The sequence below is a fragment of the Bos indicus x Bos taurus genome, chromosome 18, assembly GCF_003369695.1.
Source record: "Bos indicus x Bos taurus breed Angus x Brahman F1 hybrid chromosome 18, Bos_hybrid_MaternalHap_v2.0, whole genome shotgun sequence".
NCBI lineage: Eukaryota > Metazoa > Chordata > Mammalia > Artiodactyla > Bovidae > Bos > Bos indicus x Bos taurus.
In genome coordinates this window covers 46582458-46726636 of record NC_040093.1, presented here as the reverse complement: position 1 = coordinate 46726636, position 144179 = coordinate 46582458, and the positions used below count along the sequence as shown (strand labels likewise).

At 42.7% G+C, this 144179-nt stretch overlaps 3 protein-coding genes across 10 annotated transcripts in view; 2 read left to right on the top strand and 1 right to left on the bottom strand.

Moving 5' to 3' along the window:
• The window catches only part of SNX20 (sorting nexin 20), an 8947-nt gene extending 8321 nt beyond the window's left edge, over positions 1–626 (bottom strand). Inside the window, exon 1 of the mRNA XM_027513616.1 lies at positions 235–626. The gene's annotated coding sequence lies outside the window, so the exon portion shown is untranslated. The remainder of the gene's footprint in view (positions 1–234) is intronic.
• Positions 627–11763: 11137 nt separating this feature from the next.
• On the top strand, positions 11764–46033 carry NOD2 (nucleotide binding oligomerization domain containing 2). 3 transcript variants are annotated; one of them, XM_027513612.1, is made up of 13 exons: positions 11764–11851; positions 16093–16313; positions 17498–17964; positions 20346–20451; positions 23396–25211; positions 30419–30502; positions 30713–30796; positions 33737–33820; positions 35763–35846; positions 36871–36954; positions 38750–38833; positions 42332–42415; positions 43882–46033. In XM_027513612.1, the coding sequence occupies exons 3-13, from the start codon at positions 17506–17508 to the stop codon at positions 43952–43954; spliced, it is 3042 nt and encodes a 1013-aa protein (XP_027369413.1). In that variant the 5' UTR covers positions 11764–11851; positions 16093–16313; positions 17498–17505; the 3' UTR covers positions 43955–46033. The 3 variants fall into 3 exon arrangements, with proteins under 3 accessions (XP_027369413.1, XP_027369415.1, XP_027369414.1); XM_027513614.1 differs by lacking the exon at positions 17498–17964; XM_027513613.1 differs by lacking the exon at positions 42332–42415.
• An 11097-nt stretch (positions 46034–57130) lies between these two features.
• CYLD (CYLD lysine 63 deubiquitinase) lies at positions 57131–130486 on the top strand. Of its 6 annotated transcripts, none has more exons than XM_027513608.1 (17): positions 57459–57529; positions 63796–64447; positions 65565–65867; positions 68186–68291; positions 96903–97001; positions 98766–98882; positions 102223–102602; positions 104209–104374; positions 105364–105505; positions 107232–107354; positions 109583–109674; positions 110476–110542; positions 121135–121267; positions 122216–122324; positions 123129–123247; positions 123521–123737; positions 125397–130486. In XM_027513608.1, exons 2-17 carry the CDS (start codon positions 63944–63946, stop codon positions 125579–125581), a joined length of 2862 nt encoding a protein of 953 aa, XP_027369409.1. In that variant the 5' UTR covers positions 57459–57529; positions 63796–63943; the 3' UTR covers positions 125582–130486. The 6 variants fall into 6 exon arrangements, with proteins under 6 accessions (XP_027369411.1, XP_027369409.1, XP_027369408.1 ...); XM_027513607.1 differs by lacking the exon at positions 57459–57529 and adding an exon at positions 57536–57621; XM_027513606.1 differs by lacking the exon at positions 57459–57529 and adding an exon at positions 57709–58199.
• Positions 130487–144179: the final 13693 nt, after the last annotated feature.

Below are 144179 nucleotides of genomic sequence, written 5' to 3'. Positions count from 1 at the left end.
GAAGGGGTGCAGAGGCGCCTGGCACTTCAAAAGGAATTGAGGCGATGGAGGGTCGAGGAGTTGCTCCAGTATGCTAAGGGGAGTCCCTCATATCTGAGGGGAGCCCTGTGTATCTGTCACCAGCCCTACTCCCTCCCACCCTTCCCCCAAGAGGTACTGAGGGCTGGTCACAGGGGGAAGGGGCTCAGGTCACAAGCGGGCAGAGGCCCGCTGAGCTTGGGATCAGACACTGACCTGAGGCTTCTGGTCCTGTGCGTGTCCAGGGGTCCTGGAGAGGTGTCACACGGCCCCCTTCAGCTCTCCATTCCAAACTCGGGCTGAGCAGGTCAGTGGCTGCCGCTCTGCTAAGTTCCCCGTATGAAAACAGGAAATAGGCTGTGTGACCCGCTCCCGGTCGCCCTAGCTGATTGGCTGATAAGAGACGGTAGGTAATGAACTCGGCTGATAGACTGAGCTGCCCCTGTGGGCAGGATCTGGGAGGGAGCGGTGGGCCTGCATCTCAGTTCCCACAGGCTTGCAGCAGCTTGGCAGACCCTCAGGGTCCTCAACAACCTCTAGCATTTGGACAAAAGCTCTTTAATGTTCATTATCCTACCCTAGTGGAGAAGGAAATGGCAAGCCACTCCAGTATTCTTGCCTGGACAGTCCCATGGACAAAGGAACCTGGCGGGTTGCACTCCATGGGGTTGCCCCACAGAGTTGGACACAACTGAAGCGACTTAGCACAGCACATCCTACCCTAGTGAGCTAGGCATGGTGGGGGCCATCCTGCTTCATGGACAGATGGGGAAGCTGAGGTTTGGAGCAGAGAGCTGGTGGGATGCGGAGCAGGGCCAGATGAAGGGCGTGGGGGGTTAGATTCAGAGTGCCTGTCTCTGGCAGATGATGCATCCCACATGTCCGATGGAAAGTACCAGGGAGGCCAAATCTCTGGGCAGTGGTGTGATTTATAGCCACAGTGCTGTGGCCAGAGGGCAGGGGGCTGGGGCCAGACAAAAAAAATAAAGGCTTCCCAGCACCTCCCGCACCCTCTAAGTCCACCATGTGTCTCTTCCTCCCCCTCCCCAGTCCTGATTCTGATGGGGGTAAGTTCCTTGCTTTTCTTTGTAATTTATCACCTACTAACAGATCCCCAAATAATAAAGTTTCATTTTACTCACTTTATTTATTTATTAACTGTGCTTGGTTTTCACTGCTGCTCAGGCTTCTCACTGCCGTGGTTTCTCTGCTGCAGAGCACCGGCTCTAGGGTGCACAGGCTTCAGTAGCTGTGGTTTCCAGGCTCTAGAGCACAGGCTCAACATTTGTGGCACACAGGCTTTGTTGCTCTGCAGCGTGTGGGATCTTCCCAGGCTAAGGATCAAACCTGTATCCCCTGCATTGGCAGCGGATTCTTTATCACCGAGCCAACAGAGAAGCTCAGACAACTTTTACTAATTTTTTGAGTTAAAAACTGAACCACACATACTGTTTATAGGCTTTGGTTTATACTGTTCATAGGCCTTGTTTCTTTCATTCAGGATTTCTATGGATAAGATTCATCAGTCTGTGTGTGTTTAGCTAAAGATTTTTTTTTTCATTTTCCCTGCTATATTGCTACATTATTTGAATACCTCAGTATTTATCCTTTTTTTTTTTTTTTTTCTATAGATGCACATTTGGGTGGTTGCTGGTTTGGGCCATCATGATCAGGGCCACTGGGAATATCCTTGCACATTCATCCAAGTGCAGGTTTATCTAAATTGAAGTTACTGGGTCTCAGAGTATAAATGGCTTCAACTGTACTCAGTTATACCAAACCTTTTTCCTGAGTGGTTGTGTCATTCTGCAGTCACACCAACAGTGTAGGAATGTTCTAGAAGTTTCACATCCTCACGTACACTTAGTATGGTCAGTTTTTTAGGTTTTTTTTCCAGTCATTCCAGTGGGTTTGCAGTGGTATCTCATCATGGTTTTAAGTTGCATTTCCCTTAATGACTGGTGAGCGTGAGCATCTTTTCATTGGCTAATTTGCCATCTTTCTATTGTCTTTGGTGAAAGGCCTGTTCAAGTCCGTTGCTCATTTTTTTGATTGGATTATTTTCCTCATGGTCCCTGATATTTTTTATGTGATGATTAGGTACATGTGCGTCTCGGTATCCTTTCCCATCCTATGGTTTGCGTTTGTACTCTCTATAATGAGGTCCCTTGAGAAATAGAAGTTGTCAACTTTAAAGCATTCAACCATATCAATCTTTTCTTTCAATGCCATATCTTGGATATTGTTCAAGCAACGGACTTGAACAGACCATGGACATTGCTCCTTTATTGTTCTTTATGGTTATTTCTTCAACAACTATGAAGCTTAAGATGACTTAAGATGCACAAAGCACTTAGGACATTGCTGGTACCTAGCAAGTAATATACAAACACGAGCAATTTTTGTTATTCTACAAACATTTCTAGTTCGCCTTTCGCATTTAGTGCTGTTTAATACCCTCAGAGCAAGTAGATTTTGTGTGTGTGGTGTGAGGTAGGAGGTCCATTGTGTTTTTTTCCCCCTCATGTTCACCTACGGGCCTTGTTTATTGAAATAAACTGCTCTGCAGAGCCATCGCTGTTATACAAAGAGTATCCACATGTGGCAGGGTCTCAGGAGTTGGGTCATCAGTAGTGTGCCTCTGGCCTGCTAGCTGGCGAGCCCCTTGGGTGCGGGGCCGTATCCCCCTCACCTGCACCTCGCACTGCTGCAGAGAATGCCTGGTGTGTCATGGTGACGCAGGCTCTGTACAGAACGAGGCTGGAACTCCATCTCTTCTCCTCTTTGAGTCCAGTCCTAGGCCTGGGATCTTTGAAATGCCAGGGTAGATTCTGAGCCCTTCTCTGCAGCACTGTGAGCCTCTCACACAGCAACCAGCAATTGTGGGGAATGAGTGTGTAGAAGCCATCACTGCTTCCTCTTCTGGGGTGGGGGATGCTCTTTGGAAACCACCAGCCATGCAGGGGTGTCTGACTTGCATAGGAAGGACCTAACTGGACCAGAGTGACCAAGAAAGGCCATGCCTGGCCATCTGCCAGGGGTTGGCTTTTCTCTGAAGGACAGGGCTCCACAAGGTAGAGGACATCTGTGTGTCTACAAAGACGGACAAGATCCCACTGTCATGGGGGTGGGAGTGGTGACAGGAATGGGCACCCCCCCACTGCAGTTCTGCAACCAGATAGTGAAGAGGGAACACCAAGAGGCCCTGGGGACTCAGGAAGGGAAGCGCTGGTATCTCAGAGTCTAGGTGTCTCTCCCAGAATTCACACTGCTTGGACCTTTCACTGGGCTCCCACCACATACCCCCTAAACCAGGACCCTCTGTGATCTGCTGGCTGCTCACTTCTTGACCTCATTCACAACCCCGCCCCCAGCATCACTTCCCACACAGCTACCCGGCCTGCTTTCTCTTCCTCAAGCGTGCAGCACAGCCTCTGTCCTTGCAATTCCTTTAGCCAGCAATGCCCTGCTCTCGGTCCCTTCCATGATGGGCTCTTCTCTTTTTCATCTCCAGGGGCAGCTCCATTGTCTCTCCTTTGTGCGGCCCTCCTTGACTCCTCTGTCTGGACCCATCATTGCTTTGCTTACTTGTTTAGTGCCCATCTTGAATGCTTTGATTGCAGTGACTTGGTCTGTGTCAGCATTCTGTCCCCAGTATCCACTGCAGCGACTGTCGCTTAATGGGTGCTCAGTAATTGTGTGAATGAATTAATGAGTGGGCAGAGATTGGCCTGTGACTCCTGACTCATTGTGAAACCTGGGCAGGCCACCGACCTCTCTGAATGTCAGTTGCTCTAACTGCAACGTGAGATTAAATTAACGGTCTCTCAGCACCAAAGCATTCCACATTAGGCAAATAATTGAATACTGTAACTTACTACTCACTGCTGCTCTGGGTGTGTGACAAGCTTGGAACTCCAACACTGAAACACTGATCTCAGAGAGGCAGTAATGAGCTGTGGCCTGAGCAAAATCTTAGTTCCTTGACCGGGAATTGAACCCGAGGAGCCTGGATGAGGGATTTGATTTAGGTCATACCTGAATGGTCTAGTGGTTTTTCCCTACTTTCTTCAATTTCAGTCTGAATTTGGCAATAAGGAGTTCATGATCTGAGCCACAGTCAGCTCTCGGTCTTGTTTTTGCTAACTGTATAGAGCTTCTCCATCTTTGGCTGCAAAGAACAGAATCAAATCTGATTTTGGTGTTGACCATCTGGTGATGTCCATATGTAGAGTCTTCTCTTGTGTTGTTGGAAGAGGGTGTTTGCTATGACCAGTGTGCTCTCTTGGCAGAACTCCATTAGCCTTTGCCCTGCTTCTTTCTGCACTCCAAGGCCAAATTTGCCTGTTACTCCAGGTGTTTCTTGACTTCCTACTTTTGCATTCCAGTCTCCTATAATGAAAAGGACATCCTTTTTGGGTGTTAGTTCTAAAAGATCTTGTAGGTATTCATAGAACTGTTCAACTTCAGCTTCTTCAGCATTACTGGTCGGGGCATAGACTTGGATTACCGTGATGTTGAATGGTTTGCCTTGGAAACGAACAGAGTTCATTCTGTCGTTTTTGAGATTGCATCCGAGTACTGCATTTCAGACTCTTTTGTTGACTATGGTGGCTACTCCACTTCTTCTAAGGGATTCCTGCTCACAGTAGTAGATATAATGGTCATCTGAGTTAAATTCACACATTCCAGTCCATCTTAGTTCGCTGATTCCTAGAATGTCGACATTCACTCTTACCATCTCCTATTTGACCACTTCCAATTTGCCTTGATTCATGGACTTAACATTCCAGGTTCCTATGCAATATTGCTCTTTACAGCATTGAACCTTGCTTCTGTCACCAGTCCCATCCACAAATGGGTGTTGTTTTTGCTTTGGCTCCAACCCTTCATTCTTTCTGGAGTTATTGCTCCACTGATCTCCAGTAGCATATTGGGCACCTACCGACCTGGGGAGTTCATGTTTCAGCATCCTATCTTTTTGCCTTTTCATACTGTTAATGGGGTTCTCAAGGCAGGAATACTGAAGTGGTTTGCCATTCCCTTCTCCAGTGGACCACATTCTGTCAGCAATGCCAAAGAATGCTCAAACTACAACACAGTTGCACTCATCTCACACATTAGTACAGTAATGCTCAAAATTCTCCAAGCCAGGCTTCAGCAATATGTGAACTGTGAACTTCCAGATGTTCAAGCTGGTCTTAGAAAAGGCAGTGGAACCAGAGATCAAATTGCCAACACCCGCTGGATCATCAAAAAAGCTAGAGAGTTCCAGAAAAACATCTATTTCTGCTTTATTGACTATGCCAAAGCCTCTGACTGTGTGGCTCACAATAAACTGTGGAAAATTCTGAAAGAGATGGTAATACCAGACCACCCGACCTACCTCTTGAGAAACCTGTATGCAGGTCAGGAAGCAACAGTTAGAACTGGACATGGAACAACAGACTGGTTCCAAATAGGAAAAGGAGTACGTCAAGGCTGTATATTGTCACCCTGCTTATTTAACTTATATGCAGAGTACATCATGAGAAACGTTGGGCTGGAGGAAGCACAAGCTGGAATCAAGATTGCCGGGAGAAATACCAATAACCTCAGATATGCAGATGACACCACCCTTATGGCAGAAAGTGAAGAGGAACTAAAGAGCCTCTTGATGAAAGTGAAAGAGGAGAGTGAAAAAGTTGGCTTAAAGCTCAACATTCAGAAAACTAAGATCATGGCATCTGGTCCCATCACTTCATGGCAAATAGATAGGGAAACAGTGGAAACAGTGGCTGACTTTATTTTTTGGGCTCCAAAATCACTGCAGATGGTGACTGCAGCCATGAAATTAAAAGACACTTACTCCTTGGAAGAAAAGTTATGACCAACCTAGACAGCATATTAAAAAGCAGAGACATTACTTTGTCAATAAAGGTCCGTGTAGTCAAGGCTATGGTTTGTCCAGTGGTCATGTATGGATGTGAGAGTTGCACTATAAAGAAAGTTGAGTGCCAAAGAATTGATGGTTTTGAACTGTGGTGTTGGAGAAGACACTTGAGAGTTCCTTGGACTGCAAGGAGATCCAACCAGTCCACCCTGAAGGAGATCAGTCCTGGGTGTTCATTGGAAGGACTGATGTTGAAGCTGACACTCCAATACTTTGGCCACCTGATGCGAAGAGCTGACTCATTTGAAAAGACCGTGATGCTGGGAAAGATTGAGGGCAGGAGGAGAAGGGGACGACAGAGGATGAGATGGTTGGATGGCATCACTGACTCAATAGACATGGGTTTGGGTGGACTCAGGGGGTTGGTGATGGACAGGGAGACGTGGCATGCTGCGGTTCATGCGGTCGAAAAGAGTCAGACACGACTGAGCGACTGAACTGAACTGAGCCTGGATGAGAACCAGGAATCCTAGCCACCAGCCCAGCAAGTGCTAGAGGCTGGAAGCAAATTTTCCCTGGCTGTTGCTTCCATTTGAAAGCAAGAATATTTCAAGGAAGCAAAAACTGTAAAAACAGGTGCAAAGTTTATTGTTAGCGGCAAGCACAACAAGTGACAGAGCACACAGAGAAACAATTTGTTAAGATACCAGCAAGGCAGAAATACGTACCCCCAGAGAGAAAGGGTGTGGGCGTCCCCGAAATGAGGAAGAGTGCAGCGAACAGACTGTGAAGCCATTTATATAAGGCAGTTCTTCCAGGTCCTGGCTTATCTCTGGCCAATTATCTGGTTTCTTTTTCCACACCTGCCCTGCCCTAGGACCCTTTCCAACATGTGTGTGCAACATTTTTACAAAATGGATTCCAGCCCAGAGGCCTACGGGGATTGGGGTTGGAGTGTCACCTATTAATGGAGAAGGAACTGGCAACCCACTCTAGTATTCCTGCCTGGAGAATCCCGTGGATGGAGGAGCCTGGTGGGCTGCTGTCCATGGGGGTCACACAGAGTTGGACATGACTGAAACGACTTAGCATGCATGCATGCATTGGAGAAGGAAATGGCAACCCACTCCAGTGTTCTTGCCTGGAGAATCCCAGGGACGGTGAAGCCTGGTGGGCTGCCGTCTGTGGGGTCGCACAGAGTCGGACACGACTGAAGTGACTTAGCAGCAGCAGCAGCATCACCAATTAAACGGGCTTCCCTGGTGGCTCAGTGGTAATGAATCTGCCTGCCTATACAGGAGACACAGGAGGCACAGGTTAGACCCCCGAGTTGGGAAGATCCCCTGGAGAAGGAAATGTAAAACCACTCCAGTATGCTTGCCTGGGAAATATTTTCCATGGACAAAGGAGCCTGGCAAGTTACAATCCATGGGGTTGCAAAAGAGTGAGACAGGATTTAGTGACTTAGCAGCAACGTCACCTATTACGGCCTGGTGCCCTCTCCTGTTTGACTCCCAAAGAGCCTTTGTGCGCATGTGCAGTGTCTCCTTTGCCCCAGGGATGGGAAATATGTGACCCCTTGATCTTTTAATCAAACAGGGTTTAGCCCCTCTTTCTCCCTGCCATAACTGTTATCTTAAAGTGTCTGCAGGAGACAAAGTCCAGCCATTTACCGTGTTCCTGTTGCTATTTCCATCTCGAAGTACAAATAGGAGACTGGTTGTAAATATCTAGCCTAGAGTCCACATGCCTCCTTCCTCAGGAAACGTAAACAGGAGGCTAGTTTTAATATCTAGCCAGGAGCCCATCTATCTCCTGCCTCAACACCACTTTTGAGAAATTCAATAGGAATTGACCCATAACTTCACGTGTTTGGCAATGAAAACCCAAATGGTGAGGTGTTTGTTCATAGGTGATGAAAACCTGGTCATGTCAATCTTGTGTTTTTTTTTTTTTTTCATAGCTAGGTATACATGCACTAGCCTTTACAAAATCTCAAAAGTTCTTAATATTGAAGGGTTTTAAAATTAAGGCCACAGACAGAGTGGGCTGTGGGAGCACCACTATGGTTATCCTGAGACATAGCATGGCGGGGCTGGGGTGTGGGCACCACTTAGTTGTAAGGGAAACCAAGGCCAAGGTTAAATAACTGATCAAAGGGCATAGAGTTGGGATCCAAAGCCAGGTTCGCTTGAGTCCAGCGTCTATGCTGTTCAACCTGTTGCCTCCCATGGGCAGAGAGTGAGCAAAGCTTGGGTGTGAGGACCAAACTATTAATGTAAGGACATTGGTGCCTCATTTGGGCCTGATTAGAAAAGTTTGGACACTGGCAGATGGGCGGGCTGCTTGGAACAGCAGACTGAAATGGAGACGGGGGTTCAGTGTGAGGCTGGGATGGAAGAGAGACTAGTTGGAATCGTGGGGAATGGCTGGGCGCTCTTGCCATAACCCAGGTGAGAATGACAGTGATCTGGACTCAAGTGATCCAGCGTTCTTGCCTGGAGAATCCCAGGGACAGGGGAGCCTGGTGGGCTGCCATCTATGGGGTCACACAGAGTCGGACACGACTGAAATGACTTAGCAGCAATCACGGTGGATGTGGTAAGAAGTGGCTGTATTCTGAATATGTTTTGAAGGTCAAGTTGACAAATTTGATCCCAGGATGGGTATGGGATATGAGATAAGATAAATCAGGTAAGTTTTCCAGGTTCGGTTGCTCTGTCACTTTTCTTTATAACTGGGCATTTAGGAGGCTTCTGGTTTTTGACTGTTACAGATAAGATGGTGGTGAACATCCTTGTAGGGTTTTCCAGGGGACACAGTGGAAAAGAATCCACCTGCCAATGCAAGAGACACGGGAGACTTATGTTTAATCCATGGGTCAGGAAGATCCTCTGGAGGAGGAAATGGCAACCTACTCCAGTATTCTTGTCTGGAAAATCCCACGGACAGAGGACTCTGGTGGGCTACAGTCCAAGGGGTTGCAGAGTCAGACACAACTGAGCTACTGAGCACAGGTATGAACATCCTTGTAGATGGATCTGTACAGCATCTGGAAGGATTTTCCTGGGGGTAGATTCAGTCCTTCTAACTCAGCCAACTGTGCACCACCTGTGCAGGCATTTACCTGGAAGCAGAGTGGGGTGGTGGTTTGAGCATGAACTTTGATATCAGACATTTGGGAGCAAATCTGGGCTCTGCTGTCAGGACTTGGATCGATTGATCAACACTTCTGTGCCTCAGTTTCTTCCTCTATAGATCAGAGTAATGATGGCCAATATCCTATGTCATGCAAAATGCCGGGCTGGATGAAGCACAAGCTGGGATCAAGATTGCTGGAAGAAATATCAGTAACCTCAGATATGCAGATGACACCACGCTTATGGCAGAAAGTGAAGAAGAACTAAAGAGCCTCTTGATGAATGTGAAAGAGGAGAGTAAAAATGTTGGCTTAAAACTCAACATTCAGAAAATTAAGATCATGGCATCCAGTCCTATTGCTTCATGGCAAATAGATGGGGAAACAATGGAAACAGAGACAAACTTTATTTTCTTGGGCTCCAAAATCACTGCAGATAGTGACTGCAGCCGTGAAATTAAAAAGACACTTGCTCCTTGGAAGAAAAGCTATGAAAAACCTAGACAGCATATTAAAAAGCAGAGACATTACTTTACCAACAAAAGTCCATCTAGTCAAGGCTATGGTTTTTCCAGTAGTCATGTATGGATGTGAGAGTTGGACTATAAAGAAAGCTGAGCGCCAAAGAATTGATGCTTTTGAAGTGTACTGTTGGAGAAGACTCTTGAGAGTCTCTTGGACTGCAAGGAGATACAAGAAGTCCATCCTAAAAGAAATCAGCCCTGAATATTCATTGGAAGGACTGATGCTGAAGCTGAAACTCCAATACTTTGGCCACCTGATGCGAAGACCCAACTCATTGGAAAAGACCCTTATGCTGGGAGGGATTGGGGGCAAGAGGAAAGGGGACGACAGAGGATGAGATGGTTGGATGGCATCACCAACTCGATGGACATGAATTTGAGTAAACTCTGGAGTTGGTGATGGACAGGAAAGCCTGACGTGCTGCAGTTCATGGAGTCACAAAGAGCTGGACAGGAGCGACTGAACTGAACTGAGCAAATATCCTGTAGGTAGGATTAACTCAATGTCTATAAAGCACTACGTCAGTGTCAGTTTATTTTCCCTTGAAATTGACTTCACATTTAAAAATTTCCAAGTACAAATGTTTTAAAGGGATTGTTTATACTAATTGTTGTTGTTGTTTAGTCTCTAAGTCGTGTCCAGTTCCTTTCTGACCCCATGGACTGTAGCCGGCCAGGCTACTCTGTCCATGGGATTTCTCTGGCAAGAATACTGGAGTGGGTTGCCATTTCCTTCTCTAAGGGATCTTTCTGACCCAGGGATCGAACCCATATCTCCTTCACTGCCAGGCAAGTTCTTTGCCATTGAGCCACCAGGGTGAAGCGATACGTTCAATGAAAAAGTAGCAATCACTTCCCAGAAATAAGAAATCATAAAATAAAATAAATTTAATGTAAAAAAGAATTCTGGTAAACTCTAGTTAGGTAATGTCACAGAGCCAACCGGACTAGGCAGTGTTAGAGAGGTGTTCAAGCCCTGTTATTACTAAACTGAGATGGTTTGCCTCAACTTGGAAGAATTGAAAGAAAAATGTAAAAAGAAGAAGTTTAAATGCCCTGTCCACTGTTACCTAACATGTAACCATCATACTTGGGAGAACTCTGTCCTGGGACTTCGCAATAGGAAGGCTTTAGATGACTAAATCTCAGATAGGCAGATGACTCCACCCTTAGTGCAGAAAGCAAAGAGGAACTAAGGAGCCTCTTGATGAAGGTGAAAGAGAAGAGTGAAAAAGGTGGCTTAAAACTCAACATTCAGAAAACTAAGATCATGGCATCCAGTCCCATCACTTCCCCATCCCCAGTAGATGGGGAAACAATGGAAACGAAGACAGACTTTATTCTCCTGGGCTCCCAAATCACTGTGGACAGTGACTGCAGCCATAAAATTAAAAGATGCTTACTCCTTGCAAGAAAAGCTATGACAAACCTAGACAGCATATTAAAAAGCAGAGACATTACTTTGCCAATAAAGGTCCCTGTAGTCAAAGCTATGGTTTTTCCAGTAGTCATGTATGGATGTGAGAACTGGACCATAAAGAAGGCTGAGCTGAAGTATTGATGCTTTTGAAGTGTGGTGTTGGAGAAGACTCTTGAGAGTCTCTTGGACTGCAAGGAGATCCAACCAGTCCATCCTAAAGGAAATCAGACCTGAATATTCATTGGAAGGACTGATGCTGAAGCTGAAACTCCAATACTTTGGCCACCTGATGCGAAGACTGGACTCATTGGGAAAGACTCTAATGCTGGGAAAGATTGAAGGCAGGAGGAGAAGGGGACGACAGAGGATGAGATGGTTGGATGGCATCACTAACTTGATGGACATGAGTCTGATCAAGATTCGGGAGATGGTGAAAGACAGGGAAGCCTGGCGTGCTGCAGTCCAAGGGGTGGCAGAGTCAGACACCACTGAGCGACTGAACAAAAACAACAACAAGACGACTATTGACTTACTGACCCTCAAAGCGGAGACAGGCAATACTGACCCCAACAGCTTACCTAGCTTTTCAATTCAAAGTATATCTCTGCGTGTGTATGTGTGTGCCCTGTGTGCTCAGGCCGCCTGGGTCCCTCTGGCTCTCGACTCCCAGGAGGTGGGGGGCGGGGCCGGGAGCGCTGGGGCTGCCGGGCAGAGGGGGCGGGGCAAGTTGGGCGCGTGGCCGGGAAGGGGTGTGTGCGGGGTGGGGGCGGGGCGGAGGCGGGATGGGGGCGGGGCGGAACACCAGCGCCGCCTAGTCTCGCCGGTGCCGAGCAGGCTAGTGGAGACTCAAGCTGCACCGAGGAACCCGGTTGCCAGGGGTGAGTGCTCCTGAGCCCAGCGCGAGGGACAGCGGGCGCCGAGGGTCCCGCTCCTGGGATTGGGACACCTGACTGCCGTCCAGGCCGCCAGGCTCTCGATGAAGCTGCCTCGGTTTCCCCTTCGGGAGTCCCGGAGTCTAGAAGGAAAGGGGCCGTCTGGAGGTTGGGGAGCCTCCTGGCGGTCTGTGAAGAGGCTAGAGGGGGAGCGGCGTGGGCAGAACTTTCGTCCCTCGAGCCTCTGAGTTCTATAGAGAGGTGTGATTTGGGGGTCGAGGTTGTGTGTAGGGAGAAAGTCCACGATGAAGTTGTGAGGCGCCGGCCGGCCAGGCTTCAGATTTCTGAGCGGGAGCTACTTTCTGTCCAGCCTCCTCCTCTCTCCCTCAGTTTACCCAGTTTCGCCTTGCTTGTGAGTGGATGGGTATAAATGAGAGTGCCCGGATGCTCTCTAACCCTGCCTGGTAACTGTCCTGGGAGTTTCCTGCCTCCACCTCCTCACTGGTGGGTGTGGAGACCCCTGCCCATCCCCAATCCTATCTTTGCCCAGACCCACACACACCAGGGCCTGCCAGCGCCGCATCTTTTGTGCCGTTCATCCTCGCGTTTTCTCCTCCTGTTGAGGAACAGCCATCTGGTCCTCCTTGCTTTGCAACAAACTCAAACGCCTCCTCCATCTCCTCCAGGAGGGCTCCCCCAGCTGAACCCTTGGCTCCCAGTCTGTTCTTGCTTCTCTCCTTCTTTTTTGAGCTCTTGGGCTTCTCCCAGTGGTGGGCTCCATCTCCCCACAGGCTGTTCTCTGGGCACAGGGTCCTGTTCCATAGAGAGAAGACCCCATTGGTGAAGACCAGAGTGACATTCCTTCACTCTCCTAATCACTCTGCTCCTAAATTGACTGATTACTCAGATCCCCTTCACCAATCAGCATTCTGAGATCTGAGGCTGGAAGGGACCCCATCTAGCCTGCTAACCTCCCACCCGGTACACGATCCCTCAACTACATATGCTCAGTGTTGGGGAGCTCATTACTTAAGAAACACTGTTCAGCGTCCTGTAGCTCTGGCTTCATTTAGTCAAAAGTCTGTGGCTTGCAGATTCCACCCCTTGGCTCCACTTCTGGCTCCTAGAACCATGCAGAGGAAATCCATTTTTTAATTCGTTCATACAGTCTCGATCAGTTCACTGGATGAGACACTGAGGGTACAGCAAAGAAAACATCAGATAAAATTCCCTGCCCTCGTGGGGTTCGTTTTCTGGAAAGGAGTTGGACAGCTGTCAATAAGTAAATACACGACATGTCAGGTAGTAATAAGTGCTATAGAGAGAAAGAAAGCAGGCAAGAGGGATGAGGTATGGGGCCAGGTGGCGCTAGAGGTAAAGAACTCGCCTGCCAACGCATGAGACGTGGGTCTCTGGGAAGATCCCCTGGAGGAGGGCACGGCAACCCACTCCAGTATTCTTGTCTGGAGAATCCCATGGACAGGGGAGCTGGTAGGCTATAGTCCATGGGATCGCAAAGAGTCAGTCAGACATGACTGAGTGACTGAAATGGGACCTGTTTAGGGGGAAGATCTGGAGTTTGGTTTTACGCTTGTGAAGTTTGAGATGCCCATTGGGCATCCCATTAGGCAGTTGGAAAAGCTTAGTGGGGACATTGGGGCTGGAAATAAAATTTAGAGCATCATCACCAGATAGCTGGTATTTAAAGCCACAAGCTCACTTAGGGCGAGAGTCATTCAGAGAAAAGAGGTCCCACCAGGGAGTTCTGTAGCTCGTAGCATTAGGAATTAGCCAAGGAGACAAAAGAACAGCCAGTGAGATGGGAGGAGAAATCAGAGAGTGGGGGTGTTCTGGAGGGAACACAGAAGATGCTTCAGGGAGAAGAAAGGGAGTGATGATGACGAATGCCTTTGGCAGAGCCAACAAGTGAGCGTTGAGAATCCAGCAACCTGGAGGTCAGCAGGGGCCATGACAAAAGCAGCTGGAGGCCAGAGGGGACAGGAGGGGAGAGCTTGAGGAGAGCAGTACAGACGACAGCTCAGGAGTCCTGCTGTGAAGGGAGCAGAGAAATGGGGTTAGGTGGAGAAATTACATTATGTGTCTGTGCTGCTGAGAACAGCTCTCCCGGTGAGAAGCTTGGTGAAGGGGGCAAGAATGGAGCATGCTGCAGTAAGTGAGGGGGCGATAGGTCCAGTGCCCCAGGGGAGGCGTGGCCCCTGACAAGAGCTGGACAGCTCAGAAGGTGAACTTCTGGGGCCTCCCTCTCTTTCCTATCTGCAGCTGTCCAGCAGGCTGAGATTTCAGCACTTAGGCAAATCAAATGGCTCAGGGCTCCAGAAAAACCAGACCGGCTGTGTCTCAGGAAGGAAGGAGGGATCAGGGCTTGCCCTAGGCTTGGGGATAAGCGGGGGCCCCGTGTGGGTTGCCCCTTCCATTTGACCCTCTGTTTCAGTAAGGAAGTGCCCCTTTCTTTGCATAGACCGTACCCTCCTCGAGAAAAGACTATAAGGACCTCAAAGTTGCAGTAATTAAAGTGGAGAAGAAAAGGTAATGGAGAGAGGCTGATTGGTTTAGTCTGACGAGGGGAAGTCTGGGCAGGGAATAAAGGGGCAAGAGGTAGGATTTTAGGGACAGTTTTTATGAAATAGGTGTTGAGTGGACATCTGTTTTCTATCGTTCGCAATTTAAACTGAAGCAGGGAAAACTTTGGTTAGACATGATAAGGAACTTCCTGTACTGGTTAGTGAGGGCAGCAACGGGCCAGGTCTTTTGCCCTGAATGTTTAGGATGAGAAAGGACAATGCCTTCTTAGACACAGAGTGCTGGCAAGATTGATACTTGGAGATTCTCCCAGCTCTGAGGTTTCTGGAAGAAGGCTAGGACAGAGATGGGACTTTCCAGCTCTTGGTGGGAGGATAGACTGCCAAATCTTCTGGCTAGGGCTTGCCTCCTTCTCTGGGTACCCTGACATCACAAGTCTGATAGGCATGCCTCAAGCATCTGTCGACTGACCCAGACTTGGCAGGCTTGCAGAGGGTCCTGGCTTAGCTGTAGCTCATCCGCTTGTGGGTGAACGTATTTGTAGGTGTGTCAAAGATCATTAGGCTTGGTGGGGTCTCTCTGTGCTAGTCATGGTGGAGGCCAAAAGCTTTGTGCCAGAACTGCTGAGAATTACGTAATTCTTCACATCTGCTTGGCCAGCTCTGGCCTCTGCCCATCCTGTAGGGGGTTTCCCCAGGAAAGACGTGGAGTCTGTGGGCAAATCGAGACCTGCCAGTCCTGTGCCACGTAAGTCCCGCCTGCAGGTGACTTGGCCATGCCTACTCTAAGCCATAGACTGAGGAGCCTGGAGGGCTGCAGTCTGTAGGGTCGTAAAGAGGGGGACACGACTGAAGCGACTGAGCATGCACTCTAAACCTAATGATCTTTGCGGGTCGGGGGTTGAGTGATCCAGATTCTCCTGATGCAGAGGAGAGGGCCACTGTTTGTCCTTAGGCCTCCTCTGGTTGAGAGGGGCAGGCAATGTCCTATCTCATCTGAACTCTTCAGCTTCTTTAATTCCTGGCTGCACATGGGTCTTCTGGGCATTGGGTTCGAGGTGAAGTGCAGACCCCATTTCTGGGCTGTTTGTGGAGGACCTGGGCAGGCGTGGTGATGGACCTGCTGTTTTCATAGCCGAGAACCACTCCAGCGTCAAGCCCAGAGCCTGTGCTACCCCGTCTTGTTCTCTCTTCTCCCCTCTCCCCACTTCTATCCTCTGGACTCCTCTGCTTGGCACTGGGCACAGGAAGGAGGCCTGCTTGGCCAGAGAGAACTGTGTTCCTTTCTGGTTTACAGTGGCCTCCGCATTGGGGATTCACAGCCCCCAAAGCTGCCAGACTCGTGGGCTACCTGGCTGCCTCAGTTTCCTCATCTGGCCAGCACAGGAATTCCAGCCTACATGTTGGCAGCATTCTGAGCTGCGATCTCTCCTTTCCCTTCCTTTGGCTGGCATATGAAGACGGGTACAGAATGTTCCAGCCCCACCCCTTCCCTCAGTGGATTTTTGATTCATGAACATTCTCACTGTACTTCCCCATGGCCCAGCTCCATGCCAGGCTTAGAGATGCCAGGATGAGTAAAACCCAGGCTTCCACTCGGGCCAAGAAGGGAGTTAGGCACATAAAGAACCAATAGGGAAAAGGCAGACTTTCCAAGCCCCTTGGCGTCTGCTCCCTTCAGTCTCCTGGAATGTCCCTGTTTTGTAGACAGACGCTGGAGTTCCTCTTCAGTTCCCATGCCTACGTCCTTTTACTTTCGCTTTCTGTGGGCACTGCACCAGCCCACGTCTCTGGACTCCGTGACCATCACAGGAGGGAACCTGCTGAGAGATTTCCTCTGCTGCGTGGGGACCCTGCCAGGGCTTGGAGCTCTGTGAGATCGCTTCCCACGGACTCCCAGGACCCAGAGTCTGAGGGCTGAGCCCAGGGTAAGCCATTGGCAGAGGTGACAGCACACAGTGTGTGGTGGTGGGGGGAGGGCCTGGGCATTTGGGGAGGGGAGCAGTAGATGGGAGTCAGTGCATCCATAGGCTTTGAAATGCACCACGAGTTTCACTTCACCTGGGTTGGCATCTTCACAGCAGTGTTCTGGGTCTGCCTCTGGGGGTTGCCGTGGGTTATGTACAGAGGTCTGGGCTCGAGCCTCTGTAGGGAACCCAAATAAGGTATGCCGTCTGGAGTTGCTCTGCTGGGGTTCAGATCCTAGCTCTGCCTCGTCTAGCTTTCAACCCTTGCACAAGTCACCAAGCTTCTCTGTGACTCAGTTTCTTCATCTGTAAAGTGGGGCTGATCCTAGTACCAAATTCAGAGTGGTTGGCAGGGTTAATTGAAAGCACTTAGGATGGTGCCTGACACATTATATGTGGTCAGTTAATAAACATTAGCCATTATTGAAGAGAGAGCTATGGTAGCGTGAATCCAACCAACATAGAAGGGACCTCTCGTTGAGAAATGATTTCCTGATTCCTTGGGAGACATTGCTCCTAACATTAACGGAATCCTTTTTAAATTAAAAAAAAAACTTTGTATTTATTTTTGACAGAGCACCAAAAGTTCTTCACTACTGCCCATGGGGTTTCTCTGGTTGTAGTGAGAGGGGGCTATTTTGTAGTGGTGGCATGTGGGCTTCTCAGTGCAGTGGCTTCTCTTGTTGCAGAGCACAGGCTTTATTTAGGGCATACGGTCTTCAATAGTTGCAGCATGCAGGCTCTTTGGTGCGGGCTCAGTAACTGTGGCACACAGGCTTAGTTGCCCTGCAGCATTTGGAATCTTCCCGCAACAGGGATCAAACTGTGTCCCTTGCATTGGCAGGCAGATTCTTAACCACTGAACCACCAAGGAAGTCATAAACCTGTTAAACCAGGCATGATGCATAGATGTGGGAGCCAGGGGCCTTAATTTAACTCCTGGCTGCTTCAGACTCTCTGTGAGACCACAAGCCAGTTTGCCTTCTCTGGGCCTCAGTTTGAACACCTGTACAATGGGGAGCTTGCCTTGGTGTCTGAGGGTACAGCCGTGGCTGGCTTGGTCTCAGGGTGGGGCAGACTTGCCCTCTCCACTACCCTCCGCCTGCTTTCTGAGAAGCCCTGCCCTGACCTCATTCTCCTCCCAGATTGTGAAATGTGCGCACAAGATGCTTTTCAGACACAGAGAAGCCAACTGGTGGAGTTGCTGGTCTCGGGGTCCCTGGAGGGCTTTGAGAGTATTCTGGACCGGCTGCTTTCCCGGGAAGTCCTCTCCTGGGAGGACTATGAGGGGCTTAGCCTCGTGGGGCAGCCCATCTCCCACTTGGCCAGGCGCCTCCTGGACACCATCTGGAATAAGGGTACTTGGGGCTGTGAACAACTGACTGCAGCTGTGCGGGAGGCCCAGGCCGACAGCCAGCCCCCCGAGCTTCCCAGCTCCTGGGACCCCCACTCACCCCACCCAGCCCGTGACCTGCAGAGTCACCGACCAGCCATTGTCAGGAGACTCTACGGCCACGTGGAGGGTGTGCTGGACCTGACACAGCAGCGGGGTTTCATCAGCCAGTACGAAACTGATGAAATCAGGCGGCCCATCTTCACTTCATCCCAGCGGGTAAGCACTTCCCTCTAAGCACTTTTCAGAGGAAAAGTGTGCTTAGTTACTGAGACTAGTTCATGAAATCAGGCCTGTGGGGAGATGTGGGTCATAGTCCTCCTCCTTTAAAGGTGCGTGGGTGTGTGCATGCATGTGTGTGTGTGTGTGCTCAGTCTTGTCAGACTCTTTGTGACCCCATGGACTGTAGCCCACCAGGCTCTTCTGTCTGTGGGATTTTTCAGGCAGGAATACTGGAGCAGGTTGCCATTTCCTTCTCTAGGGGATCTTTCCAACCCAGGAATCGAACCCAAGTCTGCTTTGTCTCCTGCACTAACATAGGGATTCTTTACCGCTGTGTCACCTGGGAGCCAGCAGTCTTTCCTGGCCGTCCAGCGGTTAAGACTCCACGTTTCCACTGCCAGGCACAAGAATTTGATCCCTGGTCAGAGAACCAAGATCCCACATGTTGTGGCAAAAATTAATCAATAAAAATAAATAAATGAAGGTATCTGGGAAGGTGAAAGTTGCTGTGGCTTTTTGGTGCCATGCCACTTCTGATGCGAGATGCTGTTCTGTGGTGGTGAGCATCTCGGATTCTGAAGTCAGGATGATGCAGGCTCAAGGCCTGTGACTTCAGATTTCTCTGTGGAAGCTCTCATTACTTCATCTCTCCTGTCTCAGATTCCTCATCTGGGAAACATTAGTAAGGTCTTGGGAGAATTCAATGAGATGAGCTATATAACTCTTAGAACAGTACCCAGCACACAGTAAGCACTCATTGTGGAGAAGGAAATGGCAACCCACTCCGGTATTCTTGCCTGGGAAATCCCATGGACAGAGCAGCCTGGTGGGCTACAGGCCATGGGGTCACAGAGTCGGACATGACTTAGCGACTAAACCACCAGTAAGCGCTCACCAGCTCACTATTTGTTACTATCAGTTGGGTAACTGGTGATGCTCTGTGCTTGTTAGCTTTTAGTGCCGTCCGCTGTAAATTAACAGCTCAACAGATCACAAAAATTTATTAAGTTAAATCTGTGTTTAATAATTAATACAAAACACGATGTACTTATGTAGTTTAAATGCCCACATAGGACTTCTATATGAAATTGCATTCGCTCATAAACATTCAGGGTTATGATAACTGCCTCTGAAGATGCCATTCCACAAGAACAGAAAAATGTCTTTGGGGTACTTCTGAAGCTCTTTGTTTTGTCTTCCCCCAAAGAGTGGACCTCAGGTCTCCTGTAATGCAGATGGAACAGTCATTCACAGCCCACTTTATGGATTGGGAAATTGAGTCTCAGAAAAGTGAGAAAAAGCTCACAGTAGTTAATGAGAAGGCCAGTGCTAAACCCAGGGCTTTGACTAATTAATTGAATTAATTAGAATTTAATTAATTAATTGATTAGAATCATATGAATCTATTTTGATGCCTACTATGTACCAGTTTCTGTCTTAAAGCTTATTGTGCTGAGAACCTTGTACACAGTAGGCACTCAAGAAATATTTGTTGATGAAATAATGAATTATTAATGAATGCACTGGAATACATTGCAGTGTTAGGATGTTTATTTCATTTTTTATTTTGTAATAATGTTATTTTAAAAGATTTATTGGAGTATAGTTCATTCACAGTGCTGTCTGCTTTCTCATTTGAATTTTAAACATTTGCTTGAAAAATTATTTCACATCAATTTTTGCTTCTTTTGGGAAGCTCTCATGTGTAATTTATTGATAGCATCTTTGAAGAGCAAAATCATTGATGATGTTTGAGCAATGTTTCAGATGATGGAGGAGCCATAAGACTGCTCTAAGTAAAGGAATGTGTATGGTCTCAAAATGTCAAGGGGACTTTCTAGTTTTGATTTTTGTCTGTTTCTGAAGTATGTGTTTGGTGTCCAGGTGAGTTTAGGTAAAGCCTGCTCAAGGCTGTTTTAAAGTGTTCATAGTATCTGTGTTCAAGTGTCTTAGAACAGCTGCATTGTGGTCCTCCATCACCAGAGTGCCTGAAACCTGCTGCTGCGCCTTGTGCTGTAGTCCCTGTGGGGATTTCAGAGACTCGAAGAAATCACTACTCACTCAAGTGATTTCCATCTTCCAAGAATTATTTTTCCCATTCTTGCAGGTTTATAGAGTTATGTCTTTTTCTTTTTTTAAGTTGTTCACTCTTTCAATGAGTCTTAAGAGGGAACCACATTGGATGTGTGTTCAAGTGTTCACTTCACCACCTGATACTGCATTGACTTATTTAAATGCATCTTACCATGCAGATGTTTTTCTGGCCTTTTATTGTGGTGGAAGAGAGAGGCTCATGGCATTGCCATAGTTGGTAGAGACCTTCTCACACCTCTCCATTTGCCTTTCTGGATAAATAATGACTTTTGCTTTCCCCACAGGCAAGAAGGCTCCTTGATCTCGCCACAGTGAAGGCGAATGGGTTGGCTGCCTTTCTTCTACAGTGTATTCAGGAATTACCGGTCCCATTGGCCCTGCCTTTTGAAGGTATATATGTGTTCTTTTCAGTTATCAGAAAAGGAAAGGAAGACTTTCAGATTCATGGTGAAGAGCAAAAACATCAGCATGAGACTTGTCAGCTAGAATCTCACTTACTGGCCGTGCAAACCTCCGTAAAACTCCGCGTCTCACTTTCAGGGTAATATCACTACGGTTTTGGGGCTTCCTTGGTGGCCCGGTGGTGAATAATCCACCTGCCAATGCAGGAGATGGAGGTTGGATCCCTGGGATGGGAAGATCTCCTGAAGGAAATGGCTACCCACTCTAGTATTCTTGCCTGGGCGATCCCACGGACAGAAGAGCCTGGTAGGCTACAGTCTGTGGGGTTGCAAAAGAGTTAGACATGACTTAGTGACTAAACAACAATAACAATACCAACACTGTCTCATTGGGATGTTGGGAGAATTAATGTGTGTACTATTAGGGTTTGCTTTTACTTCTTTTTACCCTGCAGAGTGATCACTGGAGCAACTTTGTCTTGAGGGCTAATACTGGCCTTTCTTACTGGCCCTTCTCTCGTTACATGTATTGGAAAGATACAGAAACACTTTTTGATGGCTGGTATCTCTTGATCTCTGCAGTTTAGCTATTCATCAGAAACTTAGGAGCCAAATGGATTTAGATAATGTGATATCTCTCATCTCACATGGTCACCGACCCAACTCAGGAATGGGAGAGGCTTGGATAGCACAGCTCGAACATCCCAGGCATCCTGCCAAGTGCTTTATTTATGATGTCTGTCCTTGGCAACAACCCTGAGAAGCAGGTATTATTTCCTCCACTTTGCAGATATGGAAACTGGGGCAGGGAGGTTGAGTAACAAGGTAGGGGAGGATGGATCTGGTTTTAGACCATCTGCACCCATACTTCCTCTTTTCTTGGGAGAAGAGCTCATTGGTTGTAAAGAGAGGATGCAAGCCTCGTGTGTCTTAATCCTGTATCACCGTCAGGAAAGCTCGTTACCATCAAGGCCCCCTGACTTGTGCATGATGCTGACAGATGGATTTACCACCTCGGGCTCTGCCCCCTGAAGGAAGGATGCCTGGAAGCCTGTGCTTGGCATCTGGGTCTGCACCCTCTCACCTGAGAACAGAGCGCAGGCATCAGTACACACCAGGGGATGCATAGCTCCGAGCGTGGTACCCTGCTTAGCCCTTGGTTAATATTTGCTATTGGTATCATCAACCTCAGCTGGCTGTTCACGCATGGTTAACACTGTGCCATGGTGCAAGATTCCCAAAGGTGACAATTCCAAAGGTGACAATTGATATGTGTTTGTTTTTAAAAGAACATTTTTTCCCCTAGAGAATTTTGATATGATTGTTGGCAGCTGGAAATCCTGCATGCAAAATCAAAGTATTAGGAAAATATATATATTTTGCAGTCTCTATTCAATGCTCCTAGTTTATCCAGGTGGCATTAAGGGCAAAGACAGTCATCAGCTTTGGGAACAGAAGAGGAAACAACAATCACAGGGCCTGTCCTTTGAATGACCATAAATACAGCTTCAGTGTGCTCAGAGCGCTCTGTGAGAATTACCTTTTAGGCTTTGAGTTGAGAACAAATGGGTCAGTACCTGGTTGGGGGCAGTGAGTCTGTGATACTCTGTGGTCCTACCGCCTGGGGCTCTGGACCATCACTTCTCAATTTCCTATAAAAAGAACTAACCCCTGACCCTGGGAGTGGTTTGCTCATGTTGGTATAATATGAGGACGATGAAGGCAAAAGGCGAAGAGGCCAGCAGAAGATGAAATGCATCACCAACACAGTGGACATGACTATGAGCAAACTCTGGGAGATAGTGAAGGACAGGGAAGCCTGGTGTGTTGACTGCATGGGGTCCCCAAAAGACGGATATAACTTAGTGGCTGAACAACAACAACAAAAGGAAAAACAGCACCCCTGTGGACACATCCTAGACATGAGAACTTGTATTGCAGACGGTTGTATGAAGAGGATGGGGAAGTAGGTCTTGATTAGGGAATATTGTCCAGGTCCTTGATCTGGGCGCCCCAGTGGCCCAAGTACCATCCACTGCTGGCTCCACTCACATAAACTAGGATAAGCTTCCCATCTCAAGGTCTTTAGTTTAATCACATCTGTCTAATCCCTTTTGCAAGTAAGTTAACATATTCACACATGCTGTGAGTTAGAATGTGGGTGCCTTAGAGGGGCCACTGATGTGCCTGCTGCTTCCAGTAATCATAATGATAATAAACAGCATTCTGTGAGGGTGAACTGTATGTCACCATTCTTCCAAACTCTTCTTTTTCTCATTTCTTCCTAAAACAATCCTTCAAGGTGTGGTTTGCTCCCAGTTTTAAAGATAAGAATGCTAAAGCCAGAAAGGATGAGACGCTTGCCCAAGTTAATGGTAGACCCAGATTTCAAACTCAGGTGTATCTGACTTCAGAAACTGAGCTTCTGTGTCCTCAAGGCTTCTGTTTCCCTTTAGAAAGAACAGCTGAGGCTGAGTGGTGAGGGGACTTATCTAAGTCTACTGAACCAACATGGTGGGAGAGACATCAAAATGCAGGTCTTCTGATCCCAGCACAGTGCTCCTGATCTTCTCCAGAGCTCTTTGCAATGTCAGTAATGATAATGGTGCTAGGCAATGTCTTTTGAGCACTTCGTGTTGGACACTGAACAAAGAACATTATCTTCATTGATCTGCAAGTTTTTACATGGGTTCCTACCCGCAAAACGTAGGGACCACCACTTCTCTGTCCCATAGAGGAGAAAACTGAGTCTCAGGAAGGTTACATGCTGCTGCTGCTGCTGCTGCTAAGTCACAAGTCCATGGCTTGTTAGTGGAGAGCCAGGACAGGCACTGCCCATGCGTCACATCTCATTTCCTCGAGGCAGCCCACCCCTTATCAGGTCCCATTTTCACCATGGTCCCAGCTCCTCGGTTTCGTCTTCTGTCTTCCAGATGCCGCCTGTAAGAAGTACATGTCCAAGCTGAGGACCGTTATATCAGCTCAGTCTCGTTTCCTGAGCACCTACGATGGAGCAGAGAATCTTTGCCTGGAAGAAGTATATACAGAGAATGTTCTGGAAATCCAGATGGAGGTGGGCATGGCTGGACCTTCGCAGCAGAGCCCTACCACCCTAGGCCTGGAGGAGCTCTTCAGCACCCGTGACCATTTCAACAAAGAGGCAGACACTGTGCTGGTGGTGGGCGAGGCGGGCAGCGGCAAGAGCACGCTCTTGCAGCAGCTGCACCTGCTCTGGGCTTCCGGGCGGGCCTTCCAGGAATTTCTCTTCGTCTTCCCATTTAGCTGCCGGCAGCTGCAGTGCCTGGTGAAACCGCTGTCCATGCGGACGCTGCTCTTCGAACACTGCTGTTGGCCCGACCTTGGCCCCCAGGACGTCTTCCAGGTCCTCCTTGACCACCCTGAGCGCATCCTCTTAACCTTTGATGGCTTTGATGAGTTCAGGTTCAGGTTCACGGATCAGGAGCGTCACTGCTGTCCGACCGCCCCCACGTCAGTCCAGAGTCTGCTCTTCAACCTTCTGCAGGGCAACCTGCTAAAGAATGCCCGCAAGGTGTTGACCAGCCGCCCCAGCGCGGTATCGGCGAGCCTCCGAAAGCACGTGCGCACGGAACTCAGCCTCAAGGGCTTCTCGGAAGAGGGCATCGAACTGTACCTGAGGAAGCGGCATCGCGAGCCTGGGGTGGCCGACCGCCTCCTCTGCCTGCTCAGAGCCACCTCGGCCCTGCACGGTCTGTGCCACCTGCCTGTCTTCTCCTGGATGGTGTCCAAGTGCCACGAGGAGCTGTTGCTGCAGGGCCGGGGGTCCCCAAAGACCACCACGGATATGTACCTGCTGATCCTGCGGCACTTTCTGCTGCACGCCTCCCCGCTACCCTTAGCCAACCATGGCCTGGGACCCAGCCTGATTCAGGGCAGGCTCCCCACACTCCTGCATCTCGGCCGCCTGGCTCTCTGGGGCCTGGGCACATGCTGCTACGTGTTCTCAGCCAAACAGCTGCAGGCGGCACATGTCGACAGTGAGGACCTTTCTCTTGGCTTCCTGGTGCTTGCCAAGAGGGTTGTACCTGGGAGTACAGCCCCCCTGGAATTTCTGCATATCACTTTTCAGTGCTTCTTTGCTGCATTCTACCTCGCCCTCAGTGCCGACACCCCGCCATCCTCGCTCAGACATCTCTTCCAAGATCACAGGCCTGAAAGCTCGCCACTGGCCAGGGTGCTGCCCAAATTGTTCCTGCGGGGCTCCCGATGCAGAGAGGGCAGCGTGGCTGCTTTGCTGCAGGGGGCCGAGCCGCACAACCTCCAGATCACAGGGGCCTTCCTGGCGGGGCTGTTGTCACAGGAGCACCGGAGCTTGCTGGCGGAGTGCCAGGCCTCTGAGACGGCCCTGCTCCGGCGCTGGGATTGTGTCCAGCGGTGTCTGACCCGCAGCCTCCACGAGCATTTCCGCTCCATCCCACCCGCCTTGCCGGGTGAGGCCAAGAGCATGCACGCCCTGCCTGGCTTCCTCTGGCTTATCCGGAGCCTGTATGAGATGCAGGAGGAGCGACTGGCGCGGGAGGCCGTTCGCAGGCTGAACGTTGGGCACCTCAAGCTGACCTTCTGCGGTGTGGGCCCGGCCGAGTGTGCTGCCCTGGCCTTCGTGCTGCGCCACCTCCGGCGGCCTGTGGCCCTGCAGCTGGACCACAACTCTGTGGGCGACATCGGCGTGGAGCAGCTGCTGCCTTGCCTGGGTGTCTGCAAAGCTCTTTAGTGAGTGATGCTGGGTGATGCTGGCTGGGCACTGTGGGAATGCTGCCATCCTGGTGCAGGTAGGGGAGCCCCCTTTATGCTGGGAGCCAGGAGTCCAGGCCCAGCCCCTTTTCTGCAAAGACCTAGCGGAGATCCCTCCTCAGTCTGCACCTTAGATTCAACTTATGATAAGGATAGTTGAAATTCATGGAATGCCCCGTGTGCCAGGCACTGTACTACACTTTCCCCAGAATTGCCTCCTTTAATTTATTTTAAAATATTTTTTGCTCTGTGAGGCAAGTGGGATCTTAGTTCCCTGATCAGGGATCGAACCCACATCACCTGCATAAAAAGCACAGGGTCTTAACCATGGGACCGCCAGGGAAGTTCCAGAATTACCTTTTAATCCCCACAGCCACCCTGGGCTCTAGGAAGGGATGGTATTATCCCCGTGCTATGCATCCTTAGTTGGTTCAGCTGTGTCTGATTCTGTGACCCATGAACTGTAGCGGGCCAGAGTCCTCTGTCCATGGGATTCTCCAGGCAGGAATACTGGAGTGGGTTGCCATGCCCTCCTCCAGGGGATCTTCCCGACCCAGGGGTTGAACCCACGTCTTATGTCTCCTGCATTGGCACTGATGCCACCTGGGAAGCCCTTATTATCCCCAGTGTCCTTGATTTGAGGCTCTGAGAAGCAAAGTAACTTGTCCAAGATCACACAGGAAATGGCAGAACTGAGATTCACAATTGATAGCTTTCTCGTTACCAGTCTCTGCTCCCCACAAGCAACCTGTGTTATGGATGGGCTTCAGGGGCGCCATGGCAGCCTTGAAGTCACAGGCAAAGTTTGGTGTAATATGTGTCTGTATTAGGAACTACCCTCAAATCAGAGGTGACTACACCCCATGAGAGATTGCATTTTGATTTTTAAAAAGTTATTTATTAATTTATTCTTAATTGAAGTATAGTTGATTTACAATATTGTATTTGTTTTAGGTATACAGCAAAGTAATTAGTTATATACACACACACATATATATATGTCTATATATTTTCCTATTTTTTTCCATTCTAGTTTGTTATAAGATATTGAATATAGTTCTCTGTGGTATACAGTAAATCCTTATTGTTTATTTTATATTTGGTAGGGTACTTCCCTGGTGGCTCAGATGATAAAGAATCCACCTAGAATGCAGGAAACCCAGGTTCAATCCCTGGCTTGGGAAGATTCCCTGGAGGAAGGCATGGCAACCGACTTTAGTTTTCCTGCCTGGAGAATCCCATGGACAGAGGAGCCTGGTGGGCTACCGTCCATGGAGTTGCAAAGAGCTGGGCACGACTGAGCAACTAAGCACAGCACCCAGCGCAGCACACCTGTTAATCCCATACTCCCTTGAGAGTCTTCCAAGTCCCAGTGAGATGGAAATTTGGAGACCCAAGAGATAGACAGTGGCCACAGAGTTCCACCAGCTTTTTACTTCTTTATGTAGTGGAGACATTCTAACCTGGCCCTGCTGCTCTCAGCCCCCGTCTGAAGTTGTGAGCTTTCCCGCTTAGGAACGTCTGTGCCCCGCCCCCATGGGCCTCTCTCCATCCACGGGCCAGATGAGGGCAGAGAGGTGCCCAGGTCAGGTGGCCAGCATGCTGCAGGCTCCCAACTTCCCTTCCAGCCCTGAAAGGGGATTTCTGCTCCCTGTTTTAAACCTCTGAGAAAGCAGAAGTTGTAGCTTAAACTTAAAATCGACTCGCAGCCTCTCCAGGGCTTTATGTCTACTGTGGGGTACCTTATATTTACCTTGAGCAAGGAACAATCCTCTCCTTGACTATATTACGGTGGCATACCTTTCCCTGGACTAAAGCAGGGAGACTTTTTTCTCTGTGGAGCAAGTACCTAGATATGTATTAGAAACTGTGTGGTGGCTTTTGTTATCAGGACATATTTCTAAATATAATAATAATGTAGCATATAACATATCACAGAGAGTTGATATGTGTATGTGCTGTGCGGTTCTCAGTCTGTTCAGCCGTGTCTGACTCTTTTTGGCTCTCTGTAGCCCACCAGCCTCCTCTGTCCATGAGATTCTCCAGGCAGAAATACTGAAATGGGTTGTCATGCCCTCTTCCAGGGGATCTTCCCAACCCAGGGATTGAAGCCATGTCTCTTAAGTCTCCTTCATTGGGCAAGCAGGTTTTTTTTTTTTTTTTTTTTAATCACTAGCGCCACCTGGGAAGCCCCTAATATGTATGTGATACAGTTAACATATGTGATAAATATGAATATATAGGGAGGAAGCTGTTGGGTGATTTGAGGAGAGTTTAATAAAGGGAAGCTTACAAAAGCTTGGGCAGGAGTTAGGAAGAGCAGAGAGGGATGATGCAGGCTCCTGGGGCTGGGGGTGGGGTAGGGATAGGGCTGTTAGCCTCCTTAGGCCTGAATGTGAAGAGCCGACTCATTAGAAAAGACCCTGATGCTGGGAAAGATTGAGGGCAGGAGGAGAAGGGGACAACAGAGGATGAGATGGTTGGATGGCATCTCCAATTTGATGGACATGAGTTTGAGCAAGCTCCGGGAGTTGGTGATGAACAGGGAAGCCTGGCGTGCTGCAGTCCATGGGGTTGCAAAGAGTCGGACACAACTGAGCGACTGAACACCAGCAACAAGGCCTGAAGGGGTGGGGGTGGGTGAGTGGTTATTGGCTGAGAGGTGGGTGTGGAGAGGGCTGCCTGGAAGGATGGAGGCTGCAGCAGCCTGGAACGGTGAGGGCTGCAGGTAAACCCTGGACCTTCCTCTCCTCCTCACTCTTGCTTTAACCCACAGGGAACCCCCAGTCAGGGTGTCTATAGGAATCAGCCCCCCAGGACTAACAGCCAGGTGGAGAAAGGGAGAGTGGGTCTGGCTGTGTAGATGGATCATGACAGCACAATTCTCTAGTTCCTCAGGAAGGAGGAATCATAATTTTTTTTTCACTCAGGAATTTTGAGACCTGTCTGTGGGAGCTGTTTTCCTGATAGAAATATGAATGAGCATTTGGATAGTGGACCCATAGTTCTTGAAGGGGTCCTTGGACCCCCAAGAGGTCAAGAACCTCTGGTCTGGATGATCCACAGTAGATGGATCCCTAGGATGAATGGACCCCTTCTCCTTGGCTGGGAAATGTGACTCCCACATGGCCTGGAAGGGTTGGGTAGAGACAGGGCGCCTGCCTCTATTTTCAGAGAAATGTGAGGGTGGGCTGGTTCTAGTGTTCAGACCAGAGTGTGCAAAGGGGGCTTGTGGCAATGCAAGTTCTTGGGCCTGTTCCCAGAATTCTCATTCTGTAGGTCTGAGGTGGGGCCCTGGAGTTTAAGTTTTTAACAAAGTGATTCTGCTACAAGAGCTTCAAGGCCATACTATGAAGACTGCAGGTCTGTGGGAACCAGCTTGAATTTCCATTAGCAGTGAAAGTCCCTGAGCAAGTTCCACCACACTTTGCCCTGCACACACTTAAGTACTGAAACTGCCATCGTCATGGGGGAGAGGCGGGTAGCAACCGTGAGCCTGCTGAGTGGGCATTTCCTGTGTGTAGAGGGACAGACAGAGACAGAGAGGGAGTGAGGGAGGCGGGCAGAGAGGGAAAAAGAGACAGAGACAGGAGGGAAGGAAGTGGGGAAGAGAGAGAAAGGATGAGAGAGGGAGGTTTCTCTCCCACGGCGCCAAACTGTGTCTCTCCCACTCCAAGTTGTTTCCATGCCAACCGAAACCCTCAGGCTCCAAGAAGCCCCTACACAAGGTGCCCCGTGCATGCAGATTTCTTGAGAACCAGTTCTGACTCTAGGGCCATGGCTTTCAAAGTTTTCGGACCACGACCCCACGGTGAAGGAGAGTGTAAGCGAGCACCCAGACATGTCAAACTGAAATTTCACAAAATGACTTTCTCTTACTAACCCTGGCACACTTTGCTCTCTTTTTCCTTCCTGTTCTGTTTCCAGTTTAAGAAGGCTGCTCCAGACCTTCAGAGTTGATTTCATGACCCACCCATGCATGAATCTGACCTGAGAGCCCTGAGCAGGCTGTAAGGGAGAGGCCACGTGACGTTGTGGTTTACAGGAGACTGTGGAGCCAGAGCGACTGAACACAACACACACACACGCACACACACACACACACACACACACACACACACACACGGAGCTGGAACACCTAGGCTCCAATCTTTTAGCCCCTGTGCAACCTTGGTGAAGTCACTTCGCTTGCTGGGCCTCAGCAAGTTTTCTTCTCTCTCATGAGCATCATAATAGTACCTACTTCATCAGATTAAAGAGGATTAAACATCAGTACTATTGGGCAGTGCTCCATACGGATGAGCGATCAGATTACAGGTAGCTTTCACTCTGTGCCGGGTGCTCCCAGGGCTTTATGTGCACTGTCTCTTTAAATCCCCACCAGAGCCCAGTGAGGCTGCTTTACCTTCCTGACTGTCCAGGATCAGAACTTTCTTTGAAGGACTCCAGAGAGCCTGAGGTGTTAACCTTTAAGTCAGGCCCCAAGCTGACCAAAAGATGCAGAATCACGGGTACAGTGAATAAAATACACGGATCCCTGAGCCCCGCCTCACACTTGCAGACTCACCAGCTCTGGGGAAGGGGCCAGAGAGTCTATTTTAGGAGCACTATATGACTGATCTTGTGACCAGGTGAGCTTTGGGGAACACCGTTCCCAAAGAGAAATGTTGGAAGGGACCTGCCAGGCAGAGGCTGGCTTGCAGGAGTATTGACATAGGGTGTGTGCTCACTTCCAAAGTCTTAGCCATTCTTGTCTGAATTTCCATCTGGTCGCCTGGATGGTGGTAACCACCATAACCCCCAGCGGTGGCCTGTCTAGTTCCCCGTGCTTTCCCCATGTTCCTTCTCACCTCGGAACTTTCGCGATGCTCCTTTCTCTTTTACAGAGCTGGAAACAGTGCCAGCGATTAGGTAGGGCCTTCCTAAGGATTCCAGTGTTCTTTAGTAGAGACTCTGGGTCCCCAATTCCAAAGCCCTCCACCCCACCGAGCGTATGACATTAGTACCCTGGCCAGGCACAGGGAGGGTGTCCACTTTTCTGGGGTGCTCTGTCCTTGTGGCATTTCTCAGAAGCTTAGAGGCTGGCACTTCGGGGTTAAGCAAAAGTCTCTGTGGGGGTTTTGTCCATTTTTTTCCCCTCTCTCATTGGCTCTGTGTTCAGATTTCTTTATTTTGTCTTTGTTTAGCTTGCGAGATAACAACATCTCAGACCGAGGCATCTGCAAGTTGGTTGAACATGCTCTTCGCTGTGAGCAGCTGCAGAAGTTAGCGTAAGTCAGGCTGTGGACATTGGGCCCCATGTCCCCAGACTCAGCCCAAGCCATGCCGCCTGGGCAGCAATTGTGAGCGAGTGATGGGCTGGGATGTTTGCATGGCCAGAGGGCACAGGGGACTCCTGAGGGAGCCAGTGACCCAGGGTTGGGGTGGTCACTGTCCACTATGCTTTATCTCCATGTCTCTTCTCTCTCGGAACTTTCCAGTCTTTTCAACAACAAGTTGACCGATGGCTGTGCACACTCCATGGCCAGGCTCCTTGCGTGCAAGCAGAACTTCTTGGCTTTGAGGTGAGCCTGGGGCTTCCCTACTCCTGGAGACTTTCGTCCCCACAACTGAGTCAGTTTGGTCTGGTCTCGCCCCATAATGCGCATATGACCTCACCTCGCTGAAAACAAGGACAGTGTCTCATTCTGAACAGGGCTTCACTGATGCTGTGACCTCCCCAGCAAACTCTGGACCAATGCTGCTGAGGCTTCCTGCCCTTTGACCTTTAGCTCCCAGGACTGAAGAGGGTTTCCAGGACCTTTTTTCTTCCTTGTGTCTCAGAGTATCACTGGCTCTCTGGGGCGATCCATTCCCTGATTGGTACACTGAGCACGCGTTGGGTCGGGGTAGGAATGCAGCAGTCACTTGCCACCACAGAGGCAGACGGTTGCCAAAAAGCTCTCAGAAAGTCCCTTTATTGGTGGGTCCAGTGCTGAGCTTCCCTGGTGGCTGACACAGTAAAGAATATGCCTGCAATGCAGGAGACATGGCTCCAGTCCCTGTGTTGGAAATGTCTCCTGGAGTAGGAAATGGCTGTCTACTCCAGAATTCTTGCCTGGAAAATTCCGTGGACAGAGGAGTCTGCTACAGTCTGTGGGATCGCAAAGAGTTGGACAGGACTGAGCAACTAACACTTTCACTTTCTAGCCTGGAAAGGCTGAGTTTCTGCTGCTCCCCACCCTCTCAGCCTCAAGTGGAATCTCTTTCCCATCTGACACCATTGCATCATCCCCCCAGCTGGTCCATGGGTTGGCCTGGCTTCTTTTTCCCTTTGAGATGTTCTTGCCTCCTGGGTTTATGAGGCAGGGTTGTTGTTGTTCATTTGCTAAGCTGTGTCCAACTCTTTGTGACCCCATGGACTGCAGCACGCCAGGCTTCCCTGTCCTTCACCATCTCTTGGAGTTTGCTCAAACTCATGTCCATTGAGTCTGTGATGCCATCCAACCATCTCATCCTCTGTCACCCCCTTTTCCTCCCGCCCTCAATCTTTCCCAGCATCAGGGTCTTTTCCAGTGAGTCAGCTCTTCACATCAAGTGGCCAAAGTATTGGAGTTTCAGCTTCAAAGTGAAGAATTGCTTCCATGCATTTGGGGATGAGCTGCCATTTTAAAATTGTTGACTCAGTCTCAGGCAGGGCCACTGAGGCCAACACCAGAGGCACCATTCTGTACTGAGGACTCTCTTCTGCCTCCACCACCTGCTACCCTCAGCTCAGGAAGCCAAGAGCGGCTGTGGCCAGAGCTGGGCTGGTGCAACCTCCAGGGAGGGCTGTAGGGTAACAAAAGGTGCTGCTCCCAGAACTTGAGAGATCTGTGTTTTGGGTTAATATAGCATCTCAGTGAGAACACAGGACTCTGCAGCCAGACTGACCAAGGTTTGGATCCAGCATCCCTGAGACTTGAATCCTCATTAGCTGTGTGACCTTGGGTCACACAGTCACTTCTGTTTTCTGTGTCTCTGTTTTCCCTTCTATAAAATGGAGAAAGTAATTATAGCTCATAGCTCATAGGTAGTTGTGATGATTAGAAAGTGAAAGTTGCTCAGTCATGCCCAACTCTTTCTGATGCCATGGACTGTAGGTCATGGACTTCTCCAGGCCAGAATACTGGAGTGGGTAGCCTTTCCTTTCTCCAGGGGATCTTCCCAACCCAGGGATCGAACCAGGCTCTCCTGCATTGTAGGCGAATTCTTTAACAGCTGAGCTATCAGGGAAGCCCAAGAATACTGGAGTGGGTAGCCTATTCCTTCTCCAGGGGATCTTCCCGACCCAGGAATCGAACCAGAGTCTCCTGCACTGTAGGCAGATTCTTTACCAGCTGAGCTACCAGGGAAGCCCTGTGACGATTAAGCAAGTTAATATACATAGAAAGCTGGCACAGTATCTCAGGTTCTTTCCATAGTGAACTTAGTGCCCGAGAGATGGTGGATAAATCATATAAGTTCTCAGCATGTTGATCCTGTTTGTCCAGTCCTCCAAGGAGGGATTAGATACTCAACAAATTTGCTGGGGGAAATGCCTATGGGGGGAAATTGGGGAAGGGAGCTGGAGGGGGAGGCTGGGAGAGCCGCAGGTCTGACCCTGAGGGAGGGAGAGAGGAAAGGAAGGGTTGTTAGGAGGAAGCATCATAGACCCCAGTGCAGCTTGGGGAGAAGACAGAGGCTGCTGGGGAGTCCTCCAGCCAGTGTGCCCGACAGAGGAGGCTCAGGTCTCCCAGTCCTTGGCTGGCAGCAGCCCGTGGGAAGCAGGCCTTGGGGCAGAGGGGGCACTGGACTTGCCAGCACAGCAACTGGGGCCTTTGGTTACCCAGGAAGGGCAGAGGTCTGTCAGCTTAAAGTGAATGAAACTTCTCTGAAAGATGAAACTGGCAGTATTATTCCAGGAAGCCTGGAGCTGTGGGTGAGAGTTCCGGGGACCTCCCTGAAACTCTCTGAGGTGCCCAAATTTTGCTGAAACCCCCTCCTCCACCCCTGCCCGAAGGCTTAGCAGGATCCTTTTCTTTCTTTTAGCCACCAGAGCCCCCCTACCCCTCAGGCACTTTCAAAACAGGTAGATGCCACCTGCAGCCACCATGGATGGGGCAGGCTGCGGGAGGAAAGCAGGGTCCAGCGCCCGCCCACAGTCTGAGGAGACGGTGGAAGAGTGAGTCACTCCCTCCCTGGGAAAGCCGCCTCCCTGGACTGTTGTGGTTCCTGCTCCTACCTGTCACACTGCTTTGCAAAACAGGCCCTTCCATGCCTCTCCCTTTGCTGGTGGAAAATGAAGTCGCAGGAGCATTCAGTGAGCCCCCTGAGCTGCAGCAGCACACACCGCGTCTCCAGCTGGAATTGGAGGACTGGTCCCTGTTTCTCCGTCCGGGCCACACTCCCTGTGCACCCCACTCCCCAGACCCAGGTCTGGGGGAGCAGTAAGGGTCCTCCTGCCCTGCCCTCTGTCTCAGTCTCTCCTCTCTCTTCCCTTCCAGGCTAGGAAACAACCACATCACGGCTGCGGGAGCCGAGGTGCTTGCCCAGGGGCTCAGAACTAACAACTCCTTGCAGTTTTTGGGGTAGGTGGGATTCTGGGGCAGAGGGGCAGCATGCAGGGGTTGGGGGCTTGCGAGGATTTAGGAGCGGGTGAAACCAATTCTTCAGCCCCAAGATCTCTGAGACAACCCCCCAGCCCCCGCCTCCACCCCCGGCCCAGGCTGCAATGGGGAGGGAGAGCGTGGGCGGCCCTTGTTGCCTCTGCCTTGCTTTTTGCTCAATAAACAGGAAGCTCAGGATGTCAGGGTTGGGGGAGGGCAGAGCCCACGAGCAGTGGCAGGAAGCCCTCTGGTCCTCCAGAGCGCTGGAGCTGTGTTTCTTACCTTGGTCTATATGTGGGAACCACTGGGGAGCTCCTGAAGAAGGCCACTCTCTGCCCCAGGCTAATTAAATGAATTATCTACATGCAAGGTCTGGAATCAGTAATGTAAAAAAGCTCCCCAGATGATGTGTAGCTTGGGGTGAGAGCCAAGGAAAGAGCAGGAAGTAGGGAAGTTTGGACCCTGGACCTTGGATGGGAGGAGGCTGCACCAGGTCCTACAGAGCCCTGGCTTCCTGTGGGGTCATGCCAGGCAGGGGAGAGGGGTCAGACACAGGAGGGAAGGGCAGTCCGCAGACCTCAGAGCCCCCGAGTGGGGTTTTCTCTGTTTGCTGGGCAGACAGGGTTGTACCTGTCTAGTCCCCTGGAGGCTCTTTCCTGTCCTGTTTTGCCCTGGTGTAAACCAGGGTCTATTTGAAAACAAAACAAAACAAGCAAACAAACAAAAAAATGGGGATTTTAGAACCCAAGACTGTAGGAAGAATGACTTTAGGACCTGGGTGTTCCAACCCATTTTACAGGCAGGCAAGTTGCCCACCGGCTCTGTTTGAGCCCCGAGTGGGACTGTGTTGCTGGAGAGATAAGACCGTGTCCAAAATGTATCAGTAGCATCACAGAGTCTAGGAGAGGGTGGCCTCGGCCCCACTGAGCTCCTTCCTTCTTGAGATCACATCTGGGGTGTTTAGCTTTCAACACCTGTTGATGAAGGTACCTGTCTGGGCTTGGTCTTGTGCTAAAACCCCCAAGCACTCTCACGTGATACAAACTATTATGTAACTTGCTTTTTTTTTTTCTTAACATTGTATTTTTACACATATTTTGTTCATATCACATGACCTCACTTTTAAAAAGAATAACTGCTTAGTATTCCAGTGGTTTGATGTCGTGAAGTGTTTAGTTGGTTTCATGCACACTTTAGGTTGTGCGCAGGGTTTTTGCTATTACAGTGTCGCACCCTGGAGTGCAGAGTGGTGCTGGCATGGGGCCAGAGCTCATTAAGTGTTCACCTTATGAGTGAAAGTGCAGCGAGCATCCCAGCCCTCTCTGCCCATGTGGGCACCTCCAGGTCCTTCGTAACTTCCCACATGGGAAATAGCCAGGTGCCAAAGTATGAGCTGGGCTCCATCTTGGAAGGGGGTGTTTCCCAATTAGGGTGGGTCTGAGGGGGAGGAGCCAGAAGGTGAAGGGGGCTGGAGGCTGCGAAGGAATGGGGATGTGACAAAGGAGCAAGAGATGAAGAACCGGTGTGTGGAAGAAGAGTTCGCCTTGTTCTGGGTGGTCCTAGAGGTGGCTAGGGACTCGTGGGTGGCAGTGAGCAGAAGCAGGTCTAACCCAATGCCAGGGAAAATGTCACAACTGTGAATTGGCATTGAGAATGAGTTCCCCGTCCCTGAGACTATGCACTGGGTGGACCTCTTAACTATTTTGAAAGTCTGATTTAAAGAAACTAAAAAGTCTAATTGAAGTTTGGCCATCCCTCCAAAAAGATGGAGGCAGGCTCACTTTGCTGGGACCTGAGTCCCCCTGAGGCCTTTCTGGGACTGGGGAGTCCTGCCCCTCTGCCTGGGGCTGCAGAGAGGAGGGGCATGTGTCTCGAACACAAAGCAGGTTCTCACTGACACTGTTTACTCTGTTGAAACTTTCAGGTTCTGGGGCAACCAGGTGGGTGACGAGGGGGCCCAGGCCTTGGCTGCAGCCTTGGGTGATCACCAGAGCTTGAGGTGGCTCAGGTAAGCCTCAGAGTTCGTCCCGCAGTTGGTGGGGGAAGCCAGTGTGAGGAGGGAGGAGCTTGGGCCAGTTATGAAGGTCTGTGAACTTTATTTTCACCTGCTGTGTTAGACAATGGGATGAGAAGGAAAGAGCACTGGAGTTGAAGTCAGGACACCTGAGTCTTTCTGGGTGTCTTTGGATCCCTTTTCCTCTCAGGGGTCTTGTTTCCAGTCTGTACTCAGAAGATCTTGGGCTAGATAGGATAGTTTAGTTGCTCAGTTGTCTCCTACTGTTTTTGATCCCGTGGACTGTAGTCCGCCAGGCTCCTCTGACCATGGGATTCTCCAGGCAAGAATACTGGAATGGGTTGCCATTTCCTCCTCCAGGGGATCTTCCCAACCCAGGAATTGAACCTGGGTCTCCCACACCTCCTGTCTCCTGCATTGCAGGCGGATTCTTTATCCACGGAGCCATTGGGGAAGCCCTGAATCAGATACACTTTTTAAAGATCATTTTTTAATTTAGACTGTCCTGGATCTTTGTTGCTTTTCTCTAGTGTAAAGAGCGGGTGCTGCTCTCTAGTTGCAGTGCGTGGGCTTCTTGTTGCGGTGGCTTCTCTTGTCGTGGAGCACGGGCTCTAGGGCAAATGGGCTTCAGTAGTTGCTGCACGTGGGCTCAGTGGTTGTGGCTCCCGGGCTCTAGAGCGCAACCTCAGTAGCGGCACAAGGGCATATGGGATCTCCCTAGACCAGGCATTGAACCCGTGTCTCCTGCATTGGCTGGTGGAGTCTTTAGCACTGAGCCACCAGGGAAGCCCTGGATCAGCTACACTTTATCTCCAGAGTCAATTCCAGTCTGATAGTGGGAGCTGCTTATTCTAAAAAACTGCTTCTGGACTTAATGAAAAAGAGCCCTGTAAACGATTAGTCTGAAATGGAGCAGGCCAGGACTTGTGGCAATGTGTGCCATGCATTTTGCCCTTCTTGAGTTATCTTTGAAGTCCCTCACTGCTCTGACATATTTTTGTTTTTTGACGACATCCAGCCTGGTGGGGAACAACATTGGCAGCGTGGGTGCTCAAGCCTTAGCATTGATGTTGGAAAAGAATATGGCCCTGGAAGAACTCTGGTGAGTTTAGGGGATTCATCTCTCTAGGGAGGCAGACACTAGCCTTTTTTCATTCTCTGGCCTCATCTGTGGAAGCTGATGTGTGTGTAAGACCAAGATGGATGACTGCGTGATTGGGTGATTGTGTTTGTCTTTGTCCTAAGTGGCATGAAGCTGATAGAGCCTGGCTAATTCTTTTCATTGAATTTTTCAAGCCAATATGATTGGTTTGTTGGTTTGTGTGCTTCCTCCATGGCTTATAATGGTTCAGAGCACAGAGTCTGGAATCCAGCAGGCTGAGCTTCAAGTCCTGCTGTGATCTTAAGCAAGTTAAGTAACAGGCTCTGAATCTCAGGCTTCTTACCTGTAAAATGAGAGTATGGATGCTTTCAACTATTAAATACTTCTGTAAGAATTTAATGAGATAACACCTGTAAGTAGCTTCGTACAGTGTCTGGCATATGTGGAAGCGCTCCATAAATGTGAAATTGTAATAGGATAGTGTCTCAACGGACATGAACTTGAGCAAACTCCAGGAGATAGTGAAGGACAGGGAAGCCTGGCATGCTGCAGTCCATGGGGTCGTAGAGAGTCAGACCCGACTTAGCAACTGATCAACAACAGATATTTCTACTACTCTTGCTGCTACTGCTACAATGATTGCTGCTGCTGCTGCTACTAGTGTTTTGTTGTTTCAATGTGAATGTGAGTGCCTAAGAACACTGGATATGAGAGTCAGGGTCATGGGCAAGGTGGAGTAGTTTGGGGGAGGTAAAAAGATGAGCCATAAATCATATTTATCCTGATTCCAAGCTTTCCATCCTTTAGATGCCACTAGTCTAGGCTTCTTATGACATATTCTGGGCAGTTCCAAATTGTATCAAGGAGATAAAATGCTGAATGTTTGATTTTTTTTCCAGGAAGCATAAAGGTACTGAAACCTATTGAGCACTGCCACAAAATGGATATTGCTGATGGTCCTTGACTGTCAGTAGGGCTCACTAGCTTGGCCAATGTACCATTGAGTATATCCTGATTAGCTTGGAAATCCTTGTTAGGGAATTGCCTCACTGCGAATGTATTGGTTATGACTACATTAGGTTGTATGAGATGGAAAACCTCCATCTAAAGTGACTTAAATCAGTAAAGAATTGACTTTTTTAAAAAATGTACATGCAGTTTGAACGTAGGCAGCATACGGCTGTTACGGCAGCTACATATGGCCAGCGGGAATCTGGACTCTCTCATTTTGATCTGTTACATCCTCAGCATGTGGCTTTGTTCTCATGGTTGGTTGCCTCGTGGTTACAAGGTGGCTGCTGCAGCACCTGCAGCACTCCTGTATTTCAGTTTCAGCCTCTGTATCTAGGAAGGGCAACAGCCTGGGTCTCTCCACTTTAAAAAGCATTCAGAGTCCCCATCTGTCAACCTCTCCTTATGTGTTGACGGCCATGTGGATGTCCCTTAGCCGACTCTGGCTGTGGTGGAGAGTGGGAAGTGTAGTTCTTTCACCAAGCACATGGCTGCTCCAAATGAAATTAAGCTTCCATTAAGAAGAAAGAAGCAGAAAATGGATCTTGAGTCACTATGACATAAGGGAACTTCTGTGGAGGAGCCCTGGGGCAAATTCTTTCCCAGAGATGTCCCAGAAATTGAGGACCCTTACACTTTGCTTGACCTGTTTTTACTTTATTGGTTTTCAGATGTTGGATATTCTTAATTGGCAGGGGTGGGGCACATGGGTTCATCTTTATTGGCATCATCTTATATAATACATGTTGCCAGTCAACTGGGTTTTCTCCTTTATTCTTGCCAGCCTGGAGGAGAACCACGTCCAGGATGAAGGTGTGTGTTTCCTCGCCAAAGGACTTGCAAGAAACTCAAGTCTGAAAGTCCTGAAGTAAGGAATCTCTAAGCAAAAGCTAGACAGTAATGATCGCCCTTGAGAGGGGATGTTTCTGAGTAAGAAATCTGGGTGGTTTCCCAGCCTGGCTAATTCACACAAGGTGGCCCCCTAGAAAACAATCTTTCGGGGTCCTCCCAAATGCAGGCAGGGGGTAGTGAAGTGAAGCTAGGGAGGGAGAGTAACCAGAAAAGGGTGTCATCAAGCTGGTGATCACTGGGGACCACTGGGGTGCAATCCTGTGGGCACGAGGCAACAGGGGTATTTATCTACCAACTGTCTCTCCTTCATGTATTGAGGCATACTTGTGAGGATATTTGTTTTCCGGTGCTTCTGGCTTGCCCTGACCATGGTTAAGCATGTTCTGGGGGTCCACAGAAAGATCTCCTACAGAGGGTGGCAGTCTCCCCAGGAAGCAGCCCTCAGAGTTAGAGGTGAGAGCTGAGGGAATACGGGTGGGCTGCCCACAGCATCTGCTCTGTGGCTTATAGGACATGCCCTTTTGCCTCTCCAGGGGTCTTCCCTCACTCAGACAGGAGATTTCTGATGGTCATCTCCAGTAGTTCCTCTTGGTGTGTGATTAATATATAGACAGGCATTTTTTGCTTTTACTCATATGTGCATGCATCCATTTATATATTGATCCAAGAAATGTTTCTGGAACACCCACTCTGTGCCAAGCTCTGTTTGAGGCGCTGAGAATAGAGGGATAGAAAGGCCCTGCTCACACAGCTCTTAAATTTGAATAGGAGACACAGATAATGAGCAAGTAAACAAATACATTTATCTTAGTAATATGCTCTCTCAAGAGAATTCAAGAGAGAGATGACAGGAGAGGACAAGGTAGCTGCTGCTGGGCAGGGCCTCTGAGAAGGTGACATAGGACTTGAAACCTGAATAATAAGAAGGGGCCTGCCATGCTGAGATCTTAGGGATATGCATTCTAGGTGGGCAGAACAGCAAGTGCAAAGGCCCTGTGGCAGAAACAGGCTTGGTGGTTTTGAGAACGGAAGGAGGACCTGTGAGGTTGGACTATAGTGGATGGTGGAGTGAGGCAGAGATGGGAGGAGCCGGCCACAGCAGCCTTAGAGCCCTGGGAAAGAGCTCAGAGTTTATTCTGAGGGTGTTGAGGAGCCTTCGGGGGGTTTTAATGAGGGCAGTCATGTAATCTGATTCATATCATCCAAAGATCATGCTTGTTGCTTTGTGCAGAACAGGTGCAGGGAAGGTAAGATGGAAGCAGGGAGATCAGCCCGGAGACCCCTGCAGTCTTCCAGGCCAGAGATGGAGCCTGGGTCAGGGTGAGGGAGGGAAGCAGGGCACAGGAGCTTGGGAAGCTCCCTTGGGGGACCGGGAGAGTGGTGGCAGGACCACTGGTGGTGAACTCGGTGGGCAGAGACGCATGGCACAGGGAGAGGGATGGCAGACGTGAGCAGGAGCCCGGCCAGTGGTCACCACAGGCTCATGGGACACCACACCAGCCATGCTGCCAAAGGTCTCATTTCCCAGGGACATCAGGGCACCAACAGATGGCTCCTTTCTCTAGAGGAGAATGGCCCCTGCCCTGGCAGACATGGCCCGGGGGAAACACTCGCCTCCCGAGACAGGCAGACAGCTGCCTCTGGGAGGGCGGCTGCTTCGCTGCCAGCCTGCCATCCACTCTGGCAGCTCTTGTTTGTGTTGTTCCACAGGGGCTAGGAAATTGCCAAATGTTTGGGGAAAACACTTCCACTCATCACGTGGGTGACGCTGGGGCTCGGGGGGCCCAGGTGAAACCTGGGTTTATCTGAGCTGGATGCCAGGCTTTGCACACGGTGAGGGGCCCTTGGCGATACCTGGTTGATGATTGACCAGGTGCAGATGAGGCAAACTTGTCCTCCGTCACTGTCACAGACTTACCCTGGTTGACCCCCACAGGTGGCAGGCAATGGCAGCCGCTAGGCCCCACGCTGCCTCGGTGGGAGTCTTATAATTCAGCAACGCTAAACTGTATCCTCCTCCACTGTTTCCCCATAAAAATTGAGCTTCTCACTGATCTTAAAAAAAGAAAAGCAAAGCCTACATCCTTCTTCTTCTAGGCATAATCTCTGCCAAGCGTTGGTTAAGAGCACAGGTTCTGGAACCTAATGGCTGGGGTTTGGCCCCAGCTCCACCATTACCAACTGTTCCTACTTGGACTGGTAACTCAGTTGCCTCAAGTGTAGACAGGGTAATAATTGAACCCTCCTCACAGGGTTCCGAGCATGCACAGAGGTGATGTAGGTTATGAGCGGTGCATAGTAAGAGCTCAACAGATATTGGCTGATGTTATTATTAGCCCTGCCTTAGGTCAGTGTCTCGGAAGTGCCTTCCCCCTCAGAAGTCGAGGGGGAAGCCAGGTAGTGCAGATTATCTGGAAGAACAGCTATGAGCAAGAAGACGGGGCAGGGACCCTTGAGCTCTCTGTGCGATACAGAAGCGTCCTGCTAGCTGTCTGTTTAGTTCTTGTACTCCATAGTTGCTTTAACAATGCTGTGTAAGTCTCTGCTGTACAACAGTGTGAGTCAGCTGTTTGTATACAGGGCTTCCCTGGTAGCTCAGCTGGTAAAGAATCTACCTGCAATGCAGGAGACCTGGGTTTGATCCCTGGGTTGGGAAGATCCCCTGGAGGAGGGCATGGCAACCCACTCCTGTGTTCTTGCCTGGAGAATCCCCCTGGACAGAGGAGCCTGGTGGGCTGCAGTCCATGGGGTCACAAAGAGTCAGACATGACTGAACAACTAAGCCCAGCACAGCATGTGAAGCTGCTCAGTCGTGTCCACCTCTTTGCGACCCCAGGGACTGTAGCCTGCTAGGCTCCTCCGTCCACGGGATTCTCCAGGCAAGAATACTGGAGTGGGTTGCCATTTTGTACTCCAGGGGAAACTTTCCAACACAGGGATTGAACCCAGGTCTCCCGAACTGCAGGTAGGCTTTTTACCAACTGAGCCACAAGGGGCTCCACAGCATAGCCTATGTATACATATAGTTCCCCTCCCCTTGAGCCTCCCTCCGCTCCCCAATCCCACCCCTCTAGGTCATCACAGAGCCCTGAGCTAAGCTCCCTGTGCTATATACCAGCTTCCCACTTAGCCATCTGTTTAATTCTTATACTTCATGAGGTGGGTACTCTTTTAGGTCCCTTCTACAGGTGAGGAAATTGGGACTCATCTGCTTGAAATGAAAAAAAGTAGTAGTGTAAGGTGGATTTGAGCCCTGGCACTAAAATGCATGTATTTTTATTCCTGTGTTAGCTCCTTCCTAAGAGAGCAACTACTTAATACCCATCTGGTGAATGGAGGAGAGAGGGGTACATTTCACTTTGTGGATGAATTCATTGGGAATCTCAGACAGGAAAGGGACATGCTGAAAGGGCAGGTGGGCTTCAGGAGTCCAGCTCCCAAAGTCTCCTTTAATTGAATAGACTAGCCCAAAACCAAGCATCCTCAAAGTTCACCATTCTATCTTCCTCTCTAGGCTGTCTAACAACCACATCAGCTCCCTAGGGGCAGAGGCCCTCCTGCGGGCCCTTGAAAAGAATGACACCATTCTGGAAGTCTGGTAAGATCCTGGGCAGGCCTCTTTAACCTCTCTGAGCCTCAGTTTTCCAACGTATAACTTGAGGTGAAGGGAGAGAGGAACTTTAGAATTTCTAAGATCCCTTATGGCTCAGACCTCTAGTCCTGTTCTGCATGGGATGAATCTGGTTCCCTGGGAAAAATGTCTTGTTGTTTTTAAGCAGGGACCAACTGTCTCGTTTTTAAATTGTGTTTGTTCAGAAACATCTCTGTTCTTGGCAATCGTGTGGGATTGGCAGTGTGGTTAAAAAGGGAAACAGAAAGGAACTCCGTTCCTGCCCCCCACCGGCCATTACATCTGACTTCATGGGTCAGGGCAGCTGTATGAGACTCTCTGCAGTTTTAGGTGGATGTTACACAGTGTTTCCAAGCCTTTTGTTTGTAACAAAAAGCCATGTTCCTTCATGTATTTGAAAAAGGTATTGCATCACAACTTCAAAGATTTCTCCTTCTTCTTCCCAGGGATCTATTTATCGCTCAGATAATAGAAAGATTTCCCCTGATTTAACATTTTATGAGTGAATGTCGCTATATATGTTTCAGGCACTGAGCTAGAAATCAATATTTAAAAATGAAGACATTTCCCTACAGTCTTTCAGAGGTTTCTCAAAAAAGCTGGCAACCCTGGGCCCTGATTTAGAATGGCAGTAATTAAGCAGAGTAGAGACAAGCTGACCCCATTCAGCCAGGTAGACCTTCTCAGGCTCACCCCAACCCCATTGAGTTGATTGTCTCAGGCCAGTCCCCTTTGGCTGCTGTATAGTACATGCCTCATCCCTGAGAGCTCCTGAACCCTGCTTTAAATATGCAGATTTGTCCCTCTCTGAAAAAGCAGATCAAGGCAGTAGCAACTGTAGCTATCAAATGATGAAGTTAAAAATAAAGGCTTCTAAAAATCTGTCCTGCGATAGAGAGATTTTCTTTTCTATGCAATTGTGTAATCCCTCTAGGCTGTGAGGGCCTCGATCTTGGGTAGAGAGTGGATTTTTTTTTTTTTTTTAAACCATTGCACAATTCTGAGAAATGTCACATTCTGTGCCCAGGGGGAGCAAACCGACATCAGGTTGGTATTTTAAGGGTTCTGATGTTACTGGCAGAGCTTGGGAGGACATTGGGACTTGCTCATTGCATTCTTGACAGCTTCTGCTGTTGCCTTAAAAAGAATGGCCGGCCTTGAAGAGTCAGGGCTGGCTGGGCCCAGTGTGGACTCTGCAGAGTCATGGAGGCTTGTTAAATCATGCACGGTGATTCATGAGCTGCCCTGGCTGACAGAGGGTAAAACCTGCACAGACAGCTCTCCCAGGAGAGCTGCAGCTGGGAGGTGGTGGGGGTGTGGGTGGGGAGGGGCAGGCCATCCAGGCACAGGTTTACAAAGCAGCATCTTCCCGATCTAAAGCACAGCTCTGGTCCAGTCCTCACTCAAATCTCTCTTTGCTTTATCCCTTTCAGGCTCCGAGGAAACACTTTCTCTCCGGAGGAAATTGAGAAACTCAGCCACCAGGATACCAGACTCTTGCTCTGATGTTTCCAGGCCAGTGTTCAGCTCAGTGTGTTTGGGAGGAGGCCATTGGTTTGGATCCCAGGATGGGACGACATCTGAGCACAGCCCACTCAGATGGAACCTGGATCTGCCCAGGGCCAACCCAATAGGTCACCTTTGTTCTGGCACAGGAAAGCACATCAGTGCCTTGTGGAGTAGACTTCACTGAATCCCAACTTTGCCATCAACTTCTTGCCAAGATTCAATCCTGGGATGTTGAAGAGGGGCAGCCTGCCTGTACAGGATGGGGCTGGTCTCAAGTCAAGCTGACATGCGTCAGGGAGGCCCATGGATGCCACTGAGTATTTATGGGTGTGGAGAGCTCCCCACGAGGAGGGATGCTCGGGAAGTAACTGTTTGCTTTGTCTTAGCTCATGGTCATCCATCAGGTTGAGTGGTTCGTCCACTCATCCTGGACCCTACACATGGCACTTCCTCTGTGGTTGAGATTCGGAATGTAGGCATTCTCACCTTTGATCTTTCCCTTGTACCCTGGCCCTGCTCCCACCCTCCCATCCGCCTCAACCCTCCCCCCATCCAGGGTGGGAGGGGCTACAACTCACCCTGCTCTCCTTCTGGTACTTAGGACAGTATTGAAAGGGGACAGGTGACATACATGTGTTCCTCAAGACATTCTAGAGTTTCAAGAAAAATATGACTGCCCAGCAACTGGACTTTTATTTCCAGTGAAATCAATTACTCTTCAGTTAAACCTTTGGGAACAACTCCGTATCCAAATGCAACTTTTAAAACTAACCTAGGCCAGAATTTTGAACAGCCCCACCAGGTCTCTGAAGCCTGTGAACTGAACTCTGGCAGCAGACTTCCAAAATATATTCATAAGAGATGGTTTGGTTTTGTTTGTGCCAGGCCACTTTAGGATATAAAGTTATAGATCAAAAGTTTACAGGGCAAAATCAAAGGCCCTTCCTTACAAAACAAATGTTTTTCTCTGAATTTTTCAGAAGCTTCTGTAAACTGTCAGGTACTGTGCAAGTGTTATTATTTCAACACTGTTATTTGTGAAAAACTGGTTAATGTTTATAAACCACTTTGTTTTATTCTCCCTAGTTCATGATTTTATAAAAAAAAAAAAAATGACCATGAATGTTATGCTGTAAATAATCACAGAAGATAAAACTATTGAGTCACCAGAACTATCTTCATTGTGACCAAACACAATGAAGTATTTAAAAATACTCTGAACATTATCACATATTAAAGCACAATATTCTCCTTGAAGGGAGGAGACATGATGTTTCAACCAGATAATTGATTGCTTAAGGCACAAGCAGTGTTTAGAAATAGCCTCGCAATCAAAACACATTTGGCTTCAGTTTAGAGAAGTCTAGCCCAGCGTGGAGTTGTAAGTTATAGAGGAACCTCAGTGTCCCAGCAGAAACACAGATGAGAGAGACGCAAGCAGGCCCCTGGGCCTCCCTCCATTCTCTCCAAGTGTCTCCAGGGGAGAAGGATGGAGAAGACTGGGGAACAGTTCTCCTCTGCAAGCAGCCTCGTGGGTAGGCCTTGGTGAAATAATTCTTAGCTAAATTTAATTAGCAAGGACTCAGGTGGCTGCTCATCAAGGTGGATTCGGCTTCCTTGAATGGTTTCCTGTGTGTCTGGTTGGTTAAATACTGTGGCATCTCCCTGGGCGCCTCCCCAGTAAGGGCATGTGTGTGGGTTCTCTTCATTTGTTTGAATTTATTTTATTGAGGTATGGTTGATTTACAGCGTTGTGTTAATTTCTATACAGCTGAATGATTCTGTTATACATATGTGTACATACTCTTTTTCCATTATGCTTTTTCACAGGATAAACTACTCATAGTTCCTTGTGCTATACATTAGGACTTTTTTATGTATCCATTCAATATATAATACATTTGCTAACCTCATAATACATTTGCTAGCCTCAATCTCTTACTCCATCCCTGCCCCACCCTCTGCCCACTTGCCAACCACAAGTCTGGTCTCTGTGTCCTTTGTCTGTTTATGTTTTGTAGATATGTTCCTTTGTGTTACATTCTAGATTCCATTAATAAGTGATATCATATGGTATTTGTCTTTCTGACTTACTATGATAATTTCTAGATCCATCCATGTTGCTGCAAATGGCATTATTTCATTCTTTGTTATGGCTAATATTCCACTGTGTATATATATCACATTTTCTTTATCCATTCATCTGTCAATGGACACTGAGGTTGTTCCCTCATCTTGACTATTGTTCACAGTGCTGCTGTGAACATAGAGGTGGGTTCTCTTCGTTGGTGGCATCAGGTTTTGCCCAGACCATTCTTTCGAATAGAGAAGGTCAGGAGGAAGATGGAGGGAGTCTGCTTTCTCAGAGGATTAGACAGAGCAGCCTGTTTGCATGTCACCATCTTGGATTACAGATTCATCTGAACAAAACAGACAGACACCATGCCTATCCTCTGGGTACTGATGGGGAGGGGAAAGGGAGAGGCAGGCGGAAAACAAATAAGCTGGAAAATATGTAAAAGAAGGTTTATTGTGGCAAGTGTGAGGGAAGAGGTTCAGGATAGAGGGAACCCTTCAGATTGGGGGTTTGGTCAGAGACAGGCCCTGTGAGGAGGTGACAGGTAAGGTGACAGGCCCCCAGATAAGAAGAAACTGGCTATGCAAAGAGGGAAGGGGTCAGGGGGAGCATTCCAGTCACAGGGAACAAGCCGTACAAAGACCCTGTCATGGGAGACAGCTTGTAGTGTGGTAGGCTGAATAATGCCCCTCCCCCAATGCTGCTGCTGCTGCTGCTGCTGCTAAGTCGCCTCAGTCGTGTCCGACTCTGTGTGACCCCATAGATGGCAGCCCACCAGGCTCCCCGTCCCTGGGATTCTCCAGGCAAGAACACTGGAGTGGGTTGCCATTTCCTTCTCCAGTGCATGAAAGTGAAAAGTGAAAGTGAAGTCGCTCAGTTGTGTCTGACTCTGAGTGACCCCATGGACTGCAGCCTACCAGGCTCCTCTGTCCATGGGATTTGCCAGGCAAGAGTACTGGAGTGGGGTGCCATTGCCTTCTCCGCCTCCCCCAATAGCCAGGTCCTAATCCCCAGAACCTGAAAATGTTGCTTTATGTGGCAAAGGGACTTTAAAAATGTCATTAAGTTACAGATCTTGAGATAGAGTGATTATCCTGGATTATCTGGCTAGGCCCTAGATGCATCCGCAAGTGTCTTCATATGAGACGCAAAGGCAGACTTGACCCAGAAGAAGGCAAGGTGACCACTGAAGGAAGATGCTATACTGCTGGCTTTGAAGATGGAGGAAAGGGCCTCATGGGCCAAGGATTGCAGCTCAAGAAGCTGGAAAAGACAAGAGTGAGTAAGTGAAAGTGTTAGTCATTCAGTCATGTCCAACTCTTTGTGACCCCATGAACAGTAGCCCGCCAGGCTCCTCTGTCCATGGAATTCTCCAGGCAAGAATACTGGAGTGGGTAGCCATTCCCTTCTCCAGGGGATCTTCCTGACCCAGGGATCGAACCCTGGTCTCCTGCTTTGCAGGCAGATTCTTTACCATCTGAGCCACCAGGGAAGCTCCTAGGAAAAGACAAGGACACACATTTCCCCCCAGAACCTCTGAAGGGAGTGTGGTCGTGCAGCCACCTTGGTTCTAGCCCCATTTTGAACTTCTGACCTCCAGGATTGGTGGTGGTGGTTTAGTCACTAAGTCTTGTCCGCCTCTTGTGATCTTGTGGACTGTAGCCTGCCAGGCTCCTCTGTCCATGGGATTCTCCAGGCAAGAATACTGGAGTGGGTTGCCATTTCCTTCTCCAGGGCATCTTCCTGACCCAGGAATTGAACCCAGGTCTCCTGCATTGCAGGCAGATGATTTACCAACTGAGCTATGTGACCTCCAGGATTAAACAGAGTTAATTTGTGTCTTCTTTTTAAAGACTGATATTTTTTTTTGCCTGTACTGGGTCTTCATTGCGGGACATGGGCTTTCTCTAGTTGTGGCGAGCAGGGGTTACTCTCTGTTTTAGTGTGTGGGCTTTTCATTGTGGTGGTCTCTCTTGTTGCAGAGCACGGGCTCTAGGGAGCACAGGCTCAGTACTGGTATGCAGGCTTAGTTGCCCTGTGGCATGTGGGATTCTCCACCAGGGTTTGAACTTGTGTCCCTGCATTGGAAAGCAAATTCTTAACCACTGGACCACGTGTGTGTTAGTCACTCAGTCGTGTCTGCCTCTTTGCAGCCCTATGGACTATAGTTCGCCAGGTTCCTCTGTCCATGGAATTCTTCAGGCAAGAATGCTGAAGTGGGTTGCCATTCCCTTCTCCAGGGAATCTTCCCAACCCAAGGATTGAACTCCAATCTTCTGTACTACAGGCAGATTCTTTACTGTCTGAGCCACCAGGGAAGCCGTCTGGACTGAGGGAAGTCCAGTTTTTGTCATTTTGAAGCCACCAAGTTTGGGATCATTTGTTACAGCAGCCACAGGACACTAATACAGTGTGTTTGAGGTAAGCTAAGGGGAGAGTCCACCATGTGGGTCTGCAGAGATAGGTAGGGCCAATTCATGAAGGGCCTAGTTGACCATGGGCAAGAATTATGGTGGGCTATTAGAGAGTTCTAAGGAGTTCTAAGTGACCCATTTAAAGAATGTCTTTCTTGTTTCTGAGTGGAGAAGGGACTGGAATGCACAGGGGTAGGGGTGAGGGGAAGAGGAAGTAGAGAGACCATCCAGGAGCTATTGCAGGGGAGGGAACACTGGGCAGCCACCGGGGGCATCAGTGGAGGTGGAGAGACGATGGATTCCAGAGACGTTTACAGATGGAATGGAGGAGAGGGCTGAGGGAAAGGGAGGACTGAAGGATGGTGCCTAGGTTCCTTTGTTGTTGTTGCACGTTGTTCAGTTGCTCAGCTGGGTCTGACTTTTTGCGACTCCATGGACTGCAGCACACCAGGCTTCCCTGGTGTGAAGGGAGCAAAGTCTGAGGAAAGTTTGCTCAAACTCATGTTGGAGTTTGCTCAAACTCATATCCGTTGAGTTGATGATACCATCCAACCATTTCATCCTCTGATGTCCCCTTCTCCTCCTGCCCTCAATCTTTCCCAGCATCCCAATGATTCTTTTATTGGAGTATAATTGGTTTACAATGCTGTGTTAATTTCTGCTGTACAATAATATGAATCAGCTATGTATATCATATATCCCTTCCCTCTTGTGCCTCCCTCCCCTCCCCTATCCCACCTCTCTAGGTTATCACAGAGCTCCGAGCTGAGTCCCCTGTTCTTTACAGTAGGTTCCCACCAGCTCCCTGTGTTACACAAGGCAGTGTGTATATGTCACATGTATATACGTCAGTGCCACTCTGTCAAGACTCCTAGATTTCTGACTTGAGTAACTAGGGACCTGGGGAAGACAGGTAGGAAACGAGTTTGGAAGCAAGAGAGACTTATGTTTTGGATATTCCAGTGTGAGGAATCTAGGTGGAGAAGTCAAATGGAGACGCCAAGTTAGAGCATGGGTCTGGAGCCTGTGGGAGTGATCACCACCAGATATAACAGCATGGGGGGGCCTCAACATCAACAGATGAACACGGCTCACTGGGCTCGGATGACATAACCCAGGGAGGGATTATGGGAAGAGAAGAGATCAAGAAAGCCAGGTAAGGGTGGTACTGAAATCTTGACATGTGACTACTATCAAAGCTCAGAGTTGATGTTTCCTAACTTACAAAAGGCCAGTAGATCCATCCAAAGCATTCTAGGCCAGACAACTTGCAAAGTAGGACTCAAAATTCTCCAACAGGGAGGTTACCTGAAAGATGTGTGCTTGTGGCCATTGGCTTATCCTTGAGCAGACAGATTCCAGATTTATAGCTCAGAATATATAATTCTTCCATGCAGAAAAAAAAGGTACCAGAGCAACAGAATTTTTTAAAGAGCTTGAGACTTTAATTAGATTCACTATCAACTTAGAAGAAAAAAAAAAATGTCAATCTGAGTGTTTCCCCCCTCCCCAAAATCTATAGTGCCAAAACCAGATGCTGAAATGAATACACCCCACAGAAATGTGGGAGGCGGAATCCCATTCCAAGAGGGCTGAGTTGAGATTACATACAGCGTCATTATTGCACCAACATCTTCACGCCTCCTTTCCTGCTTGGGAGATTGGTGCAGCCCAGTGTGTGAGGCACATGGCGGTTGGGCACATATCTGGGTACAGCCTGCACCAGAGAGGACTCGGGGCCTCGGGCCCTGGGTGGCAGCAAGCAGCAAGGTCGTTAACAAGACAGGGACTGACCTGAGCAGTTGCCCTCCAAGAATTACATGGCAGGAGACTACAGTTGGCCATGCTGGCAATCCAAGCTCTTTGGAGTCCCCAAGATTTCCCTCTGTTTCTCCCTAAATTTAATCCTACTTATCATCACGTCCAGAACAATCCACAGATCCAACCCCTAAGTGCTGCCTGTCCCCCTGTCAATTATCTGAAAATCCTTCCTCTCTGGACGGTTGCAATCCGCCCCCTGGCAGTAGAAGTGCAGAGTCCTGACCACTGGACTGAAAGGGAATTCCCTGCATCTCTTCTTTGGAGACTCAGACGGTAAAAGCATCTGCCTACAACACGGGAGACCCGGCTTCGATCCCTGAGTGGGGAAGATCCCTGGAGAAGGAAATGGCACCCCACTCCAGTACTCTTGTCTGGAAAATCCCATGGACTGAAGAGCCTGATAGGCTACAGTCCATGGGGTTGTGAAGAGTCGGACACGACTGAGCGACTTCACTTCTTCTTTATCTGGATCTTCTTTCTTGACACCATTAGTTCCTCATCTTCCTCCTCCCCACCTGCTCTCCCCACCCCTAGGCAGCAAGGGGCTTCTTCGGGGCCCACCTTTGCCTGATCACTCACTGGTCTCTCTGCTTTGACCCTTGTCCCTTGGAGTGAGCCATTAAAACATAAGTTAGGGGAGCCAGAGCTCTCATCTAAACTCCTCAGGGCTTCCCACTGAGTGCTGGGTGAAAGTCAAGGTCTTCTGATGGCCCGGACCACCCCTGAGCTTTCTCTGGCCTCACCCCCGTCACTCACACCCCTATTCTCTGCACTCCAGCCACAGTGGCCTCTCAACTGTTCCCTGACAATGCCAAGTGCACTGCGGCTCCCAGACCTTCACGCTTGCCTGTTCCCCACTATGGGAACATTCTTCCCTAGACAGCAGCATGGCTGGCTTCCTCATTTACTTCTTGTCTTTGTTCGCATGCCACCTCATCAAGGGAGCTGTTCCCTGAACAATCTACCTAAAATAGCAGTCCCCGACCCCCTCTTCTCCCCTGTTCTGCTTAACCCTGTCTTCTTAGCATGACTAGCTCATCACTGTGGTTTCTTCCTTCCTCTAGGATGTCAGCTCCTTGAGAACTCAGGCCATGCTCACTGCAGCGTCCACAGAATCCAGAATGATGGCTAGCACATTGTAGGTGCTCAGATATTTCGTTTATTTCCAGTTGTGCCGGGTCTTCGTTGCTGTGTTCGGGCTTTCTGTAGTTGCAGCGAGTGTGGGCTACTCTCCAGTTGCAGCGCGAGGGTTTCTCACTGCGGTGGCTTCTCTTGTTGTGGAGCACCGGTTCTAGGGCACTCAGGCTTCAGTAGCTTGGCATGTGGGTTCAGTAGTTGCGACTCTTGGGCTCTAGAGCATGGGCTCAATAGTTGTAGCACATGGGCTTAGCTCTTCTGTGGCATGTGGGGATCTTCCTGGCCCAGGGATGGAACCTATGTCTCCTGCATTGGCAGGTGATTCTTTACCACTCAGCCACCAGGGAAGTCCTCAAATATTTGTTGAATGAGGGGAGAATTCATTTGCTGAAAAGAAGCAGAAATAAAAGGTAGATCATCATAATGAGTCACTTTTTCCCCCGACACTTCTAGTATCTTTTTCCTGAGGAGAGGAAGGCTGCCTGGGACCTGGGATTATTCCTGATGTGTCTGCTGCTCAAAATGAGACTCCAGATGCAGCACAAAGATCTCAGTGGAGAGCATGAAACCCTTTCACTCTCTGTGTGCTTTCTAAATCACACAGAACTCATTTGTTATCAATAACAGCAAATAACTCTGATGGGAAGCATGGATTTATAGTTCAGTTGGATTCGTTTAAAGATGATTAAAGCATTTTAATCCCTTTTATTTTATGAGAGAGCTTTTAGGTAATGGGAGTAAAAGCCCCCAGAGAGAATGTTCAGTTGCAGCGGTCCCCAACCTTTTTTGGCACCAGGGACTGGTTTTGTGGGAGACGATATTTCCACAGACTGGAGTGGTGGGGTGGAGAAGGCAATGGCACCCCACTCCAGTACTCTTGCCTGGAAAATCCCACGGACGGAGAAGACTTGGTGGGCTGCAGTCCATGGGGTCGCTAAGAGTCGGACATGACTGAGACTTCACTTTCACTTTTCACTTTCATGCATTGGAGAAGGAAATGGCAACCCACTCCAGTGTTCTTGCCTGGAGAATCCCAGGGACAGCGGAGCCTGGTGGGCTGCCTTCTGTGGGGTCGCACAAAGTAGGACACGACTGAAGTGACTTAGCAGCAGCAGCAGGAATGGTGGGGGCTGGTTTCAGGATGATTCAAGGGCATTACATTTATTGTGTACTTTATTTTTATTATTATTACTACACTGTGATATATAATGAAATAATGACATACCTCACAATACCGCAGAATCAGTGGGAACCCTGGGCTTGGTTTTCCTGCAACTAGACGGTCCCACCTGGGAGTGATGGGAGACAGTGACACCCTAAGTGTGTTGCTTATGTTCAGATGAAGCTTTGCTTGCTCTCCCACCACTCATCTCCTGCTGTGCGGCCCAGTTCCTAACAGGCCACAGGCCCGTACTTGGGTTGGGGACCCCTACTCAGTTATGTCTAGAGTCTGCCCTCATTAAGAGAGAAGCACATCCCTGAGATGGAGGGCTCTTGACTCAGCCATGATTGCAACACCATGCTGGTTTATCAAGGAAAAAGCACTGGTAGGGTGTCTTTGCCTGTGGGGACACCTTGTCCCGCTTAGCCTCATGGTTTGTTGCTGTCGCTGTTCTGTCAGTCATGTCCGACTCTTTGTGACCCCGTGGACTGCAGCATGCCAGGCTTTTCTGTCCTTCAGTATCTTCTGAGGTTTTCTCAAACTCATGTCCATTGAGTCGGTGATGCCATCCAACCATCTCATCCTCTGTTGCCCACTTCTTCTCTTGCCCTCAACCCTTTCCCAGCATCAGGATCTATTCCAATGAGTTGGCTCTTTGCATCAGGTGGCCAAAGTATTGGAGTGTCAGCTTCAGCATCAATCCTTCCAATGAATACTCAGGGTTGATTTCCTTTAGGATTGACTGCTTTGATCTCCTTGCAGTCCAAGGGACTCTTAAGAGTCTTTTCCAACACCACAGTTCAAAAGCATCAATTCTTCAGTGTTCAGCTTTCTTTATGGTCCAACTCTTACATCTATACATGACTACTGGAAAAACCATAGCTTTGACTATATGGACCTTTGTTGGCAAAGTGATGTCTCTTGCACATGTTCACAGGAGTAGTGGGGAAATGACTGGACCCATGGGAGGCTGGACAAAAAACTGGACGTTTCCATTTACTGAGATGGGGGAGATGGAAGGATTACCGTGGCAGTGTGGAATATCAAGAGTTCGCCTTGGGTTGTGCAAATAGACTGTAAAGTTTACACTGAACTTGGTGAGGCTGGAAGTAGAGGGTAGCCTGTGGGCAGCAGTTTGGGGCAGGTCTCATGAGTCACCATGACCAGTGCTGTGAGAAGGTTTTGTTGAGTCCTGACTGGGTGTTACTCTTAGTCATAGGTCCCTACCCGGTGACCAGGAGGGTCCCAGCTCCTGGGGGAGAGAGCTCCATTCAATTCAGTGGTTTATTGTTGGGTCCTGCTGTGCACAATAGAGAAGTGTGCAAGACAGTGTAGAATTACAGTTGTTGTTGTTCAGTTGCTAAGTCATGTTGACTCTTTGTGACCCCATAAACAACAGCACGCCAGGCTTCCCTGTCCTTCACTATCTCTCGGAGCTTGCTCAAACTCATGTCCATTGAATCGGTGATGCCATCCAACTATCTCATCCTTTGTCGTCCCCTTTTCCTGCCTTCAATCTTTCGCAGCATCAGGGTCTTTTCCAATTACAGTTACCACCCTGTTTAACACCCTTCAGAGGGCTCCCAGTGCTCTTGAGTTAAAGACTAGCTACCTCTTGGTCATGGCTCACTAGGTCCTGCCTGACTGGCTCTTTCTTGTCCACACTTTCTGTGCTCTGCCTCCCCTTCCCCCAGTTCCTCTAATATGTCATGTACATGGTTCCTTTGCTTGGGGCGCTCCCCTCACCTTGACTACCAGTCACCATTCCTACTTTGTCTTTTTAGAATTGTTTATTTTTATTTTTGGCTGCACTGGTCTTTGTTGTGATGTGGGAGCTTCTCACTGTGGGGGCTTCTCTTGTTGCAGAGCACAGGCTTTAGGCCTGAGGGCTTCGGTAGTTGCAGCTCTCGGGCTCTAGAATGTGGGCTCAGTAGTGTGGCACACGGGTTTAGTTACTCTGCTGTCTGCAGAATCTTCCTGGACCAGGGATCGAATCCGTGTCCGCTGCATTGGCAGGCAGAGTCTTACCCACTGCACCACCAGGAAAGTCCCCCACCTCGTCTTAAAGATGACTTCCTCAAACAGGTTTTCCCTGAATGCCCAGTCACCTGTGACGTGTGCTTAGAGCAGTTCTCCTTCTGAGGTTTCTTCTAGTCTCCCTAATTAAGTGATTGTGTAATTATTCCTTTAAGGTCTGTCTTCCTTGCCAAAGGGCAAGCGAGGCTGGCATCTCTCTCTTACACCACTGTGTCTCCTGCTACTGGCTCAGTAACTCAACCACCAGTTGCCTGAAGCCAGGGCCAGGCTGAATGGAAGAGGCTGTGGGTGGTGGGTAGATAACAGAGGGGATCAGTGGGACCTGGAGCCATTGGCAAAGACCCTGGGAAGCAGGTGGATTCTGACTAAGCCTTAAATGAAGGAGGGTTTGGAAGGCAGAGAGGATGGGCATATCAGTTGGAGAATCTATTTAAATAGAGATAGAGCCCTGGCTTGCAATTAGGAGAATCAGGGTCCCAGCTCATCTCATGGGTGACTGTTGACATGTTTTCTCCCATTTGCAAAATGAGAGGCTGGCTTAGCAAGGACTGCAAATAATAGCACCGTGACACTATTCATTTCATCCCCTGGCGGCCTTTCTCTTCCCTGTGAGCCTGAATACAGCTTAAGAATTATTTTCAACACAATATTCTAGGGGTCATTACCAATTGATGGAAAATGGTAACTGGGATAAGCCCTATTTATCTGGTCTGGCTTAGAAGACTGTCTCTTGGATGAATTTGAGCTCTGCCAGTGTCTGATTCAGGGAATCTGTGATAGGAGGGCTGACCACTGCTGGTAGGGAAGAAAGCCTTCCTGAAGCCTCCTAGGGCTCAGCAGCATTAACTGCCATCATCAGGACGTGAAGGGCTTCCCTGATGACTCAGTGGTTAAAAAATTCGCCTGCTAATTCAGGAGACATGAGTTCGATCACTGGTAGGGCATATCCCACTTGTCAAAGAACAACTAAACCCTTGTGCCACAACTATTGAGCCTGTGTTCTAGAGTCCAGGAGCTGCAGCTGCTGAGACTGGCATGCCCTAGAGCCCATGCTCCACAACAAAAGAGGCCACCACAGGGAGAAACTTGTGTACCGCGACTAGGGGGTAGCCCCTGCTCTCTGCAACTAGAGGAAAGCCCACACAGCAATGTAGACTTTGCACAGCCAAAAATAAATACAATTAAAAAAAAAAAAGGACACAAAAATGTTCTAGGTCAACAGCAGCAAATCCAAATGCCTTTAGGAGCTGGCAGACAGTGTAAGTGCCAGGAGGATCAAATAGGGAGTGGTGAGGAGTGTGGCAAACTGGAGAAGTGCCAGTGCTTGTCCTGTCTAAAAGGGTTAAGTCTTTATCCCCCACTCCACTGCCTCCTCCTCACTGTATGGATAAAGCAAAAACAGCCCTCAGGCTGTACTTTTCTTCCAGACAGCCAGACTGTGATTTCTGAGTCCTGTTGACTTTTTTTTTTTTTTGAGAATCTCGATCTAGGGAACAGTGTTGCCTGAAGCCACACTTAAGAGTTAAACCTCTAGATTTCCATTTTATTGCTTTCTTCTTTGTGATCATGTGGACAAATAAGGATGGACCAAGGAGGGACAAGAGTGGATTGAGGTTTTAAAAAGATGTCCATTTCATTCTGGGTGCTTATGGCAAGAGAGATGGGTGGCCTGTTTGCCAGGACTGTTAATAATAAGTCACTCATGTGACTTATTTTAGGGACTAACTGGTTTAAATTCCCCAGATCTTCAGAAATGTCACTTTCCACTGAGGAAGTTTTCCCTCTCATGATTAAATACACACACACACACACACACACACACACAAACACACACCCCACATGTCTTCCTGCCTCAGTATTAATCACCTTCTCCTATAATTGGTACTTAAAATGTCAAAGGAGAAGAAATTAATTAACAGGAGTATCCAGTACAGCAAGGCATGCTGCAAAGCTCTGGGACTGATTATAAAAAGCACTTCCTTAAATATTTTGAGCACTTTTGGGATTCAGAAACCTCCCTTCTAATTGAAGGATCTTTAACTACACCCCAAGTCCTGGCTGGTGGCCAGGGGTGCAGAGCCACAGGAGGCCGCGTGTGGAAATTCTTTCTCCATCACCTCAGGGAGACCTCCCTCCATACTAGGATAGGTCGCAATGGAGGTTCAGAAACAGCAGGGGCCGCAGGCAGAATCTGAGAGGAAAAGGTTTAACATTACTGAGTTCCTGCTGCGTCAGGAACTTTACATACGATTTTTCACAACCATCCTGTAAGACAGGCAATCCGATTGTCTCCATTTTACAGATGGGGAAATTGAGGCTCAGAGTGGTTATGAGTTCCCCAAATCAAGCGGCTACTAACTGAAAGCGCAAAGGATTCAAACTTAGGTCTCATTCTAAAGCTTTGCTTTTTCATGGAATCTTGAAATCCTATTCCTAGCTCGCTTCTGTGCTGCTTCCCACTCCAGCTACAAACTCAAGCTATAGGAGTTTTGACAGCTAAGCCAAAGCCAAGACCCAGGCCTGGGAGGTGGAGCAGAGAGATGCCCAGCACCCCGCCCCGGCTCCAGTGCCAGCCAATGGTGCTGCGGCCCCAGCAGTCTTTCGTCCAATCAGTCAGAGGTCCCCGCCCGCATCCCCCTCTCTTCTCTTCCCCGCCCCTCCACTTTCCCTTTGGCTCGACCGAGCTTGACGGAGCGGAAAGTCCCTTCAGTCCGCCCCGGGCCGGCAGCCATTGGAGGAAGGTCTACCATAGGGCGGCCCAATCAGGGCGTGCGCCGGAATGCAGCCCGGGCTGCGATTGGTTGGGGCGGCTGTTGCCCCTCCGCCCCCGCTCACTCCCTCCCTCCCTGGGCGGTTCAGAGGCGGGGCAAGTGGGGGCGGGCCCAGGTAGCAGGTTTGGCTGCGCGGGGGCCCTCGCGTCTGAGGTAAATACTAGGGCGGTGGGTGTGGGACGGCAGGGCCAGCCGGGGAAGCGGGCTAGAGAGACTGGGGAAGGGGCGACGCCCCGCCCCGCGAGGTGAGTGAGTGAGCGAGCGGCCGAGCGACGGGTGACCCTGCCCCTCGGGCGTCCTTCTCCGGCCTCTGGGCGCCTCGAGCTGCCACCGCGGCCGTCGGGCCCTGGTCGCCGACCCGTTACCTGCCCCGGCCCTTAGCCGGCCAGGCCCGCGGGGTGCTGAGCCAGCTGACGTCAGCCTGGGCTTCCCCACCTCCCCAGGCCTTCCTGAAAGGGCTCCTGAGTCGTGGGAGCGTGGTCACCGCCGCCGGGACCTCACGAGAAGCGAGGACTTGGTGTGGGAGCAACGCAGAAATCTATCTTTTTGAGCCCCCCATTTACAGATCGGGAAACTGAGGCATCCGACGGCCCGGGTTGGCATCGAGAGCGCGGGGTTGTAATCTTACCATCGGTGCCTTGGGGGTGTATCGGTTGATCGGTTTTGGAGTGTGTGGCTCCCGTCCAGGAAGAGCAGTCGGGGTTCTGGCCTCGTTAATGGCGTGTTATGCTTTTTCTTTCAGTTTCCCCCTTTCCAGGGTGAGAATGCTTTTACACAACAACCTGGAGTTCTTTAGTTGAAAGGTGCGCTCTGTTGAAGCAAGGTATTCATTCTTTTCCTCCTCCTCCCCAACCGCCCCCCGCCCCCCGCCTTATTGTCATTTTAACGATCTCTGGGGAAATCGTGAAGTCCTGACGGACGATGGTGTTCCTGGGTTTGGTTCTCAGCCGGGTCAGCTGCCCAGTTATTCATGTACTTGGCATCTTTTCTATTCCGCCCCGTGGCATTTGCATGTTTTAGGATGATTGTCGTCTTCCAGCCACCAAGCCTTTCAATCTCTCAACCCCCATCCCGCCTGCCCCCATCCTCTCCCCATGCTCCCTGGAAAGTTATATGGCTAGCTTAACTAAGGAGCATTGCCTGCTTTGCTTTTGATTTAGAGCTAATAGGGATCTTAATAAGATTGTTCCTTTTGCAGTCATTGGCTCCTGGAGAAAAATCCAGGCCTTGAGAGAGGGTGTTCATTCAAGCGTTGGTTTTCTGCACACCCCCTCACGCCCCGAGGAGACTGAATGGTTTAAGAATTTAGCTTGCCAGTTCCCTACTGGGTAGTGGGTGGATTTGAACTAGCACAATATTAGGTGAAAATGATTTGCTGAAAATTCTTGTGGAAATTCATATACTGTGAATGTTGATAATACCCAGAACATTCTCTAATGTTCGGCTACAAAATTGTACAGTACTCTTTGGAAGAAGCCTTTCTTTGGAGGGTAACTTTTGTGAAGAGCTGGTAAGATCAGGGCGCTTGTTTGATCTGGACTGCTTGAATTGTGATTTTGTTTAAGGAAGTCTACATAAGAAGACAGGAGTAATTATTCTATTCATCAAACTTTCAGTATTTTGTTCCTTGTTTTCACTAGGTAATCTTAAATTTGTCAGGGTATTGTCTTTGGTTTTACAGAATTCTACAACCACACGTAGACATCCGACATGGTGTGAGGATCTAGGAAGCCAGTTTCAAATGAACCTCAAAACAAGTTCTGTTTGTGAAATTTTCCTTATTTATTTCCACTTAAGTGTATAACAATGAAGTGGCATAAAGAGTCAGAGAATTAGAATTATTATTTATTTAGGAGATTAGGTAAAAACTGTTAAATACTCAACTCCTGAGTCTTCTTTTTAAAGAAGCTTTTTATCACTTAAATGATTAGGATGAGGAAATGGAAATTTGGCTTTCACTATTATCACCTGAGTTAACCAAATCATTCATTCATTTCTCCTGTACTGAATGTCTAACATACTGTCAGGCCCTTGTTTGGGCAGTGGAAATATAAAGATGAAGGACTTTGGGAATTCACAGTTTGGAAGTGCAGTGGCCAGGTTTAACTCTGGTGAGACCAGAGTGTCCCTGGTTCTTTTGATATGAATATGTAGATGTGGGAGGCAGACTTTGTTTTAAAGCTCATAAATCCCACTTGTTTTAGGGACTGAATATGTGTGTTCTTGGATCACAAGTTAAACTCTGAGGAAAACTGACTCTTCTTTGGCCTGGTCACTTTTCTGCAATCTCTGCTGTTTAGGAATGTATAAACTTGGTCTTTCAGTGAGAAATATTCTCTTTTAAAATGATAATTATTCTAGTTATCTAGAAGAATTTGGAAAAAGTCCTGTATATCTTCTTTTTTGGAGGGTATTCACACTAACCTCCATGCTTCTTTGCCATTTATAATTATGGGCAGCTTTTGGTATTGTAATTTTTATTCTGATTTATATAGCCCCTTGTTTTTAAAACAAGTCCAGATATCTCAGGAGATGCAGAATGTTATTGAATTGTATGTTTTTGTTTTCTTTAGTGGAGTTCTTTGAACAGTAACCTGATAACTTCAGACTCAAAATGACATTGTTTCTTCTAGATAAATTAGCTGTTGTCAGTTTTATGTAGTTATTGTTGTTCATCTGTGCTGTATATTATCTTTTAGAACTAATTTGGACCTTTAGTATATTCATGTAAAACTTATTTCTTGATCGTCTTTTCGTTGCACTTGATAGGAAGCTGATATTTGTGCCTTTCCACCATCGTCTTGGTTTAATGACTTTATTGTAATACAATTAAATTTTCCTCTGCTCAGGATCCAGGCCCATCAACAAGCTTAGGTAACCATGTATATTTTCAAATCTGTGTGACCTGAACCTCTTCTGAAATGTCAAAAGAAAGTCCTATTCAGTATGGCTTCAGGGTTAAAAATATTACTGTATTACAACTCTTTGAGAATGTTCATTCAGCACTTATAGTATTACTCAGTTTTCCAGCCTGAAATAAGTACAATGGTATTAAGATGAATTGTTTCAAAGTGAAGTACAGTATATTGTTAGAGGTAATTTTTAAACAGTTAGGCCTGAAAAGTAATAAGAACAAAAATGAGGGCAGCCGTCATATCTTGAATCTTCTGTATTTTTCAGTTTCGACCGCTGTGCTGAGTGCATAAAAATACTAAGCTAACAAACCTTGATTGATAAAGAACTCACTGACAATGTGATTTAAATCTTATGCCGTCTTGAGTCAGTTTTTACTGCTTGGGGTTCAGTGTCGTGCTTGTCCCAGTGAAAGAAGAATGTGGGCATCGTGTTCATTCCTTCAGTGGGAGAACAGTCTCTATTAGCATATTCTGCTGTAAGGCCAGTATCACGCTCCTGCTCAGTTGTGTCTGACTCTCTGTGATATCCCGTAGACCACAGTCTGCCAGACTCCTCTGTCCATGGGATTTCCCAGGAAAGAATTCTGGAGTGGGTTGCCATTTCCTTCTCCAGTAATGCCAGTTTACTGAGATATTAATGATCATTAAATTTGTCTTATATACCTCTAGTAGAGCCATAAAATTTTCCGTTTAACTTTATCAGTTACAATCAGAATTAGTTTTTAATATGATAGTTCCAAACCTATTCTTTCTTCATGTATTCTTTAAAAGAGGAAAAACCACATTTTGGGATAATGTGGTTTTTGGATAATGCTTTTTAAATATTTTATAACTTTCACTTTGGCTGGTCTGGTTGTCTAACATGACGACTACTATTAATGAGTTTGTTCACTCTTACTTATGCTAATGCAAGTCAGAAAAAAGTTACTGCTCCTTGTGTAGTTCACTTTAAAATATGGTTCATAATAACTGTTGTTAAATTGCCCACAACCTTCTTATAAACCAAAGTAGTTGGTTTAACTGTGTACTGTCTCTGAAATGATTTGCAAAAAACCTTTTGTAATCAAATTGATTTGAAATAGGGTGTCCTAATGCCTTCCATATAGTAGTTTAGTTTTGTCTTGGAATATTCCATTAGCACTGGTAGTTTTTATTTTAAATTGTGACATGGATTATGAAGCTGGAGAATCAATCCAACAAGAATTGTTGGCATATACTAATTATTAAGATTCAAAGAATTTTAATATTTGAAGGCATAATTTGTTGGAACTAAAAAAAAATTCCTTTCAAAACAGAATTGCCATACTTTAAAAATAATTTTGACCAAAAATATTTAAATATATTTGAAAAAGAACAATGCAACTTCACTTTTTTAGGAGTTGCTTTTTGACCATCTCATCCTACCTGGAGCAACAGAAATAATGCCTGTGAAATAAAGCCTATGTGCTTTACTGCTAAAGACCTGTTCAGAATTTATGTATTCCTCTTTTTGTTACTGTTTTATCTTTTTAAACACACAACCATATTTCATTACCTGGCTTCTCAGAACTGATTAGAAATAGTAAGCTGGAAGGCTGTACAAGAAGTCAAGTGCATGTTGCAGGAAACCACAGAAGATGGCTGATGGCAAGGGAAAATGGTAGAGTGTAAATCTAAGGAAGGAAGAAGCAGGAACTCAGAAAAACCGTAATATAAAACCTCTTAGCAAAGAGACAAACATCTTTTCATAGTGACAGCCACATACAATGATTTACATTTATGTTGGTAACTCAGTGCTCAAGATAAAATTGAGACTATTTCCTTGTTGAAAATGCTGACATTTAAAAAGAATTTTAGTCTGCAATAACAAATACTGCATTTGGGAACTTTTAAGGAATAGAGCCAAATTAAGGTTTGGGTCACTGTTTGGGTAGCTCACCGCAGGAGTTTTGTTTATATGGCGCCAAGGGTTTCCACAGGTGTCTTATATAAGTGGCAAATGTAAATTGATCCTGTTTCTGCTGAAGTAGTGCCCTCAAGTGGAATTAAGGCAAACACATTATAGAAAAAGAGAAAACCACTTTATGCTACCCGCCCTCACTAAATGTTGTGCATATATTTCAGTGATGTTGATTTGAAGAACAGCAAAGCCCTTTACCCTGTCTCGGGCAGTCTTCATGCCTCACTCTAGCTTGTAGAGGGCCTTTTTATTAATAAAAACTTTACATTATAGGAAAACCTCATCAACTACCAATGTGTTATAAAAGAAATACTATTCTGTGTGTAGATTTGCCAGGTTATGTATTTAATCATTAAGTTAAATGGCTAAACTTTAAATTTGGTTCTTTAGTTTTAGGAATATTTATTTTTTAACTCCAAGAATAAAATAGATGAATATGATATTGCTGTCACCTGCTGCTGTTAGCCCAAATAATGGAAATGAATATCACCTCCTCACAGGAGGATGGAATAAATACTGTATTTAGAAACCAAATAGCCACATGCATGTGACAGAGAATACCTAAGAACCATTGTTTTCAGTAAGATAATGAATTAACATAATGAATTATAGTCTACTTGAATTGATGAAATTGTATAGTTTTAAACCTGTGATTCAAGTAGGGTTGAGAAGGCTATTTTAATTGTGAAAAATGAATATCCTTGTAAAAATTTCAAATGAAAATTTGAAAGTGAGAAAGAAACAATCTTTTTTCCTTGTCTACATAGTTAAACTTGTGGTATAAAAACATTTTATGCTTGATACTATACTGCAGTTATATTTCTTCCTTATGTAGTAGTCCAAGTTTTGATGGCTACAAAATTGATTTTTAAGACATTGTTAATAAAAGCAGATTTATAATATCTGATCTTTATGATTGAGAGAGATTAAATGATAGCTATGATTAATATGATTAACATTTGCTTATTAAGGATAAAATGTGTAAGATAAGAAAATGAAGCTGAGTTAGATAAAATGTTCCATTATCAAAACATGGCACACAGATAAATGAATTGTGGTTGAAGTTTTAGAATGTGATTTGATGATATTTTTATTGATAAAAATGTTCAACATAATTGTGATGGGTAACTTTTTACTTAAACTACTTGTATAGAAATAATAGCCTTTTTGATTTGTGTGTTTTGCCCAAATACAGCAGCTTATTCATTTAAGTTAGGCAGAGTCTATTAATTTTACTTTTTAAACTTTAAAAATGTCAGAATATTTATATAAGATTATATTTTACTAGAATCTGAGTTCATAAATTTCAGTGCCTTGGAAACAAACATTATTGTATTGTCTTTGGAGATAATTTACAATTGAATCTCCTTTATTAAATATGCAGTATTACAGTAGATATAAGTAATATAGTATGTCTTTTAACCTCTCCAGATATTTTTGAAAGTATATCATTATGTGTATGTGTGTGTGTTTTCACTAGCTGAATGAAGAATTTAAAAAGTCTTTGACCTTAATTTTAGCTCATGTAGAGTGAAGTGTAAAGTTTCTCTTTGCTTGTCCTCCAGGCATTTTGATTTGCTGTCTTTTTACAGCATGGACACCAAATTGCTAAAAACATGCTTTGGGACTGCCAATGAATTTATCTCTTGTGGTTTTACTGCACACTTAGTAATTCCCTTTTTTTTGAGTTAATATTTTGGAGTTAATATCACAATGAGTTCGGGCTTATGGAGCCAAGAAAAAGTTACTTCACCCTACTGGGAAGAGCGGATTTTTTATTTGCTTCTTCAAGAATGCAGTGTTACAGACAAACAAACACAAAAACTCCTTAAAGTACCAAAGGGAAGTATAGGACAGAATATCCAAGACCGTTCTGTGGGGCTTTCGAGGATTCCTTCTGCCAAAGGCAAGAAAAATCAGATTGGATTAAAAATTCTAGAGCAACCACATGCAGTTCTGTTTGTTGATGAAAAGGATGTTGTAGAAATAAATGAGAAATTCACAGAGTTACTTTTGGCAATTACCAATTGTGAAGAGAGGTTCAGCTTGTTTAAAAACAGAAACAGACTAAGTAAAGGCCTCCAAATAGATGTGGGCTGCCCTGTGAAAGTCCAGCTGAGATCTGGGGAAGAAAAATTTCCTGGAGTTGTGCGCTTCAGAGGACCTTTATTAGCAGAGAGGACAGTATCGGGAATATTCTTTGGAGTAGAATTACTGGTAAGTTTGATAAGTCATTTTAGTGGGCTGTGTATTTATGTGTGTCTGTGTCTGTGTGCACATACGTTTTTCTTTTTCCTTTTTTGAATACAAAATAAGTTTTCCCAGAATTCTATATTTTTTAATGTTCGTAATCCTGAGGATTTACTTTCTAATGGTAGATTAAGATGATACAAAGATGATGCTTTGAAAACTTTGAAAAACTACGTATAGTAGGAAATACACAAATAGATCATGTAGTTATTGAAGACTTTCCTATCTTTGAATATTAAAAATGAACTCTTAGCAATTGTAAACAAATTACTTAAAATTGTTAATTATCCTGTGACATTATCATGGTAGGTTTCTTTGCTTTTCTTAAAGTATACTATTAAGTAACAAAATTTGGATATATAAGTTGTAGCAATTTCAACCAGCTTATAGTTGTCCCTGATAATATATGTGAAAATCATGTTGACATTTGTTTGCACTGAAAAGAAAACCAAGAACTCTGTGATAATGTTTCCAAAATTAACATTCTCAAGAATTTAAATGTTAGTTACATTTTGACATTCTTGCAAATACAATTTCATGCCTCGTTTGCTTTTTAAGTTTTTTAAGCAGCAATTGTAAAACAATTGGAGAATTGAATCCCAGCTATGCCATTTACTAGCTGAGTAACCAAACTGTTTTCTAAATCTGCATCCTCATCTGTGAAATAGTGATATTAATACACAACTTGCAGTGTTTTTGTGATATATTGATTCAGGATTTAACATGGTGACTGGCACATAGTATGTGCTCAATAAATGGAGACAACACTACTGTTAAAGTAAGTTTTTCTTTTTATGACAAAATTTTTGTTAAAACCACAATGTGAAATCCAGCCCAAGCTCTCTCACAGTAGAGTTATCATTTAAAATTATCATGTAATTTTATTTCAGCATCCGATACAGTTTCTTCCTTATTTTTTGAACACCCTATATTCAATGGTAACTGCTAATAATTATATTTCTTATATGTGTCACTTAGAATTTGTTCAGTGATTTCTCTGAAGTCCAAAGAATGCATCTTTTTTCTTAGGGATCATCTTTCTCTATTAGTCACTCACTTTTTTTTTCTCTCATTTAAAAACTAGGAAGAAGGTCGTGGCCAAGGTTTCACTGATGGCGTATATCAAGGGAAGCAGCTTTTTCAATGTGATGAAGATTGTGGAGTATTTGTTGCGTTGGACAAGCTAGAACTCATAGAAGATGATGACACTGGATTGGAAAGTGATTATGCAGGTCCAGTGGATACAATGCAGGTTGAACTTCCCCCTCTGGAAATAAACTCCAGAGTTTCTTTGAAGCTTGGAGAAACTATAGAATCTGGAACGGTTATATTCTGTGATGTTTTGCCAGGCAAAGAAAGCTTAGGATATTTTGTTGGTGTGGACATGGTAAGAAATTTTGAATTATATTGTCTTTGTTGTATATATCTGTTAGTTTTATAACCAATTTAGGTACAGATTAAACACTTTGAATACTTAAAATAGACTACTTTGGAGTAATTTAAAGACCTCGTTCTAATTTATCTTTCGTAAAGGAATGTTGATACGGGATAGGAGTCTAGTTGTAGAATTATAGTTATTCATTTTTCCAGTCTGAATAAACGAAAATAATGTTTTCAGTCTTTATTTTATTTTATTTTTTTTTTTAAGAAAGCATTTTTATTTTTATTTTTTGAAGTTCCTATTTTATTTATTTATTTATTTTTTATTATTATTATTATTTTTTATTTTATTTTTAAACTTTACATAATTGTATTAGTTTTGCCAAATTTGCTGTGTAATAAACAGAAAAAACCCCCACCAGAATATATTGCATTATGTCTTAGTTTTCTTTATTTTGAAAAGGCTTTTTTTTTTTTTTTTGTAATCTGTGTTTCTCTTTTTGTAATATTTTGCTGAATTTTACTGACTGCTCTGATTTTAATGATTTAGTGTAAAAGTCACTTACGGAAAATGCCTGAATAGAGGAACAGCACATTGCTTTAGAGGAAAGACAATTCAGTGCCTTCATAGCGTGTATTTCACTCAAAAAAGTTTTTTTTTTTTTATTGTGGTAAAATTTATGAAACATAAAATTTACCAATTTAGCCATTTTAAAGTGACATTAAGTACTTTCACATTGTTGTGCACCCATCACCGCTATTCATCTCCAGAACATTTTCTTCAACCCAAAATGAAACTCTGTACTTATTAAACAATAACACCCTATTACTCACTCCTCTCAGCCAGTGTTCTTCTGACAAGCAGAATTCTTTCTGTCTTTGTGTATTTGCTTATTCTCTGTGCCTCATATAAGTGGAATCATACAGTATTTGTATTTTCATTTGTGTCACTCATTGTTAATGTTACCTTACAGTCATAATTGTTAATAATGAATACATCTCAATATGGCAAATTGGACAGTACATGTGGGATTAAGAGGAGGAGAAGAAAAAGGCTTGAGAACATTTTTTATCATAGATTGAAAATATGAACAAGAATTTGTTAGGTATAATGAAGAAAATTCATATGGAATTATTAAACACCAGCAAGAATTGGGAGAGGTTGTGAGTAATAGACTTTTGTGTTCATGGTGTTTTTAGTGATTATTTTTATCTATTCAGTTATACTTTGGGTAGGATATGAATGCTCTAGTGTAAGTTTCTCTTACACTTTGCTTGGAAATCCAAGGAAATTCTATTTGATACCCATTAGTTAGATAAACCTCACTCTGTCGTTTAGGTAAACACTTACTGAACATTTACCATGTGAAAAGTTAGAGCCAGAGTTAAATACGTAGGTCCCTCGGGATAGCTAGAAATAAAAACACATTTTAAACCATTATTCTTTAAATATTCAGAACTTATTTAGAAAAGAGAGTGTGGGCTGAGCAGGGGGAGCATTGGAGAAAGAGGGCCATAGGTCATTGGAGTTAGTTTCCTTTTGCTTTAGGTCATTTAGGCCTCAAACTTGGCAAAAGCCATTTAGGCCTTCTTCTCCTTAGATGGCAGTGTAGGTAGCATCTTGTTTACTTGGGGCGTCTGCCGAGCCATTGCACTACCAGCTTCTCCCCCGCCTCTGTCTTCCAGTTGGCTTATGCAAGCATTCATTCCAAACCCCTCTAGTGTAGTCCTTGAAAGGAAAGTTCTGGCTAATGCAATAGTGTTCATCTCCTTCTATTTCCAGTGCTATTTAGAATGCTGTCCACATTGGCGCTCAGGGCAGTTGTCTGACTGGACTGTCTTCTTAATCTAGCTCCATGAACAGCACTGGACAAGTTGGTGCTAGACTGGAATATAAAGTAATTAATATGAAGATCTCCATTTTGAAGAGAATTCTTGCATACCCAGTGACATTCAATGACAAAAGAAAAAAATAGACTTTCTGTCTATAGAAAAAATTTCCTATCTATACAGGAATTCAAATTGAACATTTATGTAAGTGCTCAGGGAATGTGAAGGAGTGAATAGAGCAAGCTAGGGTTAATTAGGGGCCACTTTCTGGGTGAAACGGTGTATGATTACTGCATCTACCAGTGCAGATGTATGTTATATAGACTATTTATTGTCTAGTCAAGTATGATGAACACTTTTGATCCTTTGCTCCCCAGGTGGGTTTCTGTGGCTTGATTATTCTTGGATATCATTTTTTAGAGGATCCTCTTGTGGAAAATATGCCTTCATATTTGTTTTATTGAGGATTTTAAAGTTTATTCTGTTAATTTCTAGGATAATCCTATTGGCAACTGGGATGGAAGATTTGATGGAGTGCAGCTTTGTAGTTTTGCAAGTGTTGAAAGTACAATTCTCTTGCATATCAATGACATCATCCCAGGTAGGTTTTCTTTGTGTTTTATATATTGTTAAGGCAGAGCTTCTAAGACATATTCAGTTATGAGGATATAAATATAAGCTTCAAGATGCGTTTTTGGAACTTGATTTTTATATTATGGAATTGTTATTAATAGGATATCTTTCCTTACCCCCAAATAAAAATACTTAAAGATTTTCATTTCTAGAAATATATGAGTATGGGGTACCTTTTATTATCATTCACTTTTTCATTACTTGTCTATTTTAACCCTTTCTAATAATTGCAAGAGTCAGAAAGTATAATAAACTGCTACCTGTTTGAGTGAGAGCCTGGTTTCAACTAGAAGCCTTTTAGTAAAAGTTGGTCATTTTAATATAATCTAATATATTGTGGAGAGGATTCTTGCTGGATACCTCATGAGATCTCTTCCAGTTTTAAGGTGGTATAATTGATCTAACTTCATGACTCTGTAATCAGAAACAGATCATTCAACTTTTACATCTTAAAAATAATCTTAAGCAACCTTTATTTTACCTCAAAGAAGTAGCACCTAATGGCTGATGTCAACTAATTGATAAATTCTTATAGTTAGCAGCATCAGCATCACCTTCTCCCTGCTCTTAGTAGAATTGCAGTTAGAAGCTAGTCTACTGGTAGTATGTTAATTATGAAACATACAGAGGCAATCAAACTTGGCGATTCTCATTGAACATTATGCAGCTATGAATTGTCAGAAAGCCTGCATTCAATAGCCACAAATTATAAATTTCTTAATTAGATGACTTCTACATTCTTGACAAAGTTATAAGGTAGGTCTTAAGTTTAGTTCAGTCGCTCAGTCGTGTCTGACTCTTTGCGACCCCATGAACCGCAGCACGCCAGGCCTCCCTGTCCATCACTAACTCCCGGAGTTCACCCAAACCCATGTCCATTGTGTTGGTGATGCCATCCAACCATCTCATCCTCTGTCGTCCCCTTCTCCTCCTGCCTTCAATCTTTCCCAGCATCAGGGTCTTTTCAAATGAGTCAGCTCTCCACATCAGGTGGCCAAAGTATTGGAGTGTCAGCTTCAACATCAGTCCCTCCAATGAACACCCAGGACTGATCTCCTTTAGGATGGACTGGTTGGATCTCCTTGCAGTCCAAAGGACTCTCAGGAGTCTTCTCCAATATCACAGTTCAGAAGCATAAATTCTTCGGCACTCAGCTTTCTTTATAGTCCAACTCTCACATCCATACATGACCACTGGAAAAACCATAGCCCTGACTAGATGGACCCTTGTTGGCCAAGTAATGTCTCTGCTTTTTAATATGCTATCTAGGTTGGTCATAACTTTTCTTCCAAGGAGTAAGTGTCTTTTAATTTCATGGCTGCAGTCACCATCTGCAGTGATTTTGGAGCCCCAAAAAATAAAGTCAGCCACTGTTCCCCATCTATTTGCCATGAAGTGATGGGACCAGATGCCATGATCTTAGTTTTCTGAATGTTGAGCTTTAAGCCAACTTTTTCCCTCTCCTCTTTTACCTTCATCAAGAGGCTCTTTAGTTCCTCTTCACTTTCTGCCATAAGGGTGGTGTCATCTGCATATCTGAGGTTATTGATATTTTTTCCAGCAATCTTGATTCCAGCTTGTGCTTCCTCCAGCCAGCACTAAGGTAGGTCTTAATTATCCCCATTTTGCTGATGAAAAAAAACTGGGGCTTAGATAGGGATAAGATTTGCTAGGATCAACTAAGATCCTACTTGATTTTGGTAGAGCCAGAATTCAAATCCAGGCTTGTCTGATTATAAAGCTCTGCCCTTTTCGGTACCTCCTCACCCCAAGTCCTGTGTGTTGACTTGGGATATGAAGACCTGTATAGAAGCCTCACATGTATACTTGGGAATATTGTTTCTATGGGGATGTATTTTGTTTCTGAGTCTCTAAAAGCTGACTTTTGCTATATCAAGAATCGCAACTGAACAAAATGGTTTGGTTTTTTTTTGCTATCAGTGTTATTGCTGATTTTGACATAGGACACTTTTGAGTACCCCACAGGTCATTTCAAGTCCTCAGTTCCTTTTTTGTAAAAATGAAAGGGTTAATTAATACTAGATGATTCTTAAGATTCCTTCTAGCCTGTATTCTTTGCCATTCCTAATTCCCTGTTGACTTGGCAAGTAATAAATGCTTGTTTTGCTGACTTAGGAAATGCTTTCTACGTTAGCTTTTAGCCTTGCAGCAAGAATACATTAATTAGTTGGAGAAATGAGATTCAAATGATAAATTTGTTTCAATTTTGCTTTGTAAAAGTCTGACATACTTTATTTTCCTTGATTTCTTTAAAATCAGGTTTTAATTTCTTACACATTGGGTTCTTAGCTATTTCTTTGCTTCCCTTTGGAAATGAATGCTTTATATTCAAGGGGAAGCATACATGTGCTTGATATTTTATCTAGTAATATTTAATTTACCTTTTCATGTCTGCTTATGGAAAAACATAGTTTGTGATATAATTTGAAATACCTTTTGATGTTACAATAAATGTTTATTGTCTAAAAAGCAGTTTTCCTAAGGCTTGTTCCTTCATCAGATGTTATTAAACTCTTACTTAGGGTTTTTGTTTTTTTTTTGGTGTTGAGGATATAGTAGGAAACAAAACAGATAAAAGTTCAGAAATGGAGCTTTTATTCTAGAGAGTGAAGACAGATAATGAATGAGATATATGGTCAATTAGGAGCTTCCCAGGTGGCTCAGGGGTAAAGAATCCACCTGCAAACGCAGGAGATGCTGGAGATGTGGATTCCATGGCTGGGTCAGGAAGATCCCCTGGAGAAGGAAATGGCAACCCACTGAAGTATTCTTGCCTGGGAAATCCCATGGTAGAGGAGCCTGGTAGGCTACAGTCGATGGGGTCACAAAGTTTCAGACACGACTTAGTGACTAAATAACCACAGTGGTCAATTAGATGCTGATTGAGTGGAGAGTGGTAAGCAAGGTAAGGGGAAAGGGTGTGCTGGGGTGTGAAGGGTGGGATTTGGTTTTACTTTATGTAGAGTAGTCCCTTGGCTTGGGGTATCTCTTCATGGCTGCTCCAGCAAAGGGCAGCCGCTGCTCCTTACCTTGGACATGGGATATCTCCTCATGTCCTCCGCTCCTGACCTTGGACCAAAGAAAAGCAAGGAGAGATAAGAAAGCCTTCTTCAGTGATCAGTGCAAAGAAATAGAGGAGAATAATAGAATGGGAAAGACTGGAGATCTCTTCAGGAAAATTAGAGATACCAAAGGAACATTTCATTCAAAGATGGGCTCAATAAAGGACAGAAATGGTATGGACCTAGCAGAAGCAGAAGATATTAAGAAGAGGCGGCAAAAATACACAGAAGAACTGTATGAAAAAGATCTTCACGACCCAGATAATCACAATGGTGTGATCACTCACCTAGAGCCAGATGTCCTGGAATGTGAAGTCAAGTGGGCCTTAGGAAGCATCACTACAAACAAAGCTAGTGGAGGTGATGGAATTCCAGTTGAGCTATTTCAAATCCTAAAAGATGATGCTGTGAAAGTGCTGCACTCAATATGCCAGCAAATTTGGAAAACTCAGCAGTGGAAAACTCAGTCAGTTTTCATTCCAGTCTCAAAGAAAGGCAGTGCCAAAGAATGCTCAAACTATCGCACAATTGCACTCATCTCACATACTAGCAAAGTTATGCTCAAAATTCTTCAAGCCAGGCTTCAGCAATATGTGAACTGTGAACTTCCAGATGTTCGAGCTCGTTTTAGAAAAGGCAGAGGAACCAGAGATCAAATTGCCAACATCCACTGAATCATGGAACAAGCAAGAGAGTTCCAGAAAAACTATGCCAAAGCCTTTGACTGTGTGGATCACAATAAACTGTGGAAAAGTCTGAAAGAGATGGGAATACCAGACCACCTGACCTCTTGAGAAATATTTATGCAGGTCAGGAAGCAACAGTTAGAACTGGACATGGAACAACAGACTGGTTCCAAATAGGAAAAGGAGTCAAGGCTGTATATTGTCACCCTGCTTATTTAACTTATATGCAGAGTACAATCTGAGAAACACTGGACTGGAAGAAGCACAAGCTGGAATCAAGATTGCCGGGAGAAATATCAGTAACCTCAGATATGCAGATGACACCACCCTTATGGCAGAAAGTGAAGAACTAAAGAGCCTCTTGATGAAAGTGGAAGAGGAGAGCGAAAAAGCTTGCTTAAAGCTCAACATTCAGAAAACTAAGATCATGGCATCCGGTCCCATCACTTCATAGCAAATGGATGGGGAAACAGTGGAAACAGTGGCTGACTTTATTTTTTGGGGCTCCAAAATCACTGCAGATGGTGACTGCAGCCATGAAATTAAAAGACATTTGCTCCTTGGAAGAAAAGTTACGACCAACCTAGACAGCATATTAAAAAGCAGAGACATTACTTTGCCAACAAAGGTCCGTCTAGTCAAGGCTATGGTTTTTCCAGTGGTCGTGTATGGATGTGAGAGTTGGACTATAAAGAAAGGTGAGTACCAAAGAATTGATGCTTCTTAACTGTGGTGTTGGAGAAGACTCTTGAGAGTGCCTTGGACTGCAAGGAGATCCAACCAGTCCATCCTAAAGGAGATCAGTCCTGGGTGTTCATTGGAGGGACTGATGTTGAAGCTGACACTCCAATACTTTGGCCACCTGATGTGAAGAGCTAACTCATTTGAAAAGACCCTGATGCTGGGAAAGATTGAAGGCAGGAGGAGAAGGGGATGACAGAGGGTGAGATGGTTGGATGGCATTACCGACTCAATGGACATGAGTTGGGGTAAACTCCAGGAGTTGGTAATGGACCGAGAGGCCTGGTGTGTTTTAGTCCATGGGTCACAAAGAGTCAGACACGACTGAGCAACTGAACTGAACTGAGGTTAGTCCCAGTGAGCCTCTCTAATGTGTTGACATTTGAGCTCTTAACATGAAGGTGATTTGAGGGCTTGGCCAGCTTGAGGAATAGCAAGGGGTTCATTGTAGCTTGAGTGAGGGACAGTAATAGGAGAGGTAGTGAAGCTGGACCATGCAGGGCCAAATGGCTGGTGTATGGATTCTTGGCTTTACTCTAGGGAGTTGGGGAGCTAATGTGGATTTTGCACAAAGGACAACTTATGTAACTTCCGTTTAAAAATGACGGCCCTGGCTGCAAGTTAGAAGGCAGAAACAGGGAAATCAGGAGGGGGACTGTTGCAGTTATCCATATGAGAGACAGAAGATGGTGGCTTGAATTGGATTGGTGTGTAATAGCTTGTTTAGTTTAGCCTGTTTTAAAACTTATAATAAATAGAATCATAGTGATTGTATTCTCTAATGATTGCATTATTTACTTAAAGTATATTTTGAGATTCTTTCTGGTGAATGATGGTATTAGTTTACCTTTACTGCTTCATAGTATATTTCATTGTGTGAATACTTCATGATTTAATAACCCATTCTAATGTCAGTGGTTGTTTGGGTTTTGAGTATTTCCATATCCTCGTCAACGCTTGGTACCCATTAAATTTTTTGCCAATCTGATACCTTTGAGAAACGGTATCTCAGGGTGGTTTTAATCGTAGTTCCCTCATCACAAGTAGGGTTGAATAATTTTCATATGTTTATGGAAAATTTATGTCCTCTAATAAATACCTGGTTGTGTCTTTCCTCAGTTTTCTGTTGATTTGTCTGTTTATTGATTTGTGAGTTCTTTATTTTAAAATTTTAATGAAGTATGTTTTCAACATTTTATTATGCAATTTCAAACATAGAAAAGTTGGAAGAATTTTATACTGAACATCCCTATTCCTACCACCTAGTTTCTACAATTAACATTTTTGTATAATACTTGCTTTATCATATTATCCATCCCTCTATCCATGCACATCTCCATCTTTTTTTTTTGTAATGCATTGCAAAATAAGTTACAGACCTCAGTACACTTCATCCTAAATACTTCATTATGCATATAATTAACTAGAGATAAGTATTTAAGGTGTTTTTCCTTTTGAGATGAAAGAGCATATGGTAATAAAATATACATTGTATCTTTGGAATTTTGACCAATGCAAAAACCCTTGAGTTTAGTAACTATCAAGTTACTAAAATAATTTTTAATAAGAAATGCATTTGCATATCTCAAATCAAAATAATGAAACAGTATAGTAGGATGTCTTGTTTCCATTCTATCTCTTCTGCTCTAGTTGCCCCCTCACTCCACTCCTTGCCACCCACCAGTAGCTATTTTTATTAGTTTCTTGTATATCTTTTTAGAGTTTCTTCATACAGTATAGGTGCATATTCTTTCTTCCCTTTTTAGCCATGAAGAATAATATTTATTCTGCATGTGCTTTATTCTCTTTACTTTTTATCTTGGAAGTCTTTGTGTATCTGAGGTTCTCATTATTTATAGTACATATTTTCCATTGTTATTGTGGTTCCCTAATTTATTGATTCTTACTAATAGATATTTGTATTGTTTCTAAATTTTTACTATTATGCACAATGCTGCACTAACCTCATACATATATATTTTCTATATGTAGAAATATATATGTAGGATAAATTCCCAGAAGTGGGTTTGTTTGATGAAAAGCTGCATGCATTTGTATTGTTCTAGATGCTGCTAAATTGCTTTTGGTAGTTGGTATAACAATTTGTATTCCTGCCAGCAGAGTGTAAGAGTGATTTATTTTTTATTTTGCTTTTTATTTATTTATTTTTTACTGAATAGTTGATTTACAGCGTTGTATTTCTGGAGTACAGCAGAATGATTCAGTTTTACGTATGTTTGTGTGTGTATATGTGTGTGTGTACACACTCATATTCTTTTCATTATGTATTATTACAGGATAATGAATATAGTTCTCTGTGCTCTACAGTAGGACCTTGTTTTTTATCTGTTTTATGTAGTAGTATGTATATGTTAATCCCAAACTCCTAATTTATCCCTTTCTCACCCTCTTTCCCCTTTGGTAACCATAAGTTTGTTTTCTATGTCTGTGGGTCTGTTTCTGTTTTGCAAGTAAATTCATTTGTGTCATATTTTAGATCCTGTGTATAAGTGATACCATATCATAGGTGTCTTTTTCTTTCTGATTTGTTAGGTTGATACAAAAGTAATTGAGGTTTCAGACTGTGAATTTCAAATCATTATAACTAGCCTCAAACACATCTCTATTAATCAAAGTAGGAACCTTTACAATCAACACATTTTTGCCAACAAGAAGTAAGTTTGTTTATTCCTGTAGCATAAAAATCTGAGCTTCAGGATTTGAGGAATTCTTGGAAAGCATTTTCTGTCTCTTGCTGGTTGTGGAAGCATTTTGCCTGCAAAATGTTGTCGAGATGATTGAAAAAGTGGTAGTCAGTTGGCGAGAAGTCAGGTGTATATGGCAGATGAGGCAAAACTTCGTAGCCCAATTGGTTCAACTTTTGAAGCATTGGTTGTGTGATATGCGGTCAGGTGTTGTGGAGAAGAACTGGGCCCTTTCTGTTGACCAGTGCTGGCCGCAGACATTGTATTTTTTGTGCATCTCATTGATTTGCTGAGCCTACTTCTCAGATGTAATTGTTTTGCTGGGATTCAGAAAGCTGTAGTGGATCAGACCCATAGCAGACCACCAAACATTGACCTTGACCTTTTTTGGGTGCAATTTGGCTTTGCAAAGTGCTGTGAAGCTTTTTCTCAGTCTAACCACTGAGCTATACTTTCTATTCTGTCTGTTAATGCTTCAGCACCACATTGTTTTAATGATTCTTTATATTTTCATTACTCTTCTGAGTTTTCTAGATTGTCTTCTAAAAGTTTAATAATTTTTCTTTTCACATTTAAGTTGATAATATACTTAGATATGATCTTGTATAGGATATGAGGTTTGTATTCCTAATTTTCTCTACTGTGCTTGCTGAGTATAAATGAAGTTTATCATGTATATATGAATCTTTCTGTGTCATAGCTTTAGAAGAAATCCAATAGCAGTAAGAGTACATTTCCCTTTTTGTTCCTTTTCTTAATGAGTGTCTTGGTTGTTTTTGGTCCTTGAGTCTTCAATGTAAATTTAACAGTCAGCTTCTCAAATATTACAAGAGAGTTCTGTTGGGTTTTTGATTGGAGTTGCACTTAAACTGTGGAACAATTTGAGGAAAATCGACATTTCTGTTATATTGAAACTTGATACATGAACACTGTATAGCCTTTCATTTATTTAATCTTTTTAGTAAAAAATTTCTCCATTTCTTGCATGTATGCTGATACATGATCAAGTAAAACATACTTTATAATAGTTTTTTGATGATATGTAGAAATTAGGTATAAAAACGGTTGTATTGAGATATAATTCACTAGTTTTAACCATACAACTCAGTGTATTTTAGTGTATTTACAGATGTGTGCAGTTATCATAGCAATCAATAAGGGAACGTTTTCATCAGCTTACAAAGAAACCTTGTACGTTTTAGTTATAATTCCCTATCTCTCCATCCTCCTCTGTCCTAAGCAGCTGCCAGTCTGCTTTCTGTCTTTGTATGTTTGCCTATTGTAGACATTTCATATAAACAGAATAACTTAAGATGTGCTCTTATGTTAACATAAGATGTGACTTTGTTCACTTAGCATAATGTTTTCAGGGTTCATCCATGTTATAGCATATTATCAGTATTTCATTCTTCTTAATGCCTGAGTAATATTCCATTGTATTGATATATCACAGTTTATCCATTCATCTGTCATGGACATTTGGGTTCCCTCCATCTTTTGGCTATAATGTATCGGTATGATGTTGCTACACACATTCCTGTACAGGTTTTTGTGTGGATGTATGCTTTTATTTCTCCTGGGTATATATCTAGGAATGGAATTGCTGGGGCATGTGTAGCTCATGTTTAATCATGTATGTAATTGCCAGACTGTTTTCCAAAGTGGCCACACCATTTTACAATTTATAGTGTTGTATGAAGATTTGCATGACGGCTTCCCTGGTGGCTCAGTCATTAAAGAATTTGCCTGCAGTGTGGGAGACCTGGGTTCGATCCCTGGGTTGGGAAGATCCCCTGGTGGAGGGCATGAAACCCACTCCAATATTCTTGCCTGGAGAATCCCCATGGACAGAGGAGCCTGGTGGGCTGCAGTCTGTAGGGTCGCAAAGAGTCAGACACAACTGAGCGACTAAGCACAGCACACAGGAGGATTCTGATTTCTTCATGTCTTTGTTATTATTTGACCTTTTGATTCTAGCCATCCCATTGCTTGTGAAGTAGTATCTCAGATGACTTTTGTGTGCAGAGTTTTGTTATAAACAGTGTTATCAAGATCTTTTTTTCACAATTTATCTGTAGATTAATATTTTAGTAGTAAGTCATCTGCAAATACTGTTTTACCTCTTCCTTTTAATCCTTATATCTTTCATTTTTTAAATGTGGTTTGTTATTCTAGTATCCCTCTCAATACAATATTGAATGGCATCTTCACCTTGCTCTTGATCTTAAAGTGAATGCTTCCAGCATTTCACTGTGAAGTATGATGCTTATCATAGGATTTTATTGTTGTTACTGTCATTTATCAGGTTATAGAAGTTACCCATGATTCCCCAAGAGTTTTATCATGAGGGGATATTAAATTTTATCAAACTTTTTTCTTTATCTATTGAGATAGTCTTATGTTTCTTTTCTTTTAATCAGCTAATTTCCAGTTTGCTAATTTTTGCATGCTTTAAAATTTTTTAAATATTTGCATTGCATGTTTAAAACTTTTTTTACATGGTGACATGGAATAGGCTTGTGCCAAGAAGGACCTGTTCCTTGGAAAGTGTTGGGGTAAAATTAAAAAAAAATTTTAAATGCACATTTAAATTAAAAAAAATTTTGTTTGATAAAATTACCATCTTAACCATTTTTACCTGTACAGTTCAGTGGTATTAAATGCATTCATAATTTTGTGTAACATTTATCACCATCTGTCTCCTTAACACTTTTCATCTTGTAAAACTCTATGCCCATTAAACAATAGACCCCCATCTCTCCCCTACCCTTAGCCTCTGGCAGCTGCTTTTCTTCTTTCTGTCTCTATGATTTGGACTTCTCTAAGTACCCCTCATTTAAATGGAATCATACAGTATTTGACTTTTAATGATTGGTCACTCCACCCTCCCACTCTGTGGTAACTACCGCTCTGCTCTCTGTTTTTCTTAGTTTGTCCTTTTCAGATTCCATATATAAATGAAATCATACAGTATTTGCTTTTCTCTTCAAAAAGTTAAAAATAGAATTACCATACAATCCAGCAAGCCCACTTCTAGAGGTATATCCGAAGGAAATGAAACAGAATCTCAAAAAGATAACTACACTTCTGTATTCATTACAACATTATTCACAGTAGCCAAGATTTGGAAACAACCTAAATGTTCATCAGCAGATAAATGGATGAAAAAGATGTTGTGGAATATTATTTGGTCAGAAGAAGGAAGGAAACCCTGCCATTTAGGACAATGTGAATGGACTGTTGAGGGTATTATGCTAAGTGAAATAAGGCAGAGAAAAAAGTCTTAACGGAGGGTTCTCACTAGCATTTACTCAAAAAGCCGTGTTTTGCCAGACACGCCAGCCGCTGCCACTCCCAAGTGGCCACTGTGGCAACTGCCACAGCACGTGGGCAGAACCCCCCTCTTCCTCTCCTTGGCCCCACCCTGCACTGGGGCCAAGTGCGGCTCCCTGGGGCTTCCCTGGTGGCTCACGTGGTAAATGTTCTGCCAGAAATGCAAGAGACCTGGGTTCAATCCCTGGGTTGAGAAGATCCTCTGGAGAAGAAAATGGCAACCCACTCCAGTATTCTTGCCTAAAGAATTCCATGGGCAGAGGAGCCTGGTGGGCTACACAGTACATGGATGGGGTCACAAAGAGTTGGACGTGACTGAGCGACTGACACTTTCACTTTCAATCCTTTCTAGATATGTTGATTTTCCATTTTAGTAGTTTTAAAAATTATTTTTTCTTTGACTTTTTGTGGATTTATTCAATTTTTCTAAAGCATTACATTCAAATGCTTAGCTTATTAATTTTTAGTATAAAGCATCTAAGGCAATAGATTCTTTGTACCCAGCTACCTACATTCCATAAAATTTGATATGTAGTTATCTTGTTACCATTAAATTTGAAGTATTTTGTAATTTCCTTCATGATTTTTTAATGTAATTCATGAACTCTTTTAAAATGTACTTTAAAAATTTTCAGATGTCTTGCTTTTTGTTTTCATTGTTATTCATTTTCAATTTGATTGCATATGGTAAGAGAATATGATACCGATACTTTAACATTTGTTGAGGCTGACTTTATGGACTGGTACATGATCCCAAGTTTCAGAAATGTTCTCTGTGTACTTGAAAAGAATGTGTTTTCTTCAATTGTAGTTGCATGTATTTCATGCATATTTTATGTGTCCCTTAGGTCAAGCTAATTTATTATGCCATTCAAATTTTATGTATCATTACTGAGTTTTAAATTGTGAAGTCTGACAATTACAGAACAAGGCATGTTAAAACTTCTAAATATGATGATGGATTTGTTAATTTCTTCTTAATTCTGAGTGTTTGCTTTAGTTTTGAAATTGTTATTAGCTGCATACAAGTTGAGGATTTGTAGGTACCTAGAATTTAGGAGTTTTACACATTCCAGGTAATTTGAGCTATTTCTCATTATGTGGTGACCATTTCCATCTCTAGTAAGTTTTTTCTTTTGACTTAAATTCTGTTTTGTGTGATATGGATAGGTTTTCTTTTGGTGAGTATTTTCCAGATATGTTCCTTTTTTTGGTATGTCTCTTATAACCACATATAGTTGATTCCTTAATATAGTTTGACAGTTTTTATATTTTAATGGAAGATTTTAATCTATTAATATTTATCATCATGACAGTTGGATTTATTTCTGCTGCCTTGTGTGTTTTGTGTTGGTCCTACTTTGTCTGCCCTACCCCTAACATGTGTTTTTGGATCAAGATGTTTCCCCCACCCCACCTGCTTTACTTCACTTTCTCACTCTATCCCACTTGGTTGGTTTTTATGCGTGTTGTTTTTTAAAAAATCCAGTCTGATGATCTCTATCTTTTCGTTGTTGTGGTTAATCTATTAAAACTTAAAGTAACTATTGTTGTTATGGGTTTCAAATCCAATATTTTATTATCTGTTTTCTATTTGTCCCTCTATTTTTCATTCTTCTTATAGTAATTTTCTACCTTTTTAGTAGATTATTTGAAAAATTTTAAGAATTATAAGATTAATTATCTTGGCCTTTAAGCTATACTTCATTGTCATATTGCTTTTAGTGGTTTCTCCAAGGATTATAATATACATTCTTAATGTTTAAGTCTAGTTACAGGTAATATTGTGTCACTTATATATACTTATATAAGATGTAGAAACCTTGTAACCATGTAAATCTAGTTACCTCTTATTCTTTGTGTTACTAATCATCTTGTACATCATAACTATGTATTTTAAAAATGCACAGGAAACAGTTTTTGTTGAAATAATCACTTATATTTTAAAGAGTTAAAAGATGTGTGTATCTGTTTGTCATTTTCATTCATCCTGAAGAACTTCCTTGTGGTGTTTGTTGAAGTGAAGTTTTCTAGAAATGAATTTTTCTTAATTTTCTTTTGTCTGAGAATATCTTTATCTTGCCTTCATATTGAAGGATATTTTGGGTATATATATAATTCTGCTTTAAATTTGATTTTCTAGCCTCCACAGTTTCTGATGAAAATCATCACTAGCTTGAATCATTGTGCCTCTGTATGTAGTATAGTATGTTATTTTTCTCTGGGTATTCTGAAGACTTTATGTTTGGCTTACAGTATTCAACTGTGATGTACCTAGCATGGTTTTATTCATCTCTATTTTGGTTGGCATTTGCTAAACTTAGATTTGTAAATTTATATTTTTTAACAAAGTAGGAAACATCTAGCCATTTTTCCTTCAAATGTTTTTTTTCTGTTCCTTTTACTCCTCTTCCTTTCTGTACCTTCAGTTAGATATATGTCATAATTTTTGATACTGACCCTTATGCTTGAGTTTCTGTTAATTTTTTTTTTCAAATCTTAGTCCCTTTGTTCTTTAGACAGTTCTGTTGTTCTACCTTCAGTTTTATTCAGTTCCCCTTCGTTTATCCCCATTGTTTTCCGGCATATTCAATACACTATTTATTGAGACACTTGTATTTTTAAGTTTTTAAAAGAATTTTAAGGCTCTTCTGTCTAGTTCCTTGTTTTAGTTCTCTGATGAGATAGTCCTGTCTTCTCCTTCACTGTAAGCATATTTTTCTTTACTTCAATAGGCATGGTTTTAATAGCCTCTTTAAAATTCTTTTCTGCCAGTTCCAACATCAGAATCATCTATGGATTGGTATCCATTGCAGTTTTTTTCTTTTGAGACTGTCATGGGTTCCTTCCCACCCCACCCCCCCACCGCCCCCGCCCCGCCGGTATGTTAAGTAATTTTTAAAGCTTTTTGTTTTACTTTTAGAGTTAGTACAAAGCCTTCACCTCCAGAAGACATTTTGCTCTGTCTGGAGACGTTTATGGTCGTCACATCTGGAGTAGGAATACTGCTTGAATCTAGAGGGTAGAGACAGAGACGCTGCCAAACATCCTACGATGCAAAGAGTAGCACCTCTGATCCTCACAAAAAAAGTCTGGTCCAAAAAGTCAGCTTTGCTCAGGTTGAGAAACCCTGTCCTAAAGAAATTCATTGAGTGATGCTAATTTTATAATGTTAGCTTGCTGAATAGCTAAGGGGAATCCCTTGTAAAATCAATTTTCTTTCATTGTTTATTCTTACAGGGATAACCAATTCTGTGCTAATATTGTTTTTCCAGAACCACATGGATAAATGTAATTTAAACTTATCTTACCAAATCAAATATCTCCATAGGTTTTCTTGTTCTTTCTTCCTTTTTTTCTTTAATTTCCAAAGATTACATTTGAGAGCTCAAAATCATATTAGTATAACCATCCTTTTTACCTACTTTATTGAATTTCTTTGAATTTTATATTTTACAACTAAATATAATCCATTAAATCAAGTAAGTTGGGAAGCTAGGGAAATCATTAGTTTAGTATTATAATTTAAGAAAGAAAAAGTATCTGAAATATGACATTGGCTTATGTATAATTGATTGTGTTTTTCTGTTTGCTGTGGAATAAAGATTTGAAATGCCCCTACCCCCCTTTTTTAAACTCTAGAGCTGTATTTCTTTCTGTATACATTTTCCATATCTCGATTTGGTTTGAAATGTAAATGAACTTGGGTTCTATAGTAGTACTTAAGAAGAAAAGAAAAAAAGCTACCATTTCTATTTTTCATGTGATGGAATTATGTATAAGCTGACAAGGAATTAATCTTTAGTAGTATTTATCTTCAAAAGCATTTACAATTATATTTTATTTAATTAGTGATGTAGGATTAAAATAATCAAAATTGCTTACATGAATCTCTTGGAAATCACTTGTTAGGCAAACTCTAATCTTACAGATCGGTGGCTATCATTGTCATTGTTACTGGCTCTCAGAGCAGTGACAAGCAAGGCAAATAATGCTTTTTTCCCCTTTTAAAGCTTGGTTTTCATGAACCCTGAATAGAAGATAATTGAGAATGATACCAGCTTTTATTATATAATACACCAATTATACTTTTTTGCCAACAAAATAAAGCCTGCAAATAGACTTTAAAAAGCAAAGTTGGCTAAATGAGAATTAGTTTCATTTATTTAAATAGGTCTTCATCTGTATTTCATGTCATCGTTAACACCCATTTCTTTAGAGAGAAAAAAATAGTCATAATGTCTCATTTAGTTCCTTATTTTTTTCTTGCCCAATTACCTTCATTTGTAGGACAAAGTTATTTTCAGCCTTAAAAAAAGTTTTTGCAAGCAGTTTAACAGTTGATGAGATTAGGAAAGAATTCATCCAATTCAATTGCTTGTTACAGTAGGCTTCTGAAAAATATCTTCGACTAAAAATGCAGGCGTCTTCAACTTGTAGAGCTTTTCCTCTCTCTGTTACTGTTTTAAATGTTGAAAACCTCTAACATATCTAATTTGATTTTGTATTCAGGTTCTTAAATCTGTTGTGATGAAGCATATCAATTAGTTCAGTTCAGTCCAGCTGCTCAGTCATGTCTGACTCTTTGTGACCCCATGGACTGCAGCACACCAGGCTTCCCTGTCCATCACCAACTCCCAGAGCTTGCTGAAACTCATGTCCATAGAGTTGGTGCTGCCATCCAACCATCTCATCCTCTGTTATCCCCTTTCTTTTCCTGCCTTCAATCTTTCCCAGCATCAGGGTCTTTTTCAGTGAGTCAGTTCTTCATATCAGGTGGCCAAAGTATTGGAGTTTCAGCTTCAACATCAGTCCTTCCAGTGAATATTCAGGACTGATTTCCTTTAGGATGGACTGGTTGGATCTCCTTGCAGTCCAAGGGACTCTCAAGAGTCTTCTCCAATGCCACAGTTCAAAAACATCAACTTCTTTGGCTCTCAGCTTTCTTCACAATCCAACTCTCACATCCATAGATGACCACTGGAAAAACCATAGCCTTGACTAGATGGACCTTTGTTGGCAAAGTAATATCTCTGCTTTTGAATATACTGTCTAGGTTGGTCATAACTTTCCTTCCAAGGACTAAGTGTCTTTTAATTTCACGGCTACAGTCACCATCTGCAGTGATTTTGGAGCCCCCCAAAATAAAGTCTGACACTGTTTCCACTGTTCCCCCATGTATTTCCCATGAAGTGATGGGACCGGATCCCATGATCCTAGTTTTCTGAATGTTGAGCTTTAAGCCAACTTCACTCTCCTCTTTCACCTTCATCAAGAGGCTTTTTAGTTCCTCTTCACTTTCTGCCATAAAGGTGGTGTTATCTGCATATCTGAGGTTATTGATATTTCTCCCGGCAATCTTGATTCCAGCTTGTGCTTCTTCCAGCCCAGCATTTCTCATGATGTACTCTGCATGATTTTGGAGCCCCCCAAAATGAAGTCTGTCACTGTTTCCATTGTTTCCCCATCATTTTCCATGAAGTGATGGGATCAGATGCCATGATCTTAGTTTTTGGAATGTTGAGTTTTAAGACACCTTTTTCATTCTCCTCTTTTACTTTCATCAAGAGGCTCTTTAGTTCTTCTTTGCTTTCTGCCATAATGGTGGTGTCATCTGCATATCTGAGGTTATTAATATTTCCCTTGACAATCTTGATTCCAGCTTGTGCTTCATTCAGTCCGGCATTTTGCATGATGTACTCTGCATATAAGTTAAATAAGCAGGGTGATAGTGTACAGCCTTGATGTACTCCTTTCCCAATTTGGAACCAGTCTCTTTTTCCATGTCTGGTTCTAAGAATATTAGTCAGTTAGTGCTAATCAATATCAATTAGAGCCTCCCCTAAATTTCTGCTTTTTCTAGTCCAGTCTGTGTTGTCTTTTTTAGTTTTGGGGGTTGGGAATGTAAGGCTAATTTTATTTTTTAGATTATGTAGTACATTCACATTTGCACTGAAGTTTCAAAGAGTGTATAAAACTTTTTCCTCTTAACATTGCTCCCCAACTACCTATTTTTCTTCTATATGCTTCTTGGTTAATTTGTTTCTTTGTTGTTCAGTATTTGCATATTTTATGCATTTTGAGGTACCTTGTTTTTATTATCTTAACAATTTTAATGAGTTTTAATTGACATAAAATAAAGTGCACATACTTTAAGTATATAGTTTGATATGTTTTTCTCTATATGTAGACCTGTGATACCTTTACCACAATCAAGATAGTGAGCATGTCCATCACCCCAAGGTGCCCCTTTGCTTCCTCCCTCCTCTGCCTGTTCCCTCCTCCAAAATCCATGTAATCATAGGATCTGTTTTCTGTCGGTATGCATTTGTCACATTTCCTAGAATTTTATATAGATGGAGAATTCAGGATGTACTCTCTCTCTCTTTTTTTTTTTTTGGTCTGACTTATTTCATTCAGTGCAATTATTTATTGACTCATCCATATGTCTTTCTTGATGCTGAGAAGTATTCCATTCTATGATGTAAAATAGGATATATATTTTTTTCTGGGCCCCTGATTCTTGCTAATGTTTGGTCTTTGACCCAGGTTCCTTACACAGAGCTCCTAAAGCTCCTTTAATTTCCTGACTGGTAGGAGTGTCTGACACAGAGCTTCTAAAATCCTTTGGAATTTCCTGGGTGATAGAAGTGTCTTTTATTCTTATGAAGTGATTTTTGGTAGGCTTCTAGACGGGGGACTGGTCACTGCAGAGGTGAAGCTGTGTTTAGAACTTTCAGCTAGAACCCCATCCTCTGGAGAGGGGAGATAAGCTGGAAACTGAGTAAATAATCAGGCATGCCTATCTGATGAAGTCTCTACAAGCATCCCCATAGTATGGGGTTTTGAGAGCTTGTAGGTTACTGAACCCATAGAGGTCTGGGAGGGTGGCATGCCTAAAGAGGGCATGGCAGCTTTCTGCCTTTTCCCTATTTTTTGTCTGTGTGTATCTTCATCTGGATGTTCACCTATATCATTTATTATACCCTTTATAATAAACTGATGAATGTGTTTCCCAACCCAGGGATCGAACACAGGTCTCCCACATTGTAGGTGGATTCTTTACTGACTGAGCCACCAGGGAAGCCCAAGATTACTGGAGTGGGTAGCCTATCCCTTCTCCAGGGGATCTTCCTGACTCAGGAATCGAACTGGGGTCTCCTGTATTGCAGGTGGATTCTTTACCAGCTGAGCTACCTGGGAAGCCATATCATTCATTAGATTCTTTTTAATAAACTGGTGAATGTATTTTCCTGAGTTCTGTGACCCATTCTAGCAAATTGTTGAACTCAAGGAAGGGCTTATGGGAACCCTGATTTATAGCTGGTGGGTCAACATTACTGGGGACAATGTGTTACTTGCGATTTGTGTCTAAATTGGGGGCAGTCTTCTGGTATTGAGTCCTTAACTTGTGGGATTTGCTACTACTGTAAAGAATCTGCCTGCAATGTGGGAGACCTGGGTTCAATCCTTGGATTGGGAAGACACGCTGGAGGAGGGCATAGCAACCCACTCCAGTATTCTTGCCTGGAGGATCCCTATGGACAGAGGAGCCCGGCTGGCTACAGTTCATAGGGTCGCAAAGAGTCGGACACAACTGAGTAAGCACCAGGTGGATCGTGTCAGAACCAAATTGAATTGTAGGACACCTAGCTGGTGTCACAGCTTAGTGTGAGAAAACTCCTCACACATTTGGTGGCCAAAAGTGTCAAAATTGTGAGAATGAGAGCAAAGGGAAAGATGATATGTTTTCCCTAATAGCATAAGGATATACCAATTTGTTTCTTCATTCACTTGTTGATGAATATTTGGCTTGTTTATATTTTGTGGCTATTGTAAATAATGCTGCTATGAAAATTCACATGTAAGTTCTTTGTATGGATATAGGCATACATTTTTCTTGGGTAAATATCCAGATGTGAAATGGCTGGTATTATCCTAGGTGATTGTTTAACTTTAAAAATAAAATGAAACAACAGGAACCTGCCAAACCTTCTTTCTGAAGTGGTTGTACTATTTTATATGCCCAGCAGCAGTGTATGAGAACTCCAGCTTTGGTATGTCTTTGCCAGCACTTGGTATGGCCAGTAATATAAATTTTAGCTATTCTAATAGGTATGTAGTGGCACTAATTGTAGCTTCAATTTGCATTTTTCTGATGACGAGTGATGTTGAACTTCTTTTCATGTGCTTGTTTGTCATTTATTTATCTTCCTTGGTAGAATATCTGTGCAAATCTTTGACCAGTTTCTCATTTATTTAATTTTGGGGCTTTGAGAATTCTTATAAATCAGAATATAAGCCCTTTGTCAGATACATGATTTGAAAATATTTCAGATTATTATAGATCTGCATTTCAGATTACTACAGATTTACATGCAGTTTTAAGACATAATACAGAAGGATCTTGTGTACCCCTTACACAGTTTTCCCCGAAGGTAACATTTTATAGAATTAGAGATCGCAACCAGGGTGTTGACACTGATATAGTCAAGATACAGAACATTCCCATTACCACAGGGATCCTTTATATTGCTTTTTTATTGTCACTCTGTCTCCCTTGTTTTCACCCTCTCCTTAATTCTGGGATCTGCTAATTTGTTCTTCATTTCTACAGTTCTGTCAATTCCAAGAATATTACATAAATAGAGTTGTACAGTATTAACCTTTTGAGGTTGGCTTTTTTCACTCAATATAATTTTCTAGGGATTCAGCCATGTTGTGTGTATCACTGACTTATTCCTTTTTATTGCTGAGTTATATTCCATGTTATGGTTATACCACTGTTTGTTTAACAGTTTTCCTATTGAAGAACATCTGATTTGTTTCCAGTTTTTAGCAGTTATAAATAATGCTTATGAATATTTGTGTAGAGGGAACACAAGTAAACATAAAGTCTTCATTTCTCTTGTATGATGTCCAGGTGTGCAACTACTGGTCCTGTGGTATTTACATGTTTTTTTTTTTCTAGCGTGCCTGTACCATTTCACACCCAACAATCTATGAGTTACCCAGTTTTTCATGAGTGTCTGGTGTTGTCATTATTTTTTATTTTAGTGATTCTGAGATGTGTCTAATCATATCTCACTGTGGTTTTAATTGAATGGCTTATGATCGTTGATTATCTACTTTCCTGTATCAATTGCCATCTATGTATCTTTAGTGAATTGTGTTTTCATCTCTTGTCCATGTTTTCATTGGATTTTTGCTTTTTCACTGTTGAATTTTGAGACTACTTTATATATTCTAGATACTAGTTCTTTGTTAGATATGTGGTTTGCATATTTTTCCCCAGTCTGTAGCTTATCTTTTCATCCTCTTAGTAGAGTCTTTCACAAAGCAAAAATATTTTGATTTCTGTGAAGTCTGGTGTTTCTGGCTGTTATTTTAATTTCTTCCCTGTTCCTTTCTTCTTCTCTTGCTCTCTTCCTTTGTGGTTTGATGACTTTGCTTAGTGGTATGGTAATAAGAGGTTTCTGTTTTTCATTTTTTTTCCCAAGTGTGTTTGTAATTTCTTATTGAAGCATTTATATCATGATTGCTTTACAGATCTTTGTCAGATGATCATCTGTCATCTCAGTGTTGGGTTTTATTTACACTCTTTTCAAATTCTTCTTTGCATCTTCCTGGTTCTTGGTATATTGAATGATTTTTATTCGAAACTTGGACAGTTGGGTATTATATTCTGAGTGCCTAGATCATATTTAATCTTTGTTTTTGCTGCTTCAGTTTACACGTGTCTTCTTCTTATAGTCAGGTAGACGCAGAAGTCCAGATTCCCCGCTTGGCCTTTGTTGGAGTGGGTGGGGCCACTGTATTTGGCTGCAGTGCAGTGATTATTGTCTGTAAGTTTCTGTCTTACTAGGATTTGTCTTTTTTCATTCTTTGACTAAAGGGAGTACATCTTTGCTGGTTGTTTTTTTTTTGTCTGTGCCTGTTGGCATTTCCAGGTTGCTGGCTTCTTCAGCTCTAAGTCTGAGATGTATGAGACAATAAGAAAACCCAGGGAAATCTTATGTCATTTCTTAGGTCCTGTCCTGCCTAACTGATCTGCCTTCTCTTCTTCACCTTTCAGAGTCTTCTCAGTTTTGTTTTATATGTTACATCCAGAATTTTTAGTTGTACTTATCAGGAGAAATAGAAAAAAGTCCATCTACTTATCTTTCCAGAAGAGCAAATTGCACCTTAAAAAAAAAAAGCTAACAGTAGAATTTAGGGATTATTTCACATTAGTACATCAATTGCATGCTTAATATTTTGCTTAAATTATTGCATTATATTTCATTTTATAAATGTATCATAATTTTTAAACCAGTCCCCTCCTGATGGGCATTAATGCTGTTTTCAGTCTTTTGCGTATATACATAGTGCTTCAGTGAATAATGTCATATGTATATCACATTTATGTATCAGATTGCATGTATCCGCTATAGCTATAAGATAACTCATCATCCATATCATCTTAGGAAGCTATGTGTTCATTTGATAGAAGTCACTTTGTCCTGGAGGGAATTAGAGTTTTTCATTTTAGACAGGTCTAAGTGTGAAAAAGTCACCCTTTGTATGATACATGCTACGTCTGTCTTCCTACAATTTCCCTGGTGAATTCTAGTTCTAACTGGGGATGAAGTTAGGACAAATCCAGCTCCCTCTCCTTATAACAACCCTCAGATATTCAAAGATGAATGTCTTTGACACCTACATCTTTTGTTCTCCAGCCTAAATTGAAGATACCCTCCCTCACACTTGGACAGCTAGAGGCGAACAAAATACCATCATCTGTATGTGGACTAACTGTTGCAATAGAACAGGACTTATGCAGGAAAGATTTGGGGACAGCCCTGTCATAGTTTGAATTATATTTTCAAACATAACCATAGTGCCTTCCTTGCCTGGAGTTGGTAGTATTTCTTAACTGAATGAATGTACTATAAACTAATGAGTTAATGATTCCTGAACTCATGCTTGACTTAAATCCCCAATTTTGTTCACATTTACTTCTGTTTCTGATTCTATACTTGTTTGTTTAATTTGGGGGATAGATGGCAGGACTTTACATTTGTCCCTGTTTGACTTCATGTCATTAGAGCTATCCAGTCTTCCAACATTTTCATATCGTTTCGGATACTAATTCTGTTCTTTCGTGTTTTGTCTCTCAGTATCATGTCATCTGTAGTGCTTGTGTGCTGCCAATAATCTGAGTATTTAAGTGGCATATGTTATATTTAGATTTACATAAAAATATTCATAAAATCTTTAAAAAAGATAACTTCCTGGAAGTAAATTTGCCTGGATCTGAGGGTATATGTACTTTACATTTGATAGTTATTGCTAAGTGGCCTTCTGTAGAGATTGTCAGTCTGAATCATCCTGAATATTGTCTGCACAGGCAGGACTCCTCTCATACGAGACAATTAGAGCCTGAAAGGTTATTTTGAAGAACTAGATCATAGCATGCAACTCTGATGTTATCTTATATACCTTCCAGGATTTCAAGAACAGTTTTTTGTAAAAAATTATCTAAAGTATAAGGAAAGTATTTTGATAAGTAATCTTACCTTAAGGAAGTTTTTGTGTAGTTCTTGTGTATGGTATTAATATGTTTGGTAATTGGGTTTTATAATTCTTCATTCTACCCAAGTAAATTAAAATTTTCTTCAGTAGACTTTTCTGTCTATGTTAAATTCTCATTTGGGTTTAAATTATGCTCTTTTTTTTTTTTTTAAATTATGCTCTTGTGGCTGCTGATGTTAAGCAGTACATCAGTTAAGCAGTTTTTCTCAATTTAGTGGGTCATTCAAATTCACAGACATTTCTTGTGCTTTGGTTGTTATTGTTCACTAGTTGATTGTTATGATTGTCAACCCAAGTTTCCCCCAAGGGATTTTTCTTTTTCTGATAAATCAACAAGAGTGATAGGCAGGCTACTAATTTTATCATTCTGAATGCACTCCTGCTGTGTGTATGTGTATATACATGCATGTATATACACACACACACACACACATATACACATACATACATATATACATATATAAAATGGGTACTTTTGGCTTCATTTCTTTGCTCAACACAATGTCCATGTTGTTGTGTATTCTTTTTTATTGCTGTGTAATATTCCACTGTATGAACAGACTAGTTTATCTATTCTGTAGAATGCATTGTTCCAGTTTTAGGTTATTATGAATAAGGCTCCTATGAACATTTTATACGTGCCATTTGGTGAACATATTGTTCTATCTCTTTTAATATCTTTTAATCAAGATTATATTAATCTCTCAAAATTGTGTGCCAAATTTATTCCTCACTTTATTCACCTTTTCATACTTACCTTTTCCTGAGATGATAATCTCTTAAAATTTATTTAAGGTAAATGGCTTTTATTTTGGATCATGAATATAATTGTGACAAAGAAATCAGAATTTGTTGTTTGTTGTTCACTTGCTCAGTTGTGTCTGACACTTTGTGACCCCATGGACTGCACCATGCCAGGCTTCCTTGTGCTTCACTATCCTTCAGAGTTTGCTCAAACTCATGTCCACTGAGTTGGTAATGCCATCCAGCCATCTCATCCTCTTGTTGCCCCCTTCTCCTCTGGTCTTCACTCTTTTCCAGCATCAGAGTCTTTTTCAGTGAGTCAGCTCCTCACATCAGGTGGCCAAAGTATTGGAGCTTTAGCATCCAATATTCCAGTGAATATTCAGGGTTGAGTTCCTTTAGGATTGACTGGTTTGATCTCCTTGCTGTCCAAGAGACTCTCAAGAGTCCTCTCCAACACCACAGTTCGAAGGCATCAATTCTTCAGCACTCAGCCTTCTTTATGGTCAAACTCTCACATTCGTACATGACGACTAGAAGAACCTATAGCTTTGACCATATGGACCTTTGTTGGCAAAGTGATGTCTCTGCTTTTTAATACACTGTCTAGGTTTGTCATAGCTTTTCTTCCAAGGAGCAAGTGTCTTTTAATTTCATGGCTTCAATCACCATATGCAGTGATTTTGGAGCCCTAGGAAATAAAGTCTGTCACTGTATCCATTGTTTCCCCATCTGTTTGTCATGAAGTGATGGGACTGGATGCCATGATCTTAGTTTTTTGAATGTTGAGCTTTAAGCCTGCTTTTTCACTCTCTTCTTTTACCTTCATCAAGAGGCTCTTTAGTTCCTCTTCACTTTCTGCCATAAGGGTGGTGTCATCTGTGTATTTGAGGTTATTGATATTCTCCTGGCAATCTTGATTCTAGCCTGGCATATCGCATGATGTTAGTTGGTATGTGATTGCTGGAGGTCAGTTGCTAAATATGGCATGTATCCTTTATCTGCATAGAATTATATAGGATTGTCCTATTCCTAAAAATTGATATTTGAACTCCCTCCCCCCAAAGTCTTTGACAGAAGATAACCATTATTTCCAATTCCAGTGCCCTGCATATTCTAATCTTTGGAGCCCTCTCCTAGCATCACCAGCAGAGTTGTCACAGCGGCTCTTCCGTTTGGCCCTTCAGTACTGCCAGGCAGCCTTAGTTAAGGCCATTTTCTGTTTTTGTTATTATCACTGGTAACTGTATATAGATTAGATAGATAATGGTATACACGTGAATATCTTTTAAAATGAATTTGCATGCAATTATTTAATAATTACAGTTAATATGGATATATCTTTATATATAGCTGAGGAAAGAAGAGAAGCTAAAGGCAAAGGAGAAAAGGAAAGATGTACCCATTTGAATGCAGAGTTCCAAAAAGTAGCAAGGAGAGATTAAAAAAACCCTTCCTCAGTGATCAGTGCAAAGAAATAGAGGAAAAGAATAGAATGGGAAAGACTAGAGATCTATTCAAAAAAATTAGAGATACAAGGGAACATTTCATGCAAAGATGGGCATAATAAAGGACAGAAAAGGTATGGACCTAACAGAAGCAGAAGATATTAAGAGGAGGTGGCAAGAATACACAGAAGAACCATGCAAAAAAGATCTTCATGACCCAGATAACCATGATGGTGTGATCACTCACCTAGAGCCAGACATCCTGGAATTGTGAAATCAAGTGGGCCTTAGGAGAATCACTATGAACAAAGCTAGAGGAGGTGAAGGAATTCCAGCTGAGCTCTTTCAAATCCTAAAAGAGGATGCTGTGAAAGTGCTACACTCAATCTGCTAGCAAATTTGGAAAACTCCATAGTGGCCACAGGACTGGAAAAGGTCAGTTTTCATTCCAATCCCAAAGAAAGTCAATGCCAAACAATGTTCAAACTACTGCACAATTGTATTCATCTCACACACTAGCAAAGTAATGCTGAAAATTCTCCAAGCCAGACTTCAACAGTATATGAACCATGAACTTTCGGATGTTCAAGCTGGTTTTAGAAAAAGAGGAACCAGAGATCAAATTGCCAACATCTGCTGGATCATCAAAAAAGCAAGAGAGTTCCAGAAAAACATTTACTTCTTCTTTATTGACTACACCAAAGCCTTTGACTGTGTGGATCACAATAAACTGTGGGAAATTCTTCAAGAGATGGGAATACCAGAGCACCTTACCAACCTGCTGAGAAATCTGTATGCAGGTCAAGAAGCAACAGTTAGAACCAAACCAGAAACAGAGACTGGTTCCAAATTGGGAAAGGAGTACATTAAGGCTGTATATTATCACCCTGCTTATTTAATTTATTTGCAAGTACATCATGCAGAATGCCGGGCTGGATGAAGCACAAGCTAGAATCAAGATTGCTGGGAGAAATATCAATAACCTCAGATATGCAGAAGACACCACCCTTATGGTAGAAAGCGAAGAAGAACTAAAGAGCCTCTTGATGAAAGTGAAAGAGGAGAGTAAAAAAGCTGGCTTAAAACTCAACATTCAAAAAATTAAGATCACGGTATGTGGTCCCATCACTTCATGGCAAATGGATGGGGAAACAATGAAACAGAGGCAGGCTTTATTTTCTTGAGTTCCAAAATCACTACAGATGGTGACTGCAGCCGTGAAATCAAAAGACACTTGTTCTTTGGAAGAAAAACTATGACCAACCTAGACAGCACATTAAAAAGCAGAGATGTTACTTTACCGACAAAGGTCCATCTAGTCAAAGCTATGGTTTTTCCAGTAGTCATGTATGAGTATGAGATTTGGACTATAAAGAAGGCTGAGTGCCAAAGAATTGATACTTTTGAACTGTGGTGTTGGAGAAGACTCTTGAGAGTCCCTTGGACAGCAAGGAGATCCAACCAGTCCATCCTAAAGGAAATCAGTCCGGAATATTCATTGGAAGGACTGATGTTGAAGCTGAAACTCCAATACTTTGGCCACTTGATGCAAAGAACTGACTCATTGGAAAAGACCCAGATGCTGGGAAAGATTGAAGGCAGGAGAAGGGGACGACAGAGGATGAGATGGTTGGATGGCATCACCGACTCGATGGACATGAGTTTGAGTCAACTGCAGGAGTTGGTGATGGACAGGGAGGCCTGGCGTGCTGCAGTCTGTGGGGTCACAAAGAGTCGGACACAACTGAGTGACTGAACTGAACTGTAATATTAGAATTAGTTTTCTGTAGTCGATGTGTATGTTGTAGTTTGGAAACTTTTGCGAGTGACTAAGAAGTTTTACCTTTTACAGTGGCTCTCATATGTGGTATTTGGAGATATTTGAATGGCAACATAATAAAAAATACTAGTAAATAGCCTTTCTTTTACTATATGACTTGGTTAAACACACGGTTATTCAGTTTAATTTTGAATTAAAATATTCCATTTGATCACATTATGAGACAGTTAAGATATAGTTTTTATAATGCAGTCTTCTCCCTCTCCAACTGTGAAAAAAAGTTACAAAGCATCATTTATATGTAATTAATTCAGTATTATTTCCTTCTTTCTTAAAAAATAAAAAGGACCCTTTCTTTGTGCATACAATGTAAAACTTTTCTTATTTTCTACTTTGGTTTCTAAAAAATCCACTCTGGGTACATTGCTTCTGCTAATACATAGCTTTATCAGGTAGGACTCCTGAGTGTCTTGTTGGCTTCCATGGATGCATTGAACTTCCCATCAAAACACTTTCCAGACTGACTTTATTCTACATTTGCTTGATCATTGTCTGTGAATATCTTATGAAAATCACTGACTGTAAGATTTAAAGTAGTCTTTGTATCAACAAGTATGCCAGGATTATTGCATTTATATTTCAAAAATGTTTTAAGTGTTTGCTTCACTAATATTATTGCTATTTATCTCTGGCTTTCTGCATCATTCATTTGTCTATAGCTTTCTCTGTTTTTTTTCTTTGTATATATGTGTTAAATGAACATATATATGTTTTTAAAAACTGATACATATACCTAACCAGACTTTTTCCAATATGTGTTCCATGAAATATATTGATCTGGGATGCTAAGTAGAGTGACATAAAAGATGTTATCAAGTAAATTTACTGTATTTCTCTTTGAGAGATCACATTGCATATTAGCATATAAAGATTCTGGGGTGATGCAGTAAATAAGTCTAGGACACTTCCCCACACACAGGGGTGTTCCGGGGATACCAATCTGGGAAATCCTGCAAAAAAACTCAGTACTAAGTTTTCTTGACATATGATTAAAAGTGGTTAAATTTTCAAGAATTTAAAGCACTTAGTGGGACTGTATTTGAGAGTGTATTATTTTGCAGAAATTACATTTTGAAATATAACAATAATTTGGTTTTGGTATGATCTTTCTACTTTCTGTCTGTTCAGTTGCTCGGTTGTGTCTGACTGTTTGCAACCCCATGGACTGCAACATGCCAGGCTACCCTGTCCATCACCAACTCCTGGAGCTTGCTCAAACTCATGTCAGTTGAGTCAGTAATGCCATCAACCATCTCATCCTCTGTTACCCCTTCTCCTCCTGCTTTCAGTCTTTCTAAGCATCAGGGTCTTTTCCAATGAGTAAGTTCTTTGCATCAAGTGACCAGAATATTGGAGTTCAGCTTCAGCATCAGTCCTACCAATGAATATTCAGGACTGATGTCCTTTGGGATTGACTGGTTTGTTCTCATTCAGACCATGGGACTCTCAAGAGTTTTCTCCAATACCATAGTTCAAAAGCATCAATTCTTTGGCACTCAGCTTTCTTTATAGTCCAACTCTCACATCCATACATCAGTTCAGTTCAGTCGCTCAGTCATGTCCAACTCTTTGTGACCCCACGGACTGCAGCACGCCAAGCTTCCCTGTCCATCACCAACTCCCAGAGCTTACTCAAACTCATGTCATTGAATCAGTGATGCCATCCAACCATCTCATCCTCTGTCGTCCCCTTCTCCTCCTGCCTTCAATCTTTCTCAGCATCGGGGTCTTTTGAAATGAATCAGTTCTTATTAGACGGCCAAAGTTTTGGAGTTTCAGCTTCAGCATCAGTCCTTCCAATGAATATTCAGGACTGATTTCCTTTAGGATGGACTGGTTGGATCTCCTTGCTGTCCAAGAGACTCTCAAGAGTCTTCTCTAACACCACTGTTCAAAAGCATCAGTTCTTCGGTGCTCAGGTGTCTTTATAGCCCCACTCTCACATCCATACATGACTGTTGAAAAAACCATAGCTTTGACTGGATGGACCTTTGTCAGCAAAGTAATGTCTCTGCTTTTTAATATGCTGTCTAGGTTGATCATAACTTTTCTTCCAAGGAGCAAGTGTCTTTTAATTTCATGACTGCAGTCACCATCTGCAGTGATTTTGGAGCCCCCCCCCCAAAATCAATTCTGTCACTGTTTCCATGTTTCCCCATCCATTTGCCATGAAGTGATGGGACCGGATGCCATGATCTTAGTTTTTTGAATGTTGAGTTTTAAGCCAGCTTTTCACTCTTCTCTTTCACTTTCATCAAGAGGCTTTCTACTTTCTATGGCCTTAATGAATTTGTAAGACTACTGTGAAAATGCTGCTTTTTTGTTGGAAAGGGATTGTTGTTATTGCTGTCATTATTTGCTTGATTGTTTCTCTTTTATAAGAATTTCCTTTTATCTTTTTTTAAAAATATGTTTACTGTTTCAGAGAGTGTGACACAGGAAAGGAGGCCTCCCAAACTTGCATTTATGTCAAGAGGTGTTGGGGACAAAGGTTCATTCAGTCATAATAAACCAAAGGCTACAGGTATGGGTTAATAAAATACAGTTCTTAGTTATTTATATGATTTTTGATTTGGCATAGATTAAAAAATGTTGAAAAGTATTACTTCTTAAGGTATATGTATATTTTCTTCTTTCAGATATTTTTAGTAGTTTACTAAACAAGTTTATAGATGGTTGCTTAAGCCAAGACTTCCCAACCTTTTTTAATTAATAAAAAATTTCCTGTGGGGACCTGTATCTTTTTCTGGTTCATATAAGCTGATTTTTGGAATTCCCTACTTGCAACATTTGTATATATAGCTTATGTGTGGCTCAGTCACTTAGTCATGTCTGACTCTTTGCAACCCTTATGGACTGTAGCCCTCCAGGCTTTTCCGTGCATGGAATTCTTCAGGCAAGAATACATTTCCGTTCTCCATGGGATCTTTCTGACCCAGGGATCAAACCCCGGTCTCCTGCATTGCAGGTGGATTCTTTACTATTTGAGCCACCAGGGAAGCCCCTATATATAGTTTATAGTTTCACTGTACAAAATAATCTTTTATGGGTAATGTTATGTAGGATAAAGTATACTAGAGATTATGTGGATTTTGCTAATAGAATTGGCACAAGTTAAATTCCAAACTGCTAAGCAAAAGTCTTTGTCTTTCTCCCAGAAACTCCCTCACAGTACATGTAGAGTTCTTTTTTTTTTTTAATTTTTTTTTTTTTACATGTAGAGTTCTTAGTTGTTTTTTGTTTAGCTTCCACATAGGTCATAGATTTATTAGGTGATAGTTATACAAGCCAAACAGCTCATTTAAAAGGTGGCAAGAACTGTTCTAAACCCAGATATAGATTAGGAAAATATTATTTTTTCCTTGGTTTCAGTTCAATAAAAAGAAATTTTACGCTAAGAAATATTTTATGTGCCATTGGACCCTGAGAGACTTTGAATTAAATAAAATACATAGTCTGTAGTATTTTTTATGTTAACTTATGAATCTAGATAGGTAGTTCAACTTGCTGCTCTCACTTAAATGTAAATAGTCTAAAGATTTTAAGACACATGTGCTACTTTTGTTGCAGCAGATTTTAGTTATAGGAATGAAGTATAGAGTTATCTGCTTTAAATTGAAAAAGAAATCAGATTTATATGGGTTCTAAAGACACCACTGCTCTCAACTATAGCATGTCCTCTTAGTACTAGGACAGGGGAATGTCTTGCCTTGTCTGTAACATAGCTGTACTAATGTTTTCTTACATTTAGTAAGTCTAATGCATAAGCAATAATACTGCTTCACTTTTCCAGAGACATGAAGAAACCCAGCAAGGGATTTGTTGACTAACAATTCCAAAATAGTTAAATCTTAAATCTTTAAACTTAATAAGTGCAATTGATTTATATACATTTGAAGAACTTTTGAGGGCAGCTGTTTTAGAATAAGAGGTTATATTTGTGAACGAAGAGATTTGTCAGATGAAACTGGGGAATGATGATTTTTGACATTTGGAAAAAAGCCATAGTACATGAGGTGATTTTTTTTTAAGTAATTTTTTTTTTAAAGGTAGGCTTTTCTTTTATATCGTCTACTCTTATATTGTCTCCTGCACTGAACAATCTTTTTGATGTTGCAAAAATGGTTACCAACTTTTTCAAAGCTGAAGACACTAATAAGATATATTGTGTTTGCATACATTTGTTGGTTGTATAATTGTGACACCATATGCATATTAATTTCTCTTATGGAAAAACTTTCACACCATATTGGCTTTATTTTTAAAAGAAACTTTTCTTGTTCCATAGGATCTACCTCAGACCCTGGAACTAGAAACAGATCTGAATTATTTTATACCTTAAATGGGTCTTCTGTTGACTCACAACCACAATCCAAATCAAAAAATTCATGGTACATTGATGAAGGTAATCTATAATTTTAGTTTGGTTTTTTTTTTTTAATGATTCTGTCCTTTTAACTTACCAGATAAAAAATAGCTTTTCACCAATATATGTAGTTTTTGGAAACAAAATGAGTAGACCATAAAACTTTCTTTATTGATAGTGCTGAGTTAAAATACTGTACACAGTTTGAATGACACTGCTATTAAGGTTATTGCAATATTTAGAAAATGTATCAGCAGCGTGTTTTCTTCACTTCACTCATCTGTTTAAGGTAGAAGATCTCTAGAATCAATTGAATTGTTTAAAGACTTCTTGCTGTCTTGATATTCTTAAACACTGCTTTTAAAAAACCCTACTTTCCCTTGGTTCCAGGACATCACTTTCTTCTGGTTTATTCTTTTGTTGTTGTTGTTGTTGTGCATCTGTTCAACAAATATTTGTTGAATGCTTTCTGTGTTCCAGAAACAGATGTAGAATTTCAATTTTGATGAGCATAATAAAAGCATATGGTGCATCCTTAAATTAGAAAATAGAAATAATTTAGTTGTAAAAGAACATTGTTTCTATCATTGTTTTACTTATATAGTTTAAAAGCTATTCTCTGCAACATTTGATTCATTTATTTAAAAAAAAAATAAAACAAAGCAAATACTGAGTATTTTCTTAGTGGCTGTGAATCCAGCCATGGAAAAGACTAACAAAGTTCCTGGTTATAGGCAGCTTATATTCTAGTTGGTATGATAGACAATAAATGTATAGACACATAAGATAATAATCAACTGTGACATGTGCCATGAAGGAGACACACAAGGTGATAGTGGCTGGTAGGCAGCCGGCTCCCAGAGGGTGGTTTGGAAAAGATTCTTTGAGGAAATGATATTTACGTGAGATCTGGATGGTATGAATGAACCTACCAGAGAAAGAGCTTGAGAGGAGCATTCTAGGCAGAGGAAATAGCAAAGGACCTGAAGTGAGACATTTTTATATTTGGGGCACAGGAAGTAGGGGCAGGCAGGGTAAGCAAGGAGAAGAGGTGTATGAAACGAATCTGGAGAGGAGGTAGGAGCCAGATCATCTAGAACCTAATAAGCATTGGTGAGAGGCTTAGTGTTTATTAAAAGAATACTGGAAAGCCATTGAAGGTTTTAAACAGGGGAATGACACAAGATCACGTAAGATCTTTAAATTTTAAAAAGATCTCAGTAGTTGTTGTGTGGTAATTAGATTGGTAAGTAGAGGGCCGAGAGACCAGGTAACACTGGCTGCAGTGTGAGAGATGATGGTGGCCTCGACTATGGAGATGGTGGTCGAGGGTAAGAGTGTTGGACACACTGGGTATATATTTTGGAGACAGAAACAAGACTTTGCTTTATGGAACTGAGTGTTGGGCTTGGAGGGTTGAGAGTTTGGAAAAGAAAAGAATAACTTTAAAATAGATTAAATATCATGAGTAAAGAATCTTAAATGAGTTAAAGTGTTAAGTATAGTAAACACCCTCGTAGTCTCTACTCACTTTAAGAAAAAGAACACAGTATCATTCCCTTTGAAATCCCCTTGGCACCTCTTCCTAGTGTCACCCCCTGCACTCTCCTCTGAGCTACCATCATCTTTAATTTAGTGTTTATCATTCTCTTGGTTTTCATGATCTCTTTATGAGTTTGTCTATCTAAATAGCATACTGTTAGTTCTGCATGGTTTTGAGTTTTATATGCAAGGAATCAGACTGCATGGATATCATGTTATTGTCTTCCTCAACATTATGTTCTTAAGAGTCATCCAAGTTGTAGTATGTGATTATGATTTATTAATTTTCATTGCTGTATATCATTCCATTCCATTTCATTGCTATGAAATATTTAAATATACCACAATGTAATTATCTATTCAGCCATTGATGGACTTTTGGATTGATTTTATTTTCTTGCTATATTAACAACTCTGCTATTAACATTCTTATCCATGTCTAGGGTATGTTCCTAGGAGTGGAATTACTATATGTACATGGAATATGCACATCTTTCCTTTACTAAATAATGCCAAAGTGTTTCCCAGCATAGTTATGCCAATTCACACTCACATCAGCTTTGTATAAGGGTATCATTTACTTGTCATTCTCACCAACAGTTAATGTTCTAAGATCTTTGCCTTTTGAAATGATACCTTGTGTTGGTTTTGACTTTCTTTTATTGTGTTTCCTAATAACAAAAATCTTCTCATTGATTTTTTGGTGATTTAAGTTTCTTTTTCTATGAGTTGCCTTTACGAGTCTTTCTTGGAAAGAGAAATTTTTTCTGGTCTTTCTTAAAAAAATTGATTTATAGACCCTTTTCAAGTACTAATTCTTTGTCAGAAATAAGGATTACAAATATTTTCTCCTTATTTGTGGCTCTTATTTTTATTCATGCTACAGTGCTTTTTATTGAACAGGTAGCTCTCAATATTATTGTGGTCATACTTGTCAGTCTTTCCCTTTATGATTTTGTATACTCACGGTTAAGATATTTTTCTCTACCCTAAAGTCACAAAGAACATTCTTCTTTATTCTCTTCCAAAGTTTGTAGTTTTGCCTTTGATGTCTTTAAGCCATTTGGAAATGGTTTTTGTGTAGAGTATGACAGAGGAGTTTCAATTTAATTTTTTTAAAAATATGGATAATTGATAATCTCAGCACTGTTTATTAAGATGTTTGTTCTTTCAACACTGATTGGCAGTGCCTGCTTGGCAATTACGTTAGTTATTTTAGTGAAGCAGCTTTTGACTTTGGTCTTTTAATTCATTGATTTCTGTTTTTGTGTTTATTCTTTCTCCTTGACTACTTTTTGGGAGGTTATTCTGTTGTTTATCTAACTTCCTAGGTTCTATGCTGAGTTTATTAAAATTACCTTACCTTTTTGCTAAAATGAACTAAGTTTATACACTTCATTTATAAGTATTACTTTAGTTGTATTCCACCAGTGTTCATTTTTTCTCTTCCTTTTTTCCTTTATTTTAAAAACTTACTTTATTCTTTCTTCTCTGATTCATTAGTTAGAAGCACCTTTCTTAAATTTTTTGCTGTCTTTTATATTAGTTTTTGTAACTTGATTATATTTTGGACAAAGAATGTAACTTATACAGTTCCAATCAATGATATATTTTTTTGGTTTGAGTAATTGGGAACCATTCACTGAGGCAGAAAAATTTGGAGGCGGGGAAGGAGAATCAAGAGCACTGTCTTAGAGACAGTAAGTTTGCAATGCTTATGAGAATCATACTAGAAGAGGTCTGGTGGGCAGTTGGACTTATGTATGTACATTTAAAGATGTAGGGCATATTTAATATTCTTGAATACATTTATCTAATTAAGAATAATTTTTTATAGTTGCTGAAGACCCTGCAAAATCGCTTACAGAGATTCCTCCAGACTTTGGGCATGCTTCACCACCACTGCAACCTCCTTCCATGAACTCACTCTCCAGCGAGAACAGATTTCATTCTTTACCGTTTAGTCTGACAAAGATGCCCAACACCAATGGAAGTATTAGCCACAGTCCACTCTCTCTGTCAGTTCAATCTGTGATGGGCGAGCTGAACAATGCCCCTGTGCAGGAGAGTCCACCCTTGGCCGTATCTTCTGGTAACTCACATGGCCTGGAAGTGGGCTCGTTGGCTGAGGTCAAGGAGAATCCTCCTTTCTACGGGGTAATCCGCTGGATTGGTCAGCCACCAGGCCTCAATGAAGTACTAGCCGGACTGGAACTGGTAATTTAATTTGACCTAAAAATTATATTTCTTTTCCATCTGGGGTTTTGTACAGATTTTTCCTTATTATATTTTTTTTTGGTGAAATATTTTATTTGTCAAAAAGCCATCACTAGAGAAAAATTTTATTACGAATTGCCTGACTTCCTTTGCCACCTGTTAAGCATCTGATCATCTTGTTCCATATGTTAGTTTGATGTATGTTCAAGGAATGAAAATAGATTTTTAGGCTAATGGGTTTAGGCTCATTATATTAAACAGAATACGGTAAGGAAAGCAAATTTTAATCAGTTTTTCTTTTTCTTTTTTTTCTTAACCTTCCTTATACAATCAGTTCCAATGTTTATATCATTGACTTTAAGATTAATCACCATTTTTAGTGACATTTTGAAATCTTTGGTTGTGGGAAAGATTTTGGAAATTAGAATATTGCTTGACATTTCATAATCAGGAAAGAGAATTTGAGTACTCTTAGGTTTTATTTAAAAATATTTATTTTTTTAGGCTTACTTGTTCAGTCTAAAAAAATAAATATTTTTAAATAAAACCTAAGAGTACTCAAATGGGCATACACACTGAGGAAACCAGAAGGGAAAGAGACACGTGTACCCCAATGTTCATCGCAGCACTGTTTATAATAGCCAAGACATGGAAGCAACCTAGATGTCCATCAGCAGATGAATGGATAAGAAAGCTGTGGTACATATACACAATGGAGTATTACTCAGCCATTAAAAAGAATACATTTGAATCAGTTCTAATGAGGTGGATGAAACTGGAGCCTATTATACAGAGTGAAGTAAGCCAGAAGGAAAAACATAAATACAGTACACTAACGCATATATATGGAATTTAGAAAGATGGTAACAATAACCCGGTGTACGAGACAGCAAAAGAGACACTGATGTATAGAACAGTCTTATGGACTCTGTGGGAGAGGGAGAGGGTGGGAAGATTTGGGAGAATGGCAATGAAACATGTAAAATATCATGTAGGAAACGAGTTGCCAGTCCAGGTTCGATGCACGATGCTGGATGCTTGGGGCTGGTGCACTGGGATGGCCCAGAGGGATGGTATGGGGAGGGAGGAGGGAGGAGGGTTCGGGATGGGGAACACTTGTATACCTGTGGCGGATTCATTTTGATATTTGGCAAAACTAATACAATTATGTAAAGTTTAAAAATAAAATAAAATTAGAAAAAAAAATTATTTTTTAATTTGTTGGTTTGCAGGCTAGTGAATGCTAATTTTTCTTTTTGAGTGGTTAAAATAAATAGCTTCTTTTGCCCTTCTCTCCCTACTAGTTTTAATGCTTTTGGAAATGGTGCAGGAAAGTCAGTGAACCAGGGAAGGTTTAAGCATGTATTCAAAAGAGAAATACATTGAGGATTTTATGCTGGAATAAGGCATTAATTTCTCAAATTGAAAGGGCTGAAACACTAATTAGTCAACCCCCTTTTTGTGATCAAGTTCTCAGGACAGGTGTGACAAGGGAGTTCTAAGGAAGCGTTAACTTAGTTAACCCTAAGGTAAATAGGTCTTAGTTCTTTGTATATGTCTTTGCAAGATGCAGAATAATGCATGTCTAAGCTTCTTTTTTTTCCAGGAAGATGAATGTGCGGGTTGTACAGATGGAACATTCAGGGGCACTCGCTATTTCACCTGTGCCCTTAAGAAGGCGCTGTTTGTTAAACTGAAGAGCTGCAGACCCGACTCGAGGTTTGCGTCCCTGCAGCCAGTTTCCAATCAGATCGAACGCTGTAACTCTTTAGGTATTTGCCTGCCTTTCATTTATTTACTAATCTGAAATGACTCTAGTTCTAATCTCATGTCATTTTGCAGTAGATAGTAGTAACAGTGTTTCTTTGTTTCTTGCCAGTGTTCATCAGGCTTTTAAATCAGAAAAAAAAAAATGATTATTTGGTCTATAAGAAAGTTACATTTATTCTAAGAGGGGCCATTTAAGAAAAAGTAATAGCCAGGAAACTGTGCTTGAGACCTTAAAAATTGAGAAATAGTGGGATTTATTTTTCCCTTTCTGTTTATTACAGACATTTAATTTTCAACAGCTCAGGAGGTAGAGATGGAAATGTGGCCTTTTGTATGGCACTGATTTTCGTCTCTCTGTATTGTTCAAGTACATTAGTCAGCATATCTTATCAAGAATGACTTTCTTCTCAGTGTATTGTCTAAGTACCTCAATAATCATATCTTATCAAGAAGTCAGCATTATTAGAAAAAGTAGTTTTAATTGCTTGATGAAGGGCTGATCCTCTCATCACTTATAGTAGGTGGCAGTTTCCTGATACTAACCCTTTCCAGTTTTGTATCATCATGGTGAAGCATCTTGAGGGTTAAACAGGTAAAAATAGGAAAATTATTTTTATGGAAAACATGTTTTCTTACAGTAGAAATAATGCTTTAAAATTTTTTGTTTTCTTTTCCAACTTGAAAAATGAAACATCTTCAGACAAAATATTTGGGAAACAAAATATTTTGCTTGGCAAAGATGCTTTTTTACATTGCTTGATACTCTAAAGTGTTTTTTAAATGGTGGAAGAAGTAAGGTTGAAAATGAATGTTAGCATTTTTTATAAGCCAGGCTGAATAATAATTAACCAAAACCTACCTTTAGCTTAGTTTTAAATTGGGTAATAAATTGTGTGTCAAAATACAAAAAGATATTTTTAAGTGAGGGAATATGTATGGGAATATATACTATATTAGCTTGAAAGAGTTGTTTTCATTTTTATCTTTGCAGCATTTGGAGGGTACTTAAGTGAAGTAGTAGAAGAAAATACTCCACCAAAAATGGAAAAAGAAGGTTTAGAGATAATGATTGGAAAGAAGAAAGGTATCCAGGGTCATTACAATTCTTGTTACTTAGACTCTACCTTATTCTGGTAAGTTTAAAATTAATGCACTAGGAATATAATGCCATGGGGACGGGTATGTGTGTATGTGAGAGAGGGAGGTAGAAGGAGGGAGAGAAACGGAGGAGCTGCCAGCTGGCTCTGAGTGGAGAAACTGGGGGCTCTGGGGTTCAGGACAGAAAGGGAGATTTGCATTTCACTATATGCTCCTGGGAAACTACTGAGTATTGTCTTATGTGCCTGTATCCAAAAAATGAGTACAAGAAGTCATGCAGTGAATGATGGGTAAGAGGAAATGGTGGTGTTACCGGTGGAGCAGATATTCTGAGTGTATGTGGGAAAGCAAAGGACTGAAGAGAATAAGTACAGGATCTTTGTGCACAAATTAAATAACAGGACTTGCCATAAGTCATTGACTGATTTGCGTGTTTGTTTTACTAAGTAGAGGCAATCATAAATCTGCTTTAAAGAATTATTTTCAGTAGAAGCAGTTGCCCTTGTATATGTAGTTTATTTCAAAGTTGAACAATTTAACATGGCAAAAATTTTTGTGCTCTGAAGATTGAACCAAGTACACTGCTAGTTAAATTGAGAATAACCTGCCAGCTTGGTACAGCCATGTTGTAAGAAGTAGGAAGTTAATAAGATGTTAAAATTTCAAAGGCAGGAAGAAGAATAAAAGTGGAGGGCCATTTTGGGGGCAGAATATTTTCAGTCTCACTGAAGTGTTGACAAAAGCAAGAATTGATGTAATATTCTTCAGATTTTCTGATAAAACTCTGTGTTAGCCAAATTTTCTTTTTTCTTTGATGTTAGCATATAACTGCTGTTAGTCCCAATTGATTTTGACATTTAAAGTAATTTAGGTCTCTGCAAAAGGGTGTGACAAGAAAGAATATATATATTATTCTTAATATATATATATATATATATATATATAGTATAATATCTAGAATGGGTTGCGTATTGGCAATGTTTTTACCCTGGGAGGTTAGTTTCCAGACTTTCTTCTCTGTTGTCTATTTGTTAACTCAGATTTGTAGGCTTTCTTTCAGTTTTTGCAAAGAACTTTTTCCCAGTAGGTATATTTTTATCCTTTAACACTGCCAATCAATAGTTTACCTTCTTCTTCCCTCTCTCTCTCTCTTTTTTTTTTAAACTAAGCAGCAGTATTTCTTTCTTAAAGATTTATTTATTTATTTTATATTGTGGCTGTGGTGGGTCTTTGCTGCTGCTTGCAGGCTTTCTCTAGTTGTGACAAGCAGGGGCTCATTGCAGTGCATGGGTTTCTCATTGTGGTGGCTTCTCTTGTTGTGGAGCACAGACTCTAGGTGCACAGGCTTCTGTAGCTGCAGTGTGTGTGCTCAGTAGCGTTGGCTTGAGAGCTCTAGAGTACAGGCTCAAGAGTTGTGGCAGAGTGGCTTAGTTATTCCACCGCATATGGGATCCTCCTAGACCACGGATCAAACCGGCATCCCCTGCACTGCAAGGTGGATTCTTAACTACTGGACCAGGGAAGCACTATAGTTTACCTTCTTGATATTAGTATTCTCCTTATCCTGGGAGGATTTCTAGGCCCTAATGAGTGAGCCATAGGAAACCTGACAGTTTTGTTTGCCTGTATTAATGAAAAATACTGATTTGTATGTTATGTGTTCTCTCTTGTGATTTTTCTCTTCATTTTCTTTTTAGTATGTGTTTCTCAAAAACGAGTATACTTCCAGCATGAGGAAAAGTATTCTTTTTTATTTTGCAGCTTATTTGCTTTTAGTTCCGTTCTGGATACTGTGTTACTTAGACCTAAAGAAAAGAATGACGTAGAATACTATAGTGAAACTCAAGAACTCCTGAGGACAGAAATCGTTAATCCTCTGAGAATGTAAGTAGAAGATATGTAGTTATTTTTCCCTTTAGATGGTGTCTTATTGGCTGCTTCTTGGTACAGTAATTAATTTATCCTCTGCCTTCACTTAATGATAAATGGGAGAGAATTACTTCTCTTGATGAAGTATTAACTTTTAAAAAGACTTTTGGCCCTTCTTTAACATCTGACCAAAGTGTGGCACATAGTGCATGCCATGAAATGTTGAAACCATTTGGTAGTATACACTCAGTAAAGGTGCTAAAAGGCACCTGGGACTTTTACCTTCTCCAACACAATTCCTAAAAAGTTCCCTGATAGCTCAGCTGGTGAAGAATCTATCTGCAATGTAGGAGACCCTGGTTCAATTCCTGGGTTGGGAAGATCCCCTGAAGGGATAGGCTTCCCACTCCAGTATTCATGGGCTTTCCTGGTGGCTCAGATGGTAAAGAATCTGCCTGCAATGCAGGAGACATGGGTTTGATCTCTGGGTTGGGAAGATCCCCTGAAGAAGGGCATGGCAACCCACTCCAATATTCTTGTCTGGAGAATCCCCATTGACAGAGGAGCCTGGTGGGCTATAGTCCATGGGATTGCACAGAGTCAGACACGACTGAGTGACTGAGCACAGTCATACTTATTAGACTACTTGGTATGATCTGGCTTCTTAAACTTAATTTTATCTGAATGAATAGCAGCAAGGGAAGTAGTTTATTTATGCAGTAGTGAATATTTAATAGTTTTGTATGTAAAATAGATATATTTTACTGACATATTTCTTGGTTAAAGGAAGATATTTGGATCTCCCTCCACCTCCCTTAAAAAGGTGATGTTTTTGATCGTTTCCTAGTTTAAGAATTAAAAATATGTCTTTCTTTGGCCACAAGAGCAATTTGTAGTGGTAGAAGTACAAGACGTCTAGTAAGAGCTTTTGAAAGCGGTAGGAGGAAGGTGAGATGATGTCACATTATAAAATTTAAACTATGAAGAATCAGGGCTGTAGATCACAAAATAAATCTGTTCTTTCAGGAACACAGAGAGAAAGCTATGTAAAGTCCATATTAAGCTACACTTAAATTTTGTGACATATTTTTCTTAACAATGGAAATTAATAAATATCTTGATATAAGATTGCAAAATGCAGAACACTGAAATATAATGAGCATTCAGAAAGACCTATTATATAACATGACTAGGAAGTATATTTATAGGTGAATAATTTTTCCACTTGTATCTTTTGTTTACCTTAAATTCTATTATGATAAAAAAACTGTAGTTTTCACTTAAGATAATTATGAGTCTTGATTTTTACATCATTTTATATTATATTTGTATAAATACAAATTTTTAAAATACTATCTATTCCTTTCCCCAGTGATTGATACTAGAACAAGACAGATTAAATCCAAAATTAAGGCATGTGACCACTTCCTTATTTCCTTCTAAAACACCATAAATCCATTAATAAACGTTCTTCGAATATTGTTGTCCAACTCGTTAAGAATCATGGTTAATTAAACTTTGTCACCCTGTCCACAGCAAGAGACTTGTCAAATGCCCTGTTTTGATCAAGATTCTTTTTGTCTACAGCAGTCAAATCTAGGTTATAGCTGACTAGTTTTACTTGGGACTGAACCTGTGCCTTCTCCATTTCAAGCTTCTCACAGGCAGATACCCTGTTTTTTTTAATCTTACTCATTTTTGTATTCTTGGTGACCAAAAGGTTAGATTACTGTGTAAGTGGTAGGTGCTCAATATGTGTTGGCTGCAAAGAGCTAATGAGTGAGTTTCCTGTATTCAGACAAAGATGAGAGAAAATGTAATTATGATAATTGGTTTGACTGCAGATTTTAGAATTTCAGTTTCTTATCATTGCCCTTTTCCATTTCCCCTGGTAGCTGTTTCATCCTTTAGTATTAAAAGGACCTTCTCTCAAAATTGTATATTCTATTTTGTAAAATAAATATTTTAATTCCTTAAGGACATAGAGAAAACAGTCATCATAAATTAAAATTATTTTTTCTTTTATTACTGTATAATAGTTATATCAAAAATTTTTAAACCTCAAGAAGAAGCTTATAATTGTATTTTTTAAAAATACTTATAAGCATGTTGATTTATGACACTAGTTTATATAAGAAATACATGATTATTAAAATGTGTTATGTCCATTGTAAACCAACAATATACTTCAATAAAATGTTATATTAATATGTATGCTAGAATTAATAGTTTTTTACTAACAGATATGGTTATGTATGTGCAACAAAGATTATGAAACTGAGGAAGATACTTGAAAAAGTTGAGGCTGCATCAGGATTTACCTCTGAAGAAAAAGGTGACTGTTTTAATTTATAGGATTTGCTTTAAAAATAACTTGAAGGCATAAATGCTAAATTATTGGCTGAAATGTTATGTCTGTGTCGTTTTGGGGGTTTTATTTTAAAATATAATTTTTTCTTTGTGATATACAATTTTCTTCCCTATTTATAAATACTTTGTCTCTTCTAAAATTAGTGATATGTGAAATAATGAACCCCTTTAATAAGTTGACTTGTTTTAGTATATTATGAATACATACAGAGAGTTTCCTTCCAGCAGTGATACTCAGAGTTTTTTTCTTTTCGGTGGTGAAGAGTTGTGCTGAATTACCCACAATTCCCACTTAGCTTTCCTTGTTATTAGGTGAGTTACAAATGACTGATTAGGATTTAAGATTATGGTCAGAGACAATGTTTAATCTCTTCATTAGCTAATGAATTTCCTCAGAGGTTCAACTACTGACTTTGAATGTGTTAACAGTATATTGTAACCAACTATAATATTTACAGTCTTGATAATTATTTAAATAACAGAAAAAATAAGATCATACTTAAGTTCCCCTATAATTATTTCCCTATATATGAATTATTATTTAAAATGCAATAAAGTTATAACAAACTTGGCACATAATACTTTCTCATAACATTTAAATATCCTTTGTATTTTTTTTGTTAGGAAAACTTGAGAACTATTCTTTTAATTGAAATAATATTGATTATGAAATTGAATTCTATATAGGAATATAACTGTTTTAAATAAAAATAGAATGGTTTAAAAATTTTGTCTGTGATTTATTTGATTTTTTATCTTCTACTAGATCCTGAAGAATTCCTGAATATCCTGTTTCATCATATTTTAAGAGTAGAACCATTGTTAAAAATCAGGTAATTTTAAATTGTTACATAAACATTGGAAAAAAAGAACAATCCTCATTTCCACTGCCATCATTCAGTAGAATTGATTTTCTTAGTGATTACTTAATATTGTATTTGTTTAATGATCCTAATATGCTAGGTTCCTACACTGCAAATTAATTTAAATCAGTCTTCTCAATAGTATCATACTTAACTGGAAGATCAAATCCAATATAAATTTATGCTTTTAATTTTAACCCCAGTAATAAATACTATTGTAAGTCATTTTCTTATAAAACTGTATATAGATATATTTGTAATTTAAATTAATGAACCCTTTAAAGAGAATCTTATTTGAATTCAGTCAAACATGATGGGAGCACTGTTTCTGGCTACACCACTCAATGAATTTAGCTTTAAATCAGCTCTTTTGTTCCCAGTTTTATAGCTTGGTCTTTTCCCTGGCATCTTGAATGAAAGTCTTGAATCTCATGCAGTGAAGTTCTTCATGAGATATTCTAAGTGGATGAATTTTCCAGGTTGAATGCTGGACCTTTTGACATTTTAGTCTGGGTTATTTTGTTGAAGAATCTTGCTAATATGCTATTTCAGTTGCTAAGTCATGTCTGACTCTGGAACCGCATAACTGCAGCACACCAGACTTCCCTGTCCCCCACTGTCTCCTGGAGTATGCTCAAATTCATGTCCATTGAGTTTGGTGGTGCTATCTAACCATCTCTCTGCTGCCCTCTTCTCCTTTTGCCTCAGCCTTTCCCAGCCTCGGGGTCTTTTCCAGTGAGTCGACTCTTCTCATCAGGTGGTCAAAATATTGGAGTTTCGGCTTCAGCATTAGTCCTTCCAGTGAATATTCAGGGTTGATTTCCTTTAGAATTGACTGTTTTGATCTCCTTGCTGTCCAGGGGACTCTTCAGGAGTCTTCTCAGCACCACAGTTCAGAATCATCTCAAAAGCATCAATTCTTCAGTGCTCAGCTTTCTTTGTGGTTCAGATTTCACATCTGTACATGATTACTGGAAAAACCATAACTTTGACTGTATGGACCACTGTCAGTAAAGTGATGTCTCTGCTTTTCATTACACTGTCTAGGTTTGTCATAGCTTTCCTTCAGGGAACAAGCATCTTTTAATTTCGTGGTTGCAGTCACTATCTTCAGTGATTTTGGAGCCCAAGAAAAGAAAATCTGTAACAGCTTCCACATTTTCCCCTCTGTTTGCTATGAAGTGATGGGATCGGATGCCATGATCTTAGTTTTTTGAATATTGAGTTTTAAGCCAGCTTTTTCACTCTCCTGTTTCACCGTCATCAAGAGAGTCTTTAGTCCCTCATTACTTTCTATCAATAGATTGATATTACCTGCATATCTGAGGTTGTTGATTGATGCTTTTGAACTGTTGGAGAAGACTCTTGAGAGTCCCTTGGACTACAAGGAGATCCAACCAGTCCATCCTAAAGGAAATCAGTCCTGAATATTCATTGGAAGGACTGATGCTGAAGCTGAAACTCCAATACTTTGGCCACCTGATGCAGAGAACTGATTCATTTAAAAAGACCCTGATGCTGGGAAAGATTGGAGGCAGGAGGAAAAGGGAGCAACAGAGGATGAGATGGTTGGATGGCATCACCGACTCAATGGATATGAATTTGAGTAAGCTCCAGGAGTTGGTGATGGACAGGGAGGCCTAGCATGCTACAGTCCCTGGGGTCGCAGAATTGGACACTACTGAGCGACTGAACTGAACTGAGGTTGTTGATACTTCTGACAATCTTGATTCCAACTTGTGATTCATCTAGCTCAGTATTTTGCATAATGTACTCTGCATATAAGTTAAATAAGTAGGGGACAATATACAGCCTTGTACTCCTTTCTCTATTTAAGCCAGTCTGTTGTTCCATATTCAGTTCTAACTATTGCTTCTTGACCTGCATACAGGTTTCTCAGGAGAGGGGTAAAGTGGTCTGATATATCCATCTGTTTGAGAATTTTTCACAGTTTGTTGTGATCCACACAGTCACAGGTTTTAGCATGGTCAATGAAGCAGACATAAATGTTTTTCTGGAATTCCCTTGCTTTCTCTATGGGCCAGCAAATGTTGGCATTTTGATCTCTGGTTCTTCTGCCTTTTCTAAATCCAGCTTGTACATGTTGAAGTTCTTGGTTCACATACTGTTGAAACTGCTTGAAGGATTTTGAGCATAACCTTACCAGCATGTGAAATGAGTGCAATTATAAGTAGTTTGAACATTCTTTGGCATTGCCTTTCTTTGGGACTGGAATGAAAACTGACCTTTTCCAGTCCTGTGGCCACTGCTGAATTTTCCAAATTTGCTGGCATATTGAGTGCAGCACTTTAACAGCATCATCTTTTGGGATTTGAAATAGCTCAGCTGGAATCCATCACTTCTATTAGCTTTGATTGTACAAACACTATCTAAGATCCACATGATTTCACACTCCAGATGTCTGGCTATAGGTGAGTGATCACACCATCTTGGTTGTCCAGGTCATTAAGACCTTTTGTATAGTTCTTCTTTGGGATGGTTTTGGTCACCACTTCGTGTACAGTGTCACAAACTCCATCCATAGTTCTTCAGGCATTCTGTTTACCAGATCTAATCCCTTAAATCGTCACCTCCACTATATAATCATAATGGATTTGACTTAGGTCATACTTGAATGACCTAGTGGTTTTCCCTACTTTTCTTCAGTTTAAGCCTGAATTTTGCAATAAGGAGCTGGTGATCAGAGCCATAGTCAGCTCCAGGTCTTGTTTTTGCTGACAGCGTAGAGCTTCTCCATCTTCGGCTGCAAAGAATTTAATCAGTCTGATTTCAGTATTGACCATCTGATGATGTCCATGTGTAGAGTCATCTCTTGTGTTGTTGGAAAAGGGTGTTTGCTGTAACTAGTGTGTTCCCTTGACAAAACTCTGTTAGCCTTTGCCCTGCTTCATCTTGTACCCTAATGCCAAACTTGCCTGTTAACTCTAAGCTGTCTCTTGACTTTCTCCTTTTGCATTCCAATTGCCTATGATGAAAAGGACATCTTTTTTTGGTGTTAGTTCTAGAAGGTCTTGTAGGTCTTCATTGAACCGTTCGACTTCAGCCTCTTTGGCATTACTGCTTGGGGCATAGACTTGGATTACTGTGATGTTAAATAGTTTGCCTTGGAAATAAGCTGAGATCATTCTGTCATTTTTGAGGTTGCACTTCCTTAAAAGCTAACACAGACAAGGATTCTTACTCATCTCAATGTCTCAAGTGATTTTCTTTGATGCCAATATTGAGTTAATGAGAAAAAGAAAGGAAGGAAGGGTTGATGGACAATACTGCAGTTATAATTTGATAATGTTTTTGAAGTTCTGGCTAATGAAATAAGACAGGATATATTTATCATCTCTTCAAATATGGTGATAACTATATGTATACCTGGGCTTCCCAGGTGGTGCTAGTGGTAAAGAACCTGCCTGCCAATGCAGAATATATAAGAGATGCAGGTTTGACCCCTGGCTTGGGAAGATCCCCTGGAGGGGGGCATGGCAACCCACTCCAGTATTCTTGCCTGGAGAATCCCATGGACAGAGGAGCCTGGCAGACTAGAGTCCATAAGGTCACAAGAGTAGGACATGACTGAAGTGACTTAACCTGCACATATGTATACCTAGAAAATCCTAGAGAATTGTTTAGAAACTGTAGTATTAATACAAAAATTTGTAATTTGGCCATGTAGAATAAAATCATGGAGAAATCAATTGTATTTGTTTATCAGTAGCAAATATGAAGAAGGGATAATTTCATGCTTCATGAAAGTATAAAATTCTAAGAAATCAACTTTATTGAGATAGATTTTTTAAAAAGTTGTCCAGAGCTAAAAAGTGATTTGAAAAAATAAAATAAAATAAAAAGTGATTTGATTAATTAATGAGAAAGATTATATTTAAGTAGAAAGATTAAATAAGTTTAACATGTTAATTTTTACAAAATAATTTGTACATCATCAAGATCTTAACTTTTCCCCCACTTTGGAATGCTGTAAAACAATTTTAGAAATCTCTACAAGATGTGAAAACATTGTAGTGTTTTTAAAAAAACAATTCTATTATAAGCTATAAAGATAGCACAACAGACATTAAAGCAGTATGATACTGGCACACAATTAGAAACTGAATAGATAGAACTGAAGACAAAGCCCAGATGTAGAATTAACTGTATGTGGTATTTCAGTATGTCAACCTTCAAATACAAATTAGGAAGGAAATATGTTTAATACATAATGTAGGAAATTTAGCAGGCAATTTGGGAGGAAAAAAAATCACTTTTGTTTTTCATCTTGAAGAGTTAAGGTTCAGATGATTAAAACAGTTTGTTTTTTTTTTTTTCCCCCATAGCCCATTGGGGAGGTAATACATTCCTGGTAATAACACAGGATGAATACTGCAGTGATTCTCAGAGTGGGTGAGGAGGGGTCAGGTACATATAGAAATATATTTCAGTGTCTAAGGTATTGTGGAGTTTCAAGAGGGCCCTGGGAAGCTCTGCCTCTCCTCCCCCTTCAGCAGCCCCTTCATATTGAGAATCACTTAAGATTATAAAAATATGAAAAAAGATACTTTAAAGGTTAGCAGTTTTCTCCCGAGTGTCATTCTTCACCTCCATAGACCCATCTTTCTGAATGAGGGAGAGTCAGCTGATACAACAGATGAGTACCTTAGAGACTATTCTAAAATGATACTCTTAGTATGAAATATTTTTAAATGGTGAAGAGAATAAAGAAGGAATTAGATACCTATGGAGGACAAGTATAGATTTAATAACAAAGAAAAATTAAAAAAGATGAAATTATCATAAATAGAATAAAAAAACTATATAGTTTATATATGTGTGTATATATATATGTGTGTGTGTAGTTTATATATGTATGGTTTATACATATGTGTGTGTGTTTGTGTTCAGTCATGTCTGACTCTGCAACTCCATGGACTATAGCCCACCAGACTCCTTTATCCATGGAATTTTCCAGGCATGAAAACTGGAGTGGGTTGCCATTTCCTACTTGAGTATAGCCATATAGATATGGCTGGGAGAGGATACCTCACTGAATGCAGTATGCACAACTAAGGAGAGAATTGCTCATTTACAAGATAGATCTGAAGAAATTACCTAGAATGTAGCCCAAAGGGACAGAGTTATAAAAAATAAAGGATAACAAGGAACAAAAGAGACATGAAAGACAAATTCCAATTGTAGTTCTCACAGGAATCACTAGAGATTAGGGAAGCAGCAATAGTTTGAGAGATAATAACTGAAGATTTTACAGAACTTCTGACAAACTTAAATTATAAGAAAAAAGATGCACAAAATTCCTGAGCAGAAAGAACCAGGACTAAATTACCAGTCAGAGACTTATTACATAAAACCAAATTTAGAATAAGGGAATGTTATGCAAGAAACAAGGAAGTCAAGCAAGAAATTGGTAAATGTAGGTATATCAAGCTTTCATACTTAAAAACAGCAGCAATGACTAATTGTGTTGGGAGTGCTAGCATGAAACTGAAGTTATAGCCACCAAGGGGAGAATCTAGTGGATGGAGGTGAAGCACTCCAGGAAAAATAATGGAAAAAATCAGTATCAGGAAGCAGATATAAGGGAATATTCAGGTTGTACTATTGAGTACCTCTTACTATAGAACCATAGAACTGGGGATTCTTCTTTTATTTTTTAAATGTTTGATTGAAGTATAATTGCTTTACAGTGTTGTGTTGGTTTCTGCCATACAACGTGAATCAACTGTGTGTGTGTCCTAAGTCACTCAGTCATGTCTGACTCTTTGTGAGCCTATTGGCTGTAGCCCACCAGTCTCTTCTGTCCATGGGATTCTCCAGGCAAGATACTGGAGTGGGTTGACATGCCCTCCTCCAGGGGATCGTCCTATATAATCAGCTATATGTATACATATATCCCCTCCTTGAGTCTCCCTCCCACTCTTTCCACCACCACCCACCCCTCTCAGTCATCACAGAACATCAGGTTGAGCTCCCTGTATTATACATCAACTTCCGAACTGGGAATTCTTATTACATGGATATGTTATATTCCATATTACTAGATAATCCAGAATCTGTAAAAAATTTTAGTCAACTACCCACTATGTGTTACAAAGATAGACCTACAAACCCATGAATACTTTTATTTCCTCCCTAGACATCTGTTTTCTTTTAAAGTTAATACAACATTTGTATCCTTCTGCTCTTAGTTTTTTTGGGGAGGGGAGGGCAGTGATAAACAGAAATGTAAGGTGTGTGGTTTTGTACAATACCATCAATTTTGCTCTAATTCTTATATATGTGTTTCTCAGTGATGAGCTAATCACCCTCAGTTCAATTCAGTTCAGTCGCTCAGCCGTGTCTGACTCTGCGACCCCATGAATCACAGCACGCCAGGCCTCCCTGTCCATCACCAACTCCCGGAGTTGACTCAGACTCATATCCATCGAGTCAGTGATGCCATCCAGCCATCTCATCCTCTGTCGTCCCCTTCTCCTCCTGCCCCCAATCCCTCCCAGCATCAGAGTCTTTTCCAATGAGTCAACTCTTCACATGAGGTGGCCAAAGTATTGGAGTTTCAGCTTTAGCATCATTCCTTCCAAAGAAATCCCAGGGCTGATCTTCTTCAGAATGGACTGGTTGGATCTCCTTGCAGTCCAAGGGACTCTCAAGAGTCTTCTCCAACACCACAGTTCAAAAGCATCAATTCTTCAGCGCTTAGCTTTCTTCACAGTCCAACTCTCACATCCATACATGACCACTGGAAAAACCATAGCCTTGACTAGACGGATCTTTGTTGGCAAAGTAATGTCTTTGCTTTTCAATATGCTATCTAGGTTGGTCATAACTTTTCTTCCAAGGAGTAAGTGTCTTTTAATTTCATGGCTGCAGTCACCATCTGCAGTGATTTTGGAGCCCCCCAAAAATAAAGTCTGATACTGTTTCCACTGTTTCCCCATCTATTTCCCATGAAGTGATGGGACCAGATGCCATGATCTTCGTTTTCTGAATGTTGAGCTTTAAGCCAACATTTTCACTCTCCACTTTCACTTTCATCAAGAGGCTTTTTAGTTCTTCTTCACTTTCTGCCATAAAGGTGGTGTCATTTGCATATCTGAGGTTATTGATATTTCTCCCGGCAATCTTGATTCCAGCTTGTGCTTCTTCCGGCCCAGCGTTTCTCATGATGTACTCTGCATATAAGTTAAATAAGCAGGGTGAGAATATATAGCCTTGACGTATTCCTTTTCCTATTTGGAACCAGTCTGTTGTTCCATGTCCAGTTCTAACTGTTGCTTCCTGACCTGCATATAGGTTTCTCCAGAGGCAGGTCAGGTGGTCTGGTATTCCCATCTCTTTCAGAATTTTCCACAGTTACTGTGATCCACACAGTCAAAGGCTTTGGCATAGTCAATAAAGCAGAAATAGATGTTTTTCTGGAACTCTCTTGCTTTCTCCATGATCCAGCAGGTGTTGGCAATTTGATCTCTGGTTTCTCTGCCTTTTCTAAAACCAGCTTGAACATCTGGAAGTTCACGGTTCATGTATTGCTGAAGACTGGCTTGGAGAATTTTGAGCATTACTTTACTAGCGTGTGAGATGAGGGCAATTGTGTGGTAGTTTGAGCATTCTTTGGCATTGCCTTTCTTTGGGATTGGAATGAAAACTGACCTTTTCTAGTCCTGTGGCCACTGCTGAGTTTTCCAAATTTGCTGGCATATTGAGTGCAGCACTTTCACAGCATCATCTTTCAGGATTTGAAGTAGTTCAACTGGAATTCCATCACCTCCACTAGCTTTGTTTGTAGTGATGCTTCCTAAGGCCCACTTGACTTCACATTCCAGGATGTCTGGCTCTAGGTGAGTGATCACACCATCATGATTATCTTGGTTGTGAAGATCTTTTTTGTATAGTTCTTCTGTGTATTCCTGCCACCTCTTCTTAATATCTTCTGCTTCTGTTAGGTCCATACCATTTCTGTCCTTTATTGAGCCCATCTTTGCATGAAATGTTCCATTGGTATCTCTAATTTTCTTGAAGAGATCTCTAGTCTTTCCCATTCTGTTGTTTTCCTCTATTTCTTTGCATTGATGGCTGAGGAAGGCTTTCTTATCTCTTCTTGCCATTCTTTGGAACTCTGCATTCAGATGCTTATATCTTTCCTTTTCTTCTTTGCTTTTGGATGTGACTGGTGATAGAAGCAAGGTCCGATGCTGTAAAGAGCAGTACTGCATAGGAACCTGGAATGTCAGGTCCATGAATCAAGGCAAATTGGAAGTGGTCAAACAGGAGATAGCAAGAATGAACGTTGACATTCTAGGAATCAGCTAACTAAAATGGACTGGAATGGGTGGATTTAACTCAGATGACCATTATATCTACTACTGCGGGCACTGGAGTACCTTAGAAGAAATGGAGTAGCCATCATGGTCAACAAAAGAGTCCGAAATGCAGTACTTGGATGCAATCTCAAACGACAGAATGATCTCCGTTCGTTTCCAAGGCAAACCATTCAGTATCACAGTAATCCAAGTCTATGCCCCAACCAGTAATGCTGAAGAAGCTGAAATTGAACAGTTCTATAAAGACCTACAAGACCTTTTATAACTAACACCCAAAAAAGATGTCCTTTTCATTATAGGAGACTGGAATGCAAAAGTAGGAAGTCAAGAAACACCTGGAGTAACAGGCAAATTTGGCCTTGGAATACGGAATGAAGCAGGGCAAAGACTAATAGAGTTTTGCCAAGAAAATGCACTAGTCATAGCAAACACCCTCTTCCGACAACACAAGAGAAGACTCTACACATGAACATCACCAGATGGTCAACACCAAAATCAGATTAATCAATATATTCTTTGCAGCCAAAGATGGAGAAGCTCTATACAGTCAACAAAAACAAGACCAGGAGCTGACTGTGGCTCAGATTATGAACTCCTTATTGCCAAATTCAGACTTAAATTGAAGAAAGTAGGGAAAACCATTCAGGTATGACCTAAATCAAATCCCTTATGATTATACAGTGGAAGTGAGAAATAGATTTAAGGGACTAAATCTGATTGATAGAGTGCCTGATGAACTGTGGTTGGAGATTCGTGTGACATTGTACAGGAGACAGAGATCAAGACCATCCCCGTGGAAAAGAAATGCAAAAAAGCAAAATGGCTGTCTGGGGAGGCCTTACAAATAGCTGTGTAAAGAAGAGAAGTGAAAAGCAAAGGAGCTAATCACCCTAGGATATTATTAACCTTCTAGAACTTCAGTTATGAGGTGTGAGTGGTTGCCGCTCCCCTCCCCCTCTTGTTTTCTGTCCAAATATCACAAAGCTGTTGGTATTACATCCTCATTTTTGATTCCCATCTCATGTTTGCCTCTCTGTGCTCCCTCCAACCACCATCTCTCTCTATCACTATTAATATTTCTGAGTTTTGTAACTGCTCACCTCTACTACTTCTGTTTTCTTTGTTTCCAGTCTTATTTTTTCTGTTACCTGTTGATTCTTTTTAATGCTTTTTGACTTTCACAGAAAAATGCTGGCATTTTATTGTCATCAATAATAGATTAAAATATCGGTACAGCATAACCTTCAGATTTTTTGGTTATCTTTTTTTTTTTTTTTGTCATGGGTTCTCAAGAATTTCTGCTTTGTTACCACATAAGTTGTCTTTATTTCAGGGTTTAAGTTGCTTTGGGAAACTGAGGGTTTCTGAGGTTAGTGTCTGTATTAATATTTTTCCCTAAAAATCTTGAAATCTACTTATAAATCTAATTATAAATTGCCTGATTCTATGCCCAGAAATTCTGCTTAAAAGGGTAAGTAGTAAATTTAAAGATTATTGATTCTTTTGGTACAGTTAGTCTTGAATTTTCATGCATTCTAGTAAAATATTTAGAAGGGAAAATATGTAAGGGTAATACTGATATTTGCATACAGTGGGTCCTAACTGGGTGCTTGTTGAATAAACGAGTGACCATCTAAAGAGAACATTCTTGAGTGCAGAGAATAGCGAACAGTTGTTAGAGGACACCTGGGTTTTACACCTGGCTCTGCTTTTGACTTGCTGGGAAGGATGATCCTTTGCCCTGCAGGGCCTTCATTTTAGAAATTAAAAATTTCTAAAGGTCCAGAAGGTCTTTAGACCATCTGGAAGGTCTCTAAGGGTTTGTCCCATTCAGCCATGTATGAACTGACTTTCCTGTTAAAGGCATTAAATGCAGTTTACTGTTTTCTAGCTTTGGACAATAAAGTTGAACCAATGATATTAGCTTCTGGTTATTATTATTCACAAATGCTTTTTGATTGCAGATGTTATTGCATTATTTTTCTCCTAATCACTAAGGAAACTTTCAGTATGAAAACTAAATAATTTTTAAGTTCTTATGCACAAGTACATTTAATTATTTTATCTAAATGATTGTCTTTGTCCCTGTTGTTCTGACTGTCAGAGTTGCAGATTTCTATTCTCAATAGTTTTTGTGTTCTCAAATGCCCCTAGAACCACTTCAGTTTCTGATGCATTTCATAAGTAAATTATCTGGCTTTTTCTGCATATTTTTAGATCAGCAGGTCAAAAAGTACAAGATTGTTACTTCTATCAAATTTTTATGGAAAAAAATGAGAAAGTTGGAGTTCCTACAATTCAGCAATTATTAGAATGTTCTTTTATCAACAGTAACCTGAAATTTGCTGAGGTACGTGATAATTACTGTATTTTATATTCAAGTCCTTAGGCTTCTTAAGAAAACTATAACTTCAATAACTATTAATTTTAACCCACTGAGAACAGTTATAAACACAAACTGTTAACACAAATTTAAAAATTATGCCATGCTTCAGCTTTGTCCTTGTAGGAAATACTTTAAATTGAACTTAGTAGAAAATACTAAGATTGAACTTTTTAGATTTTTGGTGCCAAAAAAATATCAATCTGATTTGTAACTTGAAAACATTTAAGTAGCTTAGAGGAAAAAAGATTGTGAAGGTTTCTGTTGTCATTTCATCCAATTTCACATTTTATCCAATTTAATAGTTTGCTCAAGCATATCATCCAAAGGAATGTTTACTTTTCCTCCTTCAATGAAAGACAAAACTCACTTATTGTAAATGAACAAGTGATATAGTTTACTTTTCTTTTACTGAGTATCTTCATGATCTTAGTAGCACGGGCTGTGGCTCATTTTCATTGTATCTATTTTTAAAGAGATGTTCTGATAAAACCTTAATAGCTACCATTATTTATTGGTAATGAAATAAATTGGTAATTGAAATATAAGGAATAGTGTCCTTCAGTGATGAATTTCTTAATTATACTTGCAAAAACAATTTTTCTGAAACCTTTTGAAAAATATAAACTCAAAGTGGAATGTTACTCTGTACAGTCATCATATTCTTTGAGATCCCAGGTGGTTGAACTGCCTGACCTGTGTGTCCATGTGTCCATACATCTTGGACTACTTGAGGCTTGTGGCTCTTTGGTGCTCTGCCTTCATACTCTGTGTTCACATGCAGATCCCATTATACAGGCCATCCATGTTATAGTGGAACCACTGCTTGGTTTGACAACCATGACTATTTTGGGGGAATTTCAGGGAAATTTTTCAGTGTTTTGATTCTAAAATTATGTATCTTTTTTTTTTAAGGCACCATCATGTCTGATTATTCAGATGCCTCGATTTGGAAAAGACTTTAAACTCTTTAAAAAAATTTTTCCTTCTCTGGAACTAAATATAACAGATTTACTTGAAGACAGTAAGTATAAGATTTTTTAGTTTGTTTTTCAGCAATAGTCTATCAGGTCATTCACATTAATTGTGAATAAGAGTCTAACAGGATACAAGTTTTCTTAAAGACAATTTGCTGTCTGAAGAGCTTGGAAATATTACACTAGAAATTTGTTCTGAAAAAATCAGACATGTAAATCAAGATTTCATATGCAAATAGATTTATGAATAAGAAATTAGAAGCACTCTATATGTTAACTAGAGGAGAGTAGTTAAGTGAATTGCAGTGTATCTGTACAGCATAAGTACTGCTATTCAAATTCATGTTTTTGAAGACCAGTGTTATATGAAAGTGGTCATGATGTAATGTTAAGTGAAAAGGTATGTTGATATTGTCTACAAGAGGAGCTACGCGCACACACACACACACACACACACACACACACTGAGTTATGTTAAGTATGCAGATATAAAGTTATAAGAGAAATTACAAGAATGGTTATCTCCTGCTAACTGAAATTGTAGATGCTTTCAGTTTTCTTCTGTATGTTCTCTTGTATCTTAGCACATTCATCAGTAGAAGTTTTATAATCAGGAGGAACACTCTGAGTGTATTATTTTTTTAAAGTCATTTGGTCAGAGAAAATGTCTTTAAAAATATTCTGAATCCAAGGAAATCCAATTTAAACTTTATGAGGGGTGGGGAGGGATAGACTTTATTGAGTCCATGAGCATTATCCTTTTTAAAACTTAATTTTTCTTTTTAATCTTTTAAAATAAAAGAATGCATTGTAAAAGACCCTTTACCTCCCCCACACCCCACCCTTTTCAGCCCCCAGGCAGTGCCGGATATGTGGAGGGCTTGCAATGTATGAGTGTAGAGAATGCTATGATGACCCTGACATCTCAGCTGGCAAAATCAAGCAGTTTTGTAAAACCTGCAATGCTCAAGTAAGTTTGACTTCACTTAATGGATATTCTCTTAATAAATAGTAAATCATTTGTAGTTGAACCAGATTTCAGGTTTTAAAAAGTTTTCAAAATCATGATTAACTTAAAAAATTCATAATTAAGGGATATGCTTCTTCTGTTTATTTGATGGATTTCCATGGGGTACTCAGTTACTATTTATAGGGACATATTCCATTAGAGTAAGTGGAGTCCATTCCCTTCAAACATTGAGTTTGGTTCCTTAATGGCTTTTTCTTTTATGTTCTGTTATAGGTCCACCTTCATCCTAAGAGGCTGAATCATAAATACAACCCAGTGTCACTTCCCAAAGATCTGCCTGACTGGGACTGGAGACACGGCTGCATCCCCTGCCAGAAGATGGAGTTATTTGCTGTCCTCTGCATAGAAACAAGCCACTATGTCGCTTTTGTGAAGTATGGGAAAGACGACTCTGCCTGGCTCTTCTTCGACAGCATGGCTGATCGGGATGGTACTTTACAGACCTTTCTTCCACATGTGGCTATAGTTGAGTTTGTAGTGGGATAGTTGTAGTGGGCTAGCCTGGTCTGAGTAACAAAACAGTGTTGGGAAAAGCTGTTCAGGATTATCTTGGTGATGCTTTAACAACCTTGCTATGAAACTAAGGAGTAGTATTGTTGTGATAGTTTGACATGCATAGAGTCTTTTAAAAAAAAAAAAAAGGAATCAGATTTTTTTCCTTTAAGGCTGAGAGTTTTTATTTCTACTTTGTTGTCCTTGACTTTTGAGCTCCTCTCGTTTTCTGTACTGTAGTCATCATTTCTTAAGTACTTCTGTGCCAAGCTTTCTGGGAGGGACTTTAGGTCATTTACCTAAATCCCTGCAAAATGGGAGTGGTTCCTATTTTTGTCTTACTAAAGCTGAGATTTAAGGTGCCTAAGGTCTCAGAGCTTGTATTTAATTCAGTCTTTCTAAATTCAGTGCTTATGTTCTTTTATATACTAAACCATGTGTCTTCTAAATGACAAAGCTAAGAATAGAAGTAAATGTCTTCTTTGGAAAAATATCTTATTCTATGTATAATGTCTTTCTTCCTGAACTGGGGAATATACTGCACCTTCTAGGCTGCTTTCTAGGATGTTTAGTCATTATTTAACAAATACCTAATGAGTGCATGTGAAGTGCCCAGGGCTCTAGTAGGTTTCAAAAATGAAGCAGTTGTCGAAACGGCTGTACTCCTGCCTGTATAGAGTTTACAGATTAGGATCAGCCCTAGGCACAGTTGTGGGAATATGACTTCCATATCCCTCCAGTTCCTCCATACCCCGTTTTTCCTTTAGCCACTCTCTCACACTCCAGGACCCAAGTCTTCTGGTGTGGTCCCCTAGTGACCTAGGACACCCCCTTGTGGCAGACTCTTGATCAGATGCCCAAGGTCTGCCTCATGGGTTCTCAACATTTTCTTAGTATTCAGACATTTGATATAGCACAGCTCCATCTGTAAATATGTCCCTAGCCCAGTTAAAATTTGCATATAAGCATGAAATTCAAAAGCACAGGGGTTCCAGATATTTTTAGAAAAGCCATGGGGAGGCTAAAGCAGAAGAACCTTTCCTGGGGTCCCTAAGACCATGCCTTATATCTTCATGCTGTCTAATGAAATGTAAAACAGAACCTTGTTAGAGTTACACAAATATGTTTTTTAAACTTAGGGGAATAAAATAGTATTCATTTTACTAGATCTACTTTAAGCTACTAGATCTGCTCTAAACTGGCCAGGCTTATGGTAAAGCAAACAGGGGTGCTTGTGTCCAGGAAGGGGTTTGGGAATGTGAAGAGTTGAACGTGTGTGCACACGTGTAGGTGACACTATTCCTTGACTGAATGCACCGAGAAACCTGGGAAGTAGATTTTGGACTTTGCTCAGGATATATATCTTTTGACCAATTATATTCACTGTTGGTCCCAGAATCCTTTCAGAAACCAAGAAGTGAGACTGTCAAGAGTTAAACAGAGGACTTCTAGAAATCAGAAGTAAAATGAGGTCTTTCTGATCCTGGAAATTAATGTTAACTAAATTACGGAATTGTAAAGTTACTTTGGTGGGGCAGGGCAGCAAAAGTGTTTATAACTTCACTGCCCTCAATACGCCTCTTTCTCTTCTCCATAGGTGGTCAGAATGGCTTCAACATTCCTCAAGTTACCCCATGCCCAGAAGTAGGAGAGTACTTGAAAATGTCTCTCGATGATCTGCATTCCTTGGACTCCAGAAGAATCCAAGGCTGTGCACGAAGACTTCTCTGTGATGCATACATGTGCATGTACCAGAGTCCAACCATGAGTCTATACAAATAAACAGGATCATCTGGACGGGTGCAGAAATCAAATACACAGTTTTCGTGTTGCATCTCACTTGAGCTGGCAGTTCTGTTCAGCGTCCATTGCCGGCAATGGATGTCTTTGTGGTGATGATCCTTCAACGCAGGATTCCTGCGTTTAAAAACAAATTGCTTTTATGTTACTAAAGTATTTAATAAGCATTTTGCACTCTAGAGAGTATGTTTGTGTTGGTTTTTTAAGAAGTCTAAATGAAGTTATTAATACCTGAAGCTTTAAGTTAAGTGCATTGATCATAAGATATTTTTGGAAGCATAAAATTTTAATTGTGACAGTTTAAAACCTCTTTTAGTCCATTGAGAATGTAAATAAATGTGTCTTCTTTATGGACCAAGGTTATGAAATCATTTTTCCTTTGTAGCTAATTGTTGCCTTGAGGAGGATATACTTTGGTTTTATTGAGTCTATTTTCAATCCAGTGATTAAAGTTGTTTTGAGTTTGATTTGTTAATTCTTCCCTTTCTAGTGCCGATTCCTGCATGTCTGCAATCTGAGTTTCTGTGTTTCTGTGGTAGTGGTCACAAAAGTATTTAAATTTCCTCAATGGTGTTTTCTATTTGTTCTGGTTTTAAGATAAATGAGTGATTTTTGTCATGAAATGTCCATTTTTGATGTAGTTTTCCTGGGGGATTCACATATACAGCAATTGAAGCTCTCCATTCATAGTAGTAACTGTCAGCTAACAGCTTTCTTTTCTTTTTTAAAGACTCTCTTATGCAGTGGGGCACAATAAATTTTATTAAAGAGTTGGGGTGATAAATATATTCCTATACAAATATAAGGTTAATAGGAAAATGAATTGGTCATATAGAATCACTCATTGAAATTTCCCTGAAGAGATGTATTGGCTGTCTCAACCTCTACTATCTTAGATAAGACTGTCTAGAACTTAGATCAGTTCCTGCATTAAGTTCAGTCTGATATCCCTTGAGATAATGACAGTTACGAACCAGATATTTTATTGAACTGTTAGTAGCAGCTTTGCCTTCCTCCTGATTCAATAAGTAGAAAATGGATGTTTTCCTAGCTAATACCTGTAGTGTGTGTCTGTTGTAGACTAGCAGCATAGGTTGTCCGTGTCAGTGCTGTGGGACGTGTTGCGTGGCGATGGTGTCTCTGTGGAATGACTTCCTAACTGCATGGAAAGGCAGAGGTTGTCATTGTGTGTCTAGCATATAACTTCATAAAATACTGAATGTCCAAAAGAAGGGAAAGAATCTTTGCAAACCCCGCAATTTTTTCTTTTTAAAGTCGCATTTACCCTTTGGTTTTGTCACTCCATTTTCCTGGTATTTATTAGCTAGGATTCATTATTATGAATCATAATCTACAGAAAATTTTGTCATAATTTTTTCATTTTTGAAATGAAAAAAGTACATAACTTTTGCATGAAGTTTTGCTCAGTACCTGGGTGACTGGTGATCTGGATACTAGGTTCAGAGAGATTGGGACCAGCCCCACCCCATCACCCTGGGGTTAATGAGGAGCCTGGGGAGCAAGATGCCTAAGGTTCCCTCTAGCCCCGACTTTCCACAAGTCCAGTCACCCCTTAATCAGTACGTGTTGGATGAATACATGGATGTAGGAGCTTATCAATGTGATTTTAAAAGGCTCTCTAGAGAAATGATTAGGACTCTATATCTAGGTAAGATTGGATTTAACAGTTAAAAAAGAGAAGACCGTTCCTTTCCTGTAAAAATTAAAACACAAGTTGAAAGTTAGTCCTGCTCAGCTCCTCGTGGCAGAAGATTTGAAGAGGACTTGTGGGGTTGTATGTTTATTTCCCCATGGGTAGGGTGTGGAGGCGCTTTCTAGTGGGAGGGACCTCTTCCATAAACCATTTCTAGGACAGTTTCTTCAAGAAGAGCTTCCTGTTCTTTTAATATTAGCTGGGGAGGGAGCACCCACTAAAGGGATGCAGGGCCCACTAGATGGTTCCTCTAGCGGTAAGGGTCTTCCAGGCCCTGGTGTCCCCTCTCCAGCACCGCCCCACCCATCAGCAGTCCTTTCTTGTTGCTGCTCCCGCAGAGCCCTGTGTCAGGTGGGCACAGGCAGGCTGGGCTGTGTGGCACCAGTGACCCCTGTGCCTGTTGACTTACTTAATTTCTAGCCTTAAATTTTCTTTCATATTTTTCTATTGGTCTTTTAAATGGTTCTGTTATCTTTTCTTCTATATCATATGTACAATCAAGATGGCAATATAGTAAAATCATCTTATTTATAAGACAAGTCATGTTCCCCCACCTCCATTGAATACACACGTGTATGTTTGTGTGTGAAAATTTATATATATGGGGGGGGACAACCATTTCATAATGTGTTCAGCCCGTTGCTATCAGCTTTACGAAGGAGTTTGACTCTACCCACAAAAGAATGTTTTGTAAAACTGGAAATACACGTTGCAAACCAAGAGAGATAGAAACAAAACTCAATAACATATAAAATTGTTACAGTTGCTAAGGATAATTTCCTTAGAAGCGTTTAGGATTTTTGTAATTCATATTTGCCAAAAGTTGTAGGTAAATAGCTTCTTTCTATCCCATGGATTCACTTTTTTTTTTCTTTTCACCCAAGTCACATAATTCAGGAACAAGGGAAAGATGTAATTATCTTAAGGAACTTGCATTGTCATTCAAATTCCTGTTGTGTGAACATGGCACCTTCATAAATTCAGAGATGTTACTGTCGTCTTCTGATGGATCTCAATATCCAGCTAGATGACCTTGCATCTGTGTTGATGATTGTAGACAGAGATGTGAGAGAAGACAGAATTAGGCCTTAGCTGAGGGACTGCCTGCCAACAAGTATTTCTTAGACACTTGTTACCGAAGATTGTGTCAAAAGGAACATGAGACATAGCACCTGTCCTCGAGCAGCTTACCACCTACTTCTAACAACAGAATGTCTACTAGAGGCTTCTTAGCCTAAGTGTAAGGGCGCTGGGTTGGGGGGCTCTGGGAGGCAGTGAGATGTGACAGAAGTGGTAGACTAGGGGACAAGAGCTGGTCCCGCCCTTTCTCTGTTTCTTGTTTTATTAGTCTTGGGCAACGTCTTCACTTCTCTGGGCCTCAGTGTCTTCCTCTGTATAGCAAGGGGGTGGGACTATTGAATCTTACAGGAAAGAAAGACAAATTTCTGGGTCCTCGGCCATGCCTGCTGGATCTGACTTCACAAATGGTAGACCCCATTTCCTAGACCCGAAATGTCCATCCACCCCCAACCCCACCCCGCCACAGGTGACCCTGAGAGTGATCATCAACCAGATTTGAAAAACACTGAACTGAAAGATCTCGAAAATATCTTTTCTTTATGTGGTTGTGTGGTCATAGAATGTTATTGTGTCAATTACCCACATACATGTGGGTAATTGTATATTTGTCACATTGTTTCTCTGTTTTTACATGTGAATTCATATAAGAAATGCATTTTAGTATCTATGCCTCAGTCCACTGTTTCCTAGAGGTTTTAGCCATCTTAGGAACCCTCTTGAGACTGAAGAGGATGTTATTTACCTGGACATTTACCCTTCATTTAATTTCTGTAGGGGAAATTGAGGCTCTGGAAACCAAAGAAATGGAAAAATGAAATTGTTATGCAAAGTTAAAAAAAAGTAGACTAGCTGCTATTTTATGATGAAAATCTTAACCCTAATATGGGAAGATTTTTTGTCATAAAGTAAAATGTCCTTGTTCAAGTAGGGGGACTGTAGGTTCATAGTGAAGAATAAGACTGCCTTTTCTAGGGGGTTGGTGATGTTAACACACCCACAATTCTTCAATGAAAATAATACTTGAATTCCCCAAGGCAAGTGAGGGTGGAGAAGGAGGAGAGCATATTAAGATGGAAATATTCAGATGCATACTAAGATGCAAGAGAGAGAGGGTGGAGGATGGAAGGCCACCCTGACAGCAGGTGTGGTACCCGCTGGGGGCTGTAAAAGTGGGTTCTCCTCTACCTCCCAGGCTGTGTCACTGCTCAGAGACTGGGACTTCAGAGAGCCAGGCTTCTTTGCAGCAAGTCAGCATTGCATTGTCTAGTTTCCTTTCAGAAGCTTTATTGGAGGAAAAAGAGGGGGAAAAAAAGACTCTTCATCTTAGTCTAAATCCTCAAACAGCTGAAGGGTCTCTCTTGAGTTTGAAAGTGGTGGTAAAAAGCTAACCAGCGCATATGGCCAAGGATAATGAAAAGAGGGAAAAGAAAGACATTCCTTCTTCCTGCTCACAATAAATGTCAGTATTTGGAGCAGATCATTCAAGAAATACATTTGCTTTCCTGACTGTCTTGTCAGCGATGCCATTTTTGTTTACTGTATTTGAAAGTCTTCTTATAACACAGGTTGCGGGGAAAGGCCAGGTCCAGAGGCATCCTCCTTTGGAGCTCCACAGACTCAGATGTAATTCTCTTGCACTTTAAAGCCCTGTCCACTTCCACTTTTTATTTTTTCAGGAGATTGTGTGGGAGACTCAACTGTTCTTTTTATTTTAAAAAATGGCCTGTAGTACTCCAGAAAGTCTTAGTATCCTGTCATAAACATTCATTAAAAAAAAAAAAAAAATCCCATTTGGAACTTCCCGGGGAAGTCATGGTGGTTAGGAAGTTGGTATAAAGGAGCACATTTTATATTGCATTTCCCATATTTGGTATCTTGTTCAACATTTTTTTTTTTTTTTTTGGCCTGATGAACATTCTATATTTATGAAGACATTCTTTAAAAGTAAAACCACATAAAATATCCCTTTATTATCAGATTGCTCTGATTTAGCCTTAATTTTGTTAAATTTTTTAGAGATGATTGAAGTGCTGCTGTGGAAAGAAATGTACTATATACTATTTCTGTATCATTAAAATTAAATTTTTATGGTTGTTTTTCTTTGATTTCTTTGGGGAAGGGTTTTGGGTTATGGGAAGACTGGAATTGAGGAAGATTGCTTTAGGAAAATGCGGTACCAGGCACACCTGTGTCTTCATCAAATCTCTGTCATCATCATCTCTGTGCTTGTTTTAGAAAACATAGACTTTTCCTGGGACATGTGCCAGTGGTCTCTGGGTTCCCTCCTGGCATCATGATTTTGTGTAGTTTCTTGAAATAACTTGGCACCACAAAGCTCTGATCCTAATTAAAGCTCAGTTCTGCCAGTCTCTAATCCAACCAAGAGTTGTTCATCTCTTAAATTGGGCCAAAGCTGTTGACTATAGAATAGTGTGTCTTGATCCCTCACAGCTGCCAAGGAGACAATTAAAAACACTACTTTTCTGTATAATCCAGAGAAATGATTACATGATGCTATATTAGGTAACTGATAATAATAAGTTTTCTTCAGGAATTACTGCTTGTAGAGTTTCAGTCTCTTGTTATGCCAAGGTAGGAAAGCTAGAATGGTCCGAGCTGACAATATTTATATTAATACAGTACATTCAAGAACTTTCCTACTTAGAAACCCACAGCCAAATGACGTATTGGTGATAATGAAACTTGGCCATTTGAACATCACTCTGATTTTCCTTTGTTCAAACTCAAGGGTTGGCATGCTTTTTCATAGATCCTATCCTTTCTAATTGTCTGTGGGTGTGTCAGTGCAACAGTAATTGTTCATATACTTGTGCCCACCTGTGGATGTGGGCATTCAAGACCAGACCTTGTTGGAGGCGGGCTGACGGGCTGGCAGAGGAACATTGCCTCTCCAGGCCTCTTCTCCTGGGGCCTGGTCCCTGCTCCTTTCCTGACTCGCTGAGGCCAGTTGTCCCTCATCTTCCTGAGGAAGGGATACGTGGCCTACAGCAGCAGTTCTCGGTTCTGGCTGCACACTGGATTCATTCATGGATGGAGGCTTTTCAGATGCCTCAAGCATGTGCCCACCCAAGCCACTGGGATCTGCAGATGGTGCTCCCGAACCCAAGTTCCTGTGCCTGATGCACAGTGAGGCCAAACAAACCGAAACACAGGAGTTTGGAGCAGAAAAAAGTTCATTGCAGGGCCATGCAAGGAGAATGGGTGGCTTGTGCCCCCACAAAACCCCAAACTCCTGGAAGTGTTTCAGCAAAGCGGTTTTAAAAGCCATGTAAATGAGGGGCAGGTCACAGGGTGTGCGATCAGCTCATGCACAGTTCTCTGATTGGGTGACAGTGAGGTAACAGGGAGGATTACATCATCAGTCCTTAGGCACCAGAAGGTCTGGGGGCTATGTGCTCATGAGCATCAAGCAGTTAATTTTTTTCACTTGGCAGTGGTTTTAGCATCTGAAAAACTCAAAGTATGCATCAGATACTGTTATCTGGGTACTTCATAGAGGAGCTAAAGCAGAGGATATGGGGAGGGGGCTGTCCCAGGAAGTTTCCACAGGATCCTATTCAGTGACACCACCATCAGGCACATGGTCTTTTTCACAGCTCCTTACATTAGTCCAACATAACACTGGTATCTGCAGCCACTTGTCAGGGCCAGTGGAGGTTTCTGAGGAAACATAACCCACTTGTCATTCTCTGATGAAACCTGTGCTCTGACAAAGGGGATTATGGATGTGGACAAGCTCCAAAGAGGAAGGAGGAAATCTGTTCCAAAGCTCCTAGACTGTTGAGGAAGAGCCTTGGGACTCGACGTGGGATGTATTCTGGAGGCCAGAGAAAGGATTCGGAAACAGGGTGAACCTCACTGTACCTGAAGAGGGCTTGAACGAAGATATCCTTCAAGAGGCATCAGGAAGATGCCGTTCTGCTCAGGAAGTATTCCAAGGTGTCTGTAAGTGTAAATGTCATAAAAAAGAAAACCCGCCAGTCTGACTAGGTAGGAGGCTGAGTTCTTGGAAATGGATTCAGTTTATTTTGGGGGGGTGGAGTGGGTACTGCCTTCACACTGTGGACAGTCAGGTCTGTGTGAGTTGCCACTTTTGAAGGGATGGATTTTATTGGAAGGGGGAAGTAGTTTGAGATCAAACTGAAGTAATTCAGTGTGTGAATATTGAACTGGACATCATAAACATAGAATAATTCACCCAGCAGTGACCTCCATCTCAAAAGCGCCACTGAAATTTGCAGGGTGGGTCCAACTGCTTTACCCCTTGCCTAGGAGTTTATGAAAACTCTTAATTCTATGCATCAAACCACTCCCTTAGAAATAGGACTCAGGTTTGTTTCAAATACTGCATTTTCCAAAGCAATTTGAGGTTGAACTCAGGTTTTAAGAGTTGGATGGAAACTGACTTCCCCAGGGAGGACTCCTGAGTTCCTCTCTGCCATCTTGCCCTACTTGTGAGACACTGAATGTGACCTCTGAGGTCAAACCTTGGAGGTCCCTTTTGAGGCAGGCAGTCCCCCCAGCCTGTGGAATAAATGAGGCCAGGCCTTGGCCATGATGTATGGTTTCTTGGCCACGTGTCCTACACACTTGAAGACAGATAGGCGAGGCTGCTCCATAGAGTGTGCCTTGATGGGGTTATTGATATTGGAATCTCTATATTTCATTTGTTTTAATCTAATTTTTAATTGGAGGATAATAACTTTATAATCCCAAAGAAAGGCAATGCCAAAGAATGCTTAAACTACCACACAATTGCACTCATCTCACACGCTAGCACAGAGAAGGCAATGGCACCCCACTCCAGTACTCTTGCCTGGAAAATCCCATGGATGGAGAAACCTGGTGGGCTGCTGTCTATGGGGTCGCACAGAGTCGGACATGAGTGAAGCGACTTAGCAGCAGCAGCAGCAGCACATGCTGGCAAAGTAATGCTCAAAATTCTCCAAGCCACACTTCAACAGTATGTGAACTGTGAACTTCCAAATGTTCAAGCTGGATTTAGAAAAGGCAGAGGAACCAGATATCAAATTGCTAACATCTGTTGGATCTCCGAAAAAGTGAGAGAGTTCCAGAAAAACATCTACTTCTGCTTTATTGACTACACCAAAGCCTTTTACTGTGTAGATCACAACAAACTGTGGAAAATTCTTAAAGAAATGGGAGTACCAGACCACCTGACCTGCCTTCTGAGAAATTTGTGTCTAGGTCAAGAAGCAACAATTAGAACTGGACATGGAACAACAGACTGGTTCCAAATAGGAAAAGGAATACATCAATATTGTCACCCTGCTTATTTAACTTATATGCAGAGTACATCATGAGAAACGCTGGGCTGGAGGAAGCACAAGCTGAAATCAAGATTGCCGGGATAAATATCAATAACCTCAGATATGCAGATGACACCACCCTTATGGCAGAAAGTGAAGAAGAACTAGAGTCTCTTGATGAAAGTGAAAGAGTGAAAAAGTTGGCTTAAAGCTCAACATCCAGAAAACTAAGATCATGGCATCCAGTCCCATCAGATCAGATCAGATCAGTCACTCAGTCATGTCCAACTCTTTGCAACCCCATGAATCGCAGCACGCCAGGCCTCCCTGTCCATCACCAACTCCCGGAGTTCACTTAGACTCACGTCCATCAAGTCAGTGATGCCATCCAGCCATCTCATCCTCTATCGTCCCCTTCTCCTCCTGCACCCAATCCCTCCCAGCATCAGAGTCTTTTCCAATGAGTCAACTCTTCGAATAAGGTGGCCAAAGTACTGGAGTTTCAGCTTTAGCATCAGTCCTTCCAAAGAAATCCCAGGGCTGATCTCCTTCAGAATGGACTGGTTGGATCTCCTTGCAGTCCAAGGGACTCTCAAGAGTCTTCTCCAACACCACAGTTCAAAAGCGTCAATTCTTCGGCGCTCAGCCTTCTTCACAGTCCAACTCTCACATCCATACATGACCACTGGAAAAACCATAGCCTTGACTAGACGAACCTTTGTTGGCAAAGTAATGTCTTTGCTTTTGAATATGCTGTCTAGGTTGGTCATAACTTTCCTTCCAAGGAGCAAGTGCCTTTTAATTTCATGGCTGCAGTCACCATCTGTAGTGATTTTGGAGCCCAGAAAAATAAAGTCTGACACTGTTTCCACTGTTTCCTCATCTATTTCCCATGAAGTGATGAGACCGGATGCCATGATCTTCGTTTTCTGAATGTTGAGCTTTAAGCCAACTTTTTCACTCTCCACTTTCACTTTCATCAAGAGGCTTTTTAGTTCCTCTTCACTTTCTGCCAGTCCGATCACTTCATGGCAAATAGATGGGGAAACAGTGGAAACGGTGGCTGACTTTATTTTTCTGGGCTCCAAAATCACTGCAGATGGTGATTGCAGCCATGAAATTAAAAGACGCTTACTCCTTGGAAGGAAAGTTATGACCAACCTAGACAGCATAAAAGCAGAGACATTACTTTGCCAACAAAGATCCGTCTAGTCAAGGCTATGGTTTTTCCAGTGGTCATGTATGGTTGTGAGAGTTGGACTATAAAGAAAGCTGAGTGCAGAAGAATTGATGCTTTTGAACTGTGGTGTTGGAGAAGACTCTTGAGAGTCCCTTGGACTGCAAAGAGATCCAACCAGTCCATCCTAAAGGAGATCAGTCCCGGGTGTTCATTGGAAGGACTGATGCTGAAGCTGAAACTACAGTACTTTGGTCACCTGATGTGAAGAACTGACTCATTTGAAAAGACCCTGATGCTGGGAATGATTGAAGGTGGAGGAGAAGGGGACGACAGAGGATGAGATGGTTGGATGGCATCACCAACTCAATGGACATAAGTTTGAGTAAACTCCGGGAGTCGGTGATGGACAGGGAGGCCTGGTGTGCTGCAGTCCATGGGGTCGCAAAGAGTTGGACACAATTGAACTACTGAACTGAATTGAGCCTTACAATATTGTGAGAGTTTCTGCCATACACTAACATGAAACAGCCATAGGTATACATATGTCATTTCCCTTTTAAAACTCCCTCCAACCTTCCTCCCCATCCCATCCCTCTAGGTTGTCACAGAGAACACCTCTGGGTTCCCTGCATCATATAGCAAATTCCCCCTGGCCATCTATTTTACATATGGTAATGTATATGCTCAATACTACTCCCTGGAGCTCTCCCACCGTCTCCCTCCCTTGTCTGTTCTTTATGTTCGTGTCTCCTTGCCACCCCACAAATAGAATTATCAGTACTATCTAGATTCCATGTATATGTATTAATATACAGTATTTGTCATTCTCTTTCTGACTTACTTCACTCTGTATAATAGGCTCTAGGTTCATCCACCAGAACTGATTCAAATGTGTTCTTTTTTATAGCTGAGTAATGGAATCTCCGTATTTTTAACAAGTGTGTGTTTTATTCTTTCTGGCCTCTGCTAAATTTTGACTGTTTTGTTGAGATCTACTTCCAAGCTACGCCCTGTATGTTACCCCCCGGTGGGTGGGATAGGCAGCCGCAGGAAAGACTTAAGCCCAGTTTCAGGTTCCTGTGCAAGAGGTCACGTCCCCTGAGAGGCCTTCTCAGACCACACTGGCCTCTGGTGTGCTGGTAAGTGTTTAACAGCCAGCTCTCCAGGGAGAAAGAAAGCCCGGATCTGTAGTGTTTGCCAATTTTGAGGTGTAAATACTCTCAGTGTGGCTGACTGCAAGCTGCCAGTGACATCCCTGAAGGTGGTGCTTAGAAGAGATGCAGCTGGGATTAGCACACAAGTACACAGCGCTTCCACCGTGTAGACGGAAATAGCTGAGCGCAGACCTCGGGACTGCTGAGTATGGCGGGGGGACCAAACCCAGCTCCCTGCCTGTTACTTTTTCCTGGCTGTGCTGGGTCTCTGGCTGCTCGGGCTGTTCTCTAGTTGCTGCAAGTGGAGGCTGCTCCCTAGTTGCAGTGTGCTGGCTTCTCATTGCAGTGGCTTCTCTTGTTGAGGAGCATGGTCTCCAGGGTACTTGGACGTCAGCAGTTGCAGCACGTGGACTCAGAAATTATGGCTTCCAGGCTCCAGAGAACAGGCTCAGTAGTTGTGGCTCATGTGGTTAGTTGCAGGTGGGATCTTCCTGGATGAGGGATCGGACCCATGGGTCCTGCACTGGCAGGCAGACTCTCACCGCTGAGCCACCAGGGAAGTTCCCATCGCCTGTTTCTGAAAACATTTTATTGCAAGACAGTTATGCCCATTCATATGACATACTTATGGCTGTGTTCATGCTCCAGTGGTAGACTTCAGTAGTTATGATAGGCCCTGTATGCCTCACAGTCTGAAATATTTACTATCTGGTCCTTTAGGGAAGAAGTGTGCTTATCAATGGGCTTCCCTAGTGGCTCAGACGGTAAAGCGTCTGTCTGCAATGCAGGAGACCCGGGTTCGATCCCTGGGTTGGGAAGATTCCCCTGGAGAAGGAAATGGCAGCCCACTCCAGTATTCTTGCCTGGAAAATCCCATGGACCGCGGAGCCTGGTAGACTACCGTCCATGGGGTCACAAAGAGTCAGACACGACTGTGCTTATCAATAGATAACTGTTACATGTAAAATAATTAGGAAGGAATGAGTTTTAAATATGACTTAATGGTAAGTTTAAAATATAACTTAATTGTAAGTTTACATAACTTAACACTAATAATGGGTGTGTTATGAGAGGGTGAGATGTATGGGAAGAGTAACATGGAAACTTACAATACCGTATGTAAAACACACAGGCAATGGGAATTTGCTGTATGACTCAGGGAACTCCAACAGGGGCTCTGTATCAACCTAGAGGGGTGGGATGGGGAGGGAAATGGGAGGGAAGTTCAAGAGGGAGGGGATATTTATATCCCTATGGCCGATTCATGTTGATGTTTGACAGGAAATAAAATTCTGTACAGCAACTATCCTTCAATTAAAAAAAAAAAATTGACTCCTGGAATTCCTGAAAATTGAATGACTGGTTCTGTGGGCCGGTGGGACCCAGGTCCAGCTCAGCACCAACATCCTCTAAAATGCCCCTGGAGGCACTTTTTGCCCCTGAGGCACCTCTCCTGGTACCTAGTGGTTTATCAAGGTCTGTTTTTGCACTAGAAGCAGGGTTTTCCCTTCAGTTCTCTTTCCTTAGCACCTTGAACAGGGCATGACACGAGTAGGTACTCAGCTATTTGCTCAATGAAAGAAGGAACTTTCTACAGCTTTTTATGTATAGAAGCCATTCCATTCACTATTGTTGATGTGGCCAGAATCAGATCAGTGTCTGCGTCTCTTTTGAGAATACAAGAGGTCTTGGCTTCTGGTTCCCCACATAATGCTTCCTCTCAGAAGTGGAGACATCGTGAAACTTCCCTCATAAGGCTTAATGAACTCTAAACTGTGTATACGTGCAGACTGCCTATCACAGCCTGGTACGCGGTAACCCCTCAGCAAACGGCAGCCACTGGTAGCAGCAGCTGTAGTGATGATTATCATAACAGTGAACTTGAGAGACAAGTTGCAATCTAACCAACATGTCTCTTCCTCTCTTTTCCCTCCACGATCTTATTTTCACGACATAGTTTCAAGTCTTTTTATTGCCTTTTAAGATTTAACTGTTCCTATGCATCTGGTCCTCCTGGCGCAGCACTGCCATCTTGTGGTCAGAGTAGGTTATGTGAACGTCCTAGATCTTAACTCCCAGCTTTAGAGTTTGGGTGATCTCCGGGAGTTGGTGATGGACAGGGAGGCCTGGCGTGCTGCAGTTCATGGGATCGCAAAGAGTCGGACACGACTGAGAGACTGAACTGAACTGAACTGAACTCCGCAGCCAGCTCCCAGGTTTGGGAAGCAGCAGGTGATTTTTTGTTTGTTTGTTTAAACAAATGTGTCAGTTAGTCAAGGCTACACATTAGATTACAAATTACATCCAGGAGGGTCTAAGCTCTCTCTGTGATGTTTCTTCTTGTGACTGTCCTCTGTCTCGGTCTTGCCTTTACTTTGCCTCTCCATCTATCTTGAGCGTTCAGTCTCCTTTTACAAATGGTATTTAAAATGAGTTAGTGCCATCTGCTGGGGGAACGACGTAAGGTCTGGTGTGAGCGCTTCTCTAGGGGACCGGCCGAGAAATAGCCTACCAATCAATCCCTGGCTTAATGGGAAGAAAGTAAGTAAATCATAGGGTCCTGATGTCAAGCCCCTAGATTGGTATGTGTTTCTCTTTTTGTTGCTGCAGCTGCTGTTGCGAAGTCGCTTCAGTCGTGTCTGACTCTGTGCGACCCCATAGACGGCAGCCCACCAGGCTCCCCCGTCCCTGGGATTCTCCAGGCAAGAACACTGGAGTGGGGTTGCCATTTCCTTCTCCAATGCATGAAAGTGAAAAATGAAAGTGAAGTCGCTCAGTCGCGTCCGACTCTTAGCGACCCCATGGACTGCAGCCTTCCAGGCTCCTCCGCGCATGGGATTTTCCCCGCAAGAGTACAGGCGTGGGTTGCCATTGCCTTCTCCGTCTCTTTTTGTTAGAAACATTCTTCTCTGGGAGTCCGGAGTGTGGAGGAAAGACTGTCAGGGTGAGCCGCACAGCTACTGAACTAACTTTGCGACAGTGGAAGTTGTCAGCGTCTCAGCATGAAAATCAACCACGCTCTCATCAGTGTTTCCTAAGAGTGGTTTGTGAACCACTGCATTGGAGTCGTCCGGGGCCTTAAGAATGCAGGTGCATAGGGCCCGCACAGAACTACAGGATCACACTCTCGGCGGGTGGCCCTGGAAGCCGCACTTGAACACCTCCCCCTCCGCCCCACTAAGTGAGTCTTGTACTCGCTTTGATTGTGTTTGAGAAACAACACCCTAGATTCTGCCCCTGTGGGAAAGACTTTTTTCCCCAGCAAAATCCAGAAAAGGTTTGCATTTAGATGATGTCTTGCATAAACTGCTTTTTGTGTGAGTGAGCGGGGGAATCGCTTGCAAAATTGTAGCTCCTTCCTTCAGTTTGTCACGTGGGTTTAGTGGTCACAGACCCAGAGGCCTGAACCAACTCGCGGCATGCTGCTGTAAGTCCCAACTCCCCAGGTAGCACCCACCGTCTCTCCAGCTCTGCTTGCCAGGTGGGATAAGACCGCTCCACACTCCCTCACTCAGGTGCAGCCCTACCACCTTGACCTGCTGTTCCCCAGCGGGGTCACTTTACAGGAAGCCCAGGCCTGTGTTGGAAAGATTCCAGAACCGGGGGTCGCCCCCTCCCTGGTTGCCTTTCTCTGGCCTGCTTCTCCTTTCCTCAATATGGGCTGCGGTCTATGCTGTCCTCTGACACGCAGGGGCTCTGCAACTTTCCAAGCCCCACCCCATGCTCACATCTAAGGATGTCCAGGTCTGCTGCATGCAAAGGTCTCTCCTCAGCCCAGTGACTTCTCTTGCTTTATTTCCTCTTCAGTCCCTTGGCCCTGAACAACTACACACAGGTTGTGAGTCATGTGGGGGTTCCATCCACATGTGCTTAATTTTTCGAAAGCCTGAATGTTTTCTTCTACCTGGCAATTCTATTGCTCAGCCATTTTTCTCAGGATGTGATCACCAGGAGATTCGCTGTAAGACCACAAATGCTCTGTTTATAATGTGGCTACACTTGAGATGCTTAAGTGTGTAGGGCTCTGATCAATTTCTGGGATAGATGTTTGGAGTATTTGGCAGTCGTTGATGATGCTTCTAGGACTTTTTTTTTTTTAATGACATGAGCCAAATTCCACAATGTATTAGGAGAAAAAAGTAGATGATGAAACACGTTTCGTAATAGATCTAATTCTGTTCCTTCAAAAGTCTGTATGAACGTACTGAAAAGTTTGTTAGCAGGGAATATACTGACTGCATAGATTACCATGACCGCAAAAGATTCTGACATTTTCATCTTTTTCCTTTATCAGTATCATACACATCAAAACCCGTGTTTGACTGAATGACAGGATACGCAGGGAGGTGGCTAGGAAGGGCCACATATCAGGAGATAACAGGCGTGAAAACATCTGTGAGCTGTCAATCAGATACTGCTGGGGCATTTGGGAGCTTGGGTGGTGATTCTGGAAGTCATTGGCTCAGTGGTAAAGAATCTGCCTGCAATGCCAGAGACATGCAGGAGACATGAGTTTGATTTCTGGGTAGGGAAGATCCTCTGGAGTAGGAAATGGCAACCTGCTTCTGTATCCTTGCCTGTTAAATTCTACAGACCAAGAAGGCTGGTGGGCTACAGTCCATAGGGTTGCAAAAAGTTGGACACGACTGAGAACACGCATGTGGTGTGATGAAGATACTTGCGTGTCCACCAGTTTTCAAGTTCTCTTCTGGCAGTCCTGGAGAGAAAAGACTGCTCTTGGGGAATGGGAAGGGAGGCTGGAGGGGCCGTGGAGGTCCAAAGGCGTTAGGGCCCCACACAGTGTGAGGCAGCAATAGGCCAATGACCAGATCAAAACAGAAGCTATTCCCAGACCAGGAGGACCATTCTGGGCGAGGGGATCTTGAAGGGAAGACAAGGAACTGCGAGGATCACACTGGGGACACCGAGGCAGCCACTCAGGCATTAGGTGGCTGAGGAAGAAAACAGTGTTCAGGGTGGCCTGGTGTAAACAGACTTGGCTGAAACCGGGCCCCGCCCTTTTCACTCCATTCTCTGCTTAGTGTTCAGTCCTTCATGCTGGTGCCAGGACACTCATAGCCTTCATCTTCATCACCTAAATGCACAGGATGGAGAGGTTTACTTTACCCGTGGAGAATCTGAGGCCCAAGAAGCTAGAGATTTGGTAGGAGTTACAGGTTAAAGTAGACTTCTACTGCGGTGCTCCTGAAAATATAAGCTAGCTTCTCCCAGGACCTGCAGGAGCAGGTGCCGGCCGGCTGAGTCCCTTCGCAGAGCCTGCTGCCTGGTCAAGTTGGAGAAGGGGAGGGGAGAAGAAGGGAGCCCCGCCCTCCCCAAAGCCACGCCCCTTCTGGCCTCCGGAGCTGGGGTCTGGACCGGCAGGGCTGGGGAGGCTGGGGGAGGCTGAGAGGGGGTCGTTTGGGCCAACACGAAGGGCAGTGGTGGACGGGAAAGAACCACAAGGACTGGACGTGTCCCTGTTGGTGGCAGAACAGGCTGGGGGGAGTTGGGGCTGGAGAAGGAACCGCCATAGAGCTCCGCAGCCACGGAGTCTGGACACCCCCATCGAGACGAGTCTGTCTGCTCCCTGAGTCTCAGTTTCCCTATCTGGTGAACATCAGGTCCTGGGTCAGGTGCTTCCTATTGGTACTCTCCCATTCTAATAAGAATCTTATCCCCAGTTCCCGAATGAGGAAACTGAGACCCAGAGAGAGCCAGTGGGACCTGAATTCAGGGCTGCCTGGCTTCGGAGGCAGGTGTGGCCCAGCATTTGGAGTCCTGCTCCGGCCTGCCTGCAGAAAGGATGCCATCATCCCCTCCACGGGGGGGTGCTTGGGGGCACGGAGCTGAGATTTAGGATTTATTGGAGGATCTGATGATGGAGGGAGGCTGAGGATGCCTTGCCCACCGTGGGCATGACCACATCCGGCTGGCGCCTTTTTTCTTCTTTCTTATTGAGATGCACCTTGTTTAAGCACATGTCTTCTGTGCAGGGCTCCACGGATTTCAAGCATCCATACAGGCGTCAGGTCAATCTCCCGCGGTTTTCTAGCATGCGGTCGCTTTGCCCGTCCCAGGCTGTTCCTGCCCACTTGCCCAGCAACAACCTCTGTTTTAACTGCTGTCACCCTGATTCGTTTTGCCAGGTTTGGGACTCCACCTAAAGGGAGACAGGATCCTGTACACTCAGTGTAGTGCCTGTGATTTTCACCCCTTTGTGTGTATCCACAGTTCTCTGTCATGGCCCTGTAGGGCTCTTTGCGTAAATACACCATAATTTGTTTATTGGTTCTCCAGCTCATGGATGTTTGGGTTGTTTCCAATTTGGGGATGCTATGAATAACGCTGCTATGAGCCTCTTGAGCATGTTTTTGGTGTGTGCTTGGAATCCCCTCTCCTGGGAACACCGAGGAACAGGCCTGCTGGGTCATAAGAGAGGTGCGAGCTGAACTTCAGACTGTTTCCAAAGCGGTTTTGATTTCCACTCCCTCCTTGTTTTCTTTATAAAACCAGTGTAAATGTAATTAAACAAGGAGGCCATTGGTCTGGGGCGGCTCTTCTGCTCTGGTACCTAAACAAATCTAAGCCAGAGTGGTGAGCTCTAAGTCAGAAGATGAAAGCCAAGGACAGCCAATCACAAACAGCCAGCAAAAACCACCAATCACAAACAGCCAACAAGGACGACCAATCAGAAACAGCCAGCAAGGACCACCAATCACAAACAGCCGGTAAGGACCACCAATCAAAAATAGCCAACGAGCTTGGCTTTCCCAAACAAGGCACCTGTGATGCTGTAATCAATCAAATTTCTTTGCTTCCCAGGCTTCTCTGTAGAATCCTGTTCCCAGCTCCTAACCCCTTTTGGTTTGATACTGATCCCAATGCTCAAATGAGCTGAAAAATTTTTTCACATGCCTCAGTTTGCCTCTTAAAACCAACTTCACCGAAGTCTAATTTACATACAAAAACTTTCAGTAAACACTTGGATGAGTTTTGACAAACATTTTTTCATTAAAGTTCAGTAACTTTAATAGTCACCTCCAGCTCAAAAGTGTGTGTGTGTGTGTGTGTGTGTGTGTGTGTGTGTGTGTGCACTGTGCTTCTTTTCGAGACTGAGGCCCGATGTAAGATGAGAAAACCCTCCACAAGGTCAGGTCTGCGAGCAGGTCTTTCCTGCAGTCTGCCGGCCACCGGGACCTGGGTCACTGGTGTGATGAGGAATAGATCAGACCCTTCATTTTGTAGTTGGGTGCCCTGAAGCCTTCAAAGAAAGGGCATGCCCAGGGTCATGTGATGAATTAGGACAGAGCTGGGTTGGACCCCAGGTCTGGGCCAGTCCTCCCCCCTCCCCCCTGGGTGGGTCACTGTCTGCTGAGCTGAGCTGAGTTGTGGGGAGCAGCTGAGTGGGGGTTGTGCTGGGTCCCCAACTCTGCAGACCTTGGGGGAGGTGGGCTTGCTTCTGCCATGCGTGCTGGGCCTTCCCTAAGTTGCAGGGAGTGTGTGTGTGTGTGTGTGTGTGTGTGTGGGTGTTAGTCACTCACTTGTGTCCGACTCTTTGTGGCCCCATGGCCTGTCTATGAAATTCTCTAGGCAAGAGTACTGGAGTGGGTGGCCATTTCCTTCTCCAGGGGATCTTCCCGACCCAGGGATTGAACCCGGGTCTCCTGCATTGCAGGCAGGTTCTTTACCATCTAAACCACCAGGGAAACCCTGCTCAGGGAGTGAGTTGGTCCAAAGGCTGACTTTCTGACAGAAGCGACCTCAGATGCTCACCTCTAGCTCCTGGGTTGTTATATGAGACGTCTCAGTTTCCCCACTAACAAGGCCTCCTTCCTCTCACGCCTCTCACTCCTCATCCACCTACCACTTCCTGCCTCAGGTTGGCACAGGGAGAATTCAAGACTTTCCCTATGGAAATGCTCTTCTCACCTGCCTGAGCGCAGAGGAAGGCTGGGCCTCACCTCTAGAGCTTCTTCCTCCCTTATTGTCAAGGGGCTCCCTCCCCAGGCACCCCCAAGACTCCTGGGACTTAGCCAAGCTTTGTTCTCATCTGTTGGCTCCAGTAGGAGGGCGACCAGAGGGCGACAGCCTTCTTGTCCCTGCCTTCTCAGTGTCCCTCCCAGGAGAACCCAATGGGAAGCACGTGACGTCCCCTGGAGGC

Bases quoted from the DNA above. Each gene is read 5' to 3' on its own strand.
- NOD2 (XM_027513612.1), top strand. From the start codon at position 17,506: ATGTGCGCACAAGATGCTTTTCAGACACAGAGAAGCCAACTGGTGGAG. The intron at 25,212-30,418 runs GTGAGTGATGCT...GTCTTTGTTTAG, and splicing joins GGTGTCTGCAAAGCTCTTTA to CTTGCGAGATAACAACATCT. The intron at 42,416-43,881 runs GTAAGATCCTGG...TATCCCTTTCAG, and splicing joins GACACCATTCTGGAAGTCTG to GCTCCGAGGAAACACTTTCT.
- CYLD (XM_027513608.1), top strand. From the start codon at position 63,944: ATGAGTTCGGGCTTATGGAGCCAAGAAAAAGTTACTTCACCCTACTGG. The intron at 65,868-68,185 runs GTAAGAAATTTT...GTTAATTTCTAG, and splicing joins ATTTTGTTGGTGTGGACATG to GATAATCCTATTGGCAACTG. The intron at 107,355-109,582 runs GTAAGTAGAAGA...TTTTACTAACAG, and splicing joins ATCGTTAATCCTCTGAGAAT to ATATGGTTATGTATGTGCAA.